This window comes from Catharus ustulatus, chromosome 6, assembly GCF_009819885.2.
Source record: "Catharus ustulatus isolate bCatUst1 chromosome 6, bCatUst1.pri.v2, whole genome shotgun sequence".
NCBI lineage: Eukaryota > Metazoa > Chordata > Aves > Passeriformes > Turdidae > Catharus > Catharus ustulatus.
The window spans coordinates 10,573,770-10,716,193 of NC_046226.1; the positions used below are offsets into that span (position 1 = coordinate 10,573,770).

The window sequence follows — 142,424 nt, forward strand, 5'->3', positions numbered from 1 at the left end:
CCCCTGCACCTTGTCCAGCTCTGTGCTAGCTCTGGTGCTCAGGAGGCATATGCTGGGACGTGTGCAGACAGACTGCTCACAGCTCACTCACATCCTGGAGCAGCAGGGAATCAGGCAAAGTAGCTGTGGGCTGCCAAGTCCCAGCCTGCTGGCCAGGTTGCTTGAGAGTCAGCACAAACCTATTACAGAGTGAGCCACTCAGGGCTTCTTTTACCCTAGCAAAGATCTTAAAGGGAGCTCTGTAGTTGGCTTCGGGTTGTGGCAGATTCACCAGATTTTTGCCTATTTATCTCTCATGCTCCAGATCCACAAATAGTTTTGTGTTTCCCATACTGTTTCTAACCTATCTCAGTGTTTCTCCTGAGAGATCTTTGGGAGACATGATGAGTGTTGAGGAGGTCTGTCTGTCTACATCTGTGGACTCTGCACAGGGCTATTGCACAAAAGGCTGTGCAATATATTCTTCTGCAGATTTGCTAATGAGAACACATGAATCAAAGGTGAGTTAGTAGTCATGGATTTCCCACAGCGGTCTCTTTCATAGCTGATAACTGATCACTGCTTCTCAACAAATACATAAAAATATCAGATAAAACAAATCCAGAGTCTTAAGCCTGTACTCAGCACCAGCTAAGCTTCAGCCATTTGCTCTGACCACTTTTGAAAACTTGGCATGCATTGCTTGCAACAGAGAGCAGTGCCAGAGCTGTGAAAAGCAGTCTATGTCCTAACTTGTGTTCTGTGTCTTTTATCTTGTCCATTTCCCACTGGCACTCACTGCACTTAAAGCTTTTTAGAGGGCCTGTCATTGTGCTGTCCATGCTGCTTAAGGCATGGACAGAAAGTATTCTGTTCTTGAATCCTGCTTTGAAAAATGCTTCATAATATGTCCCTAGAAGAAACTTCTGGTTTGTTTATTTTGATTTGTCCTTTGGCTGTGGCTGGATGCCCAGTCATGAGCCAGAATCAAACTGGCTGAGTACCAGCACAGGGTAATTTCCAGCTCCTTGTAAGCGACATCAGTTCATTTTGGCCGTGCCTCTGCAGCATTTCCCAGAGCCAGTCATCTGTGCTTCAGCTGATTGGGGTGCAAACTGAACTCTGACTTGCCTGGCTGAGCCTGCCAAGAAAAGCATTAGCTAAGCAGAAACAGTGTGTGGCTGGGGGCAAAGGTGAGCATGCATTAAATGTCCACATCTTGATACTAAAAGGATGCAGCTACAATCTAAACAGGGTAAAGGGCACTGGGCAGGCAGACAACTGCCTGAGGTGACCCAGGAGTGCACGCCACGTTGCTTGCTGAGAAAGGCCTCTTTGTCTCCCTGCATTATGCCTGCCCATTTTGAGTGAGAAACAAAACAAATACAAGAAACTAAACTATATGGCCTTGACGACATTTTTCTCTTTCTTGGCATTGATTTGTTGTGCTTAAAAAGGCCTTGAGTATGTTGAACCATAGTGTGTATCTCATCCCCAGGCAAAACAGAGATATTTGTGTAGCTGGATTGAAGTTCCCCTCTCCCTTATATACAGGAGAAGGGGTCTGAATGCTGGGGCACCACATGAGAGACACGATACAGATACTCAAGTTCTTCATCTGTGTTTGGGAAGGAGTGAGGAGCAAAGGTGGGGAGGAGACTTTTAACCATCACCTACCCCTTTATCACCAGCTGTTGCCTGCCAGTATTTGTATTGCTTCCCTCTGTCCATTTAGATTACAGTTTGACCAGTGTGACCTGGATTTTCAGACCTTGTTTTGAACACAGCTAACACCAGTCTTGCTCTGGTTGAAGCCCTGCTGTGTCTGTGAGTATCTCTCAAAGAGACAGGAGAGTGTTTCTTATCAGTTTTAGAGGGATAGTCTTACCAATGTTCTTGTACTTCACCTGGATATGTGCAGTTCCTTTTTGTTGTGACAAGGCTTTACCACTTTGATAAATTACTTGTGCCATAGCTTATAGATAATGTGATAAAATAGACTTCACTTTGAGTTACAACTGGTTTTCTTTTCAGACTGTCTTTCATATCTAATTCTGCACTGACAAAATGGTCAGACTGTGGACCTTGAAGTTGTTAAGACTGAATGTGAGAGATACCAGTTCTGTGCTTTCCTGAGCTTTGACAGGATTCAAAAGTTTGTATGTTCAACTTGATTTTCATAACTACCAAATGCCTGCTTGGCAAAATAGTTTTCTTGAATGGTTCTGTATTCAGCTCAGCATGTTTGGTGGGGCTGTTTTGTGGGAAGAGATAGTGTCCTCCTCCTGCAGTGGGTTCATATCCAGCCAAGAGACATGTGGGGTGCTGGCCTGAGGTAGCAGAGTCCTATAGCAGTCCTGTCTGCTGTTAGTGAAAGGCAGTTCTAGCAATGTAAGGGCTTATTTTTTTTAGTTGCCCTCTACTTTGGTGTCTGGTAGTAACAACCTCTGAGCTCATTGGCATGCCAGTAGCTTTGGTCACTTTTGGAAATGTAGGGCTATGTGGGCTCAAAACCTCTGCCTTTTCACGAGAAGGCTGAGATAAGCCCCACATCTGAGCTCCAGTCCTGTGTCTTACAGAGGAAAATTCCCATTTCCTGTTAACTAAGGAGCTTTGAAAGTTAAACAGCAAGCTTCTTCAGACTCTCTTCTGTCTTTGTTACTCTCATGTTCATTGTCATTTCAGCTCCCTAAGGGAAAAACCAAATGTCATTTGCAGTTCACTGCTGTGTATTACGTTTATTGCCTCTGTCTTGCTCTCTTTCGGAGCATGAACCCAACCAAGCAACTTCTTATCAGTTTGGCAGGCTGTGACTGTTGTCCTGGTGACCAGTATAGTTGCACTATCATCATTTGCAGAAGGTAAAGAGATGCCTCAATGTGTGGGTGTAGCTGTGCATGCACATGACATGCCAGGAAGTCACTGGGATATGCAAAGATAAGATCCAAGTCTTGGGCTATGTATGTGAAAGATGAAGCAAAAAAAGAACGGAGAAGCATTCAAACTTAATGGCTGTAAGAGAAGAAATGGGGCTGTGTGTAGGAGTAGCAAATGCTCTGCTCTTCTCAGCATCTGATCTATGTACCCCTAATTCAGTGCAGTGGTGTTTGGGAGATACTTGCCCGCCAGCCTGCTGTCTTTTTCTACCCACTCCATTTCTCCCATTTCTTACTTAGGGGGTCATGGACATGAGAAAGAATAATGTTAGTAACACTTATGAGTCACGTTTTCCATCCAGACACACCATGCTTAACCCATTCATACACGTGCCCTTGTACAGCGTCAACTCCAGTTCACTAATTACTCACATGAATCAATCAGATTGATTTTTGCAGTGCCCTGTCACAGATTATCTCCTAGGTGCTAACAGAAAGTCCTGCTTTGAGCAGCACATGATCCGGATGGATGCCAAGGGAAAACAGATGGTAAGAGATGGGTAAGGGAGCACAAAGAAATAGTGAGACATCGTTACTCAGCACATAGGCAATGGTGTCAGCACACCAGCTGCCTAATGCTTGGGACAGCTTTTGCAGGCTACGTGGTGTGTTCTTGTTTTGTGTTGGCTGTTTCATGTAAATATCGTCAGCTTTCAGCCACTGAAGAAAATGTGGGATGGGGTAACTTAGATAAAACACATCCTGGCTTGTACAGGCTGTATGGTATTTAGGGGATAAGAACTTATTCAGGTCTTCTACAGGTGAATGGATTGTAAGAAACCTGCCGGTTTCTGTCCTGAGTGGGGGCAGCTTTAACCTGCTGGGATGAAAGTGAGGCACAGCCCAAGGACTCATGTTCCATGTGTGGTGCTGTGGTGCTGTAGCTGTGGTTGCTGTGGGGAGGGAGTGTCTGGTTAATCCCCAACCCAGCTAATCTTCCATAGCTAATTGAGAATTGAATACGTTTCATTCATGGTAAAATCTGGGCTTTCTGAACACTCATTACCAAGTCTGACTCCACGGTCATCAACTGAGTTCTGCACCATATGCAAAATCATAGGAAGACATGTCTGATCTGCTGCCTGTCTTGTTTTGCTTGTATATCTGTGCCCCCAGCATTGCCCTTTCCTGGGTTTGCTTATCTGTGACCTCCAGAGGCCTTGCAGCAGATAGGATGCTCTGCTAGACCTGCCAAATCTCTGCTCACATCTGTGTATTCCAAACAGCCTGAGTGGGAGGGCATTTCGGTGGGACACATTGCAGGCAGGAGCTGATGCAGCAGATCTGTTTCCTCCAAGGCAATGCTTCAGGGCAGGCTGTGCTTCAGGGGTGGTCAGTAGGGAGAAGGGATAGGCCTGTGAACAACATTAGTCAGACCCTGTGCCAGGACTCCTGGTAGGATGTGCCACATCTTCTGGCTGAAGAATCAGAGCTCTGATGACTAATGGAGAGAGGTTTGAATATGTTGTGGGATGGAGCTTCTGTCATGTAAAATTCATGGTGCTGGCAGGCCATTTTTAATAAATAATTACCCTCTCTGAAGAAGACACAGTGTCTTCATTTCATGCTTATAAAAAAATAAAAACAGAGAAAAAAAGAGATGTTTAAAGAATGAGTCCGATGAGATTTGGAACTTGCTCTCCCAGCAGCTTTGTACTGGAATGACACATGAACATTCCAACAAGGAAAGGCAGCAGTGGGGGGAACATCACTTTGGTGAGAGGAGGAGACAACTGGTGTTTTCTGTCTAGCAAGAATAGAGGAGTTGCATTTCTCACCTCTGCACTTCAGCTTCTGAGGTGGCTCTGTGACCGTCAGAGACATCATGCATGGTCCTGGTGAGACACAGAGCAGGCCTGCACCAGCTCTCCTGTTACAGCACAGCTGATAACCCAGCTCCTATTACACCTTTCCTTCTGCTTTTTATTGGCCTGTGACTATTGTCCTGCACTCATTAGTACTTCTACCATTACCAAGATCAGACTGTTTTCCTTTGGGCTACTCATAACTTTCATGGGTGTTGTGAATACTGAAATTTCTAAGGGACTTATGAAAGTCACGTGTTCATTGAGATAGTAAAACATGATTATGTATCCCTTCCTTTGTAACATGAGTTCTTCCTCATAAGGGAAGCCAGAAAAATGAAGAAGAAGCTATTGTTTGTTGTTGCTACAAAAGGCTCTTGAGCTAAATGGGACTTTGGCACCAACCTCTAACTGCGTAATTTTAGGAGTGTAACTGAAATGGATGGAAATCTGTTTTTTCCTGCTAATGAGTGCAGTGAATAATTGCTGCTTTCAGTTCTTTTTCAAGGCAGTATTAGCTTGCTGGTTTAGACAATATGATAGAGAATGCATGTGTCAGTGACTGATTAAGTATATGTGGATTAACTGATCTCCCCCCAAAACATGGTTACAGAAAATTCAGTGCAACATCAAATACTAGTTGCTGCAGGTTATTGATAGCAGAAGTCATCTGTGTGTATTACATGAAGGATGGGGAAAAAATGGAAAATTTGGGGTGTAAAAAGCTGTCTTCATAATGTTTGTCCCAATCCAGTGGTTTCCCTGGGAGCACTATTAGAAAGTGTGGCATATCAATGTTAGATGATGAGGTAGTGAAGCATGGCTAACCCTCCAGCCAGCTTTTATCAACCAGCCATACCAGCTTTCAGAAATAATATGTGCCATGTTCTTAAAACACCCCTGAGCATCCCTGAGTATCATTTTTCCTCTCTGTGTCCTAGACACAGAGTTGAGTTCCCATGCTATGCCAGGTGTAACAGGGCCTGCCCTTTCCCTGTTCATTTGTGCTGCTTCTGCTTGCAGGAGAACCTGCTGTTGCCTGCCCTGCATGGAAGATGTAGTTTGTGTAACTCCATCTGCAGGCTGTACCTGATGCCCTGTGGCAGCATGGTCTTGCTGGAGAAAGAAATGTTATTTGGACTTTGGAGGGTGAGTTGGATCTGCTCCAGTTGTCTTTGTCTCTGCCTGTGTTTCTTCTTTTGAAGTTCTTGTTTCATTTTGCAGGTACCTGTATGATACCAGCTGTTACCTGAGGGAGGCAGGATGTTTGGGATGGGAACTTCAGGGCTTGACATGAATTTCAAAGGACAGATGAAAGCCATTTTAATGAATTTTAGTGTCTGCAATGTGTTGGCACTTGAGACCCCAAAAGGGTCCTTATTCTGGGGCAACAGGTCTTGAGCAAGAGACAGAGGCAGAAAAGGTGTCAGCAAACACCAGACTCTCCCAGCTAGCTAAACCTCTTCCCTTTTTCTGTGGCAGGAAAAGATTGTCCCCATGCTTTCATCCTCAGCAGCACATTCCGATCTTTCTTGTGCGGCTTTGAAACCAAGAACCAGAGGTGTTTCCCAGCTGTACAGATGCTCTGGGCTGGTATTTGTGTTCTGGGGAGGTGGGCAAAGAGGATTGATTCTATATGGAACTTCCCTCCTGCTGAGGTGACTCACTCTAGCAAGCAACTTTTGCCGGTTCCATTGCACAATCTGCAGCCCATAGCACCCGTGAGTCATCAGCCATACAGCTGACCCCGTGCCCTCACAGATCCTATACATCTGGTGTTTTCATGTGAATGGAAAGTCAGAAGACTCTTGGGCCTGAAGATGGGTTCCTGACATTCTTTGTAGTGGTTAATTTCTGGAAATTTAGGCTCTTGTTGATCTATTCTGACATATTCTTATCAGTGTCTGAGCTACTCATTCTAAATTCTTTGTGCTGCTGCTGAAGAAAATGAGCCAGTGCTGGTGTGCTGCTTGACAGGCTTATTTTAGATATCTGCATTCACTTGAGAGGAAGGACACTGCCTACTCCTGTGTCTTTTTTCTGCTTATGGAAGCAATCTGGATTATCCACAGAGATGTACACTCCCTCACACTGGCCATGCAGTTAGTGGAAGGACTCACCTCCTCAGAACTTGGGTAGTCTGATGACTTAAGCACTGGACAAAAACTCTGGACCAGATAGGCCAGGTAAAACCCAGGCAAGTAGACATCTGGACACAGAAGGACCTGGCTATAGGGGCCCTCTCCCCTGGCTTGTTTGTCTGATGGATATCTGTCAGGGTTGTGACCACTAACCTGCTCTATGAAAAGCTGGTGCAGGATTTTGTTTTTGACTTGTTATGTTTGTGCCAAGGAGGTAAGAAGAGCTCTCAGAAAATAAACTTGAATCTCTGGATGAGTTTTCTGTTCACTGACTGGGCTCTCCTGCTGACTTTTGTCCAATTGCTGAGGTCTTGGCTATACTTTTTCAGGAGTTGTGAAGATATGTGTTTTCTATTATCCATACAATCCTGCCTGATTCCCCATCTCCCATAACCCTCAGCATCTCTTCTGCTCCATATCCTCATCCCTTGTTACCTGCGTCACGATCTTGCTTTTTCATATTCTCTCCATGCTCTTGTCTGGTTTCATTTGCTCACTGCTTTGTTTCACTGACTGCCATGGCATGCGACCTGCAAGGTCTCTCAGTAGTCTAAATTTGCCTTTCAAAAAGAGGCCCAAGATCTCATCAACCTACCCAAAGAACTGAAAAAACAAACCACCCCAAACAAGACAGACAGGAAAATATACAGTGGATCTTTCTGTGTGCTCATAAATAAAAGCCAGACAATCACATGCTTTTCTAAAAATAACACCCATAGCAAGTGTTTTGGTAGGAATAATACTGACCTAGTTTGCATGTTGCCCACGTGCAAAAAAAAAAAAGTTGGTGAGGAAAACCCATTGCCTGGCTGAGTATTTGCATTTGCTGAACCAGATCTGAATTGAGAGGTGTTCAAGCAACTCTTAGAGTCTCTTCTTTGGACAATACTCTTGGGCACATGGTATGACTCTTGGGGATGTCCTGTGCACTGCCAGGAGCTGGATTCCTTGGAGGATGATCCTTGTGGGTCTCTTCCAACTCAGCGTATTCCATGATCCTGTGATTCTTGGTGGCCCCTCTGGAGGTTTCAGAGGAGAGGAGCTGGAGAATGCTCACTTAGCAGCATGGCCCACAGCAGTCACTTGCCTTCTGTGTGGGCTGGATGAGTAAGTTGCACTCCTGTGGTACAGTCAGTGAGAGACAGAAATCCTCTTTTGCAGCCTCAGTCTGGGGCGTTCATATCTAGAGAATGGGCAGCATATCCCTCACACTCACATTTGTGTATGTGAGTTTAGCTTTCTGTCTTCATCTGTGGCACAGATTGAAACATTTTGGTGTTGAAGGAAATGACCCTTGACTGCCCAGCTCCTGCCCACCCCACAGACTCAGTCTGTTCTCCTGTCCTTGTCCCTGTGGTCAGGACTGCAGCACAGCCCTAGGGCAGGAGCTGTACCTTGGGGCATATGAGAAAGCCATCCCTGTCTGCCAGCTCCTTCTCCTCCCTTCTGAGTGGATATTGTTCAGGCCTGGACCCGGAACTGTTCTCTGTGAGCAGCTTGGCATCAGTGACAACAGTGACAGCTGCCATCAAGGGCTGGTATGAAAGCAGCATCCCTCACAGTGATGGACACCCTTGGATTTCCTGGAAATCACCCTCAGAGACCACTGGTATTTTGAGTATCATTGGTTAATATGCAAGATTATTGAGATGGACATGTGGAGGAGCCTGATAGCATCTCAGGGAGATGAGGACAAGGTGGATCAGCAGAAGAGGCCGGGTGAAAAGGTCCTTTCCCCAGGGCTGACCCACCTCTCTGCCCCCTTGAGCCTACCACTATCTTTACATTATTGAGTGCCACAGAATGTGTTTCCCATGTGTTGGAGAACTGGGAGAAGGAGCAGTGTTCTGCATGGCTCACCAGCAGGACGTGGCATTGCCTTATTGAGGCCTCCGCAGCTTCCCAGGTGTGATGGATGTGCTGAGTCTGCAGCTGGATCCCACCACGACCTGGCAGTGCAGGGCTCAGCAGCCCTCCCTGGCTCTTTCCTCTTGGCAGGATGTGAACCAGCAGTCCTTGATGCAGCACGGCCTCGCTGCCGGCAGGAGCTGCCTCCGAGCTGCCGGAAAGCTGCAGGTGGCTCTGGAGCAGCAGGCTGGCCACCCTGCTGTGCAGCCGTGTCCTCCACAGCTTTGGCACAGCTCAGCCTCTCCACGGAGCCTGGCCTGCCACTGTGCTGTAAGGAGGGCTGTAGCCCTTTCCAAACTCTGAAATTACAGCAGAAGTGTGTCAGGGATTGCTCTGTGGGAATATGGATAAAGTTTTTATGCAAACGGATGCCATCGCTTTCCCTTAAGATTATATCCTCTTCCTTATTTTTCCAGTCTCTCATGATAAACAATACAAGAATTTCTGACTCTGAGCAGCCTTGATGCTGGGAAATGATTTCATTCAAGCAGAGAATCTAGGTCAGCTGCTCATAAGAATAGATCAAGCCTTCATTGAATGCACTGGACAGACCTTCAGTGGGATGGGTTTTTCCCTGGCTTGTTTTGTTCATAGTGAGCTCCAGACATTGACAGGTCTTTTGTGGACAGCAGCTATAACATCCTGCCAGCAGGCTCAATGCAAGCATTACTGAATCAGGGCATCACAGGGGAAAATCCATCTGATGAGGTATTAATTGTGATTTTAAATATTTTTTTAACCTGAGATAGGGTACTCAGTAATGAAGATCTGTATCCATGGTCAAGAGAATCTGATTTGTGAGAACTTGTGTTATAAAAATGGAGTTTGAACTTTTTCTCTGATTTCACACCTATAAATAACTGCTCTTACATATGGTATTTAATTGTATATGCAGATTAAATAGCAATTTACTGATGCTGTCATCAATGATAGCAACTAATAGCATTGGCAGTTATTTCCAGGAACATATGGTAATGCCAAAGGTTTTATATATTAGTCAGTACTTCCCATATGTATCAATATCTCTCCCCATCTCTTCCTTTCAAAAATGTTAGAATAGATTAATAATCACAAGGTACATCTGCTTCTTCTTGGAACTAGTTGCACCACAGAAGACCTGTTGTATTATATATTGTATATAAAAGTACAGTCCAGCTTGGAGTTCCTGATTTATCTGGGTGTGCTGGTTCCTTGAGACTGGGGAAAAAGAGGAAAGAAAACGTTAATATGCTTTTTCTCCATTTTATTTACATTTGCAGAGGGTGGGGAAAGGCAGTTGCACACATGAAGGACTTAGTTCCCTCTAGTATGAAGTGTGATCTGTAGACATTTTTATCTAGAAGATATTTTACAGCTCTTTGGCCTTGCTTTTTTGTAGACTAAATTGTTACCTGTGGTAAGGTTAATAGGAACCAGGGATAGGGAGTGCTCAATTGATCTTCTTGTCCTCATCAACATAATCAGTGGAGTAATCTTTTTCCTGATGTAAAACAGGTTTTGAGCATGAAAGCTTGTATTTTTGCTGCCATTTTACATGTTTTGCCCACATGTGTAAGGCATATTGAACTGTGAAGAGTGAGGTAACAGCCAAGGAGACCTCAGTGAACACAAAACCATTATTGGGCTTGGAAGCTCCACATTAAAACCTTGTGCAGAAAATACCAATATTGACCCATTTATTCAAACAGACAAGCTCCAAGGCAGTTGCCTGAAAATCCAGCGATTCTGTGCTGTGTCAAGAGCAGCTGTGTTTACTTGGTTTGCAGTTTGTGTGATTTTCAGAGGTTATTGACTACAAGGCATTTGTTGTCATGTAGTCATGGAGGATACAAACACCACTCTGCACCACTAATTCCTGCTCAGTGAACAGATGTGCACAGTTAAGAGGCTGAATATTCTCTTTGAGATAAAAGGAAATTGTCAGTTACTCAAATCCTTTGTTGTAATGTGGCCTTAATGCTCTTTTAAAATTAATTTTCAAGAGTCTTGGCTCTTGACAGCCAGTAAATAATATATTCAGGAGATTTAAGGTTGTAACAGTGCAGATAAAATGCTTGTTCATCATGGGAAAAAAATAGCAATTATTTTTAAAATTTGCTTGGTATTTTAGAAACATCCTTACAAGTCACCTAATTTTGGTTCCTCGAGGACCACATCTTCCTCCTTTGCAGGGAGAATCTTTCTGTGAGTGATGAAGGCAGCAGAGTGGCTGTGAAGGAGGCGGCAGGGGAGGAGTGCCAGTGTGCTGGCAGCTGGTGCTGTGCAGCTCTCAGGAGCTGGGCTGATGTCTCTGGATCTTTATATAGCACTCCCTCCACTCTGCTGAGACGTGGGAAGTGATGGAAAGATGAGATACACCCTGATATTGACAGCAGATGCATGCATTACAAATACTCTTCCCTTTCCTTTACCTTGCCTGTTCCTGATTTTTTACCCAGGTTTTGCTCACCCCAGGTTTTGCCCACCTCTTGTTTTCTTGGTATTTCTTTAATTCCTGTAAGACAGGAATGGGTCTGAAAATGCTGAAGACCCTCAGGCAGCTTCCACACAATGAAAGAGTGCTGAATTTTCTAAGTGCCATTTCTCTTCTAAATACTTTTCTGGTTTCGGAAGAAAACACAGTGATGTAGTGTGAATGTTTTATCACCATGTCTTTGGGAAGCCTGCCTTACTCAGCCTGAACTGATGCTAATAAAAATTGAATGCTTCTCTTTGTGCTCATGAAGAGTCTCTCCCCAGGGTATTTTTCTGAAGTACTTTCAGAGGATGATTGGCTCTCTCCTAGGACCCTTTTGGGTGCCTCTTGCTGTAGTAAGTCCCTCACTGTAGCAAGCTCCAGTGCTGAGATTGCAAAAATCTTTCAGAATGGACCTTTTCACAGTGTGATTTGGCATCTTGGATATCCTGAGCTTTACCAGGGCTAGTGGCTAAACCAGCTTGCTGCTCACTATGGGGTGGGAATGGAGCTCTTGCTCAGGTTGTCCAGAAGTGACAGACAACAGGAGGCACTTGGTGGTGAGCATTTCTGAAGATTAAATGTCTATACAAAAGCTGATCTCTTTTCTTCTACCTCTTCTTCCAAATAACCTGTTCAGCCACAAGGATGAGAGTCCTGAGTAGTGTTGTTAATATACCCCATCCCATACTAATAAATATATTAGTATATTGATATATTACTACATTACATATTAATATAATAATATATATTTTAAAATATATTAATATATCAATATGCCCCATCCAATAGCTGCTTTGGCACTGAAATTGCAATGAAGCATTCCTGCCTTAGTTTGCAGCCAGACACACTTGCAGTGAATGTTGAGGGGAGAAATAGTTGAGTTTTGGTATTTTGTTAATATTGAAATGTGCCTGGCTCCTGTCAGAGGTCCTGGGGTGTCCTGGCAGCTGATCTGTAGTTATGATTTTTACCTCCAGATGGTGTCTGGCAGATATGCCTGTGGAGCCATGTCAGTGCTGGGGGTGAAACACTGAAGACTGGAATTTACACAATCACTGGCCTCTTGTGGCAGCAGAAAAAGCATGTAAATGATGTCATGTGGATTTTCAGTCCCAAAACTGTGCATATGTGCTCTGTGTAGGCCTGTGTGTACAGATGTGTGCAGAAAGTTTCCTCTGAAGTTGAACCTAAAGTTTTTACTGCTGGAAAGAATTGATGTAAAAATACACAGAGGAAATCCTGTTGATCTAAGGCAAATGAAGAGACTCAAAATTTTATGCTTATCTGTCTAAATGTAGATGGAACATTCATAATACAAACTTTCCCCAAAAAAGCCCTGCTGGATCATCTTGAAATGAGACGTGGTGGTGGTTGAGGTAATGCATTCTTCACCACACTAGCAAACAATATCCACAATTATTTTTTTTAAAGCTCTTTCCATTCCTAGGAGACCAAGCAGCATTCAAGTTGTTCATTTCCTCTGGAAAAGCTGCCCTTGGAACCTTCCTTGGATAACTTCAGATAACTCATAAGGTTAGAAACCAAGCTGTTGGGTGACTGCTCTTTGACATGATCAGACTGGCAGCCTGCTGTGCTGTGGTGTTTTATGTGGCAGAAAACTTTGCTGAAGACTAAGCTGCTCCTCCAAAAAGTATTGTTTCATTCTTCTCTTACCATGTGGATTAAGAAATTCTCAATGCAAGGACTTTTAGGACCACTTAAAAGACCTCTATTGCTCGACTGTCCACAGTTCATGTTTAAAATTTTAGGGATCATGTGTTTAATTTATTATTAGTACTATTGCCATTTTTGTCAAAAGAGGAAGCATCTTCCTTAAAGCAATACTTGTTTCATTCTGAAAAGAAAAATTGAATTAGGCAAAATCCCCAGGAATTAGCTAAAAATGTTCTAAAGGAACAGCAAAGTAGGTTACTAATTAAGCGAAAATTGAGGTCAGTTCAAAACAGGGTCCTCACAATCAGAGGGAAAATAGAGGCAGTGTAAAATTTTATATCACATACAATGTTTTGTTTCAGTGTTCAGGGCAGGGGAAGGAGCAGCATCCAACTCTTTGGGGATCTTGTCCTCAGGACTTTACTGTAGTTGCTTAAAGTGCTGGGACCATGCAGTATCTCTGTCAATCCATCTGCCTGTCCTCTCCTCATAAATCAAATTCCCCCAGTTTCAGACAAATCCTGAGAAGGACAGATTAACTCTTTCAAAATGGGATAAAAATCAGCGGCTGAGCAGAGAAAAGCTACTCAAGCAAACACACTCAGCAAGAGAAAGGAAGAAGGTCTCTTCTTTCCCTTTTGCTCCAAAATCTGTGACATGTTCAGGGTAGCACAGATCTTAGGCAGTGAGAGGTTGCAGCCCAGGGCCAGAAGTCACTGTAGGAAAGCAGCTTTGTTTTATCTGTTGCTATAGGAGAGGCTGCCTGTATTAAATATTTGTGCTGCTTTATTTGCTCTTGCACACACACACAGGTTATCTGGAGAGTACAGGGGATTTGGTGAGCACCAGAGGCAGGGAAATAATGTTTGTGTACCTTCAGACCGAGCTGCTGGGCTGCAGTCTCTGGTGTGAAGTAGAGGCTGAGTTCATGCTGTGTTCTCTTCCTTAGCAGGGGCAGTGAAGTTCTATCCTCTCCCCAGATGTGTATGTTTATGAAATACTATTTTGTGTCAACCACCTTCTGTCAATTTGGTTAAAACTGGCTTTAAAATTGGTTGAAACTGACTAAAAATCCCCTCTCTTGTGCATTAGGGCAGGGGATCACATGAACACAGAGACACATGCAACCTCTGGCTGTGTTTTCTTGTTTCCTTAAGAAATTGAGTTATCCTTAGGAAATAAGAATTAATGTATGCTTTCCACAGGATGATAAACATCTGACTGTGCACAATAGACAAAGTCATCTTTTGCATATGACCGTGATGGCAATGCCAGCTGCAATATCAAATGTGAGAAGAAGGTGCTTTAGTTCTGTTGGTTTGTTTGTTTTATCGTTCTACAAGAAAACCTACCTTGCTTGGAATAGAGACTTGCTCGTCTTTGATTGCTGATGGAATCGAAGGTGATGTGTGTGAGCGGACAAACACATTGTTAGACTGCAGCATAGCTTCACAGAGTGATTTTGCAAGGATTTATATCCTAGGAAGCCAAAATCTTTCTGTGCCATACTCTGCATGTTTTATCATCATAATTAATATTCCTTTCTGTCACGTTTCACGGAATTGGTTTAAAGTGGTGGAAAGTACCAGCATGTTCTGGAAACAAAAGAAGGAGGTGAAAAACCTCTCTCTTCAGATACTGCAATCCACCAAGTGTATTTCATATAACAGATGCTACTGAACACAAAGTTTCCATTGTCTGTGCCTGTGTTCGTGTTGTGTCCCTGCAAGGCAAGCAGGGGCATCACTGCGTTGCTGGAATTGGAATATTAATGTAATTGGACTCCTGCAAAGTCATTTAATTTGTACTGCTAATAGTCTGACTTCATCTGATTAGCATCAAGACCAAACAGCTATTGTTCAAGTCAGGCACACAATCCACTTGTTATGAAGAGATTTTATCTATATAGGCAGAAGAATTAGAAAACAGTAAGATAAAGAGTTAAGTCAACAGAGTCACAATATAAAAATTTATCCAAGATATTCACTTGTTTAGTGGAAAATCCCAAAGACAAAGGAGTTACAGTTTTTCCAAGATAGGAAGACAGTGTCTCAGTGATGTGGAGAGGCTGTGGACTTTTCCAGGATCTCCAGGAAATGAGGGAAAGTCCTGAATGCTGGGGATGTTCCTAGGAGACAAATTGCTTCTCTTTCACAGTAAGCATAGCAAGGGTCATGGCAGGGAGAATGACCTTGCTAGAGAATATCCCACTGTGGATAAATGGAGGCATTGAAACACCAGGAAGAAGGAGAGGGCTGGCTTCCAAGAAGTGGCTTTGGAGGAAGAAGAAAGTAATTTGCTACACCTGACAAAGGAGTTCGTTCAGAAGCAGAAGTGTCCTTGTTCTTGGTCCTGTGTCCTTGTGGTTTCCCATCGCCCTTGTTTCCTTGGGAATGGCTCCCCTTGGGTGAGCACCCCAGGAGCCCATGGAAGGAGCAGATAAAACACAGCTGTGCCCCAGTTCCTTTGCCCAAAACAATGGTTTTGGACAGCAAACAATCCCCCTTTTCATTATTTAAACTCTTAGTGAAAAATTTCTGTACTGGTTTGGTCTCAACACTTTAATGTAAAGGTGTAGTTTCCTTGTGGGCTTTGCCTGTCTCAGTATAACACCATCCATGGGATGTAGTACATGATGTTTCTAGAGACTCAAATCATGCCCATGTTTTAGCTGCAGAATTTTAGCCTGAGCAGTAACATAGCATTAGAGACAGAGGGGAGAGATCTGTAAACCCCTGCATGTGCTGTTAAGGCACACAGGCCCAGAAAAGGATGCTGGTGGCCTCTGGGCAGCCCCTTTGTGGCCTGTCCCCTCCTGCAAGAGTGCATTCCCCTCAGAGACAGCATCCTTCAACCCAAAGCAATGGTGGGCGACAATGGATTGCTGGGGCATCACTTCCTGCTCTGCTGGGCTCAGCACCCCTGGTCAGACTGACCACTCCCATCCTGCTGTCCCCTTGCAGAGTGCTCCTGGATGACTGCTGCCAGAGGCCATGGCCTGCTTTGCCTCTGACTGCCCTGGTTTGTGAGTGAGGGGAAGGCAGGACAGAGGAGACATTTGGGCTGTTGGTGCTGCAGTCCTGGGGTGGACTGTGCCCTGAGGGCACTCTCATCTTGGGGAGTGACATTCCCTTGATTGAGTGGGTCAAGTGGTCCTTGGAGTAAGAGTTGGTCCTAGCCTCAGGATGTCAGTCCATCTCTGCTGTCACTCCCCAGGCTTGTATTGTATTCCCTTGAAAGAAGCTTTCTGGGAAAACACAGCAATTCCCACACATCATGCTGCCACAGTATAGGGCACGATCTGCAATTATAAGTGTGTTCAAAATCTGTGTACTGCAGAGAGTCTTGCCTTCAGGAATGGCACTTTGACATCTAATTTTCTTCCACGGAGAAGTCTAGGGAAATGGTTTTTGTTAGAGACAGGCTTGTTGGAAAAATGCTGATGAAATGAAACATAAACATATTGTGTTGGAATTTTCATGGGAAAATATTGCTGAACCGTTTCAGCAAGCCTGGAATGCTTCTCTCAATACTGACCCTCCTACTCCATCTTGTATTTATATACTGTGCAGCTATGACATTCCAAATGCAACATTTTAACTTCAGCTGATTAAAAATTAAGGTCAAAATGGAATGTGTATAAAGCCTCTCAATTTTCAACTTTATTCACAAGTTGGGAAAACACTGTGTTTTGCAACCTCAGTATTTCCTACTGGCAGCAGCTCAAATGTATCACCACTGCTGGAATTTCTGTTTCTCTTTCCAAATGAAATGTGTTTATTTCCTCCTCCCTATTGTTCCTAATGAATCAAACTGCTTTGTGATAACATACTGGTGGAATTAAGCGCCTATAAAAGAGCCAGAACAACATAACATTTACTTGGTTTCCAAGTAGGAAATTAGTGGAATTTTACTATCATGAAAATGTAGAAAATCTTGGAAGAAACTGCAGGCATTAAACCCAGAAATATGAACTAACATATTTGAAACAATCTGGATGATGTGTGGGAAAATCACCCCTTAAATTCATACCCCCAAAATCATTGCTGCATAGTGTATGGTTTTGAATCAATACAGCTTGCAATGATTAATACAAACTGTCCTCAGATGATGAAAATCCTCAGATTTCTGATTTAATCTTTATAATAATGGAATGGAGAATTAAACCCAGTTTGTAATTCTCTTGCAAGAAGGGTGTGGTAAGGACAGCATTTCAACTCCTCCCCAAGTTCTCACAGCAGTGTAGGGATTTAAGAAAAAAAATCTATTTAAATGCAAGCTCCTGGATTTAAAGGATACTTTCTGTGGAGGAGTTTTTTCTGTGGTTTGTGGTCAAAACCTTTAGCAGCCCAATACAGACATACATACACCTCTTTTTTCTTCACTCTGGGATATCGGCAGGTGAACTGATCCATGTGTGTGCATATGTGTCTGGACACACACACACACACACACACATATATATATATATATGTATATGGTGGATTGCTGCAATGTTATGCCATCTATATCTTTGTGTGTGCACATAAGTTTAAAATAATACATAATAGCATACATAGTCGCTGGAATATTGCGCATTCCAGAAGGCTGAGATCAGTCTTATCTCCTCTGGGTGGTGTTACTAAAACATGGAAAACCCACACCCATTCTCTGGGCCATTACATCCCTGGTGGCCAGCACTAGGCTTGCTGGGAGGTGAGGCAAACCTTGGCTCCAAACCCAGATGTGGCTTCCCTGCCAAGGAAACACTCAGGTGCAGCTTGGGCATGCGGGGTGGGTGGAAAAGGATGTGTGCTTCATAGAAATTGTTACTAATCAACTCCCTTAAACAGATAGGACTGTCACCAAAATAACTGGCTGTACAGGGATATTTTAATCATTAGAAAATGCCCAAAATGCTCCTGGCTTTCCCCCAGTGATTGTGGTTAGATTATGTATGAGGTTTTTGACATTATTTACCCAGAAGAGGGAAGGATTACACAAGAGGGCTGGAAGCCTATAAAAGTGTCCTCACTTGGCACAGGCAGGAACCAGGATAGACCTTTTCAAAGGCAGCTGAAGCCTGTAGCTGCACAGGAAAAAAAAAATCAGAGGAAGAGAGAACTTCCCTGGGAACTAGATACCAAGATCACTTTGCATAGAAGTGTTTCTCATGTTTTATTCTGGTAGTATTCCCAGCTAGACAGAAAGCACCTGAATCTGCCTGGATCATGAGGAGGACAAAGCACTCCTGGTCAGCTTTTGTGAGAGAAGGCAACAAGAAGAGGGAGAAAATGACTGGGGAAAATGCAAGAATACTGCCCAAGGACACACACGAGGAGAGAAAGAAGCAGGAGGCGAAGAGGAAAGGGAAATTGAAAACCCTGGCAGGCAAATTGCTGAAGACTGTGGCTGGTGGGAAGGAGATGGTGGAGAAGGCTGGTACTGAGGATGTGGCAGGGAATTTGCTGAAGAGGCCAACCAGTAGGAAAGGAGTGGAGAGAGGGACGCCTGCAGGTAACCTTGAAGTCATCTCTGGGTCCAGGCCTGGATCTTCTCTGCCCCTCCCATCCTGCAGGCTCTTGTTTTTCATTAGCTTCTGGATTAGGTTCTTTCCACTCTCCTCCTCCCCATCCTTCACCTGAATTCTTGTCCCTTCTGAGCCCTACACTTGCAACTCTGGACAGTTCTGTATTTCACTTTTTTTTTGCCTCAGAAATGTTTCTCTTCACTGTTCTTATTTTTATCTCTGCAAAGACTCCTGATGTGTCTTGTGAGAAAGATGATGTACGTGCGACTGACACCCCATCCGTGTGACTGTGCTGTTCCTCCACAGATGGGAGGGGGAGGTGGGCTGCACTCAATCTGGTTGTGCCAATTAAACATTTCCCATGTGTTGCATGTATTGAGGCAGGATGGGTGCAGCTTGTAGACCTCTCCTGTTCAGCCTTGCTGAATGAACATCCTTGCATCAACCGTTTTCCATTTCATGTCATTTCCTCCTTCCATTCCTGTTCAATTTAATTCTTATTTCACATATGAGATGTTTTCATAGAGGAAAGCTAGGAACTATTTGGGCAAAGCATAGTGGAAGTTCATACTCCTTTCATTCTTCACTTTACATCCAAAGTTGTATCCTGAATTATTTAAGTCCCACTGCTCCTGGCTTTACTTAACTTTCCCTGCATTCTCATCAAGTTCGATTTGTCCTCTGGGCTCTGCTCCAGATACCTTTGGACAAACCTTAACCCTTTGTTGCTCAACCTTGTAATCTATAAAACACATGGAAAAAATCCTGCAGCTCTGTGCATCTCTTTTGAGATGCACAACATGCATGCATTTAACTCCTGTTGGTTGGCTGGATGTGCTAGGTAAGATACATTGGAAACAAGCAGCACTGAAAATCTTCCTTCCAACAGAGCTTGCACCACTTTGGTCCTGCCAGGATTTCTGTAGAGGAAGCAGAGAATTACTTCCAGTCCTGACTTTCAGCTGTTGGCTTGTTCAGAAGATGTCCTTTCTTTAATGCTTTTTCTCTGGACAGAGGGTACATTTCTTAAGGAAAGATTGTGATTAATGAACCTTCATTGCTCACATGAGGTGATCTCTGGAATGATGACAGAAAGCTGCAGACTAATCTGCAGGGTTGGTTAACCTGGAGGAGAAAGGATGAAAGAAATATAGAAACAAAAAAGGAAACTTGCTTGCCCTGAGGAAACTGAGAGATGCTAGTGCTAGACCTTAAGTGGGCTGATCTTGAGTAGATCCTGAGGAATTCTGGAATATATATAAACTAGATACTTCATAACTTTGATATTAAAGTGATGGTCCTATAGACAAGTGAACAAACAGCAAGTTGTGTTCTTATTCTGTTGCAGAGGAAACCATCTGCAGATTCATTGAGCAAGGGAAGTTTTTGGAAGCTTGTGATCAAATTAATAACCTGGAGCATTTTGGAAATGATGGTTTGGGAAAGTCTGAATCACTTTATGGGCTGCTGGCTGAACGAATGTGGACTGTAGTGGGAGAAGCACTCAGTGGAAGTGATGGGATGCTCCTGGAGCCGTTGCAGTCAGTGGGGGAATCACTGAAGTGGGAGAAGCAGAAGGAAGCAGAGCGGCTTGGCAATGGCCTAGAGACAGAGTCTGTTTCCACCTGGAGCCCAAACTTCTGGAGAAAAGATCTAGAGGAAAAGCTGATGCAGTACATGACTGCCCAGATTCCCCTGTTTGATTCCTCCACTAACACAGATGAGACTGCACTAAAGCAGCACCTGAGTCACCTAGAAACAACATTTCTCCCCAGCCTGGAGCGCAGAAGTGATGTCTTCAAGGAAGCAGGATTGCTCATCACCTATGCCCGCTGCTGTCATGCCTCTCTTTGTTCTCACCTGGCCACACTTACTGACAGGAACCGTTTCAGCTTCAGCCAAACTCTTTTAATTTATGAATGGAGCATTAAAATGTACAAAAGGTATGTCCGGGGGACCTTTCTCCTACGTTTTTCTGTATCTCTATTTTTTGTTTCTGAGAATAGTTCCTGCTAACACAGTGATGATCAGGATTCTTGCTGAGTTTAGGTTTGCCCACTGCTTCTTTTATCTTCTGTGCTCTCACAACCAGAGTCTTTTTTCATTGCAGTACTGCCTCTTTCTAAATCCTTAATAACAAATTCAGGGTTTAGCTGAGGTGGACAGGTATTTTTCTGCTGGACTCCTGTTGGACATGCACAGTTTTCTGCTTTATTGATCAATTTCTTTCCTTACATCAAGCCTTTTTAAATAAGGTCCATAATACTCCAATTACCCCAGAGTAATTTTCCCTGGCCTTTATGTCAGCATGGTGCTCTATGGATTTCTCTTGTTCTGGCCTTGGTTCTTCTGCTGCTTTATCTGGCTTGTAGTTTTCCCAGTTGCTTCTGTATTTTCTTCATTAGTGTTCAGATCACAGGAAAAACATGTAACAGATCATTAAATTCCTGCCCAAATGCCTCTGAAGAGTGGCACATCTAGGACCCTTTGACCCAATGTGAATTCAAAGCCTATGGGTATCATCAAAGCCTGGAACTTTCTTGTGATTTCTTTTTTTATGGCAGAATGAGGCATTTGATTCTCTGTGTCCCTGATTTAATTGCTACTTGGCAGCTCCAATCTACTTATGCCCTAATAGTTCTCAACCTTTTTGGATTATTTGATTGCTTTCATCCAAGACTACAACTTCTCTGTTCCTTGTATTAATTGAATTAATAAACCCTTGATTAGCTCATCAGCAGTTCATCAGGTGGGCTCTTCCCCTAGCCAGGTCCTAAAGGAGGGAAGCAGGATGGTGAGTACACACCGGCTGTCCTCAGGCACATGGTAGAGGTAGTCAGGAGGCATCACTTTTACTGCTGCTTTTGAAATGGTAAAACTTTGGAGTAATGGATTGATGAAATATGAAAACTTTAATAAAAGTTTTGGAGGGGAAACATTATGTGATTTAATTATACAAATAAAAGTCAAATATAGGAAAAATGTATTATATAAATGCAGAATTCCTTGAAGAAAAAAAAAAAAAAGTAAAACCAGTGACTGTATTAGTCAGATGGTAATTAAAAAAGTGGAAATGAGAAGAGATACCATACTTCAGCATTTGATTTTTCCTCTCTAAATACCGTTACAACCTCTATGAAAGCTCATGCATAAATGCAGGTGTCTTGGTATATAGCTGCTTCTTATTCCATTCAGAAAGAATATGTGACACTTGCAAATTTGTGCATTCATGCAAGTGTGCTTGGGAAACTCTCCCCAAGCTTAAGAAGGAATTGAGCAGCAGTAGGAAGGGGAGAGGGGAACAACAGGCAAAAACCTTGAGTTGGGTAGCAAGTGTAAGAAGAAGGAAAAGAAACAGCACAAAAGAAGAGCTGGTAAAAGGCCATTGCAAAGATCACCTGCTGTGCTGTGGCTGCCCAAGCACGGCAAGCACTGCTGGGTTCTTGCAGGGCACCCTGTTTGCTTACTGTGAGGCTGTGGTGCCAGGCCAGCAATGCTGTGGGCCCACGGGAAGCTGCCCCTCTGGCTGAGCTCTTGTTTCTGTTTGCAGTGGCAGCCAGGCATGTGTGAGACCCGGGCACATCCCCCAGCACAGCCTTTCCCTTGGTGCACAGTGCCTCGTGTGGATTCTTTTGAAGACTGAGGAAAAGTTACTTGCAATTGCACGGGTGAGAATTCAGTGGTTTTACCCCAATCTGCTGGTTTTTTTCCCATGGTTTTAAATTAAGGGGTGCCCTTATTAAGTAGCCAGCTCTGCTCAGGCATGTGAGTCCCAAGATCTCAGTTTTGACCGAGTTTCATTAGAGCCCAGGTGTGAAGATCCATGATTGTCTGCTGCCAAAGGGAGGCTGCCCTGTTCTTACTCTTTAGCAAGGAAATGCTGGGGCGTCTGCAAATCTCTCTTCATCCCACTGCTGTATATTCAGAGAGCTGAAATCTGCTCTGCTCAGAAGCCCATTTATCTGGAAGAAAGAGAGACACTTCCTTATTGAAGGCCATTTAAAAATGTTGTTCATCTTCTCTTCGTGTGTTAATGATACCAGCATGTGCAACAGATGGGTTTTTTTACAGACCCTTTGCCTCAGCTGTGCAGGATATTGAGGCTGCTCAGTGTGGCTGTGTGTGGACCCCTCACAGTCCTCTCCAGCCTGTTGGACTGACACTGCTGATATTAGAGCAAAGATTATTTCCAGAGCTCAGCACAAGAAAGTGTGCAGCTGGTGACCACCCAGCAGCCCTCCACAGAGAATCCTGCCTTGTGACCCCAGCCCTGCAGTATCTCTTTCTTTTCTCAGCAAAGCTCCCCCTTTGAAGAATTCTGTTGAGACATGTGGAATACAAATGAAGCAAGGAAGATGTGCTGTAGCTACAGGGAGTTCCAGAGGAAACCACGTTATTTGGAAACCTCAGCAGGCCCTCTTTTATTCAGCTAAAGCTGAACTGCAACAGCAGGAGTTACCACACTCATCTCTCTTGCTTTCCATTTCCACCAGCCCCTGGGAGGCAGAGGAGGGGAAATTCCATGGTAAACTGCTGAATCATCCCAGGGAAAGTACTCTAAATTGCAGGGACTTTCCTCAAGAAGTATTTCCTGAATGAGAACACAAAGGTAGTCACAAGCATGGGAGTAGAAGTGCCAGCTGGTGACAATATGCTTAAAGCCTACTGGTTTCAGTATTTAAGTATCTTTATGGGCTGTTTTTAATCATTACCCTGGGGAAGACCATGTGCTTTTAAGCTTCTTTTTTAGCATTTGTTTCAATGAAGGAAGTCATTTAACTCAGGATAGTGCTACTGAGGTTATCCTAGAGCAAGCCACTGAGTCATTGACAAGGCCTCAAAGATGCTGACTAACACTGATGGGAAATTGAACTTTAAAAAAAAGTTCCCTCTAATGTAATAGCTGAAGAATGCTTTTGCTTAACCATGGACTTTCTGTTTTCCTGATGCACCATGTGCTGAGCAGGCTCACCTCAATCTGGCAGTGGTTATGAGCTTCTGTGCCATGCTGCCCTGAGTTCTCATGCCACCTTGGATCCTGAAGCATCACAGCTCCACATGGGGCTCAGTTTTACAGAAAGAACAGAGCTGGGAGTGCTGGACAGTGTAGCACAGCATTACTCCAGCTCCCTTCAAACCTGGCCAGCTTGGGAAGAGCTCCAGATTCAAGCTAATGAGCTTAAGTGGACATAAGCTGACTCCATATGGAAAAATTATGGACGTCTCTTCAGCTCAGTGGCACAGCTTATGAAATCTGCTTTATCCCTCTATTTCTGCTTCTAGGTTAATTCGGCCCTTCATTATGCTAATATACAGGAAGTTGTTATTGAGCAAATATCCTGCTGTTATCTCTTAACAATTGTCGTCTATTATTGTGACTAAATCACATGGTGTGCGTTTTGCCACTTCACTGGATGACTAAATTTTTCAGAACGAGAAGATCCTGAGCAGAATAAGCCATGGTCTGCTTTGCTTATGAATACCTGGCTTATCATTGAGTGTGTCAGCCTGATATCTGTGCAAACCAAAAGCACTTTAACCAGAAATGAGTGGTGATAATTGTGAGCATATCTGAAGGTGCTGAGCACCCAGATGCCACGTGGGGTTCAAAACCACTTCAAAACTCCAGTGTGGGGAACTTGGTCAGCTCTGCATGCAGTCAGTATTCCCCTCAGTCTGGACACATCTGGGTTGAGGGAGCTTTGTACCTTTGAGGTTACAAATTTGGTGAACTGAAAATGCTGATGCCACCGATTGTGTTGCCAGTTTGTCACCTCTGCCCGTGCTGTACTGGGGAATTTGACAAGAGTGCGAGGCAGATCTTCCATCATGATGCAAGGGTTCATTCTCATACTCATTTACACTACTGCAAAGGATCACTTGGGTCTGTGTCTTCTCCCCACCACCTCTCTATTTTTCCAAATGGACAAAAAGAGGACTGAGAAGTTTGTGTTCTGCAGTCAGCACAGGTGTACTGACCATCCGCAGATCCGAAGCCTTGCAACATTTTGGTCAGACAGGAAGAAACAAGAAGTAAACTGGGCCTGTTTATTACAGCAGAAGTTTTGGTCCTTTCCATATTGGAGCTTTGGTGCCTGATGGGCTGGGATCACTACAAGAGCTGCAGACAACCAAGCTGTTTCTAATTCAGACACATCATCTGATCCAACACAACTAAGTGCTGTCCTCAACAAGTTATTAATTGCTTTCCAGTTCCTCACTAAGCCATGTTTTGTCCCATTGTGGGGGGCAGGCTTGAAGTGTTTGTGCAGCTCTGCTGGGATGTGCTATCTCAGCACATAGTGTTCACACATTTGCTCACAGTCAGGTGATGGCTCTTGTGAGGAAAGAAATTTTTCTGGGTTGTTTACAACTGCTTATTTGTCTTTGATTAACACTTTCCAGTGAATATGGGAGAGCAGTTGTTTTGAATGTACTTTTGATGAAATTCTTCAGCTGACAGCCGCAAATTTCCTAATTCATCAGCCAGAAAAGAACAAAGACCAAAATAGGAGATCAGACTTTACATTCCTTGGAGGAAGATTCAGTAATGAAAGAATAAATAAGCAAGCCAGACTTTTGAGTTTAAAGCTTCTATAAAGGTCAGATCATGTTTTAAGCAACAAGCCCTTTCTCTGCAGTGCTAGTTTTGTTTTTACAGCCATTCAAACTAGCATAAGCCAGCCAAGTCTTGGGAAATTTCCCATTGTGCAGCCTCATGGGGCCCATCTCACCATGACAGTAGCTCTAAACACTAACCCAGCTCCTCTTTGCACTCACCCTGGCTCAAGCAAGGGAATGGTTTTAATTAATGCTGGCTGGTTTCTGCGGGTGCTGGTTGGAGAGAGGAAGGGCGGAAAATCTCAGCTACAGTAGCTGGCAGCATGGAGATGTGTCTAAGCATTGTTTTGCTGTGTGGGCGCCTTCATTTGAGCTAAGCTAACTAGGGAAGACTGTAGATAACCCAAGCTGACACTGGGATGAAAGAAAGCTGCAAATCATTTAAACTCAAACAAACAATGTAGAACAAAACAGAACAATGTTATTAGGTCAGCTGGAAAATAGCCAGGCTTTGGGTTAAATGAGACAGTCAGAAAGATGGAGGTAGAAATTCATCTAGTCCAAATGGATAATGAAAGGCTGGAAACCTAACTCATTATGAGTGCCATTGTGTCTTAACTGTATTTTAAAATTTTCTTTTATCTTTTAGGAGGAAGTAGGGAAAGCACTGAAAGAAGCCTTTGATATTGGGAAACCCCCTTGTGCAGATGCTGCAGTCATTGAGGTAAACTGGAGGGAACTGGAACCGAAAATCTCCTGTAATTTGGGGCAGTCGTGTTTTTGCACACAATTATGTGGGTATTTGGCAAGACCAAGTTTGCATGTCTCAGTCTAAGCTCAATGTGTAAAAAGCCTGCAAGCTGGCTTCCAGACTTAAGCTATGTCTGTTTGCTCCCAAACCTGTTTTTGTCCTGGGCATACATAAAGGAAAAAAACCAAAACCCCTTACTAAACTACGGATAAGCCTGAGTTGATTCAAGCTGAAGCTGCATTTTCATACCTACCCCTGGATGTTTATGTAACCATTTGGAAAGTTGTGGTGTGTTACCCACTATGCTGTGTGTGAGCTCTGCAGACCACTTTTATAAAAGCAGGGAGAGCTGCTGAGCTGTGGCAGGGCCCCATTCTGGCAGTGCAAAATCCAGGCAGGCTGCTCCCTGCTTGTCCCTGCTGAGACTGCTGCCCTGCTGGGTCAGGCAGTGCGGGGGATTCTGCAGAGCCCAGCAAAGCGAGTGCTCCAAGGGCATTGCAGGAGCACACCCTGCTGATTTATGAGCAGCATATACTGTGGGCAGAGGGTGTTTGGATCCAGACCTGCAGAAGGATTAAAATAAATCCTGGAGTTTACATGTGGGCTCAAGTGAGGCTGGAGATCAGGGGCAGGTTGTCATGACTGTATCTTCTCTGCTTCCACCACCCCAGTGGCAGTCCCATTTCAGGTCATGAGGGAGGGAAGTAGCTCCACTGTTATTTGGGATGGCAGACAACCTCAGGCCCTGGAAGCATTGCAGATCAACAGCAGCTGGTTTTCCTTGTGAGGATACAGCTTCAGCTGGCAAACACTGGCTTTTCTGTCCCATCTCAGATCCAGGCACCAAATGCAGAGCTCACAACAGTGACTGTTTTCTCCTTGCCTTGCCCTGTACCTGCTGAAGCAACAGACCAGTGATGTGCCCAGTGATGTACCTGTGCTAGGGTGACTTCTAGCAACCAAGATGGTTTTTTTCCTGCTCCTGGCTTAGAGTGGAGAGTTTCCTGATAGGAGCTAGGACAAAGCTATGGTTTGAATCCCATAGTCTTCATATCTGTAACATCTGGCCATGCTTCAGCATGAGTGGATTTGCTCTGTTGTGTATGCAACTGACAGGTTTGAATGCTCTGGGGTGGGTGATGGAAAACACTGGATTAATAGGAAAGCCTTATGAAATTACCACCTCCTCAGTTTTCTCAGGCTGACACTTAAACTTCAGATACAATATGAACAAGGTGTCATGGAAACTCATCAGCTGTGGTTTTCTGACACTTTGGGGTAGCATATTTTATCCTGTCCCTTTGGGTGAGCTTTTGCATCTGCTATGAGCAGTGGAAAAACCCATTCATGATGTGAGTCACCCTTTGTCTCTGGCTGACGAGCACTGTGAGGGCACAGCACACGGGTCCATCTGTCTCCCTTTATCCATCTGGCCCTCCTCCCCTTGCAAGCTTTTGTTTCCACAGAGCAACTAATGGGCAGCATTAAGTTGCCACCTGCTCAAGCCTGCCCGATATGGGGTGAATTTTGAGCCGTCTGGCACAGCCCATCTCCTGCAGACACCTGGCCCACCCAGCTGGGGTCGGTGGGACAGACATGTGCTGTAGGGTTTAACACACAGAGCTGTGTCAGGTGTGAGTGGTGGTGGCTGGGGAGATGCCACCTACCCTCTTCAGGCTTCCCACATAGAGACCCTGGCAGAGGTGCTGGGCAGACAGTTAGGTCTGCATAGCCTTCTTTTTGGTGGCTGCACCCAAATTTATCTGCGAGGGTGAGCCAGGTCAAAGCACAGGTGCTCCTGGAGATGGCAGGTCTGTGTATGAGCTGATCTGCCAGGCTGGACGTGCCCAGCAGAGAAGATCTGCAGGGATAAGCTTTTACCCTAGAACAGGCCTGCTGACCACAACAAAAACAGTGGTAGCAAAGGTGTAGGGTCAGGCATTACAATCAGGCTGATGAAAAATTTGTTTATTTCCACAAGGACTCTCAAAACTGAAACAGAAGTTGGTGCTGAGGGGCAGAGGGATTTGCTGCAGGGTGAGCAGTGGGATGTATTCTTGTTCACTGCATAGGGAACAAATGGCTTTGGCCAGTTCTCTCATACATTGAAATCCACAGATCCTAGCAGGGAAGACAGAGGCAGCCAGGCGAGTCAGCGAGAGCCTGAGCGAGAAGGTGGAAGCTGCATGCCTGGAGGAGTGCCTGAGGTTCCTGGAGAGGTAGGAAGGATGCTGTTTTCCTCCTTGGTAGCATTCTTAATGCTCAAAAGTAATAAATCCTGATGAAGCAGCTGGTGATGCTGTGTTCACCAGGATCTTGATGGCTGTTTCTCATCAAGCTGTTACCGGAGAGCCAGCGCTTCACTGCTGTTTGTGTGCTCAGTATTTGTTGTTGGACTAATACTAACAAGGGAACAAAGTGCATCTCAAGTAGCTGGCACAGCATAAAGCCTTGGGGGGAGGTCTGGAGAGGCTCAGACCTTAAACACACCTGAGAAGAGGAGCAGCCACACGTCCAGTGCCCAGGCGTGGCCCTTCTTGCCCTGGCTGTGCATCCCAGGCACAGTGCTTTCTGCTGGCTCTGGGAGGGTGGGGAGCTCTGCATTGTCCTGGTTCTCATAGGTCAGTGAATGTCTTCTCATCTGGTCTCTCACCACTTTCTCTGACTCCCTTCATCAGCTTTTTGTTCTTGGGTATTTCTCTCCCCGTTTATTCCCCACAGCAGAAAAAGCCAGGACTACTGGTTGTAGGTAGTATTTCAGATGGAGATTTAATATAAGATTTCATTTAACCCTTGGCCCTCCACATGATGAGAGGAAGGAAATTCCTATAAAATGGAGTTGTCCAAAGCCCTTTGTGAGACTGAGACTGACAAAGCAGTTCAGAGACCTGGTGGGTTATTCATTTACACTGAGACACTGTTCTGCAGTTTTATCAGCAAAGCCTGAGTTGCTCCCCAGAAGGAAGTGCAGCAAATCAACTCCTGACTCTTGATCCCTGGCAGAGGTCCCCAGGCAGCTCAAGGGCTCTCTCTGCTGTTCCTGTGTTTTTCTTCCTCACCAGCTGGGTAGGACAGAGACTTTGTCATGGTGTAGGTCCAACCTGTGGGATTGAAACAGTGAGATAAAAAGACAAATAAGCACTGAATATTTCTCCAGTTTGCTATTGCTTTTGGATGTGTTATGGAGCACACCAGATTAAAGGTACTTCTTCCTGTTTTAATTTAGCTATGAAGATGAAGTAAGAAGCTTTCTCCAGCTTGATGGTTGCCTGCAGATCTGCAGCAGCTTACAAGTCCTGGAGAACTGCTGCCTTCTCAGGTTAGAGAACAGAGCCTCATGACATTGGGAACAAAATGAGTTTTCTGCTGGTCTGATCTCCTCCTGACTCTGGTATGAGGCCAACCTTGCCTCCAGCTGGATATGGTCATCCAACCCTGTGCACACCAGCCTTTAAGCGTGGAGGAAGCCAGCTGCTGTCAGCAAGAGCCCTTCAGAGCTGCCCTGGCTGCCCCAGCAGGAGGGAGACTCAGAAGGGGGCTGTGACTGTGGCCAGGACCACAGGGCTGTACAGCCCTGCAGGTGCAGGGGCTGTAGCCATCTCCCCCTTCCTGCCCTGAGCAGGAGGCAGGCAGCAGTGCCATGCCATGTGTGGGGACACTATCTTGGTTAACCTGTGGGTTGTGATGTTGCTCCTTTTCCTGGCCTGATTGTCCTCCAGCAGGGAAGCCTCATAAAGGTTATGCTGAGATATGTGTGCTAGTGCACTTGGGAGGTGCAATCTTAAATGCTCTGCTGAATGAAACCCCATGGAATATGCCAGGCTCTCCCTGGGGTTGCTAGGAAGGAGGGAAGCAATAAAGCACAGAAGGGTGGAGGAGGATGTTTGCACCTACAAGCTAATTTCAGAAGCATTTGCAGCAATGAAGAAAACAAGGTTGCTTCTCTTCTTCCTATGTAAAGTTATCCGGGGATATCTGGAGTCAGCAAAATGCCAAAATCCAACATATACACAGTGATTACTTGACATCAGAGCCTTGTGTTGAGCCTAGGTAGCTGCTTTGTTTGTTGTATTTGCATGTTGCTGATGCTGAATCCTAGACTGAATACTTATGAGTTTCTTTTATGTAATCCTTTACAGCTTTACTGAGAATGAAGTTGTACACAGAACCTTTCCAGAGTATAAAATGTCTGGTTTCAAGCTGGTGATAATTTTTGCTGACTGGAAGACTATTCTGATGGAAGATAATTATTTGTCTTGTATCTGTAGGTTGTCAAAGGCACATAGGAGGCTCGCCCAGACTCTTTGTCAAGACTGCTTCATGCTTACTCATTTTTGAGAATACTAGAAGTTTTTACTGATCTGATCTCACTAGTGATGGGTACAAGTGGCAAGTGCACTGAGCTTTCCTGCCCTTGTGGCAGTGTCTTAATGAGTGCACAAATGTGGGTCACTGAGCTAGCTTTGGACCTCAGCATGTGTCCATTCAATTACTCAGGCAGCTGTGTGGTTACAGTAGAAAGAGTTTTGATCTGAGAGAATAGCATGATTTGATCTGATCAATACTTTCCATATTTATTTTTTTTAACAGAACTGTCTGGCATAAGCTGACATACATTTGCAGTGTCAGCACTGACCAGAATATTAAGGTAAATGGATTCCTACACAGGATGGAAGATGACATTATTGGTCATTTTCTACAGACCATCACTTCTAAAGTCAAGGTATGGAAGACCCATTTTAATTGCCTATTTGCAGACCATGTGGCTGGCATGCACTTCCCTCTCGTGTCCTGATTTGGAAAAGGTGAAGCCATAGTTTGGCCTAGCACTCTTCTCTGCCTTGTCAGAATTTGTATACGGACAGCTTCATCTTTTCCAGTTTTGGGACCCCAGTTTCACTATTTGTAGTGTTTGCTATAGTGATGCCCAGACCCCAAAAGTTGAATTTCACCTGGTACCTATTCATTCCCAGCAACTGGGCATCTTCCCAGGAGAGTGACAACTCACAGAGCCCAGGGCTGTGCTGGGTAGTCAGGATGTAGAGAAGGCTGACCAGAAATGTGTCCCTCCCTTGAGACAAGGTCCCCTCCCTTCACACTTTCTGATATCAGCCTATTAGCCCAAACACCCTTCACCCTTGTGTCTGGGAAATACAGAATTCCAGGCTCCTAACAGTGTGTCATACTGTGTGTTTCCCTGGGAAGCTCCCTTGGGCATCTTCAGCCTCATTGCACAGGCTCCCTCGGGCACACTGGAGGCAGCAAAAGGAAAATGACAAGGGAAAGGCTGGCTACACTGTGCAGTTTGGGTCTCCAGAGCTCATTGCCAGCCTGTCCCGTGGGCCCACACATCTACATGGGAATTGGGGGTGGTTCTGACAGAGCAAAGGCAGCCCTGGGGGGGAACAGGAGACCTGGGGCTCAGGTTTTCAGTCTTCTAGGTTTGGGCTTAAGAACTTAGTATATCCTTCCTGGGCTGGAATTGTTTCTTTCTTTCATGTTTTGATTTTCTTTTAAATAAAGGCACAGGATACTGCACTTTGTGGAGAAGTCTGTTTCCAAGAGCAGAAACAGCAAAGTTGTCTGTTGTTTGTGTGGTGTCCCTACATGTGCACTCTTTGACCCTGTCTGTATCTTTTCCTCAGGGAACACTGAAGGCCTACTTCAAAAATTGTGACAGTGGTTTTGACCACATCCTTGAATCCTTAAAGCAAAGCTTTTTGACCTTTAAGAAGAAAAAAACAGCTATATACGAGGTAAGAAATAAGTAAGAAAGTGAGAACAAGATGTTATTCAGGAAACCATCATACAAGAAAGATGGAGAGGGATTTTTTCCAAGGGCATGTAGTGACAGGAAAAGGGGTAATGGATTCAAACTAAAAGAGTAGGTGCAGATTAGATTTTAGGAGGAAGTTCTTTGCTGTGAGAGTGGTGAGATGCTGGAAGAAGTTGCCCAGAGAAGCTGTGGATGCCCCACCTCTGGAGTGTTCAAGGCCATGCTGGATGGGGTACTGAGCAATCTGTTCTGGTGGAAGATGTCCCTGCCTCTGGCAGGGGAGTTTGAGCTAATGACCTTTAAAGTCTCTTCCAACCCAAACCATTCTATTCCGTGAAATCACTAAAACTAGTAATTGAACCTTTGGATGGCACAGTATCAGAACATTAATCCAAACTGCAGTTTTCTCTGTTGTCAAATGGGCTTTTAAATATCTAGTGGTCTCAGTCTAATACCCCTATCCAAGAGGGCTGGGTAGTGACAGCTGGGACCTTTCTGTAATTTCAGCAGAGAAAACAACAAGTGAAGAAATGTGGAAACTGAATTTACCTCCCAAATACAAAAAGGAATGTTGAGGTCCTCCTCTCCCACCTTTGCCCCAATACCATTATATTGGAAATCTTATTGGCTTCTAATGTGCTTCAACCTTATTTTTAAGGGTTATTGATCTCTTTGATATAGAGTGAACATAGAAGGGTAAAAAGTCCAGATTCTAAAAGGGCATAGTGTCTCATGCAGAGGATTGGCAAACAACCTTATTAACTACCTAAGATTCTTCATCTTTACATTAGCCTAAACAACTTGTCTAGGATTTTGCAACAGCCTTATTTCTTCAGCAAAGAGGTTGGAACCTAGGGACCCCTCTTTGGTGCAGGCTGCATTTGCTGCTGCTACATGTGCCACATGTTCTCCTAAGCACGGGACTCCCTGGTCTGCAGTCTTTTTGTCAGTGATGTTTTTAATTAAAATTTTGTGGTATGGAAAAAGGTAATGGAAGAGAAAAAAGTAGGATGTATTCTGTTGTTGTTCAAAGCCTGTCACTGGACATTATGTCACATTAGTGCTGGTGCAAGCAGCAGCTCAGTGGTGAAATGCTGTGGCAGAGCTCTCTGTCTCTTGTTTTGTCTGTTTTGGACATAGCTGGGGATTTCCTGTACTTTTAGACTGCAGCCTAACCCTGGTCTGATTTCAATTGCTAACAAAATGTGGTTCCTGTGCAGCAGACCACCCCCATCAGAAACATTCACTGTCCCTGTTGGGCACTGCACGGCCTCTGCACTGGGGTTCTCAGCAGGTGGTGGGAGCTAAGAGGGAATTGCCCAGTGACTTCTCTGTGCCCAGCCACAACTGTGTGATAAGGGCCCTGTGTCAATTGTGGATGCTCAAGGGAGGCTGCATCTGGCTTTGTCTGTAGGACAAGCTCTCCCCAGGTTATGTATTTGTAAACCAAGCCAAGTGTGGCTGCAGGTCTGGAGTGTGAGTGACCTCTGGCTCAGGTAACTGGTCCCATTGCTTTTGATTTGATGTCTCCACTTATCATCAAGTTTTATGTCATCCATATGCAGCTTGGAGGTAGTCCAAGTATTAGATCTAGCATTTTAAATTAAACTAAAGCAAAGAAATTGTACAGCCATCTGCCTGGGCAGAATAGCTGCTGTCTGCCCTGGTATAGGGCACTAAACCTTGTTCAGTGCAGGGAAGTTAATCTTGGTATCTTTGCTCCTGAACAGGCCCTCGTGGAGGCTGTCAATGCCATTATTATTACAGAATACATGCAGGCCCTCCTGACCACTCCCAGGAAACCATCTGCTATGCAGAGGAGGAGGATTGTCAACAAGATAGAAGAAGATCATAGGATGATGCAAACCATCTTTAAAGAGTGCTTAGTAAGTCTTTAATATGGTTACAGTTTTGCTCTCTGTCATCAAGAACAATAACAGCAGAGGAAAAGACTCTGAAAGCTACAAAAAAGCTTAAGAGTTTTTACCACAGGGGTATCAAGCTTCACCAAAATGACAGTCAGATGTGCTGACAGCCCTTCTGATCTGTCAGAAGCTGTTAGTTCATGGTTTTGAAATGTGTGACTGGAGGAGGCAAGTTTCCCACTGCTGCCACTAACACAAGAATGAGGTGTGCTCCTCTGAGCTGGTGAGACAGCTCCAAAGCTGCCAGCTCCCCCCATCAGGCCTCTGGTACGTGGCATGGGCTGGCAGTGCTTTCCCTTGAGCCTCTGGAGTGATGAACCAAACAGGCTGCTCTACATCTCCACTTGCTCTGTGGACTGCCCTGTAAGGGTGTGCATTGTTCCCCCTCCCTCCCCACAGGCCTTCCAGCCCCTCAGAGCTGGTATGAGGGCTGCCTGAGCCATTTCCCTGTGCTGTGACATTTCCTCATGGCAAAACCATGCTGATGCTGTTTGTGGTTGCTGACGGTTGTGGGGAGGAACGAGTCTCCCTGCAGGGGTAAACACCTCACAGCATTAGGAGGTGAAGGCACATTACTGAAGATTGGGTGCAAAAGCAGAGCCACACCTCTGAAGAAAACTTGTGCAGAAGTGCTGGTTCTGATTTGCAGAATCAACTTCAGAAGCTTTAAGAAGCCTCGCCTCATAATCTGGTGTAATTGGCAGTGCTGCACACAGCATCTTCAGATGCCACCAGGCTGTCACATAATTACCCAAGGGCAAGGACTGTGCTGGCAGCAGCATCCCCTCCTTCAGCTAGTCCAGTTGGAGAATCACTGCTGTGCAATGTCCCTGACATGGCTCATTAGCAGATGTAGACTGAGAGTGCCCAGGCATGGTGCTTCATAAGGGACTGGACTGAGCAGCACAGCAGTGCTTGCAAAGTCAGTCTGGCAACAGGACTCTAGATGTGACAGCATATAAACCCCCTTGGCTATACTGGTTTTAATAATTTCACAAATGCTGAGTCATTCTTGCAACTTGCCTATTTAAATGCTAGGCACTGAAAATCTGTTTTCTCACAGATGAGTCCCTTGCAAGCCATATGTCAGCAATTCTTACCTTATCCAACGAATAAAATAAAAATGATCTTCTGTAGGCCTCTTTAAAATCCTCTCAGCCCCATTATAATCCATGCATTAGTTTCATGGTGGAAAGCTGGAAGCTGCCAGTGCTTTCAGCTGAAGACCTGCCTCCCTTGGCATGATCAGTCACAGGTGAATTAATGCTTTCAGCAGTTGAGACATGGAGAATAGCAGAAAGGTTCTTTAATCTTAACTCTGAAGTTTACCAGTAATGCTGTGCCCCACACATGTGATGTGCATGGAAGTGTGCAAAGGAGATACAGGAAATCTAATTATCTAATAAAGCCCTACATTAAGCTTGGATGAAGAAGGGCTGCATCTGATTAGAACTGTTTTCCCAGTGTGTGCACTTTCTTACTTGATGTGAGAGCACTGAAAGCCTTAGAGGTGAAATGCACAAGTGAGTTGCAGGGCACAGCCTGCTCCTTAGTCACGAGGCTCACGGTTATGCATGTGAAATATGAACTCTGCTGCAGACTGAATTTATCATGCAGTCACTGCACAGGCTGCACCTGCTCCTTGCCCTACTCTGCCCTCTCTTTGGGCTCTTCCTTGCCCTCTGTTCTCAGAACACATTAGGAAATACCTTGCTCCTCTCCTAAGAGCAGTACATGTCAAAGGCGCTTAAACACTGCTGACAAAACACCTCTTTTTTTTTCCCCGTTTATACTGCAGGCTGTTTACCTCTGACCTTGCCTGCCCATGGAGTGCTTAACTAAATCTGACACTTTCAAATTAATTAGCATTTTGTAATAGTGAGCTTGCCAAGTATGAAGCTGTACAGTACTAGTGCCTCAGGAGCTGAGTACAGCTTGTACACTGAGCAGAGCTAGACATGCTGTGTGCCTGCAGTGCAGGGGGAGAGGGGGAAGGCTGTCTTTAATAATAATAATTATTAGTAGTATTATCATTATTAATTTATGTTCAATGCAGAGGTGCCACATGGAGAGTGTGACCTGCTGTTTCTTATGCTCCCTGGAGATCAGGGGACCCTGGGCTTCTCGTGCCCCAGTTTGGCAGCCCGTTCTCAAGGTTTGCTTCGTCACAGAGTCTCTGTTGACGTGGTGGCATCAATAATTCAGGGAAGCAATTTAATTGCATTACCACACTGATGAAATATGTGAGCAAGACCTGAAGCCCTCTCTGGTGGTTCATCTGCATTCTGCTTCTCCAGCTCTACTAAAAATGCTGTGTGTTTTTTGATAAGACTTTTTTCTCCTGTGTGCTCCAGATTAGAGAGAGTTGATCATATACAACATCTACCAACCATTCATGTTTTTTACCCTGTCCAGCCCTGTTTCCCACTTTTTTTCTATTATAGGATCTGTGTCCCCTCATCTTCTTCCTAAGGTTGCTCTTCAGTCCCTGGGCTTGCTTTGGGGCAGCAGAAATGCCAGCATGTTTGGCCAACAAAGCTTGTTTTCACATAGGTCAAGCACAGGGCTATGCTTACCTCCAGAAACAAACCCTCTCCCACAGGGTGAAATTGCCCTGAAAGGACAGGCAATTTAGGGAAAAATGAGGTACATTTGCCAACTTTGCCAAATGAAGTGCAGGAGGGGATTCTGTGCTGCTGAAGATGGTTGCCCAGCCACCCTGGAAGCAGTCTGTCACTACTCCCCAGGCTCTTTTCTGTTACCCTGGGGGAAAATCAGACTCCTAGATAAGCACAGACACTCACAAAAAGCTCCTAACCCCCACAGAGAGATCTCCAGTCTGACACAAGTCCAGCTCTTAACACACTGTTGTTTCCCCTGCCCTGAACACAACACTGCTTCTCTTCCCCAGGGTCCTGCAGCTGGTTCTCTCAAGAATCCCATAAAAGCAATTTTAGAACTTATTCAAACTTCTGATCCTGAGGGGATGAAAATAGCACTTCTGCCCATTCTAAAAGAATTTCCTGACCTCAGGTAATGTCTTTATTGGTTTGACTTCTGTACTTTCTTATATGATTACTTGGCATCAGAAGACCTACAGCAATATTAGTCCTGTGATACTTTTGGAGTATTTTGGGCCAGGCACAGAAAGCCTTCGACTGTACTCACTGGTGCTTGGTTTATAGCTTTGCCAGACATGAACTGGTGAAGTTGAGATGTCCTTCTGTAAAGATAGAGGATGGATGAAATCACTGTCAACAAAGCAGAAATGCTGTGGAAAAGTACTACCTTAATGCAGAATTTACAGGCACAAATATGTCAAATGTAGGTTTCAGGAACATCCTTAACTTGGGCATTTCATAACTTCCAAACACTTGGCTTTGGGCTTTGACACTTCGCCAAACTTTGTATAACTATTTTCACAAGTTTCTAGGTATATTCAGCAAGAATATACACTTATATTTCTTACAGAAAACTTAACAGACTTGAAACACAGCTTTTACTAGGAAGGAGAGATCTTAGCTAACTGCATTTTCTCCTAAGCCTGGGGTTTACTGCGTCTATGGTTTGTTCTGATGCGCTGTGCCTGTGTTTTTCCAACTTAACATGATTGCAGTGTAGAGCTCCCTGTCACAGGATGCTGTGAGGGACAAAAGTGTGAATACCTTCACATGTGGGACAGAAAATTTGTGGTAGATAATTACTTTGGTGCCTATTCAACATGACAGTCATGCTATAAACCTGCAGCAAGGGGAAGTCTCTAGACTTTGCTGTGGGCAAACAAAAAAAATAAAGACAAAGAGATTATGTTATGCTTCATCTAGTTTCTTACTTCTTTACTACTTTTGAAGGTGCTATTGAGTTAAAAAGATGCTTATCTGATACAGCATAGCGATGATATATATATGCATGTATGTATATAAAATAGGAGGTGGGAACAGAAAGTTCTCAGAAGACCCAGATCTCAGAGGAGGTCATCCTGGTGTGAGTGGATGCATTGTTCTTGATTGCAACAAATTTTTCTGTTTCAAACCTTGGCTTGGATACATTTGCCTTATATTCAATATGGTACTTCCCTGCCCAGCAGAACAGTGCTCTGTAGAACACTGTAACCTTCCAGATAAACAAGAATTAGCACCATTTGAGGGGAGAAAAGATATAAAAAATGTTTCCAAACAGACAAATGCAGAGTTATCTGAAACCTACTATGATAGATATAGGTCTTTTTCTAGGAATAAATTGAGCTGAACATTTTCAATACTTCACAGGGATGCTGTGTGCCCTGGGTTTGGGACCTGTGAGCTCAGCCCTATCCTACACAGCTTTTGGGATATGGCCTCCCCCTTAGGTGGCCAGAGGGTGTCAAAAAGCAGCTTCCAGTCTTTGGTCTAATCCAGCAAAACTGAAGGATAGGAAACAAGGTGTTTTTGTTTTTTTTTTTCTTGACTCATTCAATTACCTGTCCTCTTGTCCTTTTGGAAAGGAAGGAACATCTGAGTGCAGTGTTGGACATCAAAGATTCTCTCAGCCGAGAAGACAGAGCTGCTCTCTTGAAGGCATTTCATGACAATTGCAGGGAATCGGAAACTGAAGCAAACTTGCTTTTTGCAGATATAGAAGTAAAACCTAGAAAATGTGGACTCTGTGGGTGCCTCTGCTGTTAGCAAAGGTGAGTGTGTGTGAGTGTGCTTGTGTGCAATGTGTACCTGCACAGGTAGGCACCGTGCTTACAGAGAGGTGGAGCTGTAGCTTCACCCCCCAAGGTCCTCGTTGTTCTCTACACTGGCTCTACTTCCCTCTTGCTGCCTGCAGACTTCCACATCCCTGGAGGATTGTGTTGTAGGCAGTGCAGGGTGCTGAATGCTTAGATGAGTGATTCAGGTTACAGCAGGGACAAAGAAGAAGACAGGGCTCTTCCTCCCTATCTTTCACTCCTGTCTGTGTGTCCCTGCAGCAAGGTCTCTCTGCAGCACACCCTCCCTCCCAGCTCTTATCTCTGCATGGGCACAGTCTCCCAGGCAAGTGCTGCTGCCTCCTAGCAGGACAAGCCAAGAAGGATCCTCTCAGGATTGATCTTCCTGCATCTCTGGTGCCAAGGGGATATGTGAGCCCCACCACTGCCTCCTCCATGACAGCTGCATTAATTAAACCAGGCTTAGCCCCCTTTAGGTAACTGTGCTGTGCTGTGAGGCAAGTGTGCCCACTGTGTGCTGGCAGCAGCTGATGGCAGAAGGGATGAGGGTTTAAATCAGAGGGATGACTGTCACTGTGAGGAGTTAAATCCAATGTTAAATCCAATGGTGAGAATTGCTCATTTGGGGAACTTGCAATCACCTTTCAGTCTCCCAAAAGACTCCTTCGTAGTCACAAATGGGCATTTTTATTTGGTTGGTTTTTTTCTTTTTTTTTTTTTTTGGGGGGGGGGGGGATAGTGCTAAGTTGCAGCACATTTTGAAGCTAAGCAGTTCCTAATGGATTAAAAATATTGCTTAGTGGAGAACATGCAGCTATTTTCTTCATTTAAAATAATTGACAGCTTCTTGTTAGTCCAAAGTTATCCAGCTCAGAGGTGTAGCATTTTGTTTTGTGTTGGCCAGGTCAGAGCCCTCAGCTATCAGCAATAGCCCCACTCAGTTAATAACTACAGATTGTCAGCAGTTACCTTCTGTTGCATAAGCCGACTAGACTGAGGTTGAGAAGCACAGTCCCTTTCCTCCTCCACTCTCAGGTGTCACCATTTATTTATAGTTACCCATGTTAGCAGATCAGGGATGAGGTATGCAGGACTCTGCCCTCCAGGCACAGGCAGACAGCAGGCTGCCCTGGTAGCAGGGAGAGAAACCAATTAGAGAAACAATAAGAACAAAACTTTCCCCTTCTAATGAAAACTGATTCTGATATAATGAACTGGCTGTCAGCCACCTATGTTTATACCCTGCTTTAAAGAAATTACCTGTAGTGTCACCTTTGCTTTAGTGAAGATATGTAGGAATGTGTTTTTAAAGCACTGTAAGTCACTTAATCTCCTATTTGGTGAAATTACCTGGGTAAGTAGGCACCCAAGTCCCAGCAGACCCACTGTACTGAGTCTGCAGTGTGGTGGGCACACATGCCTAGCTTGGTTTGGTCGCCTCATCTGAGTTCAGGGGTATCAGTAAAGGTGAAATCAGTTATGGGATGTGCCACCTTCCTCGTTCCATCCCAGCCCTGTGATTCTGCTGCCACGCTGTGGGGTGTGACCTGTGGGCTCTCTGGGAATCAGCTGCTTCCTCCTGGCCAGGAACACATTTATCTCTCCTGTATATGGAGGTGGCAGAAAAGCACTGGGTTTGGTTGTTTCATATTAGCACGAAATGTCCTTCCAGAAGAGGAGTGAGGAGGTTTGGCTGGAGAGTGCAGGCAGCAGTGGGGATGCAGCCCAAGGCTATGGGCCCATGGATTGCTTATCCCAGGAAGGAGAGGAGTTCAGCAGGTAAGTGTCAATACAGCTTTATGCAAGAGTGTGCACAGGAGGGATTTTTCTGCTGTTTGACTCTTGCACATGTTCTGACGAGTGCTATTTAATTACCCAGCTTTTTTCTTGCTTTCCCTCAGGCCTACTGGGAGAAACGTGAGGCCTTGCTCCCCTGTGCCAGTGTCTACAACCACAGCTCCTTGAAAGCTTCACATGCAGCTGGCTGCATGGAGAAGTCTGTCACCCATGGAAGAAAAAAATCCTGCACTTTTGCACAAAACTCATGTGGCTGTAATCCTAATCTTATATGTAAAGTCCAGGAGGAAGATGAATGAGATGTGGTAGAAACACATTTCTTCCAAATTTCCCAGAGATTGTAATTTAGCTGAGTCCTTGTGGTGATGTGGCAAGTGTGGAGGAGGAAGGTTTCCCCTCACTGAATTCCTCTCTATTTCCATCCCTTGTTCTGTGAAATCTCTAATGAAACCAGGGACTGCTGCACCACATGGTGTCTAAGTATTGCAGCCTCCTGAGGGATCCAAGACCTCTGTTAGGGAATATTGCCTGGCTGATTGTGCTGGCAGTGCCTGCAGATCTGGACACCTCAGTTTACCCCCAAAGCCTGACCTGCACCAGGAGGGTGCAGAGCTGCCTCTTCCCTCTCTCATGAAGGCTGTGACCTGCTCTTGGGGTAGCCTGTCATGATGAGGTGTGGGATGGGGAGCTGTTCCTTTATGAGTTTTACAGCTGGCTCAGGAGCATAGTCTTGCATTAATTTTTATACCTCAGTTACTGGAAATTTCCGCTTGGAGAGGGAGGGGAAGCCTCATGGGAAGCAGGCAGTAAAAGGAACTGCTTGTCCCAGACTCTGGGCATGAACTCTGCTGGTTTTCAGATGTAAATAGGCAGTTCCAAAGGAAAACCACTGGCTTTTCTTCCTGGTTGTCTATGGACTGGTCACAGCACCCAAGCTGGACGTGGTTCAAGGCTGTCCTTTGCTGTTGTGTGAATATAGGCCATTACTGCTCCTCTCTAACACCATAATCAAGCAAAAAACTACTTCAGACATGCCAGTGCTTTTCTGAGCAGCCATTCCCCCTCGAGTCTGCTTCCCTAACAGGAAGAGTGAAAATTTGTGCGTAACCTGTCAATGAGTGTAGCACGGACATGTCATGCCCTGGTACCCTGAGAAATGCAGACCCAGCTGAGTACTGCCACATTCTGCAGTGCTGTGTCATCACCCCAGGGACACAGGTGCCCCATCCCAGATCCCTGTGTGCAGATGGGGTCCTGTGAGCTGCAAAGGAACCAGGGCAGGATTGCAATAGTCATTAGCTTTGTTCCTGGTGCTGTGCTGAGCATGGGGTGAGTGTCAGAGGAGAAGGAAGACACAGGCTGCTCCATCTCCAGGGCACACTCCTCTGTGTGCTTTCAGGGCACAAGGAGACCTTGGCACTGTTACACTTTGTCCCCCATGTCACCGAAGGGCAGTGAGAGCATCCCATGGCCTGTCTGCCCTTCCTGACTGCATGGCTGCTCAAAAGGCTAGTGCTGGTGTCCCTAATATTCCATAGCTGTCCATTCCCTGAGAGGTGGGAAGGCTGGGGAATCTGGGGGAGCTGCAGTCTGGCTGGGTGGGCATGGGTTGGGCTGCAGGTCTGGAGGAGTACCTGCCTTCTGAAGGCTGGCAGCCCTGCCAGGCACTCTGGGCCAGTCACCCTCCCCTCCTGCTGAATTGCACATTTTTTCAAGGGTGGGAAGGGATGTCAGAGCTGGATGGCAGACCCTGTTGTGACAGCAGGGTCAGGGTCAGCCACTGCCAATGGGGATTTCCAGCAACAAGCCTTCCAGAGAAAATAAATAAAACCCTCTCTGACATTTCCATCACTATCGGGCAAAAAATAATCCTTCAGCATGCGGACAGCTCTGGCCATGCACACATCAATGTCTATGTGTGTCTATGTTTGACATCCAGACAAGGGTGTGTTCTGCTTGGAAACAGCAGCTGGGACCCCTGAGGGACACCAGCCTTGCCATTCTTGTGTGCAGGTTTTGTAGCAGCAAGTTTTTGCACCATGTATGAAGCATTCACTCATGGAGAGACCAAATAAAGACTTGAATTTTTCCATGAGGTTTGATGAAGTTTTCCAGAACCAGAGGGCCCAGGGATGTGGGCTGGGGGTGATGGGAAGACGTGGCCTGGTGTGGAGGAAGATGGTGTGGGAGGGATGTCCTTGGGCACCCACAGGTCACCTGCAGAGAGCAGATGGTGTGTGGGGAGGCTCCTGGCGGCTCTCCAGGAGGGGAGGCAGTGGCAAGGGAATGCTGGGTCACTCCCTAGGACTGTCTGAGGTGATCAGGGAGGGGAGAGGAGGCTGCAGGGAAGGAGGATGAGGGATTTTAACCCACTCTGTTGTGTGACCTGAACTTCCCAAGTGATCCAGCCTCCTTTCTAGCTTTCACCCTAACCTGAGGTTAAAGCGCTTGTGAGGATTTGTGCCACTCTCTGCAGAGGGCTGGGAAGCAGGGTCACACTCAGGATCCTCCTGCAGGATTACCCTGTGGGCAGGGACAGCCCTGCCATTGTGACCAACCTGCCAGTGCCACCATGGAGCTGTGCTATGCATCTCCCATTTGGCCTTTTTTCCAGTGACTCCACCTCTGTGAGCAGGGCAGGATCACTCAGAGGCTCCCTGCACAAAATCCCTCTCCCACTCCCTTTGCATCCAAGGTTTCACTAGGATCCCCTTGGCACAAGGGTTGTGCCACTGCCATGCACACCCATCACCCAGACATGCCAGGCTTGAGATGTGGGCAGGAAGGAGTGTCAAGCTGCTCTGGCTCCTCTGAAAACTGTGCTCCATCACCTCTCCAGCTCTGCTCTGGGCAGAAGGGTTGTGTGATGAGCAACGATTTGTCACCCAAGTCCCCCACACTGCTCGGGGCCAGGGTTTGGCTGGCTGCTTTGAAGTGCTGCTACAGGGGCTTGCCAGCCAGCCCACTCATTTGAGCTACTGTCTCTGAGGGTCACCTTCAGGACTTGATGCTGAGGGCAGTGGAAAGCAGATGCTCCTTAATTATGCTGCAAGGTCTGAGGAAAGACCTGACATTTGCTTCCCTGGTTTATTTAGTGGCTTTGCCAAGGATGTGACAGGGAGTGGAAGGTTTGATAGTGAAAAACACAGGTAATACTCTGAGACATGCTGAGCTCTGTTGGATATCAAATGTGCATGAGGAGAATCAATCCCTAAACTTGTGAGACCTCAGACAAGGCAAACCTTCTGATTGTAAAATTATATAGTAAATTGTGTTGTATTCTTGTCCCTCCCAAGAGGAGCCTGTCAGTGATGGGAAACTCATACGTTAATCCCAATATTAATCAGAATGACTTGGATCCGCCTTTGAGGCTTTCATCTCCAGCACCCAGCTGGAGAGATCCACGGGTGGGGAAAGGGAGGTGTGTGTAACAGACAACATGGCAAAAGCTACCACAGGCTGTTCCCCCCAGCACATCACTGAAGGTTGGAATTTAAGGTTAAAATGCCTGCCTTTACTGGAGCACCCCACGGCCCATGAAGAATAGAGGAGGAGGCACTGGCGAGTGCTGGGGTCTGTGGCTCTGAAGCAAGGAAGGGCTGGGCTGGGTTCCCCCAGTGGTCCTGGGAACACCCGGGCTGGGAAGGGTACAGTCCTGGTGCCATCTAGTGGCACTGGGACATGGAGAGGGCCGTGCCTCCTTTATGTTTATCATTTGCGTTATTATTATAGGGCATTACAGGGAAATACGTCTACGTGACATATCAACTGTGTGGGCTGTGAGTGGCCCCTTACCAGAGTGTGAGACTTGCAGGACAACAAAACACTGGGATCTCAAATCTGCTGTAAAGTAGGATGCACAGAGCACTTAAATGTGCCTGCCTGCCAGATAACCAGCAGGTTTATGGGAAGATTGTGAAAGACAGGGATGAGCAGGATAGGTGGGATGTCCTTTACAGAAAGAGCTGGAGCTTGTGAGTGTGGAGAGGAGACGTTGAGAGGCAGTGCTGCAGAGCCAGGACCCAAAGACCTGATCTATTCCTACTTCTCAGCAGCTGGACTTCCTGCTGTGGTAAAGGGCTTTAGGATAAGGTTTTAGTCGGCTTAATCTGACCTAAGGCCATATGGCAAGAAAATGGGTTTCTGCCCTCACCCCTGGGTGCCTCCCCACCATCATATGGCTCCACTGACAGCAAATTAGCAGCCAAAATAAATAATCCTGTATGGGTTTGCCTCTCCTATTTGCTTTTCAGGAGCCCTGGTTCCATCTCTCCGAGCTTCAACTGCCAGCTCCACATCTTCTAACTCTCCTATCTCCTGTTGCTATCCTGGTTTTCAGCAGTCCTCTCCAAGCTGCCCCCTTGCATGCTCCAGGGGCTGTGGTTGCCTGTCCTGTCCTGTCCAACTTGGCTCACATGGCCTCACACAGTATGGGATCGTGGCATATTGCCTCAACTGTTCTAAAAGGGGTGCCAGTCTGCCAGCAGTTTAAAAAATGGACTGAGTTTAAAGCAGCTGCTGGGAAAATCCCTGTGTTTCAGTTTCTGCAAGAGCAGACTGTCTGGAGCTGTTTGTTATATTATATACCCTTGCAGGGTGTTGGAAAAATTGTTTAGCCAATCTTGGTTCACAGACGAGTATTAGATTTCTTTTTTCACTGGATTCTACCCTCTTAACTTCTCCACAGTGATCTTTTGTGCCTGACAGAATGGGCTTGTGCTATGAGGAATGATGTCATTTTATTCCCTTCCAGGCTGCCCAGTGCTGAGAAAGTTTCAAATTTTCATTCCCAGATGCTTGCTGCAGCTCCTGCTGATGGTGCCATGGTCCATGACCCATTTTGCCAATGTCTGCTGGGATCTCACCCAGCATGATCCAAACTTTGGAAAGAAAGGAGGGTCTGTGAAAGGGAAGGATTAACCCAAACGGAGATGTTGCCCGGGAAGAAGCTGGGGTAGATGCTAAATATGAGTTTTTCAGGGCGAGCTCTGTGGGAGAAGGGGGAGAGCCCTGCAGAGCACAGGCTGAGGGGTGACCCTTGGCTGTGCAGGCCCCTGGCAGAGGGCCGCGCTCAGGGCAGCCCCCAGCCCTGCCCTGCCTGTGTCACCTCGCCGCTCCCCAGCGAGGGGCTCTGAGTGCCCTGCCTGTGTCACCTCGCCGCTCCTCAGCGAGGGGCTCTGAGCGCCCCGGCCCCAAGCTGCGGGCCCCGGGATGCCTTGTCCTGCTGGGATCCGCCACTAGATGGGAGCAAAACCTGCGGGAACAGCGGGGCCCCGCGAGGAGCGCGGATGCCCTCAGGGCTGGCACGGGACAGTTTCTCCTTCCAGACACGGGCCCAGCGCCAGCGCCGCCTGTGCCCCATTGGCAGCTGATGTTCCTGGGCCCTGTCCCACCGATTTTCAGCTTAACAACTCAGGACAGCGGAGCTGGGCTGACCTGCGGAGACAAATCTGCCTCAGACCATCGTGAGTCCTGTCCTAACTCCCAGCTGGGCCCTGGGGTGGCTCCCCGGTCCCTCAGCCTGGGGGGTTTCCTTCTCCTGTCATGTTTACACTTAGTCCTCACATAAAATTCCCACCAATTTACTTGTCTTCCTCCAGGGATGTCAGCCCTGGCAAAAGTGCTGTGCCCATCCCTGCTTTGCCTCCATCCCTGCCATGGGGAAAGCCCTGCATTGAGCCAGGTTCCCCTGCCTCAATGGGGTTTGCTCACCCCGGGCTGCTGCAGCTGTCCTGGCTGTCCCTGGCTCAGCCCTGTGCTCAGAGCACAGCAGGTGTCCTGGGGAGTCCTGTGGCAGGAGTTTGTGCTGCAAGGGGAGAATGCCATGAGGAACAGGATGCACTGTGTCATAGCTCAAACCTGTGGTGGTTTCTTTATAAAGGTTGTCCTGGGCTAGTGGGGATGAGCCTCTTGCTGTTTCATGTCCTGCATGGTCACTGCCCTGTTTGCAGCACTTGCTTGGCTTCTTCTTAAACCAAACAAGCCCAGGCTGATGGAGATCAGGCCGCAAGACCATAATCAAAAATAGTCATGCCTGAAATGTTTTTCCCAAGAGTGTGTGATACCCACACGGACAGGGATTACTGTGGGCACAGTGGGGAATGTCTCTGCACACCCAACACTTGCTACAGGGAGGGAGGAGAGCTGGCAGTGACTGCAGGAGCCAGGTGTCCATGTCCTGTGAGGCACTGAGGCTCAAGAAACAGAGCTTCCCTACAGCTTACCTAAAAAACATGACCCTGGAGGAATGTGGAGCTGCCAGCAAACCTTGGGCATTCCCAACATAGGAGGAAGAGTTGAGTGAGTGGTTTTCTGAGACTGATTAGGGAAGAACTGCAATCAGATCACCAGGGCCTGGTGTCAAAGGCATTGTGGAGCTGAATTTCCCTGAAGACTGCTTTGCCTTCCCTGCTTTGCACACCCTGCTTTGCTTATCCTGCTTTGCTTTGCCTTCCCTTCCCACTACTGCATTTCTTTCTAGAAGCAATTTTTACTTCTTTGAGGGCCAACATCTTGTCTAGGCCTTCTTTCTTTTCTAAATCAAGCTGTGTTGGTTCCTTCAGTGCTTTCTCAGACTTCACCTTTCTGGTCTGTCAGTCATTCTACCTTTTGCCTTTTGGATTCTGGGATGCCAAGAGTGGACACTGCACAGTAGCCAAGATCTGGCAATAACAGCTGGAGTAGGGGGTGTTTCTTTCTGTCTTGTCCTGGTGTCACTCCTTTTTGCATTTCCCAGCTGGAGGCTTCCCTTTTCACAGCAATGTGCTGACACAGCCCATTCATGACCTGTCATTACTCCGCAGTGTTTGAATTTTTGCAGTTATTACTGAATGGGCAATTTCCTCCCTGCGTTTGTATAGTCATTTACTTCTGTTGCATTGCCATATGCTGTTCTTGTAGTGTTTGAACTGCATCCTATTGGTTTTTTAATGTTCCTGGATAATTCTGAGACCAGATTCTGTCCCCCTTTCCTGGTCACTGTGCTTGCGGTTCCTGGACCTCTTGTAAACATTCTCTGCATTTCAGCATTCAAATCATTAATGAGTCTGGCTCCTGTGGACTTGCACTCAATACCCCCTGCAGTTTTTGCTCTGATCATGGATTTCTATACAGTTTTGTCTGCTTCCCAGAAGAGCAGACCCCCAGCACAAGTTCTGCATGCCCAGAGGTGTGGTGCTTCCCAGCACTGTGCCAAGCCACAGTCAGCCCTCACTTATTTACATGAATGGTACTTGTGACAGCTTTAAAAATCGTATTAAAGTAACAGTCCCAACCATCCCACCTGACCATGAACAAGAACTTCTTTACTGTGAGGGTGACTAAGCACTGATTTTCAAAAGGAGCTTGGATGCAATCCTGAGTAACATGGCCCAGGGGACCCTGCTTGAGCAGGCAGATTGGACTGGATAATCTTCATGGTGCCTTCCAATATTACCCATTCCATAATTCTGCAATCCACAGCTGATGTGCTTTCAGGGAAATGAAACTCCTGCCCTGGAGGGAAAGCAAATAGGTTTAGGCAGAACAAATTTGATTTAAAACAGTCTTGGTGTATTGTCTTGGTATCATTCTCATGCTGAAAACTCTTTAATTCTACTGATATTTTTCTAGGAAATGTCCTTTAAGATCAGCATTGCTTGCTCTTGCCCAGGGAGCCACCTCCCTCTTGGCCATTGAGGATACCTACAGGAGGGTTTTTCCAAATATGCTGTGCTGGGATGAGTTGGGTGGATGAAATCCAGCTCTGGAAACCTCTGGTTTATTTAGGCTGCAATGGGTTCACATTTGTTAGTGTTATCTTATTTCATTTATTTTTTGGCAGCGTCATAGCCCCTTCTGTATATGTGACCTCCCCTGTGCTAGTGCAGCTCCTGGGGACTGGGCAAGTGGTGAGGTGGATGACAGAGGTTGCTTAAGCCAAGGCTGCTGCTGGAGTAGATGCACCTCTGTGCTCTTAAAATTGTGTTCCAGTGGTGTTTCTCGTGCCTCAGTACTGGCATCTGTGCTTCAGATTTCCAGTTGCTCCCCAGATGCTTGTGTCATAATTTTACATTAATCTCCTGGAATTTGAATAGCTTGTTTTCTTTATGTAATTCCTTCTTGAACTTCAAGGGATTAAGGAATTTATGATTCAGCTGAATTCCCAACATGCTGCACATCCTCCTACCGCACTGGGAGGTTTCTTCATGCCTTTAATATTACATCCTGAGGAGCTGCCTGCTCCTCTAAATTCCTCTTTCGTCTTAGACCAACCTGCCCCAGGGTCTTCCCTGTTTTATCTGTGTCTGTAATCTACCCTCACTTCATTTTTCCAGTTCCTTTTGTCCTGAGAATCGACATTTCTCTGGTCTTCGCGTATCTGGCCCTGTTTTCCTCTGCCCAGAGCTGGATCCTTCCTCCCACCCATGAAGAGGGGGATCAGAAAAGCAGTACTGAGCCCTGTGTACTCAGTGCAGGGGTGAAAAGCACTTCCCAGGGCATCCGTGGAGGCTCTGGCTCACAAGGGCCGCCCTTAGAGTTGAAGCAGGGCAGCCCCCCGGTACGGCTAAATTGAGCTTCCCTGGGAGGAGTGGGGGGACAACAGCAGAGTGGGGGACCCTGGAAGGAAAGCGTGGTCTCTCCAAAACATCAAACTGGGGGATATAATTGGTCTGAGGAGGAGGATAGCACAGAGGCTGAGGGTAGCCATGTCTCACCCACATGGGTGCCTCCAATGCTGACAGGCTCTGCCCAGCACAGGGATGTTTTGGGAATGGGAACTCTCCTGAATGGGTGAACTCCAGATAAACCACATCTGCAGCTGAGCTTCTGGCTGAAAAGTCTGCAGGATCCTGCCCTGAGGACACTAAGGCACATGGCCCTGGGTATAGCTGTCACACATCAACGCTGTGCCTCAGTTTCCATTCTAAAGCTGCAGTGCTGCTGCTGCTGCATGTCCTGCCATGTTTTGTCAGGTGTGTCCCCACTGTGGGAAAGTGAAGGGGGTTTGTCTGTCCTGTCTCACTGCAAGGCCCTGCAGGCACACCTGAGCTGGTGTTTGGCTCATTTGTGCCCTGGTTTTCAGCAGAGTTTGAGCTGCCAAATCCCTGGGGTTGAGGTTTGTTTTGAGCTGTCCCTCTCCAATAGCAGCGTAATGCTGGGGCTTTACTGAAGGGCTGGAAGGATACAGGAAAAGAAGCGATTCTGGTAAATCACGTGTCTCAAGGATTTTGAAACTGTCCAGGCTGCCAGACATGACACAAGCTCAGATTTCAGCGTGCTTTAAGCACCATGTCAAAGCAGGGCTGTAGCTACCAACAAAGGCAGAGCGTGGCCTGAGTAATTTAGTTGGAAAATCCAGATGCCAGTTCCTTCATTTGTGGACAAATGACAGAACACTGCACTGGAGGAACAGCACTCTGAGTTCATCTAGATGCCATTTGATTTCTATTTTCATAAAAACAGAGATGTTTATGTTAGCCTCAAACGTTTTGCACAATGCTGGGCTGCTGTGGTTTCAGCACTGATGAAATTTCCCTTTCACCTCAGATATGATGCAGATTGGGTGCCTCTCTCCCGGCCATAAGTAGGGGCTGAGGATAATTCCTGTGCTGGCCAGGTTCTCCTGGAACTGCCAGGCTCTGCCAGCACAGGCAGGGCAGCACTGCTGTGCCACTGAGGTGCTGAGACTTCGATACCAAAAGCAAAGACTGTTCCCCAGCCTGGGCTGGCATCGCCAGCATCTCCCTCAGGGCTGTGCTTGGAGCTGATGTCAGGGGGCTTGGACACAAGGCCTGTCCTCTGACAGGCACTGGAAAGGCACTGTTGTTGGCCAGAAGGATCTCCAGTGAAGTCTCCACTCCATGCCTGCATGCAGGAGAGACATGTCCCAGTAATGGATGTGTGGTCAGAAGAGGGTTCAGTGGGTGGGTCTAGACCATGAACAGAGGTTGCAAAGCTGGGTTTCCTTAACCTGGCAAAAGGGAAGATAAAAGACAATTTGACAGCAACATGAAGGGTGGTTATGATGGTGACAGGGTCAAAATTTTCTCAGTCTCAGCAGGTGATACCAAGGGAAAATGGGAACAGTTAAGAAAATTCAGGTTCAACAGCAAGGAGAAACTTCTTCCCCAGGAGAGGATTCAGCCCAGAGAGGTGGCAGACTTGCTGCCTGAAGGTTGTTCCAGACTTCTCCAGGCAAAACCACAGGATGACCTGAGCTAGTATTGGCAGTGGTCCTGCTTTAAATGGGAAGGGGGAGTGGAGCCTCCAGAGCCCCCTTCCAGCAGTGGTGTCATCCTGTGAGCCCCATGGCCAGGCCAAACTGACTTACAGCTTGTGTGAGTGCTTATGTGAAATGGAATATCACTTCTCACCTGCCTGAAAATAAACAGGAGGTGAGAGCTGTGTGGGCTTTGGCAAGTTTCTTCCCAAGCAGGGTGCACAGGGAGGTGGATGGAACAGAGGCCTAGGGTGAAGGACACATCTGTAATTTTGTAACATTGACCTCTTGTACTAAGAGAAAGAGAAAACAAAGAGGGAACACAGACTAGAGGGGTCTGCATCTCCTCAAAGGCAGGAGTCTCTTTCTTCACCCTACACCATGTAGGACAGACAAAGTCCCTACCAGGGTCCAGATAAGAGCAGAATAGAAGGACAGGAATTTCCTTGTGTCACTGAATGGCCCTCCCCAGTCTGAAGCATGCTGGCATTTAGGACCTACATTTTTGTATCGCTTCCTGGAAAGCAAGGCCTCTCAAGAGGCTGTGGGAAGGCTGGAATTTCCCACAAGGCCTTGTTTTCTCGAGTCATTGAACTAAGAAGTGGTGCTTGCTCAGGATGTTTGTTCTTGTTGATGTGACTGAAGAATAAACACACGTCCCAGCTGCATACAAGGACATTAGGCAGGGGTTCAGGCTTCCATTAGTCCAGGGCAAAAAGATTTGAGAGTTTTTTATGAGGCAAAGTCAACTGGAATTTTTCCTACTGGGCGGCAAAAAGTAAGAGAACAGAAGACCGTTTTTGTTAAAAATATGAGAAGACTGATTTGCCAGTGTGACTTCTCACACTGCTTTTGGAATTGAAAATGAGGTTTGGCAATGAGGGTGACCTTTCACGTCACTCACTGCTTCTATTGAATCTCTGGGCACTACACCAAAATTATGAAAGTAAACACAAATTTCAGATAGTATGGAGCCAAATGATCCCATCTGCAAACCTCAAATATCTGGGGCGTCTGGGAGTGGGTGCAGGATGGCAGCATGGCTCAAGTCAAACATCTCTCCACCCCAGCATCCTCCCCATGCCAGTGTCAAGAATAGATACCCAGAGATAGCTGGAGAGGTGGGACAGGCACAATCTACCCTCTCCTACTCTCCCATACCCCAACATTTTTCAGCTTACACATTTCCTGAGCCAGAGCAGTGTCTGTATTTGAGAGCCCTCAATGTTGTTTTGTTCCTCCTGTTCTTTCTCCATCCCTGGCTGTTTCCTGCTTTCAACTGAGCTTTTAGAAACCACAGCATCCTGCAGCAGGAGCTGCTGCAGCCTAATTACACCTTATGCAAAAAAAGCTTCAGTTTTCTGTTTTTGGGTTGTGCACCTACTGTCTTCATCTGATACCTCTTGTGTGGGAAGAGAGAGTTTTCCTCTCTCCACCCTATTTAGTCTTCCACTATTCTGCAGATTCCCATCCTCAATTGGCCCATTTCTAGCTGGAAGAGTCCTGTTCTGCTCATCCAGAAGCTCTGCCATGTCTCTGCTCTGGACTTTCTCCTCTGCTATCACCTCTTCAAGATGGAGGCACTCAAACAGCACAATTTTTGAGCTGGGGCTGTCACAAGTTTTTGTTAAGACATGATTTTCTGCTCCAGATTTGTTCACTTTCCCTCCCTCTCTTAGTAGCTCCTAATATTTAATTTGAGGTTTCTTCTCTCTTCCTTGCATTAGGTAACATTTCTAAAGAGCTATAAATGTTACCTAATGCCCAGGGTCTCATTTGGCTTCCCTGTTTTGTATGTAAAACAAGAATTTGCTTCCCTTTACATAATCTCCTCTGCCAGTTGAACACCTGTTTGCTGAGCATCATAAGGTCACCTTTACTGCCATGAGCCCTTTGGTGTCATCTGCAGCAGCTGTCACCTGCCTGTCCACCTTGCTCAGGTTTCTGCAGATATCCCAGCACAACCCTGTGTAGAAGAACAGTCCTCCAACATGAAAATTGTGCCCTATTTCCCATCCTTGCTCTGTTACTTGTCCTTCTGAGAACCTCTCACTTACCTATTGCTTGCCAGTTTCTCTTTGAGCCTGTGGCAAGAACTTTCCTTTTGGAAGCCTCAGTAGGCTGCAGCCTCTACTCTGTGCTCCCTTGCTGCTTCCACAGCATCCCTGGGGGTTGCTGAGGTGCCAAGCTGGGCTAGTTCTTCCCTGGTGAATCACCATGAGACAGGCCAGAAAGGTGCCTGCCAGGTGCTGGTGACACAGGACTCCAGACTCTGTGGGTGTCTTCCAGCTTATCTGAAGGCATCCAAGGCCTGCTCTTGCTGCAGGGTCTGTGCCTGCCACCCTGCAGACCCTGATCCAGAGGCAGCTTGCTGGTCCCTGCTCCAGTGAAGGACACTTCCTGGGTATGGAGCCACACTGCATCAGGGATACTGATGTTTGTGCTCCTCCAAGGCTCACCCAACAGGTTTACACCCTTCCCACTTGAATCTGCTGCAAAAGGAGACAGATCTGCCAGGTTTCCTAAGTCTTTGACACCTGTCTGTCCAAGCATATCACATGCTCCTTCTCCTTCCACACATTACATTTGAGCATTGCATCTTAGGGCAGATGGTTCCCTCTTTCTTGTCCCCAGTGTTTTGAATTTTGTGGGAGATGGGGACTTGCTGGTGCAGCTGCTGCTTTACACCAGAGAGGTCCCAGATGTGGTCTGGAGGACAGCCCATGTGGAGAGCCCACAACACTCATGACAATGGCATGCCTCCTTCCTTCTGAGGAACATGGAGGTTGTTAACTCAGTTTCACGCAGATAGGCTTTGAAGCTAAAGCTGTGAGTAGAGTGAGGGTCCCCAGCTTTAGATCCTGTAGCTGCCTTTTTTTTTTTCTTTTTCAAATTCAGAAATAGATATGTGAGGGGAGCATTGTGGCAGAGGGTGTCTGTCAAAATGACACATGGATGATAGCTGAGGAAAACATGATTTTCTGGGGTTACTTAATGGTACAAACAGTAACTTTTGTTGTGGTGGGGAAATGACCCATTTGTGAGTGGGAGGGATTTCACATATTTGGGTCTGCTGTTCATGTGACAGTCACCCTCTCTTGATGTGTCCCATGTGGGGCTGGCCCCTGCTGTTGGCTTACAGCAGTGCAAAGTCCATGGGTTCCAGGGAAGCCTTCCAGAGTGAGATGCAGACAACTTTGAATATAGAAAAGTGATTTAAATTGCCAGATTTTCAGGAGAAATGTAGAGTTTCTTTATGTGGGTCCTGAGGCCCTGAGCAATTTTCACACAGATTCCATCATGCATCTGGTCAGGGATGATGATAGAGGTGCTGGGAGGAGAGGAGGTGAACAAAAGTGGTGGCAATGTATGATAACAGCATTGTCTGATGAGAGTCCTGGAATGGCTGTGGTCCAGAGCAGCTGAAACCATCCATGAAGTGTAATTGGAGTGGTTTGCACTATTCATGAGCTGTCCATTCCTCATGTGCCCTGCTGTCCCTGCCACATCAGTTTTGCAACAGTTGAAGAAAAAAAAGCAAACAAAACCCTGCTATTCATGGTGGTCAGGGAAGGAATGTGAGACCCAGAATTCCACAGGAGTACTCTCTGCCATGTCCATGCCCCAGCAGCATGCAACACTGGGACTTTCCAAGTCACATCTTGCATCTCCTCGCTGGCACCTTTTGCATCACAATGCTCCAAGTGTTTCACAGTAGATGTTGGGAGGGAGGGTGATGGGAGAGTTTGCTCTATTTCTAAACTCATTGCCTTAGCCTGGCTGAAAACCTAAGCTGGTCTGGTGGCCAAGAGTGCCCGGGGACCTTTGGGCCTGGGCTCAAAATACAGCTGTGAGACCACAACATGTTCCAGGGCCAGCCACATCTGTGTTTCATATCCTGCTCCATAAAATGCAGAACAGCCCCTTTTCCCAGTACAGAGAGAGAATAAACACTCATCACTGAGCTCTGATCCAGGGCACAAGGGACCATCTAAATAATAGAGATGGTTGGTCCAAGGAGGGACGAGGGAAAAGAACCTCTTCTCCCACTGAAACAGCAGTGGGGCTTGAGTTGGTGGGAGCAGAGTGTGACTTCTGCAGGGCTATTACTGTGCATCTGGTCTGAAAAAAAAAAATGTAGGCCACTTCTTGAAGAATTGCTTGGCTTGATTCCATTTACATTAGAGCTGAAGCATGTTTCAGTGGTAGCAGGCAAATGCTTTGCACTGGAGTTATAAAGCAGGCAGCACCTTGTAGTAAAGATTTTTAAGGCCAGTCCTGTCCAGATTATCTATGTGCTTATATCTATGCAGAAAAACGTCACAGCTGAGACAGCTAGGGCTGGCAACACCATCAGCCCTTTCACTGGCATTACTTACACAATGTACATATTTTCATCTTCAGTCCTTATTCTCATACAACTCTGAACTCAACACATTTTCTTCTACAGACCTTTTTCTTATACAACACCATTTCTTTTTCTTATAAACTTCTCTGTTAGTTCTGTACAACTGTCTCCTTATCTCATAGGCCTCTCTGTTAATTGACTCCATTCTCTAATTAGCAGTATACACAGATTCCACTTCTTATGGACAATTTCACATATCTTTTGTTCCTTCTGTCTTTCTGCATGACTGGCTACCCCAAGCTGGCACTGTCCTGGCTGCCTAGCGCCAGACCATCCCTCACATTACATTATCTTACCTTATCTGGCCCTTACACAGCCACATGTCCCTTAGCTCCTCACAGCACAGCCAGCAGCCTTCTGATCTCTGCATCTCCAACTTCAAGTGCCTGTATGTCTGATGGAAAGCTGACCTACTCCTTAATATCCTTGAGACTGGCTGGGCACAGATGTTACTTCTTTGGCAATCAGTACAGCTGCAGGTTACCGGGGAAAATACCCTCCTGCACTACCCTGGCTCTCCACATCACTCCTGTAGCTAAAACCAAGTATAGGTATAGAAATATGGATTGTATTATATTGAGCCAACTTGCAGGTCTTAGGCTGAACTATACAGACTATTTGCATCTGATTTCTCCCAGCCATTGTTAAGGAGACTTGAGATTGCTCAAAGTCCTCTTGCCAATGTTTTCTTGTAATGAGGGACAAGTTAAAGCAAACAAACTCAAAGTGAAGCAAACAATTCAACTGTGTGGAGGAAAGCCAATAAAAATAATGCATATGTCCTTATTTTTGGCTTGATGTGGGCTGACCCATTGGACACACATTGTGATGTCAGCTGGACCAGAACATGATGATATATGTGTGTATTGCTCTGCTTGTGCTAAGAAAGATGGCTTGGCTGGGGCCCAGAATGGCCTCTTCCCCACAGAGATACAGGCTAGAGAGCATGTTGGACAGGAAAGGAAAGTGAGAGAGCACAGGAAACATGAGACCAAGGGCTGAGAGGGCATGTGCATTCCTGGGCTGATGAAATTGCCATCTGTCTTGGTTCTCTGCAGGGTAAACACAGCACCCATGATGCCAAGGAGGCTGAGGACAGCAATTATGCAGCTGCTGGTCTGAGGGATGTTCAGCTGCCATGGGCTCCCTGTGCACCTCTGAGCTCTGTTTGGCCATTATGATCTCTCTAGGTAGCTCTTGGGAGGAGTTTTTAGACAAATGTTCAATTGCTGCCTGGGCTCCCACTGCAGAGATCTCCTCCTCTTCACAGCTGAGAAGCCACAATGGGGATTTCAAAAGTTCACACCACTGATGAATTATCTGTTTCCTCCATGTGATAAATGAGAAAGTTTGGTTTGCTTTCCAAGCTACCAGGTCCCCTCTGGGACCAACACAGTGTCCGTGACACTGGCTTCAAGAGGCAGCTTGGGGCTCACATTTTCTTGCAGTGAGCTGAAAACCTCAACAGGGCAGTTTCCAAGGTGCCCATGACCAGCTCTCCATGCTGCACAAACACAGTTCATTCCTCTGTTTCCTTTCCTTCTTGACTTAGGTGGGTTGTTGTCAGAGGTAAGCAAGGTAGCAACATCCATCAGGCGCCTGTGGGGATGGAGGCTGCTGAGCTCCATGATCTCCAGTCCATCAGCTGATCCTGTGCCTGCAGGCTTAATGCCCACTGGGAGTGGTTCCTTGGGACTCCAACAGACACAGCTCAGCATATTTCTGGCTTGGTGTAAGTCAGGGACATTTCTGCCCCAGCATTGTGAAGTGCATGTGAACACTCTCTGGTTCTGTGCTCATCTCCTTCCTGCCCCCCCTTCAACTGATCTTCATAATGTGAAGCATTCAGACTGTTTAGTCTGGCTATAAGAAGTGATAAGTGATGCTTGATGACCTTCATTAGTGGCATTATTTTAATTCAACTGCATGAAGGAGAGATGAGAGAGCAGTCCTATGCTGAGAAGCATGTCTCTGCTTTAAAGAAAATATTTTGATCTGGGTAGATGGCAGCTAAAATCAGGGCTAGGAAAGAGTTCTGGCCAAGCAGCTCAAGAAAGGCCTGTGTATTCTGGATGCTGTGACTGAAAGCAAGGTGATTTTAGGATGAGATGCTGTTTGTGGGACTGATTACTTACAGATTGGTGAAGGTGTATCTGCAGGGCTGTGGTTCCTGTGGCACAGGAGGGCAGGGTAGGGCACTCCTTGCTCCATGTTCTCCTGCTATGTAGCTCAATTTTCGCTTGTCACACGCTGTTACCTGAATTTTCACCCTCAATAGAATTCTGGACTCAGACTGGTTTCTGTGTGCAGCACAGCTGTACTGACAGCACTGAAGCTTTGCAGGTTGGTGAAGAAATCCTTTCTGGAAAAAGAAACCTCTGCATCTTGTTGTGGAAACACCACACCATTTCTTGCCATGCTTGGTACTATATAGGGGGAAGGAAATAACCCATTCTCCTCTTGTATTTTTCCAAGAGAAACGAAAATGCATTACAGAGAACAGAAACACAGGAGAGTCAGATGGTCTGAACATTGGCAACATATCATCTGTCACTGACGGTGCTCATGTGAGCTCTGGCAGCCGTTGCCTTGCCTACAGTTCAAGGGAAAATGAGTATATGCTTCCAGCTGATTGCATCACTGCCAAATATAGACCCACACATCCTAGGCTTGTCATCATCTGACCTTGAAGACTGTGTCATCCTGGCTTTCACTAACAGTTCTGGTGTCCCTCCTGTGGCTCTGTCTGTGTCCAGACACTGGCCCCCAGCTCATGCTGCATGCTGGAGACCCACATCCAGGCCCCCAGGAGATATGTTTGCTGACCTCATGTCATGCCCTTGGCTAGGAGTATCTGGGGGAGCTGGACCACTGTGTTACAGTGCTTCAGCCTGAGTGTGGTTTTGTTGTTTCTTTGGAGATGGAATGTCATGGTTGGTTTGGGATAGCCCATTGCTGCCCAGTCACCTCATGCTGCAGTCACCCCACTCTGCAGTCACCCAAGCCAGGTGAAAGTCAGAACACAAGCACAGCCAGGTGTTCATAATCTCTAGTTGTACCTGAGAACTCCATGGCTTGTAGTAATGAGAGATGGAACTGAAGCTACAGAAGGCATGCCAGAGTCACAACCTGCATTAATGGTCCACCAGAGAGGCTTCCTGCCTCTTCCTGCTCCTGCGCTGTGGTTTGTGGCCATCGGAAACCTCTGGCAGAGGCAGAGTTTTGCTCAGAGACCAGTTCTGGGTTCCCTTCCTGGTGTTGGTGCTAGGTCACCCTTCCCTTCCACAGCACAGCCATCCTTCTCTGATGTCCTCCCAGGATGTCCAGACATGTAACACCTTTCTCCTGGGAAGCTCTTCCTGTTCCCTCCTTATCAAGGAGATGAACCAACCAGATTGCAGTGCTGTTTTTTATCCATTTTACACAAGTAGGCAGAGACTTCCCTCCTGCAATATCTGTCTGACAAACAGCTCTGCTGCTAGGAGAGGTGACATTACCCCTGGCCCTGGTGACTTCTCAGCCTGTCCTAAAGAAGAGCACCTCTTGCACCAGACCTCACAGGCTGCCCCAATGACACACAGGTGAGACACCTAAAAAACTGATCACGTAGCTCATCACTGGCTCAAGAGAGGAGCCAACTCAGCCTCTGAGTGATGGGCATCCAACTTGTCCTTTTGGGCATACCCTGCCCATATTTGTACAGCAAAAGCTTCAGAATGCAGAGAATTCAGAATTTCAGGACTGCCCACTTGGCAGTCCTGAATACTGGAAGTAGCAATAGTAGAAATTGCAAGATGATAGTTTGTTTTCTGGTTTTTGAGTAATTTTTTTACATGAGGCAGGAGCTGCACATCAGGAACATTGAGGTTCTTAATGGCTTATGGACCTGGACAGGACAGAAAAGTCTTCTGCATGTTGTTTGCATTTCTGTCATAATAAGTTAAAGCTCCTACAACACTGTGAGCTCAATGGCCTGAATTTTCTGGTATTTTCCTTGCAGACAAAGAAGAAATATGACCAAAACCCATGCTGGGACTCATCTAAGCCCACTCTGTGGCAGAGCATGGGAAGAGAAAGGGGATTTCACACAGCACAACCAGCTTTTGGGTCCCAGACTTCACAGTCTGAGTTGCCAAATAAAATATCTGATTTGCCCACTTTCTGTGGAGGAAAAGTGTTGAATTTCCAGAAAACTGTTCTTTGAAGGGCTGAAACTGGGCAAAAGGCTGGATACAGAGTGGCTACCAGAAAAACAGTTGTTATGGCACTAGCATCTCTGTGGGGGCACTGTGTGTATGTGTGATGCACAAGCCTTTGACTAAGATATTATCTATGTATTCATCACAACTCCAGTTACCTGCTCTCAAAACCCTATAGATTGTATTGCTTCCATTTCTGCCTGGAAAGCACTCCTACAGAGGATATTTCTGTGTCTAGAGGGGAAAACAGATTGCAGAAATCTGCTGTGTGTTGATTCTCTTCATGATAATTTGCACATGTTAGCATGGAAGCATTGCTTATGTACTACTGAAAGCAGAATTTGCTTTTCAATTCAAGCTATAATGAAATGTATGAAAACGGGCAATTTATAATTTTGAATAATAAGATGAACCAGTACAGAGTTCTTCATATGTGATAGTAGAAAATTACACTGGAAAGAATAACATCATATCTGGATAGGTGCAGTGTTATTTTGTACAGAAATAGGCTTTTATACAAAGATAATGTTACATGGAGAGACGGGGTTCTGCCTGTGGTCTACAGGGAACATTGAAGGGAGGGTTTTTGAGGTAGGTGGAAGGAAGGTAGAACTTGTCCTTTTCTTAAGTGTGGTTTCCACCCAAGGAAAGTTGGCTGAAAAGGTCGTTCTGGACAATGCATGAATCTGGTCTTTCTTCAAAAGCTGCTATTGATTTCATGCTGTACATGCTGATCTGACAAAATATTCCCCAAGTAAACGCAATCTGAGCCCTTTGAGAGAAGCTTCATAGAGAAATCAAATCAAACAAAAATGGGAGCTTGGGCAGTTCATGCATTCCACAGTAATACTTTAGTCTTGGTGATATTTTTAATGGATCTGAATGGGATGCTGAGCTGGACAGTTAAACAAAGACCTACAGAAGATTTTTGAACATGGCCAGAGGTGTGGCAGATATTTGAAGGCTGCTCTCCCATCTCAGTCTCTGCTTCTGCAGCCTAAGTTTCCCTCACTGACATACAACTAAGGTTACCTGGATTACTACTCAGGTTGGGTTTTTTGCAGCTCCAGGATCTTACCTGCGACATCTTCACACACTGCCAAGGCTACTCCAGCGGCAGGTCTAGCTCACAGAGCATGCCCAAGAGTTTCCTCCCCTTTTTCAGTAACTCTTGTCCAGTAAATATTAGGAGGGGTCTTTTTGCATCCTGGAGGAGAGACACACTGCTGCTCAGAGCTGCTTTCTGCAAACCACTTATGTCCAGGCAGGACAGCAGTGACACCTCTGAATGCAGTGTGACCTCTTCGGGTGACATTCCCTTCACACCCACTTGCCTCAAAAGCTGGTGTGGTACAGGAGTGTCTGCACAAGTTTGTCACAAGCAGGTGGCTGCCAGAATCCTGCTGGGCTGAATGCCTCTCTTGGGGCGTTGGAAATACCTCTGGCACTCCCCACATGGTGAACAGGGGGAGTGGGTAGCTTCAGCCGAGGTTTTTGGTTCAGAATAGCCCCATGCAGGTTGTGAAGGGGCTGTGTCACAATGAGTGAAGGTGGGGATGGGACCTTGGCTAAGACAAGGGGTCTGATGTGCAGCAGCATGAAGATGGCAGTCCCTGTCCCACAGCTCAGATGGCTTTCACCTCTTCTTACAGCCCTGGTGTAAAGGGGGCTGCAATGAAAGAACAGAGCAGAAACAGCCCTCTGTTAACTAGGACATAGCACTGTTAACTTTATCCTGCTATTTTCTCTAAACTGTGCACTTGGTTGAGCTCTCTGCTACACAGCTCTTGCCAGTGGGACTTGGGGGTTGGCCTCATGCCTTTGGGATAGGGCTCAAAATCTCTTGAAGGCTCCAGGACCAATATTGTTCTACCTAAGGGCTTGTTATAACCTCCTCCCATTTGAGAGGAGTACTTTTGAGAGCTCAGCTTTTCTGCTTAATAATGAGTTTTCCTCTTTTGTTAGTCCATTATGAGGGTTATTACAGCTCAAGTGCTCTGTCCTATTTGAATAAAAACTACTTGGATAAATAGCACTGAATTCCTTGACCTCAAATGATGGTTTTTCTGGGCACTGGTACAAAATTTGCCCTGGTGTGTCCCATCTGCTGGAAGGTTGAGAGAACTGGGAAAATGTGGTCCCAGGGCCTCACTGGGTAGTGCTGAGAGACATCAGGAGATTTGTGGAGAGGTGAAAGAAGGAATTGAATACCTGAGGAAAAGACCCAGAGAAGAGATGAAAAATGTCTCTGTAGGGAAGCCTCTAAGCTGGTCAGTTCAAAAGGAGTTTTTAAAACCTGATTTCTAGAGGGGTAGAAAGGAGAAATGGTGCCCAGCAGGTGTGAACATTCACTTCACATTAACCTTAAAAACTTCATACTACCTTAAAAAAAACAATCAATTTTTTCCACTGAGCAGCCTAATGTGTGTGCCAGCTCCATTCCATTTCCTCTGGTTTCACCCTAGGAAGTGGGATTCACCTCTCTTCCCATCACTACAGATTCGTTTCTTTGCTAGGGTGGAAATCCATGTTTCCTGCATTGATGAGTAATTCCTGAAATCCCCCAGCATTAGCTGCCATCTCTATTATTGTGGCTACAGGAAAGCTATTTTGTGTTTCACGGATATCAGTGCAGTGGTGTGGCCACATCCTCTTCTAAGTCAGGCAGGAAGGCACCAATTACTCTCGTGGGTTTCAATCTACAGCCCAGGAAAGCATGATTTTGCTAGAACCACACTCAAGCTCACTTCCCTCTAGCCCATTCCCAAAACATCCTTCCTTCCTGGCCCTCCTGCCTGTTTGATCCCCTGTACTGGCTTTTGACCCAAGCAAGAGGCAAGTGGTGGAGCAGCAAGTGAAACCATCCTGGGAGATGGAGGACTTGCAGCCTGTGTGCCCTAATTCCTGTTGGGTAGGAGGCTCTGCTGTCCCACTCACTGCAGGTGCATTTCCTCTGGGATGCTCCATGCACTGCCAGGCTTCAGATCTCTTCTCATTGGATTGAGGTTTCCAGGTTTTCTTCTATTACAGTTCATATTAGCTATGCTAAATGCAGGATTTGAAAATGGATGTTGGCAAATTGTTGCCACATCCTTGGTGAAGGTGTAATTGCACATACATTTCCTGCTTTACAGCAATTAGTAGGTGAGGAATGTGTCACCCAGGCACATCACTGAGATCAGGACTGTCCACCTGGAAAGCCCACCTACCAAACCACTTTGCTCTAGTGCATCTCTCTCTTAAAATCAGCACATCAGTAAATCCTGTGGCCTTTAGTTCAGTGCTGTCATTGCTCAAAGGGAAGGAATTACTGGCATTCTGGCTTCTTAACCTTTCATTTCCAGGTCAGCAGTTCCCAAGGTTTCTCAACAGGCTCTAGCAAAATATTCCTGCCTTTTTTTTCCTCCCTCACAGAGAGTCTGTGAGCTCTCTGGAGGTTTTGGTTTCCCCTGCAGAAAGGGGGACCTGGCACACACAGGAGCAGAAAATGCCTCAGACCACCTCCTACTATGCTGTCATTTTGTCCTCGCGTCTTTTGCACTGCAAATTGCAAGTCTTCTGTCAAATGATGGAAATGCCAGGTGGGATGGATGGGTAGGGAGCCAGGAGTGTGTGTGCATCTGAGCTCAGCCTGTGCCCAGTGTGGTGGCTGTTGTGCACTGATGTGCTGGGGACACTGATGATAGCAAACAGAGAAAGCTCCTAATGCCACAGCAGCTGTGCTCAGGAACCAGCTTTCCTAATTGTTCTGTAAAATTGATCTTATTTTTTAAATCTTGGCTATCTGCTCTGCCTCCAAGGAGGGGCAGGCATCAGCAGAGGTTGTATGATAAAGAAAATCAAGCCACACTGACCTCAGGAAATTTTATTTACTTAGTTTTTAGAAGTGCTATTTATCATATTGAACTAACACTGTTATTAGAAGACAGTTGTGCAACCTCCTGAAACTACCTGGCTATGTGTAATATGCCACCTATAAATAAATGCCATTGTAAATGTCGAGTCATACGGGAAGATAAATAAATTAGTTTCCTGGGCTCGTTAGAGATGAAAGCTGGGGTTTTATAGCAGGATGAAGGGAATTGCACAATGCACTTCCATATGGCTTATGAAATGTGTATGAAAACGATTTTCTCCTACCCATGCTAATTATGATATATAAATAGATACTGTTTCCCTTTGGGTACTTACTTTGCTGGATTTTTATTTTTTTTTTAAAGATCAGTGCAATCACTTGTATGATGCATTTCCGTCGGCCTTTAACAGATCTCTAAATCAAAATACATATTTTTATAGCAATAAAATGACCTTTCACTAATTGGGAAAGAAAATGTTACCCAATAGGTGACAGTTGTCATGAGTGCTCAGCACAGTCAGAAGTCATTTTGGCATTTGGCTTTAAACTGTAGCTGAGACAAGCATTTAAATAGTAATTTTTTAACCCATGTGTCTATATGAGTTTTGTGTGAGTGTGCTTAAGGAAGGAGAGGGTGATTTGTGCTGCCTTTGGCCAGGCAGCAGACTAAAACCAAAGCACTGTTTTTCACTAGGGCACAATTGTGCCCCAGGATCTGTTGGCAGATCCCTCTGAGCTTGTGCCACTGGCCACTGTTAGCAAGCAGCCCACCATGCACAGTGAATGTCTTACAGGGGCAGCAGCAATGCTCCTCCAGCCTGTCCATAGTCCAGCAAGTCCCCTTACTTGGAACCAGGAGGTGATATTTGCCAGAGCAGGCTGGGAGAAATCGCCCTTTGGAGGAGGACAGAGCTGTGGCAACACAGTAAACAGCCAGAGACAGAATAAATGAGTCACTTCTCCAGCATATTTGAATACTGTTTATTATAAACATTGCAAATTAGTATCTCTAACTGAGAAAAAATAAAATTTGGTGCAAAAATACACCGGTGATATACTGCATATACATATAAATACATTATATAGTTTGCACAGTCATGAGGCATCTTCCTTCTGGACTGACTTTTCACAGACTCATGCAAAAGTTAAAATAGAGGAAAACAAAAGGGAAAGATCTCCAAATATACACAGTGCTGTTTTGGCAACTGATTATGTTCCCAAAAAAACTGTGCTGTAAGAAACAAAACAGTTTCACAAGAGACCCATTTGTGTTTTCACATCCTATCTACCTCACAGCAAGAGGGGAAGGAGTGAGCAAGAGAATGGTGACACATACAGGGTGCTCAGTATCTACTGATGACTTTTGAGACCAGTTCCATACCCCATTCAAAGCCTGTCTTGTTAATAGGGTCTGGAAGTCCTCTCCTTGATAAAGAGGATTTCAGTAATATCCAAACTGCTTTACCAGATGCTGGCTTAGCCCACACAATCCGTTGCAATAGGCAGCTTTCTCCCAGCCTCTGTTTGAGGGATCCCTCTGTGCAGATGCCCTGGATGGGGTCACTGCAGAGGGGCTGGCTGCCAGGGGCTCAGGTGCTCCCACCTCACAGAGGTGAAGGAAGCACATGCTCTCCAGGGCCAGTTCTCCACTGGAAACCCCAAGGCCCTGGGCAGTGCTGCTGCCCTGGGTCAGAGCCTGCAGCTGCTCCAAGGGGGCTGGCAGGAGCCCTGCCACAGCTGAGCTGCAGCAAATTGTCACCACAAACCTTGTGCCTCTCCCACCAACCTAACACAGCTGCCCTGCCTGGCTTTGAGGAAGGCAGATGGATTGCAAGCATGCTCACAGGGGACTCCTCCAGTATATCTGAATGCTGGTTTCAGTCTTTGTTTCCCTTCCTTTCTTTAGAAGACAAAAAGCTACACAGGTGGTGTAGCTTGGTCTGTGATGTGGCTTCTGTGGCACCCTGAGAGGTAGATGGAGTTCAGAGCACCAGGGCAGTGTCCAGGCAGAGAATGCGGTGGCATCAAGGAGACCTCAGGGGGAATCCATGACTGGTGTGAGGAGCAGCCCCAGCCCTTGCAGGCACTGCACCTCTCATGGGTGCACCCTGTGCCCAGCCCCACATGGAGGAAATTATTCCCACAGAGATGCTGAGCACCAGACTGGGACAAAGCACTTTCCATGGGAAAAGGTGGCAGTGTGTGCATTGCTCCAGGAGATGGTCTCCATCCCCAGCTCACCCCACAGTCCAGCACAGGGCGGTGCCAAGGCATGCCTTGGTCTAGGACACATTTATGCTGGAGAAGAGCGGGGCCCTGGGCTGTGTGGATGCTGTGCTGTCTGCCAAGTAGCCCAGGATGCTTTTGAGTTCATTGCGTGACAAGTTGGCTTTGATGTGCAGGAACGCTTCCAGGTGCTTTTTGCTGTGGAAGAGAAAAGGGCAGGTGTTATTTTTTCCCACACACCTCCATGAGGGCCATTGCACCAGGATGTGGCTCCCACCCTGTGGCACGTGCTGATGTCCCCTGGGGTGCCAGCTCAGCATCTGGCAGTCCTACACTAGACCCTGCACTGTTCTGGGGTGTTTGGGGTAGGGAAGGGAATCTCCAAGGTAAAGCAGAAAATCAGGCCAGAATTTGGAATGTATCAATAGGCTTTTATTCATATCTTCCTTTACTTTCTGATAGCACTGGGATTGCCACAGCCTGGAGGGGAGCCCCCACCCAGGCTTATAGGCTCAGGCTATATGAACCTCACCTATATTCATATTTGACTGCTTTCTGGCTCAATTAAAATTCCATATGAGTATTAGCAAATCTGTTTCAGCATCTCTTACCGGATGTCTGGGTATGTTTTGGCAAATGTTGCAACTTCAATTTTAATAGCACCTAAATCCTGAAGTCGGATTATTTCAGCCAGTTTGGGGAGTGCTGAATTCAGCCACGTGGCTTGAGATCCCTGTGAAAAGAGAAAGTAGTTATTAGGACATTATGGGGGTGCAAACCACCCCCCCACCCTGGGAGCTGGCTCCTGTTTCCTGGCAAGGGAAAAAGACATATCAGTGATTTTAGGAGCTTCATGGTTTTCACCTGAGGCAGCCTTGGAAAAATCAGAGTAGCTTTTTGATGGTTTTTAATCCTCTCATACAAGTAGTGTGCGGTTTGCCATAACACTGAGACTTCCACATCCACCTCAGCAGATTCTCTTGGCTCATTTCCCTTTCCTTGGGTTTCTGCACTGCCTGGTTTGTATAAGGTCTGATGGGCCAGGTAAGTCACTGCCACGTGCTGCTCTGTCCCAGCTCCAAACACAACCCTGCCTTTAGAATCTCCAGGTATTGCCAAAACTGGGTAGAAGCCCCAGCTGGAGCTCTTTCCTGACCATAGGAATTTCCAAGGTGCAGCTGCCTGACCTCCCACCCACAGTGTGTGAAATCCAGGCTTGTTCCTTCTCCAGTCAAACATGCTTGGGGTGATGGAGGACAGGTTTTGGCTTAGCTATTAGCTTTTTTTGCAGGCAAAATTAGAGGCATGGAAGGAGGAAGATGATCTCAAAGGACAGAGGGGGGTGTTCCAGCTCTCATAGAGAAATTCCTTGCATACCACAGACCCCACAATGCTTGCTTTAGCCCCTGGCTGACCTAAAAGCTGCAGCATGGGGGAAATCAAGGGTGAGAGGAAACCCAGACTCCATGGACGCTGTACTGAAACCGGAAAAGATTATCTGAGTCTTCTGGCCCTATTAATATAAACCTGCAAAAGGAAGCTGCCTGTGGGACAAAGGAGGATGAAATCATCTCTCTCCAATCAGGGAGGGGCAGGCTGCTGACAGGGAAGCCTTTCTGCCTATGGGAACTTAAAAGACCTCTTTCTGCCTAAGGTCCTGCCTTTCAGGAAATTAAGCTGAGTTGAAAAGTTTAACTAAAGTTTCAAGAATTATTTTCCTGTTTTTCACATACATTGCTGGTGCAGAAGGCTTCCAGGTCAGCAGCATTCTTGGAGATGTGTTGGGCCAGAGTCTGCTGTTGTGCTGGAGTTTTCAGGCTGACCTTCCTCTTCAGCAGCCTCACGATGTATTCTTTAACCAAACGGGCATGGATCTTCTCAATGATAGCCTGGTGGGATGGAGAGGAGGGAATCATTATCCATCTCTCTTTTTTTTGGAGACAGAACAAACTGTGTGTGGATGGAGGACAAAATCATCATGGGTGCTGTAAGACACGCCCCACCAATGCCTGCTGTTGATTACACAGCAGAAACAGCCCTGGTTGCCAACTTCCCAAGTCTGGTTATGACACATCCTAGATGCTGAGAAGTTCTTTGTGCTCTAATAAGTATGGGAATTCCCAAATGTTGTTTCCTTCTGGGAAGAGTTAAAAGAGCAGAAAAGATCTCCACGTGCTAGAGGAGTAACAGTATTCCAGAAAAACAAGAATTCATGCTGCTCTTCCTGTTCTTCTCTCTAACATATAAAACATCATTATTTGTCTCAGCTATCAAAAAGACAAAGACAGGAAATCAAATATTGTCTTATATAATGATATTTCATATATAGTCCAGCACCACTGAGGATGTGGCTCTGGCTCAGTTCTCTGGGATTTGTCCCAGTTTCATCCATCTCCTCCAGTCCTTAGGACAATCAAAAGAGAAATGAGACTAAACCATGCAACTGTGTCTGTGTTTCAAAACTGCTAAACCAAATCTGAAAATAAAGCCATGTGTTGGGTGGTCTCTAAAACACTTTCTCTACATCAGGGGTGGTTTGCTGTGCAAACAGTGCAGCAGAGCTGCAGGAATCTGCTTCTATCAGAGGAGGGTAAGATTTATGTGCCTAATCTGGGTAAACTGCATGCTGGTATAAACCCTGCCTGAGAGGCTTCCTGATGCCAGGCTAGCTCATCAGCTCACCCAGAGGTCAAGGCAACTCAAGCCACAGGGGATCAGAGCTGAAAATGCAACCTCAGCACCCCAGAATCCCTCTAGTATTTCTCTAGGACTTACATGGAAAAATGGCTCCTTTAAGGTCTGGAAGTCTGAAATATGTTTGCTGGTGGTTTTAATGATCTCATTCATAATTTCACTGCTGGAATCCCACTTATTCTCTGTAAACTTCTTGTACATTGGCTGAAAAAAAGGAAAATCTGCTAAGTTACCCCAAACAAACTCTATGCACAAGTATTTTTGTCATTTCTACATGTAGAGAGAGGATGGTGTGTACTCCTGTGCAGGGGTGTGTGGGGATGCCTTACAGGGACAGGGGAACAAGGGGCTGTGTCCCCTTCTTGGCTCCTCATGGTGAAGAAGACCAAGGACTTGAAAGGTTCATATTGCAGGTGTTTTTATTATTTCTGCTTTTTTTTTTCCATCACCATCTTGTCTGATTAAAGAATTATGGAACCATCAGGGGAAAGAAATGAATCCTTATGAGATGTTTTCAATCAAATTTTTTCTCAGCCACAGGAAATAAATACTAAAATGAAAAAAACTGCACCCTTGTTCTCTTATGCCTTCCAAAAGGCTCTACAGAGAAAGCAGGAGAGATTGTGGCTGAACACTCCTGACTCCTACACTTCCTTTTCCTCCACCAAAATTGCTTAACTTGAAAAGACTGTGATATAAACAAACAAAAATAACCAAAAAAAGGAAGCCAAAAGTACAAAAATAATGCCCTTCAGGTCACCTTTATGGGGAAGCCAAAAGCTGTGTAATTGCAGTTTATGCCATTAGTGATGGCTTCCTACAGTGTGGAGAGCAAACAGCTGCAGGTTGAGACTCTCCCTGCTGCTGCAGCCATTGTCTCAGATGCAATGAACAGATTTTATGTTCACCTGCACAGTCATGCCAAAGTCACTGCACCCATTTTGCCTGCAGGCTTGAGGACCAGCTCAAGGAGAGCTTAGTGGGAGATTTCCGGCAGCAGTGTGGGTTAGGACTGATCCTGTTCCTTCTGAACTTGGCTGATTTGAATCAGAGATTTGAGCAACAGATAGCACAGCAGGAGAACATGCCCTGCCCTGGCATCAGCTGAGCCATGGGGCAGGAGGGTATGGGGCACAGATACGGTACCTTCAGCTGGGCAAAGAGCTGTTGAAGCAGCACATCAAAGCCACTGTTTTCAATATCAGCAAGAGTGCTGAGGATATCGGCTTTACTGTCACACTTCTCTGCCACGTATTTCTCTGTGTATTCTCTGCAAGAAAATACCAGCCAGGTTAGAATAATCCATCCTTAGAGGAGAGGGAGAAATTCAGAGGTCTCCAAAGCTTCTGCAGGCAGACAGACCTACCTCTGCTCACTCTGAAGTACCTCCCCTCTATCATACTATTATATGTTGCCTGCAGAAGAAGGAGCAAAACCTTTTCTTTTGAACCCTTACCTAAAATTCCAGCAGTTGTTAATATTTGCAATGAGTATAGGCTTGTAGTATCTGTGCTTCTTGCTTTTCTCCTTGAAGTCTTCAAAGGCATCCCTGTAGCTGGAGGGGAGATGGGAAGAGGAGAGGTGGGTGACTGGTTGCCCAGGTGCTGTGCTGGCCCTGCTGCCCACAGCCCCTCCCCACCTCACACAGCCCCTCCCCACCTCACCTCCTCAGGAAGGCTGGCAGCTCCTTCAGCAGCCGGTGGGACAGCTCCTCACCCACAGCCTTGCTGATGGCCTCAGCTCGGTTCTGGCTGCTGTAGATACTCTAACAAACAAGAGAGATCGATTTTAAATGTCACTTGCTCCAAAAAGGCCAGGTTTGCTGGGTAAAGAGGCTGCAGATCCTTTACTGAGGTAACTGCACCCAGCTCTCCTGCATTTCCCCTGCAGCTGAGCCAGGCACCATACAAAGCAGCTATAAGCTGAGAGGTTCGAAAGGAGCATGAAGAAAATCTAGAAAACAGCTGAGAAAGTAGGCAATTTGACACTTGGTTTTGTTTCTCTTAGTTTTCTTTTTTTTTTGTTTTTTACTGTCATTAGATTGCATTTAAATAACAATTTAATCACAACAACCTCAACATATGAGGGGTTTATTTTTTTTTTAATAAACTCAACTAATCTTCTGCAGCCAGAGGAGGGAAAGGGCCAGCTCTGCCTGTGGCACTTTCCCTGGGAGGAAGAAACAGACTCCTCATTTCTCAGTCAACTGAGTTTGTCTCCTGTCTCTCTGCTGCTTGGGATGCAGAAGAAACTGCTCAGGGAGAATGAAAGCAGATTTTCTTCTTGTTTTGCTGATAGAGGCATTTGTCTCCATCACATGGTACACCAGGCCCAAGTCTACCATGGTTTTGAGCCTTCCTGTACCACCCACCTCTGCTACCACTCTAGACAAGTGACTTGGCCTTTTCCTTTTTTGCACTGAGCATCTCAAATCCTAAGCAGGTAAAGTGTGCAATTATTTCTTTTTAATATAGCTCTGTATTACCTGGATAACAAATATTCCTAGAAGTTCACTCTGAAAATGCCCATTTAGCTTCTCTGGTTCCTTGTCTTCTTTCCATCTTTGGATTTCTTTACCTAAACATCTGCTCAGTGAATTTTTGACAGTCACCTTTAGGGAAGGAAGAACAAAGGTATTTACTGCAACATGGATGCAACAGCTCCTGCCTTATGCAGGTTTTACTCGCCCACCCACCTTTTGCCCAGCTCAGCAGACTTTTTCTGCAGCCCTGGCTGGGAAATAAAGGTTCCTTGTTAGAAGATGCTTGACCCATGACTTCACAGCAACAAGGACAACCCCATCCCAATATCCACCTATGCAACAGTGAGTTGAGTATTTTAAGGTAGGAGTGAAGATCCCATCACACCTCCATGTCACAGGGATCCAGAGGGCAGGGAGGGGAGCAGTGGGTAGGAAGGTTGCAGCAGCTATGTGTGCCAGAGCCCAAATTCCCCCAGCTACACACTGTGCATGTGTCACACTCAGAGCTACCTGCCTTTGCAATCCTTTTTCATGAGCTCTTCTGACACCACACAAGTGCTGGAGAGGGAAACAAAGTGCTCTCAGGTTTTTTCTGCTCTGACCCCTCTGTGCTGCAGTAAGGCTTTGGAAATGGTCTGTGCAGTGTCTGACACATTTTGCTGATCCCCCAGTGCCTGTTCATGCACTTTGCAGACCTCACACCACCCCTCCCATATGCAAACCATCACGGACTACATCTAAACTTGGAACTCATCTTCTCACTTTCCGGGAATTCCAGCCCCAAATGCCAAAAGCACTAAGCAACAGGAGTACTGCAAAAGTGACTTCTTGTTTCCATTAAGGGAAGGGTGATACAAAAACCAGAGCAACTTTTATTTTCTGCAGACCAGGCGATTCTCCATCAAAGAAACAGATTTGTCAAGACCAGATCCCCATGCTTTGCATTCACTCAAGGTCTGGCACCTCTGCAGAGACCAGGAGTAATCCAAGATCCTTCAGAGATTCCTGTGAGAGGAATCATAAATCCCTCTGGAGATTTATCAGGCAATTGGAAAGTTGCCCATAAAGATCTGTTGTTGGATTTTCCCCCTGTTGCTACCACATGATTTACAAGAACAGAGCAGTTCTTAGCTCCCAGGGCTAAGCAGAAGTTTACTCTGCAAGTCCCATCTAGCAGAAGGGTGACCTGTTCTCCAGAAATAAACTTGCTTCTCCCTGGAAGGGTGTGTGGCTCACTGGTGAAGAGGTGTGTGTGCAGGACAAGCCACAGCTTCTCTGAGGAGTCATATGAGAGCAGTGAAGGGAAGAAGAGGAATGACTGAACCTTTCTTACCTCTTCACTGTCAAGGTATTTATTTTCAAGCTCTTTGCTCAGACTTGAAGGCAAAAGGCTTCCAAGCTTAACTTTATCCAACTCCATGGCTAAAGCATGATCTTTTCTCATGTCTCTGGAATGAAAAAAGCCAAACAATTGTATTCTCCAAGGGCAGTGTAATTCAAGACAGTTGTTGATGCAAATCACTAACACTTTTTGAGGATGTCAGTGAAAAAACAGATGGAAATGTATATTGTCTGTAGTTCAGGCAGGAATTGGAGAAGTTGAGTGAGTATGCACCAGGGGTGAGACCTGTGAGGGTGGGACCACAAGCAACCCTGTGAACGGTGTCATGGTCTGTCAAACTCCTGAGTACCAGCCACTAAGTTCTGGGGGGGATAGAGGACCTGAAGCAAGCAGGGGAGTCTAGCCCCTGGACATGACCTCTCTCCATCAATACAGAGAGGTAAGCAGATGAAAAGCTGGTGTTAGATGGCTGAGAGATGGTCCCTCAGCAGACACCTGGATGTGGCTTTTGGGAACACTCTCAAAGCTGCTGCCACCCTGGCCAACATTGTCCCCTGTGCTGGGCTGAGCTGCTCTGGCTGAGCCCTACCCCTCACAACTGCTCACTTCCAAACACAGGCTGGTTCAGGCCTGCACATCCTGACCTAGAGCACAACAATGGCTATGGAAAACTTCCAGGATCAATACTGAACCATTACACTCATCAGTGTAACGAAACATGAAAAGGAAAAAGTGGAGCTGAATGACTTTAGAACAGAAGAAATATTGCTGGTGACTTTACTGGTTTCCACCTAAGAAGTGAAAGCCCTCAATTCTCTACCCAGTACTATTAGCCCAACAAGCAGTATTTTCAGTTCAATAACATGCAAGGTTTATGGGGACCCTTGGCTGATGGTGTCCTCTCACAGGGTGCACCCCTGGCTCTCCTAAAGATGAGGAAAACAAAGACTGTGGGTAACATCTAAGCAACATGCTCCATGCCCAGGATAATTGCAATTGTTCTATTTATTGTCTGCCCTCTGGTACAAAGGGCTGAATTTTACAAATTTTCCAAGAGTGAGCCCAGGTCTGCAACTGGAATAATTATCAAGGCAATGAACCTGACCGATTTACCCCAGAAATGAAGCCCTAAACATCTGTGTGTCTGTTGCCCAGAAGCCAGAATGGTGGAACAGCCCTTCTTACAGACTAGCAGCCTTGAGTGTGTCCCTTCTGGCTGTTCTGGCCAGGAATGTAAATCAGCACATCATCAGTAACACCAGAACTTAGCCAGGTCTGGACTGCACTGCAGTAATACTAATTCATAAATCAAGCAAATGCCTGGGCTTGCAGCCAATGAGCCTGTTTTGACTGCCAGGGGTAAACTTGTATAAAAGCCCACTTACTTTGGATAAAAGTTGTGCACCCATGAGAGAAGAAGGTAAATATCCTTGTCTTCCAGATGAGACTCAGCATCTTTCTTTGCCTGGGTGGCAAAATAATTGTGGTAGAGTTCTGCATATACGCTGAACACATTAAACTCAGGAGGATAAAGCTTGTTAATGTACTTGGCAACCACTGTCAAATCTTCTCTCATTGTCTTTCCCATGTGCAGGAGGTTCTGGCCAACTGCAGAGAGGTTCTCAGTTCTAGGAGTACGGCTTGTGTCTTTCATTCGAGCTTCTACCGACTCCTTTACTGTAGCCATCCAAAGCTCTTTCCATTTTCTAGGTCTAAATTGAGTATTTTGATCAGGTGGATTTTCTGACATGTAGTTCTGATCTTCTTTCTCCTGCTCTTTCAGAGCCTCCACTGCCTGCTGCAGCAGGTCTGGGTTTGTTTTTGCAAGCATCACAGAATCTTTCAAGGTGCTGAAGACTTTGTGCTTCAGAATTTCATAGACAGACTCAATGTCTTTCTGACTGGTGTTCAGTCCCTCCTCACTTTTGCTAGACAGGCTCCTCTCCAGGACAAACAAATGCTGAATGGCATCACAAAGCTTTTGCTCTCCAAGGAGATCCATGACTTGTTTAACTGGTGAAAAAAGAACAGCCTTTCTTTAACCAAGAGCAAAGATTTAGATTTCTGTTTTGTAAAAAATGATGGCTCTGGAATATTTTTTTTAAAATGCCTGCACTTCCAAAATGCTAGCTCTTGGGCTCCTACACCATATAGAAAATCTGTTTATTTAAAGATCAGATTACTTCTAACTTGCCTTTAACTGGGGTGATGGAAATTTGAATACCCATGACCAGCGTGTTGCATATGGACAGCTATTCACAATCCACCTATAATGTTTTCCATAATTTACATAATTGAGCCTTGTGGAGTTAGTTAGCTAGTTATTGCTCATCCCCCTTCCCATTGATACGATCTCAGAAGCATGGCTTTAGAAATAATGTAGATAGAAAGATGTAACTGAAGATGTGCTAAAGGAAATACCACATGGGTTTTCCAGAAATAGATTTGGCATAACCTGACCTGTGAAATTGTTTGGGAGGACACATTTAGCAAGCAAGACAAATACAACTGAACTGTCTTATCTAAATTACAGTCAGTTACTTGAGACAGGGCAACCTGGAAAATTAATAAAATGGCAAAATCGTATCCCAAAATAACATTTGTTAGGTGTGTTAGGTTTACATGGAGGACCCTGGATGGAGAAAGCGCATATTATTCATGAAACTCATGTTACTTCATTTGTCCCTAGAGATTGTGGCACAAAATCTGGGAGTGCCCTTTTGGCATCTGCTGATTGCACAAAGTTTCAGAGACATTATCGAAACTGAGAGCTTGGTGCATTTTACAGGAACAATGGGATAACTTGAATAGTAAATGGGCTGAAATTTAATGGCACAAAACACAGGATACAAATTCAATAGAACAAAAGTTACTTAGCAACAAATAGGATTTTCTGCTGCAAGCTGGATGTGAATCAGCTTGAGATGGAGGAGGAAGAGATTTAGTAAAACCTTACTGGGAGGTGAGAGTGAACATGTCAGTTACTACCCCAGGATGTACTCAGTGAGAAATATCTAGCTGATATGGAAAAATAGGAATATATTGTACCACACATTGGTGGTCTCTCATCTGGAATATTTTCTGCAATTTTGGTTGGTTTTAAAAATCTGATTGCTTAAAAAAAAAGAAAAAATACATTGGGGATGGGGCAATGCAGCAGTAAGAACAAAAGTACAAAAGGCCTGTTTTCAAAACAGCAGCATATGCAAGGCCAAGAAGGAAAACCACCAGTCAGGGAAAGCATTTGACACATGGAGAAAGAGATGGCAATTAGACAGATAAAGGCTTGTCTGGAAATGAAATAATTTGTACTAAAACAACAAGACTTTGTAGGAGGAGATGGAGGAACAGAGCTGAGAGTTACACCTTGGTTTCTCACCTACCCTCAGTTTTCTGTGCCCCCATGAAAGGTAGAAATAAGTTTTGTTTTAGACATAAAAATCTGCAAATGGACAGTTCCTCAAGGACTGTGCCCTTGGTACTAAAGGACTAGGGCTTGAGCTCAGACAAATTTTCCCCAGGTTTCTTGGAAAAGTCTCTTCAATCTATTGGTACCTCTGTTTCCCTAGGGAACAATTCCCTGCCTCATATAGCCCCTCTAGAGGTAACCATGGCCCATGAAGTGGTGCAAGGAAGATGGAGGAGCACTTACCACTGGGTGGCTTGTTCTTTTTAACTATTTTAAATGCACTTTTAAGCATTCCCTTTATTCCTTTGTTTCCCTTCTCAGGGCTGTCCCCGGCAGAGATGCAACTCTCATTGCTCGTGGTTGAAGAAGCACGTGAAGCTCTGCAGGCTGCCCCTGGCCTTTCTCTCATCTTCTCCTGGTCCCTGGACCAGATTTCATCTGCAGAAGGTTCAGGACAGGCAGGAGCTTCCTCAGCTACTGCTGAAGTGTTTTCAAATGGCCTGTTTGCATCAATGCAACCCTCTGATCCACTGCGTATTCCAAAGGGACCACTTTGGAAAAAAGGTAACATTTTCATCATTTTCCTTCTAGCCTGTAAATTTTAAGAAAAAAAAATGGATCAGATTATAATAGTTAGGAAGAAAAATACTATGGAGAAAGTGTGGCAAGGCATATGTATGGGCAACAGGGAGAATGCTACATGTCTGGTGTGAGCACAGGAGAATTCCTGAGCTATACCATCCCAGGTAATGCAGGAAATGGAAGCAGCCCTCTGGTCTAACTTAAAGAAAATCAAAGAGCCATTTTGAGGCTAATTCAGCTGTCCTGATTTGAGACCTTGAGCTTGTCAGGCTCTCCCATGGGGTGATGTGTGGCTATGGGCATGAACATGGATGGGCACACAAATGATGTGGATGGGATAAGTGTCCTGTGCCTTCAGAGCAGCCACAAAACTCTACATGGCATTGGGATCAATTCCCACCTTACTCGGTCTTTTTTTCCTGATCTCTGTTCAAGGTAAGTGGGAACAAGGCACAAGGATCAGGGTAGTTTAGCCTTGTTTAAACAGACATATCCTGCCATAGTCTTGCCTTACCACCAACACTCTGACATTACAACTAATTAACAACAGAAATTTGTTATTGTTAAAACTTCTTGTCAGAATTCATATTTAGAATTATGTTCCTCTATAATTCAATAAATTACAAAATATTTATTTCCATAACTATAACCATTTGTACAATGATTATAGTTATATAATCATTGTAAACAAAGTGACTCATAAGTTTCCAATCCTTATTCTAGTACTGCTTTATTTAAGATTACTTTCTAGAAGACTGAATTATTTCTGTATGAAGAACTGTCAGGCAAGTTTTGGTTTACTTGTACTGAGTAAACGCAGCAAAATTCGACTTTAAATAAACAAAGAATTTAGCTTCAGTTATAAGGCCACTATGTGGTGATCTTCAAATACCCTTGTTTATAATGTTGATATGTGTCATGCTGATACAAAATATTATACTTATTTCTGTGAAAACTGCTTGGAAGACTGTGGCTTTTCATTCTAATTGTGTTTCCTCCTGCTGGCAGCTTGGTGAGCTTTGAAGCATCAAGTTAGTGGTAGCAATTGAGTGGTACAGAGAGCAGTGAGAGCCTGGCTTTGCTGAGAGCTTTCCTTCTCCCTGCTTTGAATGCCAGGCCCCATTCAGGATTACTAATGCTACTACTTTCTAACAAAACTCACTTGGGAAGGAATTCTGCTTGCATGAGCAAGCCAAGGGGGCCTGAGTACCAGAGCTCAGCTGACAGGAATTACAGAACAGTCTGAGCTGGAAAGGACCCACAAGGATCACCAATTCCAACTCTGAAATGAATGGCCCATACAGGGATTTAACCCACAAAGCACTGTTGGCACCATACTCTTAAATAACTGAGCTAATACCAGGTTAGCCAACAGCTATGGCTGAATCTGTGCACCTACATCTCCCTAGAACATATACTGAGGAGGGGAGGGGGAAGGAAACTCCCTGCAGTTCATTCCAGCTATGCTAGTCAGGATGCCCCACTAGAATCCTGAAAGCAGTGGAAAAGAGCTCCTTTTTGTTACATTTCCACTACAAAAATATCCAGAAAAACAACCAACCAAAGAAAACCATGGCAACAGGCATGCTCTGTAAGCAATGTGGACTTTCTTAATTTTTGTAGGGCTCTTTTCGTAACCTGCATTTCCCAATACAATGCTGTGTTTAGATTAATTCTGGCAAATCCCTTCCTTCCTGCTTGTTAAAGCAGAGACTCTGACTCAGCTGAGTCCTTTCTCTCTCCCCTATTATTTCAAACAAAGCATTATTGGGTTTTTTTGTTTGTTTGTTTTCTAACCAAAGGACTACCTCTCCCTTTCCAAAAGGCTAAGGTCTTTCATTTTGATGAATGGTGATTTCAAAGGTGAACTTCAAACAATTTTGGTTCTTTTTCAATGCCAAGATGAATGCAATGTATCTTTGAAAAGCATCAAAGTGACACTACAAATACAAGACTCCATAAGGGAGTTATTAAGCTGGTTAAAAGCTGAGTTTTTAATCCTGTCAGAACTTTATCCCTTTATCCTGGTAGTGCTCAAAAAAACCCAGCCTCAAGAACCTAAGTAAGGCTGTCGATGCAAAAGCTGCCATGCCATGCTCTCTCACATTTGGCCAGCTTAAACTCTTGTCCAGTGATTATCATGTGCCACTGCTGTTTGGCCTGTGTTTGTATCAGCAGCAGAAAATACCAGTAAACCCCAGCTCCCAGTTCTGCCTTATGTCAAGGTGTACCAAACACTCCCTGTCCATCTCTTCTCGTTATTGTTAGCCAAGTTCTTACTTTAATAAATGCTTTTAAGAAACTTACAGAAAAAAAGGCCAACACTTTCTACAGGTAATATTCAGCAAAAAAGGATGGTCCTGGTTACATCTGGGGGGCCCAGGCAGGAGTTGCTGTGCTAGCACTGCACCTCCTGCCTCTGTCAGCATGTGCTCCTGCCCAATGCAGCAGACAGGGCATGCCAGGAGCTTGGCTCTGGCTTGCAAGGCCACAAGCTGCTCCTCTAAGCCTGTGCTCTTCTCACAAATCAAAGCTTGCTAAAACTCCGTCAAGCTCTTAATTTTTTTAGCAGGAGAAATGCTAAATCATTTCCCAGGCACAGAACTCAAATTCAAGTCTTGGGAAATGTAATGATTTGAGGTCAAGAGTTGACATTGTTCCCAACTCAGTATTATTACTCATTTACTGTTATCATCGTCATCATTATTGTTATGTGGCAACACGGTTTGTGCCAGGGGAACCTTTAGCTCCAATTATTTCTGACATGGCATATTCAGCTTCTGGTTTCAAACCAGAAGAGCAACACAGCTTACAGAGCATCCTCTGCCACCCTGTCCAGATGCCCTGCAGCACTGGGACTGTGGTGCTGTGATTGCTGGTGTAGCTGTAGTGGGATACAGATAGCTCTCTGCTGATCACAGCACCTGCCTCTGAGTTGGAGCTTTTCTGGGGTGGGCAGCAAGGGCAAAGGAAACACCTGGAGCAGAATCAAGACACAGAAGGTTCCAGCCCAGACTCTGGGCACAGTGGCTTCACATTTTCTCCTTTTCCACCTTAAAGGAAACAGCTTTCATGCAGAATTATCTCATTGGTGAGGGGCAGCTCATGGTTCTGCCAGAGAGAACTCAGGGGAAGAGAATTATTAATTATCCCTGTTTTGAATTTTTTTGCTGAACTTGACTTTTTTTTTAATTTCCTGAGCTGCTGCCAGTATTAACAAGCATTTGTTTGGATTTCTGGTACTCTCCTGCCTGCTGACATCCAAGGTCATGAAGATTTATATCTCATTTTAGTGGCTATCTCCTATTCTCCCATAGCCTCTCATAAATCCAGAGTTATCTAGCTAAGTTTATTCTCTGCATTTGCATCAGCCATGTCTCTCCCCATCCATTCCCTGTGGAAAAGTGGTTATCCCTGCCCACACAAGAAAATTGCACTGGAGCAAGCCATCTTTGAAGCAGTAGAGTAGTGCAGACAGTTTGAGTTTAGTGTACCATGGTGCTGTCACCTAAACAAACTGCTAATTCATCACAGCAAAGAGTCCACAGAAATGCAGACCCAATCTTTGGGTTGGGAGCAAGCTGGGAGCCCTCTTAGGAGGTGGGAGATTTTTTCCTACCATTTTTGTTATCTGTGTTAAGTACTGAATGGAGACACCACAAATCTGGGGGCTTCTTCTTGGCTCTGCCTGGGAAATTACAGTCCACAGAAGAGCTGGGCCACCTAGAGCCCCACTTTGACCCTTCACTTTGCTGCTCTCATCCACAGTCCTATCTGCAGAGCCCTGTGAGACACCCACCACTCAGTATGTGGTCCAGCAGCACCCTGATGGTAGCCAAGTTCTGCTCCTAATGGGGAGCTGAAGGAAAACAAAATATGTCTCCTGTAAAGAAGTCAAGGCAGGAGCAGAACCTCCCCAGAGGACTCAATCCATGTGCCTCAGCATCACCAGGCACTCCTATAGGGCTGAGGGTGATGGGGAACCCAAGGAACTCAGGGGAATGGCAGTGGCAGAGCAGGCAGAGGACCCCAGGGCACCTCACCTGGCATGAGAGAGATGCTTTAAACCAGAATAAAAACCATGTGTAGATACAGCTGTGCAGTGCAGCAGTCATTTCCAAATAAGAATCTGATTTCCCTAAATTAGATACACACCTGAAAACTGTTTGGTTAACCATAATTTCCTGTTGTTAGTGAGAATCTTTCAGAGAATATTATTGGGAAAAAGCAGAAAAAATGCACTGTAATACCCTATTTTTTTGTTCTTGCTTCATATCTGAGTGGCACTGTTTTGAACTGTTGCTACTGAAAGAGTAACCAGCTGCTGCTGTCTAGAATTTTGTTTTCATAATACAGTTCCAAGTCAAATTCTTCTTTAAGGCCTGGAGTTTGCAAAGTTCTCTGCTAGAGCTAACAATGACTGAGAAGATAAACAAATTCCCTGGGAGCTTCTCTCAGCACTTTGAAACTTTTTGGCTTTCCAGGCATCTTTTCATAGAGAGGGTCAATGAAGCAAACCCAAACCTGAGCTCTCTGCTCCCTTGTGATTTGTTTTATCAGAGTTGGAAAGCCTCAAAGTCCCTTGCTGGGGGCAGGCAGCTGATACTTTGGAGATTGAGTGTTTCTTCAGGTTTTCTGCTCTGAACTTGGACTGCCAAAGCAAGACACTACAGCTTCTAGATCAGCCATATGCTCCAGCCACAGAAAATCTCTTCCTCGCTTTGCAGCAGCCTCAAAAAGAAATTCTATTTGGAACACACCAAGGATTCTAATCCGGGGCTGAAATTTTCAATTTGTGCTGATGAGCAGATGCAGTGGATATGGGGCTGCTGCACAGACAGAAGAGAATTTCTACAGGCTTTTCAGTGCTCCAGTAAAAGGCAAGTCTAGGAGCTGTGGGACGTCCCTGACTAGGAAAAAGCAGTCACAAAAGGGCAAGCACGGCAATGCAGAAATCTGCCAGCTTGGCACCGTGACTCTGGCAAGGTACAAGTCACAGGGGCTGCCCGGGGCCATCCAGGGTCCAGGTTCTGAAATCGTGTTTTTTCAGCATAGCCGAACTGAGTGAATCACAATCCAATTACTTTCCTATGGTTTTGGGGAAAACCACTTCCTTTAAATAGAGACAAAGAGGAGAGGGCAGAAGTGCCACGCTGGATCTGGAACCCAGCGCCAGATCTGGGTTTATGATACTTTAGTGCCTAATACCTAAAATACCTAAATTTTGGCAAAGGTGTTGGAAGGCAGAGAGGTAGGAAGAGAGGGAATGGTTTACAGTAGTCACTTCTCGAGCCTGGGCCCTGAAATTTACGGGAAAAGCAGCAGAAATCAGACCCAGCTGTCACAATGGAATTACCAGGCAATATCCTTGCGGTGCCCAGCCCTGGGATTTGCCTGGAGCTGCTGTCCTGCCAGCAGTCAGATTTATTCCCCATTCTGATAATTACAAGATAGGGCTGAAACCTGTCACTGTGTCCAGAACCCACCCTTCAGCATCTGCCACTCGTTCCCCAGTCTCGGACCCAGCAGAGAGCCCCCGAGCTCCCCAGCGAGGGAGCGCAGCGGCTCGGGAGAAGCGGGAGGCGCCGGCCCGAGGGGAAGGGGAGAGAGCCGAGCTCCGGGCGGGCGGCACGGAGCCCTGGCTGACTTACTGCGGCGGCTCCGGGGCGGCGGGGCTGGACGCGGGACAGCGACCCTGGCACCGGCACTGTCAAAGCTCTCTGGCCGGGGCGGGGGCAGCCCGGCTATAAGGGGAGGGCGGCGGGGGCGGGACCCGGCTGCTGGGAAACTCCAGTTGCACCTCCTCCCGAGGAAGGGAGCTGAGAAATCCCCTCCGGCGGGGAAGGGGAGCGGCAGTGGAGTCCCGAGGGTCGGTGCCTGCAGGGGAGCTGAACCCCGGCCCCTGTCCCGGCAGAGCGGTGAATGCGGCACCCTGGGCTCGCTGCCCGAGGGCTCGGCTGTGTCATGTGTCCCATGGAACGCGCCGTCAGAGATAGAGCGGGTGCCTCCAAAAATGCCATGTTCTGCACTTGGGGTGGTCATCTCTGGGTGTGCAAATAGCCTGGGGAATGATGACAAGTTGAACATGAGTCAGCAGTGCCCTGGCAGCCGTCAGGGACATCCCTGTCCTGGGGTGCATCCCGCACACAGCATCTGCATCTCCCTCCTAGACAAGGGAGGGATTGTCCCGCTCTGGTTCTGCACTGGGACAGTCTCACCTCGAGTGCTCGGGGCAGTTTTGGTCACCACAATATAAGAAAGACATAAAGCTATGAGAGAGTGTCCAAAGGAGGGCAAGAAAGATGGTGAAGGGTCTGGAGGGGAAGCCATACGAGGAGCAGTTGAGGTCACTCGACTTGTTCGGCCTGGAGAAGACAAGACTTAGGAAGACCTCATCACAGCCTACAGCCTCCTCACAAAGGGGAAGAGGAGGGGCAGGCACTGATCTCTTCCCGATGATCACCAATGATAGGACCCAAAGGAATGGCCTGAAGCTGTGTCAGAGGTTTAGGTTGGATATCAGAAAAAGGCTCTTGACGCAGAGGGTGGTTGGGCACTGGAACAGCCCGTCAGAGTTCAAGAAGCATTTGGACAATGCTCTCAGACATATTTGATGGTCCTTTCCAATTCAGGATATTCCATAATTCTTGAAAGCTTTGCTTTCTGAGCAGGACACTGCCACCAGCAGGCTGTCAGGGATGAGGTGCATGAAAGCACAGCTGCCTGTATCTAGGTCCTGCACTGTGCCTTTCCCAGAGCGGGGCTCACAGCACTCCCAGGAGACATGAATACCCTCCAGCACCTTCAGAGTGGGGATTGACTCCCTGCCTAGAGACTGGAAGAGGCAGACTTCCTTCCTTACTCCAAAGCCTCCAAAACCCTGTGTTCCACTTGTGGGTGGGAGACCTTCTTGAGCCTTTCAGTACTTGAAGGGGGCCTATAAGAAAGATGGGGACAAAGGTTTTAGCAGGGCCCATTGCAATAGGACAAAGGGTGATGGTTTGGAACTGAAGAAGGGTCGACTTAGATTATAGAAAAGGAAGACATGTTTTGTGATGAGGGTGGTAAAACAGTGGAACAGGTTGCCCAGAGAGGTGAGAGTTGCTCCCTCCCTATATACATTCAAGGTCAAATTGGACAGGACTCTGCACAACCTGATGTAGCTGAAGGTGTCCCTGCTCATTGCAGGGAGGTTGGACTAGATGATCTTTAAAGGTCTCTTCTAACCCAAACTATTCCATGATTCTATGACTTGTTTTCCTTATTTCTGTTCCTGATTTCTTGCCAGCAGCATCCCTGGCCATGGAGCGTGCTGAGCCTGTCACCTAGGGAAGCATGCTGCCACAGCAGGGGCTGGCTGGAGGGCAGCCAGGGGATGCCTGGGTGACAGCAATGGCTGTGCGGGACATTTGCAGAGGGTCTGTGAAGGCTGTGCTGTCCCTTGCTTAGAGAGCTTCAATGGGAAGCATCTTGTGTGCACATCTGGATGAGATCTGGGTTGAAGCAGTTGTCCTGCAGGCAAAAAATCAAAATATTGTGGTTCTGCAGAGCCTACCTCTTCCCCTTTCCTGGGAAGCTGCTGTGGGGCAAGGAGTGGGGCAGGTGGAAAGTCCAAGTGCCTGGTTACTGTGCTTGGGACAATTTCTGTTTTACATCTGATAGCTTCAGTCTAATGCAAAATGTAAAAAAATGGTCCAGGGATTTAAAGCTGAGCGTGAACGATGAGCTTACCCAGTGCTCCTGATGCCTACCCTCAACACCTGTGTGGCCACACAACTTTTGGAGGGGCTATTCAGGTCCTGTGTGGGGACATCCCCCAGCAGCAGACACGGTCTGGGGCCATGGTTTGTGTTGGAAGGAGGTGCCCAGTTGAGCTGGCACAGTGCTGGAGAACAGATGCCCTTCTTGGTCTGCGCTTTTTTTTGGCAGGCATCCTATCAGATGGCACTGCCACTTTCCTCTCTGGCACTCTTTTTCCAAGAGGTCCATGGTAGCAGGGGAAAACCTCACCCTCAGCAATGTCTGCCAAGACAGGAAGCAGAAGCAGAGGGGCCGCCCTCCTGGGCAAACCCATGATCTGCAATCTCATCAAAACATCGATTCATGTCACGCCAGCCTTTGGCTGTGCTGGGTGGAGGGTTCCCCTCTGGGATTGCCACAACCAGTGACCAGGAGTAACCATGGTCATGGGATGGAAATGCTGGGTGCCACGTGAGCCCGAAAATAATTGGAAACTGCAAGATTTGGGCCTGGAGTGCTGAATACAGAGTACTTCCTCTGTATTTCATCACCTCCTCCGATGCCAGTGTGAAAGGGAGAGGAGGCAAGGTTTGAAATCTGCAGTTAGACCTGATTTGGGGACAGCTGGAGGTGAGCATGGTGCTGCATCCAATGATCTTTTCATGCAGGAGGTGAAGGGATATGGCCTCTGAGAGGAACCAGGGTGGCTGGTGGTCCAAGGGTTGCACACAAATACACACAGACACACAAACACACACACTGCTCTGGGCATGGCTGGGAAGGCAGTGTTTGTGACTGTTTGAAAGCTGAGGATGCTCTTCTGGAGGCAGGGGGGAACCTACACCTGGTTCCTCACATCCTCAGTTATGTGATCCCTGAAGGATGCAGGAATGTCTCTCACAGATGTGCTGGGAATGTGCATTGGGAAGTAGCTCAGTGACACATCTCAGACTCATTGAAACCTCTCTCTAAATATTCAGAGGGTCTTTGCACTTGACTCAGACAAATGTCTCCTCCCCAGCTTAGCACTGGGGGCCCTGACTGTAGGAGATTTTTGCAGTTAGGGATAGGGAAGTCCAAAGAGTCTGATGCTCAGCTCAGCTGGTGTACATCTGCAGCAAATGTAGCTGCAGATCTGTGGGCACCCTGGGTTGTTTTCTTGAATAAATGCTTGTATTGAGTGATTTATGTGGTACCCAAATTAGATTAATGTAATGGGACCTGTTGCTGGGCCTCATCTTTATCTATTTTAAGTTAACTTCAGTGGGGTCAGGGCATTTCTGCCAGCAGAGAGGGGAAGAAGCAGCATCTTGTAATTAGGTTTTAAATTAACAATGTAGATCCCCTGAGTGCCCTTGTTTACCCAAACCAAATGTATCACAGCACAGCACATTGCACCAGCATGACATTGCTTGTCTTGAGTAACCTGATTCTTGAGAAAGGTATCTTGTACTAAGTTAAATTATATTGGGTGGTGAGTGACCAAGTTAAACCAGGCTGCACATCTTCCAGTGCTGCACAGGAACTTTTCTGTGCTCTGTAACTGCCCAGTGTACTGCATAGGACTACACTGATACTTTGTGTTTATGGTTTGTGCTTAGAAATTCACTGAAGTCTGCAATCCCTGGAATCCAGGGGTTCAGGCCTGACTTCTGTAATACACAGAATATATTTCTCACCTGAAATTTACACATAAAAGCAAGATGTGCTGCAGAGATTTGTGACTTTATTTTGCAGCTGCTTCCTTAAATTTGAACTATGACTTGCATGGGATTGTTTCCCCCTTCTTGGTTAAGCATCAAAGTCAATTTTATTGCCAGTCCTAATATCCAAATTTAGCTGAGCAGGAGTCTGCAAGTGGGGTGTGTCTCTACTAGAAAAAGTTGTGAATTCTTTGCATTAGACAATGAAGGATCAACCTGTAAAAATGAAGATACTATCAACAAAAAGCATTTATAAGGAGATTATTTTTGAAGTGCAGTTTTAATTTCCTCTTTCAGGGTGATAAAGATTGCCAGCTAAAGGTGTGTCAAGAAGTAGATTGTCATGAGGGTAAAGATGTCTTCCTGGAGTCCATTAAGTCAATATGCTTATTCACTGAATGGTATTTGAGATTTTTGTTCAAACTTGTTTTCATTACCTTTATTACCAGACAGGGAACATAGTAATTTTCCTGTGGGATTTTCTATGAGTTGAACTCATTTGCACTAAGTAATTCCAGCTGTGCATGTTTCAGAGTAGAAAAGCAGCAGGTCTGGGTGCAGATGGCTGGCAGCAGCTTTCTGAGTGAGGTTCTCCTTGCCACCTTCTGCTGGGAATATGTGGCTATCTCCTGGACCTGGTGGGGCACACAAAGCCCAAGTAGAGGTGCCTGAGTTGGTACTTGGGAGAGTCAGAAAATACTCTCACTGTGGGGTTGGACTGTAAAATCAGGGTCAGGTAATATCCTGTAATAAAGCAGCTTTTCCATGTGGGATGGGGTGTGCAGCAGCCTGGGGAGGGGACTAGGGAAGGATCTAGGGTGGCTGACCTCCCTGCAGCGCTGGGGGAAGCATGTGAAGCGGTATGTGGTGGGGATTGCATGTGCTGTGACCTGAGCTGCTTGTATCTGATTGTTTTTCATCCTCCTGTGCTGGGAAATAGCTCTTTTATTTCTGTTCACTATGGGATAATTTTATAGAAGTGGGGTCATGTGCAAAAAGGGGTAGCAGAAGAGGATTTGGGGTCCTCATTAAAATGCGAGCCAAAAGACTAAGAAATCACACCTGCCACGTTTTTCTGGCTCTTTCAAAAACTTTATGAAGTTTGATGTCAACAAAAGAATGAAAGTTTGGGTTTTGAAGGCTGGCTCAGCTCTGCAGGCCAGAGCAATGTCAGCTAGGTCATGAGGGGGTGCAGTTCCTCTCCCTGAGTGCAGGGACATGACAGGTCAGTAAGCTGTGGAGGGGCTTGCTGGCTCCAAAGGCACTGTCACTGCTCAGCAGCTGGGGCAGAGCAGCCAGTAAGTGATTGGACGTCTAGAGGAGGTGGATCCACCTTTCAAGACTATTGTGCATTTTAACTCTTCATCACTCAGTTCAGCTTACATCAATATTATTTCCAACTGATTGAGGTGTCATCTTCTCCCTTAATTATGATGACTACAAGTAATAAAAAGGGTTTCTTTTTTTTCCATCAGCAACCAGGCTGAGAAGAGCTATGTATATATACCCAAATGTTGGCCTTACAGCACAGGAACAGGGTAGGGGTGAGGGACAGGAGCAGAGCCTGGGCAATGGGGCTCTGAGTTCACCAGCAGATTGTGTCACACAGTGCTTACCACTGAGGAAGTTCCCATGACAGGTCATGCTTTGTGTAAGAGACATAACCAAGGACTGGTGGGCAAAGACTGGATACCCAGAACTTCTGCCAGACAATAGCAGAAATCACTAGGATGAAGTTTCACTTTCTCTTCCAGTTTCTGTATGTGTCAGTGAAGTGAGAACTTCCTAGACTGCTGCTAACTGTACTTCTTCTAGATGCCCTAGGGCCTACAAGTGAGTGGAGAGTGCCTCCTGGGGTCCAAGTCTTAAACCTTTCAGTCTGAGGGGACTGTTGTTTCTAGCCAGTCTGAGACACCTGTGAGACACAGGATACAACCTCTCATTTTCCCCTCTTTTTTAATGAACTAGTTCCCTGCCCCAACTTTGTTTCCGTTTGTGCTTCGCAACCCTTGATAATTATGCATGTGCTAAGTTATATGCTTTTATAAGTACAACATCCTTTGGCTTTCAAAATTATCACAGAAGCACACCAAGGGATAGAATCTCTGCTGTGTTTGAAGGCTGCTTGTGGCCTTCTCTAAAGAATTCCATGTGCAGGCTATGTTTTGTGGTAGGTGGGGAACAGACTTTTCACTCTCACCTATGGAAGCTCAGTCTGAAGTTAAAGGGAACCATCAAGTTGGCTAATTCTATACTATCTTACTTCTTGAAAGCAACATGTAAACCCAAGATCTTTAAGCCAACCAATATGGAATATTTTTTGAAGTACTAAAGCACTTACCTAACCTAATGTTCTCAGATCCAAAAAGTTTCCTTCCTCCTGCAAAATATTTTGTCCTGTCCAATATGGACCCTATTGCCACAGGTAGAATCCTGCCCTTGTGCTGAGAAGATTGATCTGCTCATGATTTTTTTAATCCAAGTGTGAAAGCCAAGCAGAGCCATGTTCAGCAGAAACCTCCATGACAGCAGTTTATCTTCCTCCTCTTGTCATAGTTCTGCCTCTGTTGTTGATGAAAACACATTTTTTCCTAGGTCTGTTTGAAGGAGGTTGGTGTTGGAGCTCTGACCCACAGCAAAACCATGATTTGATAACTTGTGAACCCCTCTGGGAACTTATCTACCAGTGGTACTAGCCTCACATGATGATAATTTTGTCCTCTCTGGTCATAACCAGACCAAGCTAACCCCAGAGAGCTTTCCTGATTTTGGTTTCTTCTGGCATTAGAGATACTACATGCCTCAGTAATGAGCCAGAAGTTCAAACCTGACAGGAATGTCCTAAATCTTTATCAAAGGAGGGGCTTGTATTCAAGCATGGTCTGCATCCCCATCCTGGTATTTCTACTTGAGGAGTGGTTACAGCTGAGGCTGCTGACACCTTTGTTGTGATATTCTGGTGGAGGAGGCATCCGTCCCTGAGGCCGCCCTGGCACCCTCCCCCAGCATTTGAGCGAGGGAGGTGTGCATTTCTGTGGTTGCTCTGACATGGAGAGGGAAGAGGGATTCATGTCCAAGATTTCTGGCTGGGGGCAGCTGTCCCTGACATGCTCACAGTGGGCAGGAGACATCACATGCTAGAAGGGAAGTCAAGTCCCCTTGACCTGGCAACCAGCTCTTCCCAGTTTGCTATCCCTGGACCTTCAGCCAGGCATCTTCTTAGCTGGGAAAAATCACCCTCCCTCATGGACTGGAGGGAGTGATATTGTCCCTGCTTTGGAGATGATTCAGGGATCCTCTGACAGAAAAGCAGCATTATTTAGCATCCCATTTTTAAGGTACTCCAGCATCCCATAGTCCATTCTTTATACCAGCTTACTCTTCTTTCTTTCTATAACACTGCTTCTGTTTCCAGCTTCCTAATGCCTTTGAGGTTCAGCATGAAGACACAACGGATAGCTCTTGTGAAGCCAGAAGAATTTGTATGTGTGCTTCCAAGATGCAAGCTGCTTTTTTTACAATGCCCCTGCATTAAATAGGGGTCTCTAAGCTGGGGACACTTTTTACTTGTATGTCCTCAGAGGCCAGCATAGCCATGGATTGAGGCAAGGCAAATGGGAAGTGCCTCATCAGTTAAGCTACAAGAAATGGTGCAAGGAGCCACATCCTGAGCAGCATCAGACACATTGCTCTCTGCATTGTGGCTCCGTGCTCCAGATGTGACTGCACAGCTGTGCTGCACAGCACAGGGCTGTGTGTCCTGACAGACTTGCTCTGTCAGTGCTCAGGAACTGCCAAAACCACCCTGTGGCAGCTGTGTCAGCAGCTCCCGTGGTGTGGGAGGAATGTGCTCATCCATGTTTAAGAGCTGGGGCTGGGCCATGCCTGTCCTCAGTGCTCAGTGCTGGTGGATCCTCTGCAATCACCCACGGCTGGATCCAGGCTGGCACAGGGCTTGAGTGCAAGGGATGATCAGGGTGTGCAATTTTAGATCAGGGAATGCAACACTGGAAAGGTCACTGGATGGGACCAAATCCCAACTGGCCCTCACGATGGCAGCAGCATCGTGTTTAGGCCTGGTGGAACTAATCATGTCCTCTTTTCACTGCAGTTGTTTTACCCCAACCCAGGTACCTCTGCTGCCCCAGGGCATCCTCCCTTGGGGCCTCTCTTTTTGCCCAGCAGGAAAGGCTACCCATAAACTCCCCATCACAGGGTGGTGGAAAGTACTGGAGGAAAGTACCTGGGAAACTGCAAAAGCAGTACTTCTGTTCGAGGTCTTGAAAGCAAAACATCAAGAAGTTCTTCTGTTTTGAACTTCCCCCCTGGGTCCTCAAGGTTTGCCCCTTCCTATTCCTGGCCTCTCTCATGTGGCATTGTGCTCATGTGCCCAAGCAAACTTAGGCTTGGTGAGTGGCACAGAGGGAAGTTTCCAGGGGAAATCCAAGTACCCATGAGGGCAGCCTGTGTTTCAAGCCCTCTGACTCAGCAAGGAGCTTATTGCTTATATTTCACTGTTGAAATCAACAGAGTTGTTGCTGCCAAATTTATTGGCAATAGAAAACAGCCCTTCATTTCTTTGTAAATCAGGACATATTTCTGAATGATATTTACAGTTCTCCTGTTGACTGAAATTCGGACTGACCATGCAATGAAATATTATTTTTTCTCAAAAAAACATCTGAGTAATCTTGTTGTATCTTCAGGGCATCAACCTTTTCTTTTGCCTTCCCTGCCTTGGCACAACCTGCACCACAGGGCTGGGTAAGGTGCTTTGCTCCCAGAGTTTTTCCCAATAACACAGTGGACAGACATGGATCCTTCCTATACTACATCCTAAATGGATGGGATTATCATAATTATTTTGAACATCACCTTTAGAGAAAAGAGGAAAATATCTAAAGTAAATAAATATGAGTGCTGGGTATGAAATCCAATGCTGCAATGTAAACTCAAAAATTTGGATGTAGTGTGTAAAGGTAAGTCCTGTATGTGTTTTTAACTCCTTCAATCTTCTCTCTGCCTGCATCAGGAAGAAGCTGCATCACTCATCAGAGGTTGAAAGGGCAGTTACATATATTTTTTTTAAATGAGAAAAATGATATTCCTTTGAGGGTTCTGTTTGGTACACCCCATGCAAGCATTTTCCCAGAAATACAGCTGGAACAGCAACAATGCAATTCATTTTTCTTGCTGTGACTAAAACAATGGCATCTAAATCCACACGCCAAGGCTGAAGGTTGACTGATTGTGGAGACATAGCAGTTCTTGTTTGCAATAGATTGTGAATAACTTTGGGAAACAGAATAATACTGCTGTGAATTGTTATGCCTGCCTACAGGCAGTTTTTTTAACTCAAGATTTTCCTGCTTTGGATGTTTGATAGAACATCTGCTTTGGATGTTTAACAGAACAAAATTAGACATCCATTCAAGTATTCCTGCTCTGTTGCAAGGCAAATAAATCCTCCTTTTTTTTTTAATTAATTAACTTAGGAGACACAACCTTGAGCCTTCTCAGTATTTAATCACTTGCAAAAGGCATTTTGGTGGAAGTGAGAAATCCCAGATCCAAAAGTCAGGGCTAAAAGCAGAGGAAATGGTGCATTCAGGTTCAGCCTCCTCCCCGCAGGCAGTGCTGAAATGTCACATGTAGAATTCCATGTGGTGCTTCCAAATAACAGCTCCTCCCCAAGCTTGCTGGGAGAACATCTTACTGCAGGCAAATCCAGCCTGGCCTTTGGGCTATTGTTTCTCTCCACATCTGCTTACAGACAGTGTTCCCATCATCCTGGAGAACAGTCTTTGTTTGAGGATGACTAACAGCTGCTTAGGAAGGCACAGCATGGATTCAGCCTTGAGATCACTGAGGGAAAGAGGCACCGTGGGCTTTTGCTGGTGCTTTGGAGGCTCAAGGCCCGTTTGTTTGAAGAGCTCTCAAGATGAATGTGTGAGCAATTCATTCCTGCACTCTAGCTGGGGCTGTGAGGGGAAGATGACGGTCCACGAGTGTATGACGTGCTTTTGGAGACAAAAGCCACCAGACTTTTGGCCTTATGCCTCCTCATGAATCCCTGATGATTAATTCCATGATTGCCTCTTACCCACTCAATGAGCTTCTATTCATAGCACAGTTCTTTCAGAAAATATTTTTCCCCCAAGTTTTGGAAAAAGGTATTGAGAAGTTGTGAGCTCCCTCACTCAGGAAATGATCCCCAGCACTTTGTGCCTTGCTCAGAGTGCCAGACTTCTGTGATTAGTTTGATTTTCCCTTAATTTCACTTCTGGGATTACCCATGATGTGCTTCACCAGGAAGTGCTGTTGGATATGAGCCACCTGGTCTAGTGGGAGGCGTCCCCATTCATGGCAGGTGGGTTGGAATGAGTTGATCTTTGGCATCCCTTCCAATTCTAACCCTTCTGTGATTCTGTAAAAGCCCCTGATGGTAGGGATGACACCCTGTCCTCAGCAGTCCAGCCCTGCAATAGGGGTAGTTTTGCTGCTAACTTGGATCTACTTACTTCGGTAGAAGCTTCTCTATGCTTGATCCCCACAGAAGATGGGGATCCCTTTTGCGGCAATTTTTTAACCAACTGAAAGACAATTATCACATCTGTGTTCTGTGCCTCCCCTGGAAGTACTTCCCTTAGTCCATAGGTAGAAAAATGTTGAAGGGCACTGCTCTGCACTAACCAGTATTAAGCAAAGCTCTCTTTCTTTGTGAATGCAGTTTGTGTATTCATTCCTCTTTTCTGGGCTTTCTTCTGATTCTTAGTCTCTCTTTCCCAGCTACAGTTTGCCATCCCCTTCCTAGGGGCTGAGTACAGCCTTTCTGCCTCCTGGCTTGGTTTGCTTTTTCTGCACTTGTTCCAACAAAAGCAGTTCTGTCTCGCCTGATGCCAGTCTCCCACTGTCCTGGGAACTGAGGCATAATCCTGCATCCCCTAATGAAGCCATGGCATGTCCTCAGTCCCACACTCATTATGGAGCTCAGGCTATGGGCCTACTCGTGCTGCCAGGCACAATTTCATGCCTGGCCAAACATAAACTATGCCTGGTCAAATGTCTTGGGATTTAGGTGCTCACCTTTAATCTGCCATTCACTCTTTCTGCCTCATTTAGTAAGAGTTACAATCTCTGTGCAGCTTGTAGGAAAGCATTACACTGACAATTCAAGACTTTCAGGTATATGAAGATGGCAGAAATACTACAACAGCCTTTTCCCAGAGTTTTCTCTGCCTTACATATTCTTTTCTGGGAAAATGCATTCTGATGGCATCACATGAATTTACAAATGCAAATAAAGAGTACTACAGTGGAAGAGTATTAGAGGCTATTTGCAGTGCTCTGTGTGACAGGGATGAAGGCAGGCAGAGTTCATGTGCTCAGTGTCCTCAAGCTGGAACTGGAGAAACTTGTGTTTTTAAACTTTTAAAAAGTTAATCCGCTTTTGCTCCCCATCAACGTACATCAGTCTTCACCTTTTCCAGTAGTGACTTTTTGCTGTAACAGTGATAGCAAATAGTTTAAATCAATGCTCCAGCAACCTGACTGCTCTTTTGCTCAGGTTTTATGGTGGAGGTGGGCCAATCCCAGCAGTAATATCATGGTGTCATTAGCAGTATTACATAAAATTGTCCTCAAGGGATGGAAATGCACAGTGATTTGCCCAGTACCAAAGAACCAAGATGACTGGCTTTGGGGCAGTAAATCCAACCAAAACAAGATTTCATGGAGAAAGATGCAAAATATAGAAGATAAATGTTTGCTAAACACTGGTACTTGGGAGAAGTGTGATATATAACTACTAAAGCAGTGAAGCCTAAAACTAATATAACTTTACTTTTCAGCCATCCCTAAGATAATAATGCCCTGACACTTCTTGTCATCCCGGCTGTATGTGCTGGAATGGTGAGAGACCATATCACCCAGCCTGTAAAATGGATGCAATACATCATTCCTCTTCTTACTGATGTTCCTCAATATTTTAAACCAACTGAGAGATCATTTCTGAAAGATACCACATGACAGGGAGCTAAACATTATAGTGGTGCTGCACTAAAAGGCTCTTTTCAGGAATATTTTGACTGATTGATTCTGATCTCCAGCTGAGAGACAGCTTCCTGGGCATTCATTGCAATGTCTTGGTGTCTTGGTACTCCTCCTTTCTTGCTTCAAGTGAGTCTGCTTCTCTTATCTTCCTTCCAGGAAAGAACAACTTCACAGAGCAAAATTGGTGAAATGGTGGCACCCGATGGCTGGTCTCAGATGGCAAATGCCAGCTCATGCACTGTGACTGATGTCACTGGCCTTTGCTTTTCACCCCAAACCAGAAACAAACAGTATTGTGAAACATTAGAGACCACTGAAACAAAAAACCACAATATTTCACCACCCACACAGCACTGTCAGCTGTGCCAGATCTGTCTCCCCGCACCTCCCAAATGCAACATTCACTCCTGAGAAGCAAAGTCTGGAGAGAGTTTGGCTTTTTCATTTGGTTTGATGCTTTTGAGACGTCATTATTCACCAGAGATACATCTGCACATAGTAGCTTCACCCATTTGGAGTAAAAGTGAGAAGTGTGTCCTGAAGGAAATGTAACTCTGTGCTGGGATAGGAATAGGGATGATGGTGTTTTTCTTCACAGAGAAACAACAAGCAGAAGGAATTAACAGGGTAATAATTGAGCTCTTTCCTAAAAGAACTGTGTATTCCACATTTCAAAACCCTGGGAAGCCTTTCTTCTTTTTTTTTTTGGAATGTGAAATATGGCTGTAATGAACACTGAGTCTTCCACAGAAGACAGCTGGTCAGCAGAAGCTTGTTTTGGAAAGCACATCCCTTCCTTTTTCCTTGCTCAGCTGGCTCCAGGGTCTGCTCTGCAGCCCAGACCGAGCATCCCCCTGCCCAGAGGCACCCCTGCTCCTCGCCTATGCTGGAGCCCCCTCTGCACTTGCACAGCTGTTGGGGCAGGGCTGAACCATGACCTTGCCATAATGGGGTTAACCTTAAACTGGTTTGCTCAAGAGCAAACAGCCAGAGAGCAGCAGCTCCCAGAGGAAGCTGGCTGTGCGCCTGCCACTCACTCACAGGATGCCAGGCTGCAGGATCTGAGTGTCCCAGGAGAGGCTGTGACAAAAGGCAGACCATTGTGCCCAGCTTTCCTCCATGACTTCAGGGGAGCAACTTGCTTTTATTAGGAAACAGGAACGGAGCACCTTATCTAATCGCAGGGACAGGCAGCTGGAGCCCGAGGAAAGGCAGTTGCTTTGTGGAGGGTCTGTCAGTAAAATAATGAAAACCCCAGTATACATTTAAATAATGCACTTGGGAAAATGCCACAGCTGCCTTTCATGAGGCGCTTGGATGAGAGATGCATATGCAGTGGAGGGAAATTTCTGATGCATGAAATCTCTTGCTGAGGCTTTAGTGCCTCAAATCCTGCACTCCAGGAGTGCAGTTTTAGAAGTCCCAGACCTAGCTTGCAAAAGCCAAAATCCTCTTTGTATCTCTCCCACTCAGTCAATCCTTCTAACAATAAATCTAAGTCTCTCAGCACTGGTGCCCTTCCCTGCTGCTGGGAGGGGAAATGTAGCTCACAGACCCACCGGGGGTGTAATCACAGGGCTCCCTGCTTTGCACCATGTCCCCAGGACAGGGGAGGGGAGCTCCGAAGTGTTCCTGTGTTCTGCACACCTAGTGGAAGAATCAGATGATATTTTACTTCTCCATAGCAAACACAGCAAGTCTCCAAGCAGAGGGTTTGTGGGAATTGTCATGAGATGTATTGAAGAATGATGCAGGGTAGAAATTCCTTCCAGGATTTCCTGCTTCAAGCTCTCGATTTATACCTGATATTTCAAAGCCATCTTTAGAAAAACACCTTATCTTGACTGTGGAGATAACAAGTCTACCTTAGAAACATTTTCATGCAATGATTGTGAATTAAAGGTGCATTCTGTGCTTCTTTATCCATCAGAACATTTCCCTTGGCCTGTCACCTGCTGCTCACCCAGGCTGAAATTCATACTGGTGCAGCCCAAAGCAAAGAAAACAAAAGAGACTTGCTGCTGATGCTGTAAGCTCTGTTGCCAGAAAAGATAATGTTCAAGGCTATGCCATGTCCACATTTATCATTTTAATATATCATTAGTACTTTGTTTATGATCTCTACTTTGTAAAGTCTTAGATTAAATCCTGTGGAGGGCTACCTAAAGGATAAATTGTCTGTCCACCTCACATTTGGTTTCATACTGCAGTCAGATTGTAACAGATTTGTTAAAATGCATTTAAACACACAAGAAAATGGACTAGAGGCATTTTCTTGGGTGGCAGTTTCCCCAGGACAAGGAGAACCTGGAGCTCCCTCCACATGGCATATCTAATCCAGATGTGATGGCATGAACAGATCTTCAATCCAACAGGAGTTTTGCAATGCAGCCTGCAACTGAGGAAAATCTGCTGAAATGCCAGAAGGGCCATGGGGGCCACCCTGGAGGGGAAAATGTTCCGTGTGCTGCGTGTCCCGGCCGTGGAGCTTGGTTACCCAGTGTTTTCCTCCCCAGGCAGGTAGTGGTTTGTGGCCTCAGGTCACAACATCATGACCTTGTGTCATGCCATCTCAGCCAGCTGGCTTATTGGGGAGGAAATAAAACTTGGGTGCTACCACATCCCTGCCCAAGCTCTGCCCCTCGGTCGTTCATGGGCACTAATTATGAGGGAGGCTCTTGCTCTGATGCTGTATAATTATGCAGAGCACAGTCCAAGCCTTAATATAGCACTCAGGCCTTAATATAGCTCTGAGTGGACTGCTTTTGTTTTTCTCCTGTTCTTTGAAAATACATTCAATCTTGTACCAAACAGTGGAGCAGCCTCCTGGCAATAGAATCCATACAGAACATGAGGTGGACACTGTGCCCAGGCTGGAGCTGCTGCCCAGGAGCTCTTACAGGAGATTGGTGTCTTGGTGCATCTGTTGCCTCTGGGGTAGCAAGTTCAGGAAAATACTCCTTTCTCCACAGCAGTCAAGAATTTGGGTTTGCAGAGGAGTAGGGGGGTTGGCAGATTTTAGATCATGTATAGAGACAGTGTAGGAGGAGGCAGGATGCTGACTGGTCCTGTGTTAGAAGCAGCTGATGATTACTGGAACATCAATTTCAGCGAAGAGTGTGCTGCCCTCCCCTCTGTCGGAGCTCTCCTGTGCATGGCGCACTTGCCGAAAAATCGCTGCTCTTCTGGCACGCCCCAGCCCCCGCAGCGCCAGGATGGCCAGGATGTGCTCCTTCCTGCAGATACCAAACAAGAGCTGGCTTAGATCTGACCAGAAAAAACAGACCAGAGGTGAGCAACCAACAGCTGAGCTGGAGACACAGCAAGCCTGTAGCGAAGTGCCAGGGACTGACTCCTCACCACACTGGAGGAGCCACCAGGATGGGAATCTGCAGCCTCTGGAGGTACCAAACCAGCGAGCAGCAGCTCCTGCCACAGCACACTGGTGGGACACCTTCCTGCTGCTGGTGCTTCAGGGAATTTCCTCCTCTCTCTCCACACCCGTGATGCCCTTTGCATGTTTTCCAGAGAGGCTGTGGACCCTTTTGTGTAATGATTACTTTGAGATGAGTAATGGAAGTGCTAATATTTAGGAAGCTGATAGGCACTAATTAGATTTGAGCTGGAAAGCCAACTTGGAAACATACCCTGTTCCAGTAATCTCAGTGTATACAAATTCAGTGATGTCTCTGAGAGCTCAGGGGAAAAATTAACAGGGACATGAACAGGAAGCAATGCAGGTCCGGCAGGTTCCGCCTCATTTTCCAAACTTCATTGTTAAAAATGATGTTACTCAATAATGGAAAATCAGAAATTAAATAAACCAAGAGGACGAGCATTAAAACCTGGCTTGGGTCTGAGGCTAATGATGAAAAAGTACCACAAAAAGCCTTGTAAATGGTTTTTCTGACTGGAATATGGTTTTCAAATAACCATCATTGATGACTAGCCATCATTTACCTCTCCCATCCTTTCCAGAACAAGCACTGCCTCTATTTCAGCTTAGTCTGGCCACTGGGATTAAACCCTTATTGAGGTTTATTTATTTGTTTGGATTTGTTTGGTTTTATTGTTTGTAGGGAATGTTTTTTGTAAGATAATTATATTCACCTAGGAAATTACTTACGAACAATTGTTCCTTTACATGTCCATGTCATGAATTCCCCCACACAGATAAGCCTGAAGAATATCAGAACCACCCAAGTAAAATCTAGTTATGAAAAATTTTGAGCCTCAGTTTTGGGGAGAGGTAGATATAATAATATGATCTTCTTTTCTCAATATTTGAGGGTCACTGCAGTATTCTAGCAATTAGTTAAATCTTACGGATTATTTTGATTGCATAAATGTCATCCAGTGCTGAAACTTTTGGGGTTTTTTTTCTGAAATTACTCTGATGAAATGGAATTTATTGCAATCTTATCACTGATATTCATTCTCAGTGGCTGAAAGAAGAGCTATAGAAGAGAAGGTAACTTCTGATCTGCAGTTGCTTAGCCATGCACAGAGCTAATCACTTTCTTTACTTTTCCAGGAGTTTTAAATTTTCCAGATGCAGCTTTGGAACAGCAAACGGAAAGTACAAAAGAAAGAATTTGTAATTTATTCCAAAATTTAATGATTGTGTTGAGGCTGTTTCAGAAACTGCAGCTGAACTGTGTCAATGGCTGCCGCACTTTGAGGTCTGAGCCTGGAAACAGGAGACAAACTCTGCTCCACATCTGGAGCCTACAAATTGGCAAACAGGGCTGATACTGGTGATGCAGTGGAAAGCAAACTGGACCTTTACTCTGAAATAAGGTTCATTCAGAGCAATAAAATTGAATTCAGTGATAGAATGCATGGGAATGGTTCAAAACTGTGTCAGGGGAGCTCTAGACTTGACATTAAGAAGCATTTTTTTTAATGAGGTGCTGGAGTTGTCTTCCTAAGGAGGTAGTTGATGTTCCAAGCCTGTCAGTGCTCAAGAGGCATTTGGACAATGCCCTTAGTAATTTACATAAACTTTGGGTCAGGCCTGAAGTGATCAGGAAGTTGGATTAGATTATCAGTGGAAGTCCCTTCCTAATAGACTGAAATAGTTCCATTCCATTCCATTCCATTCCATTCCATTCCATTCCATTCCATTCCATTCCATTCCATTCCATTCCATTCCATTCCATTCTAAAATGAAAAGGCTTTGAAGGTAATTTGTGTGCATTATAAGATGCAGCACACAGGGGAAAAAAAGAAAAAGTATGCAGCCATAAAGAGAAAGAAAAAAGTTGAGATTCCTACTGTTGCTGGCGTCCTCATCTTTAACATGTGGCCACCAATAAAGAGAAGCTGAAGAGCTTGGCCCAGGCACAGGACACAAGCTTGTGCTTTGTGGGATGGAACCCAACAGTTCTGGCTTCATGTACCTGATATCTGGATAGTCCTGGCACAGCTCCTTGACGTACGCCTTGATCTTGTCTTTTTTCTTCTCCCCAATGATGCTGGCAATGTGACTGATGGCAGGGAGGAGCCAGTCAGCATCAGAGCCCTGTGGACAAAGAATCACATGGGGACATCAGGGACGGCAGCACCTGCTAAATGCCTTTTTCCCTGCACCAAGAGCTTGGCAGCAGGGTGTATTTACTGTGAGTCAGGACTGGTGCAGGCAGGACAGGCTGCCTCGGGCAGGCAGCAGGGTGCAGGGTGGCAATGGCAAGGCACCCCTGGGAACTCCCCCAGGCCTGACACTGCACTTCCCAGTGCCCACAAGCACCCAAGCAAGCCAAACCCTGAGCAGGGCATTGTGGCTGTGGTCCAGCATAGCAGCAGATGCCAGAGACTTCACCTCCTGCTGCCTGATCATTTCATGTGCTTCATCTCTGAGATGGGATTTAGTGCCCTGGATGCATGACTTTCCACAAAATCCAATTAATTCAACTTTGACTTCTCTGAAAATCCTAGACTGATGTTGCTGTGAGAGACAGAAATGTCAAAGGTTGATGACTCAACCAACTGCAACCATTGTTTTGACCATCAGACTCCTAAACTGCAGCAATCAAGTGTTGTTGCTGGATCCACAGGTGGTGATACCTTTCCTCTCTGCTATCTGCTCTTATCCTTTCTTTCTTTTCCTTATATATTTTCTTATGTGATATTTTTATACTTTGGTATTGTTATATCACTATAGGTAATTATCAAAATGGCTAGATACCTCCTTTCCATTGTAATCAAATTGTTTTAAAATAAACCAACCATAAACACACACACACACACACACACATCTATCTATCTATCTATCTATCTATCTATCTATCTATCTATCTATCTATCTATCTATCTATCTATCTATCTAAATATTTACATCTATATATCTCAGTGTTATGCCTCTCTTGGCCTGCGGGATTTATTAACGGGAACCTCAGTTACATCCCCTTCAGCGGTGGGGGGGGGGGTTGTAGCAGTTGTCCAGTCACAAAACACTCAGATGCCACCACTTTCTCCCCACACCCTGCTGTACACAGACTGTGTATCCAGGTGGAACTTCTCATGGGACTCAACTCCATGAACTGTACCCAGCGCAGGGATCCTTTGGTAACAAAATGCATCCCTTGGCCTGAGGAAACAGGCCCAGGAAGAAGCTGCCACAGGATGAGTGTGATCCTACAGCACATGAACCACCTTATGCAAAGCTCCCTGGGAACATATTAAAACACTGGGTGCTGCCATCAGAGAGCTGCTGGCTGAACATGCACAAGCTACCAATGCAGAGAGGCTGCCAGGCTGGAAACCCACACCTGCAGTATCCACCTTGCTCACTCTCTTTTCAGCACTTCTGTATTTCTTGAGGCTTGTCCTCCTCTAGAGCTTGCTGCCTGGTCTCTGTGAAGCCAGGTGGGAAAATTGCACCTCTGGGAGTGGGGCAGCCAGGAGACAACTGACATACCTGCTCAATGAATGTATTGTGAATGATTGAAGCTTCCAGGCTCATCTTTCTGCTCACTTGCTGACGTGTCTCCCTGTTCATTTTCCATCTGGGTTTGATGACCTGTGTGACATATTCCTTCACCACATATTTATGCACTTCATGTAGAAGCTCCTGGTTAAAAAGAAACAAACCACATGGGGTTTTTTTTGTCCATTCAAGGTAAGGCAGTGAGAGAGGGCAGGGAAAGCCCTCAGGTCTTTGGCAGCACCTGAGGGCATAGATAAGGTACAGGAAGGCAGCACACCATCAGCACATACTCACTCATATCTGCAGCTTTATCCATAGTTATAAAGAACACCACTCTTACAGAGGAATCTGCAGGTCTTACCACAGCCTGACCATTATGGTGTGGCCCCTCAGCAACCCTGTGTGGGACCAGCTGCCTACCTGCCCCAGGGGCTCCCTCATGTGCTGCAGGTGCTCAGAGAACTGTGAGACTGCCGACGCCAGCGAGTCTGGCCTTTCCATCGCCAAAATCCAGTTCTTGGTCAGGATTTTCTTAAGGAGTGGCTGAAAAAAGACCAAGTCACTGATGGCACAGGTATATTCAGACTGGCTGATAATGCCCTAGCTGAAGGCACCCAGCTATACACCTGATCTCAGGCTTGAAATGAAAGCACAGAGCTTTCACCCCCTCTGCATGAAGACACATGAGGAGCAGGCTGGGTTCTTCTCTCCACCCCAGGGAATTCACAGCCATGTCTCCCCTTCCTGGGTAGGTGTCCCAGTGAAGAGAGGAGAAGCATCCTGCCCTGAGCAGCAGATGTTTTGTTATTAAAGGCTTATTTGGGATACCTCATTTCCTTGCTCTGTTCTACCTTCTGATCCACCAACTCTATTTCTTTAGGTAAATACATTTGTTTCTCTAATGTTTTGGGGAAGAGAGATCAGAATGCTAATCATAAACAACTCAGGCATGACTAGAACAGGCTGTGGTGGGCAATGTGTGCCAGTGCTACATGGTTTGCACCAGTTGTGGAAACGACAAGTCACTTGGTAGTGAATCTGTTGGAAATTAGCTCAGTAATCCATCTCCTTGACAGCCTTCTCCATAAGGAAATCAAGCTCTTTGTGTTCACAGCCCTTCAGGAGGCTGTCTGTACTCCTGCAGACCTGTATGAAGTCCTGCTGGGGTTTTCCTTGTGCTCCTTGCTTTGATGTGGTGGCGGGGGAATGGCATCTGGGAGCATCTCCAGCTTTACACCTCATGGTTAGTGATGACATGGGAGTGATGGCACTGTTTCCCATCTGTCCTGGGTACAAAGTAACTCTGACCAAGTGTCCTTAACAGGTTATTTTCATTTGCTGAGTCCCTAGAGCTAATGTACCTTCATATGAAAACAGCAATAATTGCTAAAAACTTCTGGCACTTGGAGGAGAGTTCCCTAAAGGCAAAATGCAAAATATCCTTCCTCTGGCACGTCCCCTTTTTTCTTCCTAGCTCTCATGATCTCTGTCTTTAGACTCTTGGCAATCTCCTTCCCAATTATCTCCCCACTTGCTGTGCTCCCAGCCTGCTGGAGAGCTGTTTAGAAATGTTTTTACTCGGCCTCTCAGTTCTCACGACATTTCAGCTCTCTTGCTCAATGCCTTGGCTTGGGGCCTTTCTCCGCCTGCTGCTTAGGCTCCAGGACAAGATCTGCAGTCCCTGGAAAGTCCCCTTGGCCAGCAGGGCTTGGCTTAGTTTGGAGAAGTCCCATTACTGTCTTAGTTTCTGGAAGTTATGTTTGGGGATTTAGAAAGTGAATTAGGATAAGTGAAAAGGGATGGTTTGATTGCCCCTATCTCTTCTTTAATACCAGCTGGAGCTGTCAGACCCCAACTGGCTGAGAGCAGAAAGGCTCATCTACAGCACCTGAGAAGCACAAACTCCATTGCAGCACATTGCCTTTTAGGCTTCTAAGTCAAATTTTATCAGAGTTTTATCAGATGATACAAGACCTTTAGCATCCTCATTCTGGAACAGTCTTTTGTCACCATGGGAACAGCCTGGAAAAATCACCCCTACCAGAATTAATTCTGTCCTATCTGAAGAGGTTTCTGACAGACTGTGATGGTAGGTCTATGAATCAGAAGTCAATGTCCTGAAAAATCCAAATTATTTGATAGACGGAAAAGTGTCCCATTGGTGGTGTTCAGCTGGCCTCTCCAGTCCTTCACTTTAGATAAGATTTTCCCAACTGCTTTGCCTGAGAGACTGGAAGCTGCTAAATATCTTTTCTTTTGATTGTTATTAACAGTTTGAAAAATGTATCATTGCTCATGGCAAAAATTTCCCAGGATGCTGGAAATGTTGGTTTTTAAAGGGGATTTCCACAAGTGTTAAATGCATTTTAGAGGGACCATAACGTCATGTGCTGCAAAATGAGGTTTAGTTGGTTAGACAAGGGAAGGGCAATGACCCTCAGCTGCTGCACATAACCCTTATTATAGGAAATAATATGGCCAAGATCCTCTTACCTGTGCTTTTGTTCTTAATTTTGTTAAAAAAATGTTTGTGAAGTTCCTTGTCAGAGCTGCCAAAATCTTCTGCAGTTCCTCAGTATTGACTTGAAATGCTGTTTCTAACCCTGACCTACAGAGAGATCACCGATGAGTTAATGTTAAAATGTGAACTATTACAGAGCCTTAAGCATGTTATCTAGATTGGCATGTTGGGTATTATTTTTAAATAAACTTGCGTTTCTACTACTTCCTCTTGGAAACACTTGCTGAGTCAAAGTAATGGCTCATTTTGCACAATCCTGTACACTGAAAATTAATCATAAATGAGTAACTGTGGTTAAAAACCCCCTCAGATTTCCTCATCAGGTGGGACAGTGCAGCCATGTGGAGCAGTTGCGTAGGAGCAACACCTCTGCTAAATGATGTCCAGGTATCTGGGAGAGAACTAAGGGCTGTGGGGGAAAAGTCAATAATAAATCCAGAGAAGGGAAAGCTCCTGTGTCCCCCAGAGCCTGTCTGATTCACTCCACACAATGTCTATCAGCAGCAGCTGGAATGGTAACTATGGGGATGGAAACCTGTGGAATTTCCTAAGGACAGTGCATAGTTCTGCAATGTTTTACCTTATGAGAAGGAAAATTTCTCAGAGTTTAACGAAATTTCCACTGTGTGTGTGCATGTTTTAGGGGCATTGTGACCTCGTGGCTTTCTTCTCATTTTCCATCCCTGTCCCACTGTAACAGGCTCAGTGTTGGTAAAGGGGGGAAACTGAGGCAGCACCACCACCAGAAAAGGCATCACCAGTGATGCCTGAGCATCGCTGGATGTGCCACACCCACTGCTGTAAACACAGAGAACAGCAGGTTCTTATCACTGCCCAGATTTATATTGTCTGAGGCTGCCCTGGCAGGACTATAAAGCACCCAACACCATCCCTGTCATCTCAGGCTTGAGCTCAGGACTGTAATTCCTGTTGAACACCTGAAGTCTGGGTCCAGCATCCAAAAAATCGTGCTGTTAGGACCCCTACATCTGCCCCACAACTCATCACCCCAGCTGATGAATGTTTAACTTGACTCAGGAATAAATCCATCACCCAAACACTGCCAGCTCCCTGCCGGAGACTGACATCTCCCTTAACCCCCTCTCCATTGCCCAGCAGGGAAGGGGCAGCAATGTCCCGCAGGGCAGCAAGAGGCAGGGAAAGCCATTTCCTCGGCAAGGTGAGCATTGCTGGAGAGACCGTGCCATCTAGAGACTTCCCGGCGGTAGTGCTCGCTGCGGCTGGAGCCGTCCGCTCCTGTGAGACACAGCACGAAATCCCCTCCATCCCCTGAATAATACTCGGATATTCATCCCTGCCGGAGCAGTGCAGCAGCGGGGGCTGGAAATCACAACCCAATCTTTCTGGTGGCCAGAGCCCGCGCACTAGTCCCGCGGTGTTTGCCGGGTTGACAAACAAAAGCACCACATCGGCATGGCAAAGATGTCCCCAGGTGCTGATGAGCCCTTGAGCCTCAGCACAGGGCTGAGGGACCAGACCCTGGGACATGCACTCACTGGCACCGTCCTGCTTATGGGGTGAGGGATAGATTTTTGACAGTCAGCCTGATGATATCTGTTCATTAGAGGCACTTTCCAACACGTGGTTTGAAGCAACTAATTCATGCAAAGCCCTGGAAATTCCAGATGCCAGCAGCTGTGGCAGGCATTTATTTTTGGGTTGAGTGCTTTCATTGAGTTTCCTCCAGCCCAGGGCCAAAAGGCAACCTGGAGGCTGTGTTTCTGAGTTTATTCTGCTAACCTCCAGAACAGAAAAACAAATGAAAAAAAAATCTCCCCTGAGGATGAAAAAGATGCTCTGAAAATGAGTTCAAAACTGTCATGCAAGCACTGCATTCATCCATATTTCCCTGTCTTAACCCTTGTGGCTTTTATTCGCATCCCTTGGGGAAAATCCTCCTGCAAGATTAGAAGGGCTGGAGGCTGAGCACCCACAGAGGCACCTCAAGGAAAGCTTGGTCTTTCTTTTCCAGATCTTGCCACCCTCCCTGACCCCAGAAACACGGCAGTTCAGCACAGGGGGAGCAGACTTACACCAGGTCATGGAAGCTGTTGATATAGGCAACAAGATAGGGCACAAAGATGGGGCTGTCCTGGGCAGTGCTCCACGCCATGAACTCCTGCTCAAACCTGTAGGAAAACACACCCAGGTAACACTAATGGTGGTGGCACTGAGGATACCTCATCTTCTGTGGACATGGTGCTGTCAGGAAACACCTGTGGCTGGCCCAACCTGTCCCCTCTGTGTGCAGACAAGTTTTTTCCAGCTGTCACAACATGTGTGTGCAGTGGAGGGGAATAGATGGCAGATAATTACAGGTTTAGGATGCGCTCGCCTGAGCAGGTACGCAGCACTTTTGAAGAGATGCCAGGGATGTTGGGAGGCCAAATATCTGACTTTTCCTCACACTGAGGGTTTAATTGCAGGTGTGGTGCACAGGCTTATAAGTCTGAGCCTTCATTTCTCTGGCTTTTGGGGCAATATATTATGTGCCTTTTAAGCACACAGGGCTGATTTTATAACAGAAGACGTACAGGAACAGGGCAGCACACCTACTTTCCCTCCCCCCCCTAAACCTCAGCATGGTTGTCAGATAGTTGTTTTTTATGTAGCACCAATTTCATGGGGCTGACAGCTGTTTCACAGCCAGGTCTATGCTGAAGGCGGGAGGCTGTGTGATCAGGGAGGCTTTGCCTGGTGGTCCCATTCTTTGTCAGGGTAAAGGAACCAGCATGAGCTGGCCCCAGCCACTTGCATCTCAGGTTTGTTTAAGTAAAAGCTACCAAGCAATAAAAAAAGAGAGAACAGGAAAAAAATATGAAAAAAAAAAAAAAAAAAAAGATAATAAAGAAAAAGGAAAAGAAGAACAAAGAAAAAAAGAAGAAAAATTATTTCAGCAATTTCCTTTGGACATTGGGTAAATTTTAAGGGACTCGGGAGGCAATCCAGCTGTGTGTTTTGCCAGGGTACAGCAGACAGAGTCTCCTCAGCCATTTTTTATGTCCATAGCCTTGGGATGCCAGAAAAAACCACCCAGTGGGACTTATCCCAGGATACCTAGATGATGTTTCGGGCAAACAGACTTTTGGTCTGAGGGGTCCATAACCACTGCTTGCTCATGACTGAAGCTGCAAGTGACCAGTATCCAATGTAAAAAAGTCCTGGGTGGATGGGACTGGAGTGGTCCCAACCCTCTCCAGATAGCAGCTACTTCCCAGAGCTCTGACATTAGATTTTTGGATTCACAGAGTCCCATCTAGGTCTGTCTATGACTCTCCCCAAGTTGTTTTGGAGCCTGCTTATTATTGTGATCTCTCATTCTCCCAGGAGCAGCCTTGTGCCTGCTCAGTGCCAGTGTCTGGTCCAGTACCTGGACCTTTCCCCTGTATTTTTACCAGTGTGGGACTCATAAAGAAAGCGCTGCCCAGAGCAGTGATGACCTTGGTATGAATTCAAGCAGCTCTGCCATGCACAACTCAAGCATTTTTGTTTCCAGGCTTCTGCTGATAGCTCCAGATAACTTCACGTGCTGCCCAATGATCTAGAAAAGGGAATGAAGAAACTCCAGTGAGTGGGACAAGCACCAGTGAAACATCCCTCAAAATGATCTCATGCAGCTTTGGTTGTTAAGAATGGCTCACCTAGCAAAGGGGTAAACAGCCAACTTGTTGCCAGATTTTCATTAATCTCTGGCAGTTCTAAAAATTATAATGCAGAATGGGCCAGGAAGCACCAAATGATTTGTAATGTAATCATTCACCCCTATGCCCTTCTGCTGTCTGAGTGTGAGTTAGAGGTGGAATTGGCTGGAGCTCTGAGATGTCCTGGTGTCATCCTTCCCTTTTGGGGGAAATTGCTGGAGGGATCAACCCCCAACCCAAAGCCCAAGGGGAGCAGAGCTGTCTCTGTGTATGACCCCATGATAGGGGTGACCATAAGCCCCATTCCTGAGGGCCCACACAAGCTCCCTTCTCAGGAGTGATACCAGGGCAGCACAGAGGGTCAGGCATCACCCTGAACTCTTGTTTGCACTGGAACTCCTCCCAGATTCCCATTCCCACAACCCCAGCTACACTTCTGGACTGAGATGTGTTGCAGTCCTACTCTGGTACTTCCCACAGCATCCTATCCATCTGCTAAATCAATTCAGACCTGCCTTCCCTGTGATCACATAATGTGTGATATTCCTCTGTGGAAAAAGAGTCACATCAGCAGGCAAAACTCTTTGATTTTCTTTCTTTCTCTCTCCCTCTCTTTTTCTGTTAGTTTTATTTAATTGAAGTGACTCAACCAATTGAGTGATGAGAATTAATCCAAACCCCTCCTGCCTTTATTACCCAGTAGTCCCTAAAGCTAGTAGGGGCTTTTGTTTTTTGTACTGTGTAAATTGGAGTGGCTGTCACTGCCTACAGCCTTTCCCCAGCTTTCACAACCCTGGTACAAAGTTGCTCTTTAAGCCAAAGGTTTTTTAAAGAAACCTTTTCTTTTCACCTTTTTTCCAATTCTCTTTCTTCTTCGTAATCAAAGAGGTTTAGGGACTTTAAAATCAGTTGCCTATTATGTTGCTGACACAATTGACAGCAGGTTTAATTTGCAGCTAGAAGGCAAGCGGGAGAGCTAAAAGTTGTAATAAACGGCATTTTCTGCTCTAATGTATTCTGCCAGTGTGTGACTTACATAAATTATCGCAGGAGGCGGTACCTCCACCCCAGGAGGAAACAGTCCAGCTTCCCTAGAGCCAGAGAGACCCTCCCTCTCCCTTCCCCTCGCCTTTCCCCAGCTAATTAAATACCGTTTGAATATCAAAAGAGAGTGAGTCGTGGTAGAGGTTTTCCTTCTCTTCTAGATGAACTTCCTTCTCCCACTTCTCCGTGACCTCTAGCCTCAGGATGTTTCCAAAATAACTTTTGATTTTCCCCTGTTAAATGTTAAACATAGGAAGGAAACATGCAGCTCAGGATAATGAAGAAAACACGAGTACAGCCCCTCGCTGCGTTTTGCTCCATCAGCACGTGGGTGTGGCATGGAAAGGTGAGCAGGGTCGCAGACCCTGATTCAGACCTCAGGAGAAATCAGGAGCTGTGCTATGTGTGTGCAAGGTACTCCCAAAGCAAAGGAGAGTCATTCTCCTGGCAGGGAAACAATGGGTCAGCTGTTTGTTTGATTGCAAAGTCCTCCAGCACACAGAATGTACCGAGTCAGGATTAAAGATCAAACCAGTCTTTTCCAGGGTACAGCCAGTCAGGTAAGCATCAGCACTGCTCAGTCCTGACTGATAAATCAATCTTGTTGCAGGTGAAACAAAGTGATCTTTCACCAGCACGGTGGAGCAATACTGATTTCATTCAGCTGGGTACCTTGAGGTCACCTTGTGCTGTGCCCTGATTCAGAAATGATTTACAAGGAAACATCTGAGCCCAGCAAAGAGCCAGGAAAGTCTTACACAGGGTTCCAGACGACTGCAGAAATACAACTGGGAAGTGACTTCATCAAAGGACACAAACCAGGAGTCTGTCCTCTGGTGGGGATGCCCAAAGTCTGCCAATAGCAAACCTCAGATGTTCTGGGGGAGATCCCACACAATGACAGTAGCCAATAAAATGCCTTTGCATTGTTCACATTGCAACTAATAACTAACTAACTTTGCAATGTGTACAATCTGCTGAAGCCCAGCTACAACCTTCCAGAAAGTGTTGCCATGCTGAGTGGGTCTGGTACAATCCTGTTGGCTCTGCTTGGGTCCTCAAGGCGGTATTCAGGAATTTTTGCTTTAGAGTGCAGGACACTCTGTGGGGCCAGTAGGACTCAGCACCTGGTAGGGCTTCAAACCACAATGCAGTCATCCAAGACCTCTGTCTGGGAGGCTGGGGCTCCTTTACCTTCCCTGGGGAACATGTGGGGATTAGGTCAAAACTCTCACCTTTGCAGAAACAATGTAATCGTTTTTCAGTTTATCCCAATCAGCTGGTGTTAACAGCAAGGACAGGTTTTCTGTCTTAACCTCTGGTTTGAGCTCAGGATGACCCAGAAAGAGTTCACTGGAAAGAATCAAATGAACAAATTATAATGCCTCAGAGTGTGAATAAACTGATGGAATATTCATGCAGCATGAGCTACATAATTATTAAGCCATGAGAAATATACTTAAAGCTTAAATTGTGCTGCTTGTTTTCAAGGTTTAACAAGAAAATCTTTCCTTTCTATTCAAAATCATAATTATTCAAACCCAAAATGATCTAAGGTTCCAGCCCACTTCAGAAATCATGAGACTTCTGAGTTGTTTGGACATGAAAAGTGCTATGAGAATTTACTTTTTAAAATAAACAACGTGAAGCTGATTCATTTGACTAGAAGCTTGCAAAATGCCTTTCAGGGTAATTCCTGTAGTAGCGCGTTGCTTTGGAGTTAGCCCATCTCCCTGCCTCCTCTGCAGTACCATATCACAGCTCATGTCAGCCTGTGATTTGTCTCTGTGCCTTGTCCTGTCCAGGGGAGGTGGCAGAGCAGGACCTGGAAGGCACTCCCATGCCTGGGACATGAGCCATGTTCCCCTGCAGATGGAAGTGGTGGGTGGACGTGCAGCTACAGAGTCTGACTCCAAAGAGGGCTCAGCTGACACCAGACTTTGCTGCTCACTTTCCTCTGGACTGACATGTAATCAGGCCAGATAATTAGCAAGGAAACAGGGGAAGGGAGGGAGTGCCTGTGTTCCTCTCTCTGGGGCAGGAAAAATGCTATTAGCCTGTACAATTGAATGTGCTACTCCTGCAATCTGACACAGACTGTGGAGCCACCGCATCTTCCAGGAGAGTGAAGGTGGAAGGGAGAAAGAAGAAAATATTCATGCACTTGATGAAAGTGTTGCCTAAGTTTTGAGCTGTCATCTTGTTAATCAGGAAACACAGCTGCAGTGTCCTATACACAGCCTGCACATTTGCTCAGGCACCAAAAAGGGTTCCCATTGCCACACCAGCACTGTGTCCACAGTTGGATTCAGATACAAGTGAGGACTGTGGTGTACAAGGTCAGACTGCTGCAGAATGACTGCTCAGCAGAAAACAAGTTCAGGCTGCTGATAATGTCCTGGAGTCAATGCTTCCGTGGTCATGGTTCAGATTTCCCAGAGAGGAACATCTCCACGTGGGGAACATTGCACAACCCAGCTGCTGCCAGAACCTGCTGCTCATTCTAAAGGACAGCAGTGATTTAAATATGGACTCTCCACCACAACTGAAAGGACAGTCTCAAATGTGTACTCCAGGGGCTTATTCCCACCTCTTTCTTTTCTTTTCTTTTCTTTTTTAAATGGGAAAATCAAATGGAAACAGCACAGAACAGCCAGGTGATTGCAAGCAGTGCCCAAAACCACTTTGAACTCTCAATAAACCCCTTCACAGCAATTTAGAGAAATATGGCGGGGGCACTTTTCTTTGGTACAGAACCTGACTGCTGAAGCTCATTTCTTTCCCTGCTCTCCTGCAATGCTGGGGTGGGGCCATGCAGGAATTTCTCTTCAGATGAGATCTGCAGGGATTTGTGATGGTGAGAGGGTTACGCACGTCATTATGGTCACCACACTCTAGGTGGGGTTTTAACAGCAGGACTGGATAAGTTCACAGAAGAAACCTCTTGAGGGCTGTTCAAAACAAGGACTACCTGCAGTGCAAATGTTTCTTGCCCAAAAGCTACCTCAGGCTGGGGGTGTTCTGGGCAACAGGGTGCTGCTGCTTGCCCTGCTGTGTCACTGCCCCCTTTCTGGCCATTTTAACCCACTGATACTCCTGCCTTCGATCCTTCTTTGTTTTATTTGAGGACTGCCAATGAGTTTGTGTTTGTCCCTTCCTCGAGCATCTGGTTCAGGCCATACCTGGAGGCCAGCTACCAGGACAGACACAATTTTGCGTTGACATAACTGTTTCACATGCTTATTTTCCAAACCCCTGAACTACAAGGAGCTGTGTCTTAAACCCCTCCCATTCAACCAGTAGACACATCTGAGACAGAGCCTTTGTTTTCATGTGTCTAATTACCCTCAATGATGTCTTGACTCCTCTTTAAGATGACTCTGACCCTTGCATGGGGATTAACATGGCCCATTTCCGAATACATCACCATTTTAATTAAACAGGAAGAAGACCTCCCCCACAGGCCCCTGCCTGTGCCTGGAAAAGTCACTGAGTAACTGTTGGATCTTGCAAAATATATGCAGAAAGGAGCAGGTTTATCAGAGCAGGTTTATCAAATGCAGGGAGGAGCTTCCTGGCATGTGGAAACAGCAAGTGGGTGAAGAAGGGGAAAACAGGGTTATGTAGATCTGTAAAAAGCAGCATGTGCTTTATGCACAGACCTTTGTCCCCACCTATTAATAGATTTGCTATCTGGCTCCACTGTAGTCACTGCATCTCGCTTGCTTGTTGGAAAACTGAGAATGGCTTGGTGCTTTTGGAGTATCCCACAGCCCCATGGCTCCCCAGATGAGGCAGAGGCACTGTGGCAAACACAGCAGCTCACCTGTGGTAGGTGTTGGCCACCCAGTCAAGCAAGGTGTAGAGCTCCTGGAAGTCCAGTGGTCCCTGGGAGAGTTCTTGCAAATGTGAGGCAATGGCATTGTGAAAAGCTTCCACGTATGTGTCACACACCTGGTACTCCTCTGGATAGCATTTTTTTACTGATGACTTGATTTTCAGTAAATCTTCCCTCAGGTGTTCCTGGAGGAAATGTAAGTGGACATTGAGCCAAGAAGTTCCTTCTTCCCTTGATGCCATAGGTGCCTTCAGGACTCTTTTTCTTGCACTCTCGTTGATAGCTTCTCTCCATTGCTCCCTCCACTTTCTGGGCCTGCCGAGCAAATCTGACCCAGGACGAGCAGCGTTGTCTGTGTTGGGATGAGCTGCTTCTTCACAGGCAATTAAAGTCACCATGGAGGTCAGCATGGTATGCTGTAAAGTGGGATCCTCCAGTGTTCCCGCCACTATGGACTGGATTGCATTTGCAATGGAGTTATAAAGCAAATCCACATCCTTGGATTTCCGTACAAACTCCTGGGGGTTATCACTGTATTTCTCAGAATCCCGTTCAGAGATAGTCTCATCTTCCATTAACTTGATACTTGCAAATGCTTCCAAAAGTTGTCTTTTCTGAATAAGTTCATTGATTTCCATTACTGCAGAAACAGGTGGGAAGGGGTTGAGACAAAATAGGCATTAGGGCATTGACAGGTTGGTAACAGGACAAGGTGCCAGACAGGGAGACTTGCAGGAGGCTGTTCAGAATAGCCAGGTCCCAGCAGTGCCTCTGAGAATGCCCCTGGGCCTCCCTGATCTCTCCAGCTCCTGTTCGACATGGGAGAGGAAAACAGTGGGAAAGCAATCCCTGCAAATTGAGCCACATCCTGAAACAGCTGGTTACAGGAAATATCAAAAAGCCTCCTGCTAGCCCTGCAGGGAGGCCTCAAGCAATAGCTGGTGAGGCTGCACAGAGGGACACTGGAGGCTCAGGCTGCCTCTGGCTCTGCCCCTCTGCTGGTGTGGAGATGAGGTAGAACAGAAATGGTTCAGGATATACCTTACCAGCAGGATTTCCTTTAGCATGGATGTCCTTGCTTCCCTGCATAGCACTGTGCTCAGCACAGCTCTGCTGCTGTGTTGGCCATGGTGGTGTAGCCCAGCTCAGGCATCTCTGGATAAAAGGGCATCTGCAAGGCTGCCCAAGAGGGCAGGGACAGTACCCAGGCTTCTGGCTGGGGTAGTGGGAGGGAGCACAGCAGGACAGCACCTTTGGGTGTCCTGAGCTCTTGGGTCAGATATCTCTCTCAATGGTTATGTCTGTCCCAGCCTACCACAAGCATGTCCTCAGAGATACCAGGGCCCTGAGAGAGCCTCCTGTATGTGAGCCCACAGTCAGGTGCCAAGCACAGCCTCACACCAGTGATGGTTTTTTCCCTAGTGCCGAGCATTGCTATCCCTCAGTGGTTTGGGGAGGTGTGGGCATTGTAGGGGCATCTAAACCTGTGGATTTGTGGTACTCCTGGTGCTCAAGTCTCACATGGGTTGTCTCCACCTCCTTTGCTTTTGGCAGCCACTGCCAGAACTGGCTGGTATTGGCTGGGGGGAAGTCACCCAATACTGCTACCCCCAAAGTGGCTGAGATATTCTGAGTTTCCCATTTGTTTTGCAAAGTCTTGCTTGTGCAAGAACCACTGCCTATTTGCCAGTAAGATAAGAAGTATTTGCCATGTGTTGAGGAGATCCAGAGCACTGTTAGCTTTTGAGAGACCCTGGGAAGCTCTCGCTGTCTCCAGTGTTGTAACAGATGCTTTGAACAGGAAATCCCACTCTGACACTGGGCATAAGAAAAATACTGAAGAGAAGGGAAAGGGTGTCCCTCAGGCTTGTATGGCCACTGCTTCTGGGACATACACATACAAAATTATATGGAAAAATTGGAGAGCAGTCAAAGAAGGATTGATTCATAGCACATAATTTCTGCCCTTAGGCTTGTCTGCACCCAGGTTTCATACCATATGTACCAAGTAATCTTTGTAGCATAAGAATATCTGTATGAAGACAGAAATATGCCAAATAACCAAACTATTGATGCATCACAGAACACATAGATCTTTGAGTGCCTGTATGGTGCTATAGTTGCTTCTGCACTCAGAAGGGTGGGAAATTCTACCAATTAACTTAGTCTCTTCTAGATAAATTAGTATAAAACCTGTGTTTACACAAATGCTTGCAGTGAGAGACTAGAGGAATACATTCTGTTCTGTTTATCAAAGTGAGAAAACACCATTTAATCACCATCTATGATAATTATTCAGGGAGGTGATGTTGGGTGCTAAATGAATCTTTAATTCAGCAATACAAGATCAGCCAGCTGGTGGTTGAAGGAAGACAATTGAAAGGCAATTAACTATTATGCAGCTTAATGGTGCACATGGTGGAATCTCCATCACTTGCCATATTATCTCAGGATGGGATGTGTTTCCAACAGAGCTGCTCTAGTCCAGGCCAAACACAAGCTATTGGGCAGAGAATGGGCCTTATTCATGCAATTCCTCAGCTCGTTTATTTCAGATCAGAAAGCTTGTGATAACGTTTTCTGCCACTCCTCATCTCTGACCCTTGGAGATGAGACTAGCAAAGTTTAAGAGATGGGCTCAGATCCAGTTTACCAAGCTCACAACGTATCGATGTAAAGCAGTAAATCACTTCCCAGCAAAGCAGGACACATTACAGCAGTGAGGCAGTGTCAGCCCATGCATCTGATCCCTATGGCACCCTATGTAGTACACCAATAATTTCTTTCTAAAAATTTAGACTGAGGAAAGGCCAAGTCATGTTGTTTCATCTCAGTCTATCTTCAGGTGAATGCAATGTAACACCTCTGCCTTGAGAAGGTAGAGGACAGCAGTGCTCAAACCATGATCAAAGTCATTGCAGTCTGCTCGCACCTGGGGAAAGGGAAGTGTTATAATTTGTCTGAGATGTATCTATGAAATGCTGACAAAACACATGACAGTAGCCAGCCTGAGGAAGACAAAAATCAAATACTTGCAGCACTGCTATTGTGAGGACAGGTGGAAAGTCAATGCAAGAGAGTAAAATATCTGTGGAAGTCTCTTTGCAAGGTGGTCTCTAAGATTAGGAATCAAAGTGGAGCTTCCAAACCAGATCATAGCCAAACCATCTTTCTTCCCCTCTAAGCCTTGCAGCACCCTACAGAGCACAGTTGGGAGGACCATCAGTCTGAGAGCTGAAGAGCAGAAATTATCCAGGATGGCAATGCAGGCAATAGCACACTGCACTTGTAGGTATGTCAGACCAGCAGTTCCCAAAGTGTGCTCAGCAGCTTGGTGACCGATATGAGTGATGGGCAATATCACACTGGCAGGTTGATAGGTAGGCTGCTGATATGGCTAGAGGAGGGACAGAACAGCATCTTCAGTGGCAGAGCCTTGCCCAGGCTAGACCAGGTAACACACAACAAGTCCAAGCAAGGCGTGCAGTTACCTCTCCCTTGTGAAGCGATGCCTGGTTCTTTAGCACCTCTATTGGGCCCAAGCCTTGTACACTGTAAATTAATGTTACATTTATCCTGCCAAGAAAAGGGCACTGGTGGTTTTGTGTCTTACCTGAAAGAGGTTTTGCTTCAATGGGCTCACATATTTCAACAATCTTCTCCACATTATCACAGATTGTGGGTTTGTTCTCATCACAGCTCCTGAGTGTTCGCAGAAGTCTTTTCGTGTTCCAAGAGCCAGTATCTTCCTTCTCTCTCTCTTTTTTCAGACTTCGTTTTGATTTCCGGATGCTAAGCACTGTTTTAATACCTCTTTCAAAGAACCCACTGTCTCTTCTCTGCGAATCTGGGCTGCCCAGTTCAGAAGAGACTTCCATCTTTTCCTTCTCTGGACTGTTCATTGGAGAGGCTGGTTCTGAGGTCAGACTCCTTGTGTCTAACTCCATATTTCTATTTATCTTGTCTCTCAACAGGAGGTTTACCAAACAGGTTGATGGCAATCACTAAAATGCATAAAACAGCAGAATTAGGGGTGTCCTTAACAGGGTATTACTGTGTCTCCAAAGCCAGTCCTGCACTGAAAATCTGGCCCATTCCTTTCCTGTGCCTAAATAGAAGGTCAAAGTAAGATGTAGCCTGTAGCTGCTGAAACAATCTCTCTACCCACAGACAGCAGACAGTGGCCTGGTGCTCTGGAAAGCTTCACTTAACTCCAGCTATTCCTCCAGCACCAAGGAATCATGAGATATCAAAGATGTTAAAATCTGTGTAGACATACTGTTTCAGTGGGTAACCAGATATGATTTTACTTTCCACTGTTCTAGGTGGATTTCCAGCCATGCGGGAATAATAATCTTCCTGAATCTCATTGGGTTATTTCCACTTTCTGATGTGAATATGGCAACTGTGGGTTTTGTTGCTACTTCTGCCCTGCTCAAACCCTGAGCTGCTGCTGCTGCTGGAGATGTCTCAGGGGTGAGTGGTTCCCAGCAGGTGGCTGAGCTCTGCTCCAGCCCCTTCCACCAAAGCCACAGCTATCTCTGCACTCTGAATCATCATGGTTACAGCACAGGAGGCAGTACAAGGCAGGAAGGGTTCACATCACTCATCCTGCCTCAGAGCACTGCATCCCAATATACCAAGGATGGGTGTTTTCCAGGTCAAAGGACCCTCTCTGCACAAGCTGCAGGGGATGCTGCAGGAGATTCCAGATTTTGGCAGAAGTGCTCCTGTCAGTGCAGTCACAGCCTCTGCCCTTGCTCAGCTCCTGCCCTGCTGCAGACAAACTCCCCTCTGCCCACCCTGAGAGCTGGCCCAGGTGTTTGGCAAGAGGGAGGAGGGAGATTTTGCCTTTCCTGCCTTACAAAGGGCTCCCATCAGACCACCAGCTGATACAGCCAGTATATGAAGCCATTGTACAGTGCCCTGAGGATGGAAAATGCCATGTTTCTCCACAGCAGACTTAAGGGAGCTGAGTGAACAGTTCAAGTGATTAGAAACAGCTATTATTGAGGTGACACAGGAACTGCCTACCTTGGGTCTGTCCAGCCCACAGAAGCCAGAGATTGAAAAATTATTGCAGTCAATAGACATATTGGGACTCTGGAAATAGACCTCATCCTTCCTCAGTCAGTTTTGCTCCCCTGTGCATGGTTATTTCACAGGCTGTGAACTGCAGGGATGGCATCTTCCCCTGGGTTTGCTGAGCTGCTTGCCCAGTGGGGCTCAAACTCTGCCTTACACACTGTCATGGGAGGAAGTGTTTAACCATTCACTGCCTTACTCAGGAGCTCACCCATCACAGCCCATACAGAGGGTGGGAGGGAGAGGAGGGCACCCCACTGCCCAGGGATTTCAGTGAAAGGAGGCTGACATCTCAGCTCAGACTTGCATGGGGATCCTGCAGACAGAGAGGAGCAGCAGAGGAATAAAAGGTGTGAGCCCATGAGAAAGGAAAGGAATACATACCCCAGTACTGAGTGAAGTGATCCCCTCTGCAGCAAGCTGGGATAGCACAGGTGTGATCCACAGAAACTGAGAGCGGCTGCACGGTGCAGGAAATCCGGTGCGAATGCAGTGGCAGGTGAGCAGCTCTGCAGGACAGAGGTCTGGGCCAGCTCACTCACCTCAGCTGACTGGGGCACCATCCCTCACACATGTGCTGGCCGAGGGGCTCCCTCTGGGAATGGTGCTGCTCTCCATCCTCCTTTACTTTCTGAAAAGGGCTGTTAAAAGTGGGAAAAAAGGCCTGTCCGCACCTGCTCAAGAGCTCCAGGACCTTCACCTGTTTGTTCTCTGGAAAAGACTCAGCACAGTTTCACTTTCACTGTGTCTGAGCATTTAAAAGAAGAGGTGGGGAAAAAAGTCCAGGTTAATTATTACCCTGCAATGGCAATGGGCCTCGAACCTCTGTTTCTACGGTGGGGTGAGCTGCTGCCTTGAGATGGCCTGGGGCAGTGAGAGGAAGGAGGATTTCAGGAGGAGGTCCTGTCCTAATGACCTGAAGCCCCACATTATCTGGGTTGGGGGGTTCAAAAGCAGCCCCAGAGCTGCTGTGTGGGATGGCATTTCAGCCCCTTCTGCTCTGTTTCTGCAGGTCACGGGTGGCTTGGTCCCAGTAATGATTGCCAGACGTGGGTGAGGGACCAGGAGTAATGTGTCCCCTGGTTAAATATTTGTATATTTAAATCCCCACTTTGCCCTGTGGGCACTTATTTCCATAGGGTTGCTAGCCCTGGATCCCTCCATTCTCAGAGCATTGGAGAACCTTGGAGGGAACTCAAAGCAAAAGAACACGAAAAAAGGGGCCTTGAGGGTTTTAATAACATTAAACACAGTCACTTGGTTTGTCACTGAGTTGTGTAAAATTATTTAACCCTGGGGCTCCTTTAGTGCTCAGACAGAGGCAGATCAGGCTGCCAGGTGTCCAAGGTCCTGGTGAAGCAAGAGGGGTAAATTGGAGGTGCCACCATGCCATGGGCAGTGAGCACTTCTTTGCTTTAGGAGCTGCCAGTATGTCACCTGTCCGTGTGATAAGGGACATCAGAGGAGTTAGTGATGGATAGATGCAATAAATAGCACTTGGACTTCGTGCTGTGCAGAGAACAGAGGGAGAAAATGGAAGATAACAGTCTCCTCTACCTCTGGGAGAGACTGTGTGTCCAGGACATGGAAAGTGTGTGGGATGGGAATAATTATGATCATATTAAGCAGAGAAGCATGGCAGCATGGAATGGTGTGAAATTGGCCTGATGGAGAGATGGGACTGGACAGAGTGGCTGTCCCATGGTACAGGGGAATTCTTCCTGAAACCTACTCACCCACGCAGTGCAGTGCTGAGATTTCTGTCCTTGGGCTCTTCAAAGTCGTGTAAACAGAGACTGCCCTGCTGGGTAAAACCATTACTGATAATGCTTCTGCCACCTGGCAGGTTGACAATGTGAACAAAGGAATGAGCTATTTATTCAGGCACAGGTTGAGGGGTGGAAAGCCCCTTCGGACACAAAGTCCAACTAAACCTTTTTCCATCCTGGTTTTAATTGCCTCATTCACAAAATATGTACATGGTGTGAGTTTGTACAGACAGGCTCACTGTGACTGGGGTGCTGCCAGGCAGCAGGTCCAGCATGGATGGGGTCTGATCTGGGTCCCTCTGGGGGCTGTCAACTACTCTAAAACCCAGCTAGCTCCAGGGCCTGTTAGGATGTTGATAAACACAATCCTGAGGGAACTCTGAATCCCCCAGTCTAGGTCGCCTCTCTTCCTACACCACTTTCTGGTGCTCTGTCCCAGCAGCAACTCTCAAGGAATGCTCCTGTTTCTGGAAATGCCATCAGGACAATGCTGTTTCTAGGTGTCTGTCCACAGAAGGTCATGAGAATTTAAAAATGTTCTAGGTTTTGCAGTTGTTTGTAATTTTTCCTGAATTATGGCTTTTAGAAAGTGTTCTTTCAAGTTGTAGGTGCATTAAAATCTGCAGGAGTGTTGCTGTGTAACAGCTCCCTGATGCCCTGCACCCACTAACCTCTGTGAGCCTTTCAATTGCTGCTTTGCCTTCTGACCTTTTGGAATATTTGCTTTGGGATTTATTTGATCCCTCATCTCTTCTCTGTGTCTTTTGCTCATATTTATTGTTGTCTTTCTTGTTTCTTTTCCTTCATTAACGCCCCTGGAGCAGTGTAAGACTCCAGAGGTGCAGTGCTCCTTGGCAGAGGTGAGGGGCAGGGAGAGTTTTTGGGGGGGTCCTGCAATTCCCTCCACAGCACCAAGGTTTTCATCAGCTCCAGAGGCCAGGAGAGAAACACATTGCTGAGGCTCCAGGGGAATGCTGCTGCGATGCACACTCAGAAGCTGTGCTGGATGCCCCCTCACAGCCTCGGCAACACAACTGGCACCACCCTGGTGAGGTGTGATGTGACCCACCCCCTTTCTGCAGGTTTCATTTGAAATCTCAGCCTGTGTGGGTGGAGGAGACCCCAGAGCTGCAGTGATTTATTGCAGCAGAGAGGCTTGATATTTCTAACAGCATCAATGATGATGGATGAGGCAAAGACATGCTTGGAGGCTGCACATGCCGATGCAGCAATTTCCTCCTGAGAGGTGCTTTGCAGGGAAATGAGAGATATTGTTTCACCTGAAATATTTTTCTTTCTGCTTTTAAGTTGAGGGAGGTTTGAGCCTTAAGCTGAAAAGTACATTTGCAGGAAAGCAGCAGGTTGTGATTTAGAGTTTGGCTTTTACAGAAGGGATGCTGACCCCTAGGTTTGAGTGGAAGAATTTGGAAGGTGCATTTCTGCAGAACACAAGAGTGTTACCACATCTGGGAGAGGATGTGCTCCAGTCCTAAGGATGGTGTCCTACACTGTTCTTGTGTAGCTGTAGGAGGATACCACTGAACTAGTATATATCAGACCAAGGAACAAAATCACAAGTACTCATTTTGTTGCAGAAAGTTGGCCCTGGAGGATTTTCCACGAGAGCCGCCACTGCTGTGGAAGTCCATCCTAGGTGCTTTTGAAGGATGAACGTCCAAGTTTTCCTTTCTCTCCTATCTGAAAAGGTCTGGAACAGGCCTGTTTGAGCAGAATCTCTCACATTGGTTTTCTTCTTTTGCAGTGAAATTGTTTTAACACGTTCAGCAAGCCACCAGCCCAAGTGTGCTATGCCAGCTGTGCTGAAGCATGCCAGGACTCATGTGAGCCCAAGAGGGATGGCAGGGCTGGGAGACAGGCTTCCCCACTCTCCTGATTCCTGCTGCAACAGCCCCACAAACCCATTTTGCCAGCAGGCACAGACCAGCCCCCACTGGCCCCGGAGCTACATGGTGCAGCCAGGGCTGGGGCAGTGCCTGTGTGCTCCCCCAGCTTGGCAGCAGCTCTGCTTTGCTGGTTGAGCATTTCCTTCTGCCTGTTTGTGATTGCTGTGAGCTGATGTGTAGATGGAAGGTATTTGCAAAAAACTGGCTGTGCAGGTTGTGCGCTCCATAGCCCATTAGTTTGCAGCGAGCATCAGCAAAGCCAGGGTGGAGTACATCACCCCAGCCTCGAGACTGAAATGTCACAGCTCATTGGCTTCAGGAGGAAGCTGATGTGTCCTACTGAGCAGGGTGCCCTCATCCCTCTCATACAGGAGCTGTCAAACCAGAACTCAAAGAGCAGAAGTTCCTTGTGCATGACACTGACAGTGGATTATCTATGTGATTGTGCTTCTGCTCTTAATTCACCCTATGCTTTGCCAAAACACCAGCCTGCTGCTGCAGCTTTTCACTGTGGTGTGAGCCCACTGGCTTCAGTGGGATTGAGTCTGATGTCCAAAAGAGCAGGGGGTAACCAGCCCCATCTCCTGGAGATGGGGCATCAAACTTAACAGTGAGAGTTTCCCCTTGGAGTGGCTAGGGCTGATTGTTCCCGGTGGATAGCAGCCTTTGAGCAGGAATAAAGCCCTGCTGAGCAATTCAAGAAAAGTTAGACTACTCTGTCATTTAAACTAGGTGACTAAGAGCAGACTGCTTCTGGAGCCAAGGCACCTGCCTGCACCATGCTAGGTGTCTGCTGTTGAAAATGTGTCATTGAGGCCAAGGACTCAGCTGGGAACTCAGCGCTGCTTCTGCTGCAGATGATCAGGAGGTTGCATAAAGCAGGAGCTTGTGCTTTTCCTCAGCAAGGTTTTGCTTTACTGCACCAAAATTTCCACTCTACAGTCCTCAAAAACTTTACCAAAGCCAGGTTAACACTTGTTTGCCACATTGCTGCAAGACATTCTAAAGAACAAGGACCTTGAGAAAAACCAATGGAGCCTTGGGAGAAACCTCTTTGGCCTTTTCCTGGCTGAACTTTCTCCAGGTTAATCCCAGGCTTGTTTTGATAGAGGGAGGAAAGGTGCAGGGTGGTTCTTATCTGTGTTACACTTTGTGTCCCTGGCTTTCTTCGGTGCTGAAGGGTTCTTGTATCACACCTTTTTATTGTCCACACCAGTGTGAGCTTTGGTGCCCATAGCAATGCCCCAGGGAAGTGGGAAGCAACTTACACTGAATATCTCTCTAGATGAAGTCTGACCTGTGGAAATCTGAATTTTCGTCACCTTTGGTGGATGGGAAAAACTGAGAACTAGTGCTTTATTTAAAATATATACTTCTGTACCATTTTTCTTTTAAATGAGTGTTTTTGAAGTTTCATTCAAGATGTTGTCACTGTAATCATTATATTTCTATAGAGATTATAATGACTCTTTATTAAGAGTTAGTCTCAGTCAGTCAGTGCTTAATTCACATATCAATGACTCCATAAATCCTAAACCCATAAATCTGCTGAAACTGCTCAAATCTATTGTGCTAATGAATGCTTGCAGGAGCTCATCATTTCAGAGGTAATTCACTTAAGGAGTTGCCCGTGAGGGTGAGTGGTTGGTGATGGCAAAGGGTCCTCACCTCTGTGAATTAGTGGAAGGTTTTATAACTGAGCCACACTCAGGGCGAGCATTAGAGCCCACTCTTTTTGGTTGATATGCTCCAGACTACTTCATGTGCAGTCCATCAGTCTGACCCTCAGAATCTTTCCCATCATGTGGAGAGAGCTGGACATCATTTCTGTGTGATGGTGGGGTGGGTGGACCCAGGTGGTGCAGAAATCATGATGTCATTTTGTTCAGAGTGAACTGGTTAAGCCATAGCTGGTTATTAAGCCAACAAAGGCAGTAGCTCCTAACCAGTTATTAGAGTGTTTGCAAACCCTTGCTCCTGCTGCTGCAAAACACTGGGCACCTCTTCTGGCTGACTGGAATCTGTCTAATGATGCTATTGCAAACCAGTCCTAGGAGCTTGTCCTTTATTTTAATAAATGCATAATCCCTATGGAAAACTGGAGACCAGTAGAAAACAGTGCCAGAATCCCCTGGAGCAGCGGGAGTGTGGGCAGCTGCCAAGGAGATAGGTGGGAAACTGCATGTCATCGTGGCAGTCAAGGGATGCAGGTGTATAATTTGAATAGCCTCAAAGCATTGTGCCCTGACAGGTGTCTGTCATTCCTGCTTTGTCCTTTCAAGTGGGCCAGTTCACTGGCAGTGTTTTTCTTCCCCAGTGCAAGAGGATTTATATAGCCATGTTTTTAAACCATTTGCTCTAGGGGCCTATTGTGCATCCCTAATTGCAGCAGCGTAACAGGTGCTGCTGCAAAAACGCCATCTTATTTTTTGTAGGGTCTTATTTGGTTTACAACGGTGACAGGAGCATTGAGCATTGCTCATATGAGCTGGCAGAAAGTGTCCTCCTCCTTGTGGCTCCCACCGAAATGGGTGCGAGGGCAGTGTATGGCAGTGCCACTGGAGAGGCTGCCAGTGCCAGCCGGACGCCGTGTCTTCATCGAGTTCCAGCTGCAGGGAAACGGGGGAAGCCCACTCGTGTGCAGGCACCCCCGTGGGGACTGGCTTTTTGGGGCCATGGGCCACCCTGCTGCCAAACGGGGGCTGGCTGCTTGTGGGGAGCGTGGCCACTTGCACTGCGGTCCCTGGCCGTGCTTCAGGGCCACTCCTCGCCCGCGGGCTCCCACCCATCAGCTCCCGCTGGGCGGCAGCAGCCCGGCTCCTCCGGCATCGCTGCCTTGGCAAGCGCCCTGCAAACCGCTCAGCCGCCCCTCTGCACATCCCCGGCCGTGCCTGCCCTTGGCAAGCGCCCTGCAAACCGCTCAGCCGCCCCTCTGCACATCCCCGGCCGTGCCTGCCCTTGGCAAGCGCCCTGCAAACCGCTCAGCCGCCCCTCTGCACATCCCCGGCCATGCCGGCCCTTAGCAAGCACCCTCTACAAACCGCTCAGCCGCCCCTCTGCTCATCCCCGGCCGTGCCTGCCCTTGGCAAGCACCCTCTGCAAACCGCTCAGCCGCCCCTCTGCTCATCCCCGGCCGTGCCTGCCCTTCCCCTGGCAGCGGCACCGGGACCGGCGGCAGTGATTCCCCGCGATGAGCCCCGCAGGCTGTCACAGGCTGTCACAGGCTGTCACACCAAACCGGACTCCCGGCGCACACCCCGGTGGGTTTGTGTGTGCCGTGTGGCCCTTTAAGAAAGCCTGTACATCCCCTTTCCCCAGGGGAAAAAACAAGAAGGCAAGTGGAGCAGATGTAATTCTGCAGTGCTGGGCTGACTGTGTGAGTATGTCAGCGGGAAGCTGGGGTTTATGCAGGGTGAAACAAGGAGAAGCTGCCTGGGGCTGCGCTTCCCTCTGCCGCGGGGTTTGTGCCACTGGGAGGGCAGAGCTCCCACCGGGATGTGTGGGTGTCCTGGCTCCCAGGGTGCTCTTGCAAAAATCTCGCAATGCTGGAGCCAGAACCTGAAAGTAAAAGATCTGCTTAATTGCCTTTATCTGCTCCAGCATCAAAAATCAGTGAGGCAGTGTTGGACCTGGGGAGACAAAACCGACTTTCTTCCAGCTTGGGAAACAAAGGCTTCAAATTTACCGTGTGTCCCCACCTCCACGTGCCACTACACCACACAAATGTATACTGCAGTTGCAACCTGCCTGCATGTGTTTGCAGAGAGATGGTTATGTTCACACGTGTGTCTGTGCACGGGACAGCAATGGACCCCAGGATATCCCATCTCCCTTCATTGCAACTCTTGTGGTGAGCATTTCACCCTCCGGTTGTGTTTCTCTCTGCTTCTTTCCTTCTGCAATGCTGCAGTGGCAGCAGGGTGAGGATTAAAGCACAAAATAATTTTTTATTTTACTCTCTGAATAGTGTTCATGAGACATCTTCTGCTTCTGAGTCTGAAAGTCACTGAAAGTCAGTTTGCCTTTGCCCAACAAATCTTGAGGGATGGAAGCAAACACTCTACAGACTTAAGATTCAACTTTTCTCTGTGGAAAAGGAAGAAATCCAGCACTTGCAGAGGCATGAGAGTAAAAGGTAGAGATTGCTGAGACCCACATTCCTCAGGGACCTGACAGCCCAGACCCTACTGCTCTCCTAGTCCTCAGGCCAAGAGTGCCTTGAACCACTCTGTACCCCTCTGCTGAGGTGGGGTCAAGCTTCAACGCAACACAGCCGTGGCTTTATCCCTGAGCCCACCAAAAATTCCTCCAAGCAATGTTTGTGAAGTTCCTTCATCACAAGACACGCTGTGGCACAGATGAGATTGAGCAATTGGCATTATCTGCACCACCTCCCAGCTGGGCAAACCCTGCCAACCTCTCTCCTCTTTCACCAACAGATGTAGTTTAATTTGACCTAATGCTACTGACACTGTTTTGAGGACATGATATACCCTACAAGTCACAGCACAGCCTTGGTATGCAGAAAACTCCAGTTCACATCCCTCCTAGGACTGAGCCAAACTCACCTCTGTAGAGCCAAGTCTGGTGTGAGTTGGAAAGCTGGAAGATGGATGGAGCTCTCAGTGCTCTGTCAGTGCAGCTCTCTGCTGTGCCACCACAGAGCTGGGCTCTCCAAGGAGCTCTGTTCCCACTGCCTGGGCACTGTGCTGGAGCCAGCCCTGCAGTTTGCAGTGGTGCCTGTGTCCCTGCTGAGCACTTTGCTGTGGGCACAGCACCCATACCACCCCAGGGATAGGGTCCCCACCCAGAGCCTGGGACTCTTGGCTGTTTCTCAATGCTGCCAGTGCCATGTGGCTTTTCCACTGCCACTACAGGAAAGAAATAACAATTTTAAAAATCATTTTGAGCTTATCAGAGGGTAGTGAGTTCAGCTCTCTGGCTGTTTTTATGGAGCCCCACATGAGTTCCTCACTCCTGTTGGCTGTCAACAGCATCCCTTCCCAGAGAGAGACTTTTTCCTTTCTCCCTGCAGGGAAGCAGCAGCTCCTTCCTGAGCACCCAGCTGCTTCAAACACTCATCCCACACACTGAGCAGCACTGCAGAGCTCTGCTTTGGCCATGCAGATGGACACCTTGGAGCTGGGCAGTTCCAGATGCAGGCTGGTGCCATGCTGGGGGACATCCCTGATTTCCCAGACCAGCAGCCACATTGAGGAATCTGATGGGGGAAAGGGAGAAATCAATTTATGGTTCAACTAAATGTTAAATTTTTCAATGTTTGTTTTGTTTTATTGTTTTGTTTTGGGTTTTTTCAAGTGTTTTACATGAAATCTCGCCTGATCTTTCCTGGCCCTCTTTGCTTTTTACTTTAATTCTGTGGTTAGAACTGGCCAGCAGGAGATGGCCTGGTGTCCTCTTTGGTGTCCCCCATCATGCAAGCACACCTTGGCAGCCAGACCCTCACCCAGATAAATACAAAGTTGCCCAGCCAGAGGTGGCTGCCTGGCCCTGCACCAGGGACTGCTTTGTTGTCTCCAAAAGGGATACTGGCACCATCCTCCCAGGGCAGTCAGTGCCTGGCAGGCATGCTGGAACCACAGAGCTTTGTTCTGAGTCAGGTTTCAGTCCTCTCTCATGCAGGAATTTGGAGTTTGGTCCGTATCTAGCAGTTCTCCAGAGCAGCAAACATAGATGTGTTTAAATTAACCAGACTCCAAGGGCATTGACTCTTCTGCATTGTTTCCTAATCAGCCTTTTGAGACACATTCTCTTGGAAGGTGTGAATAAGGATGAGAGACGATGACACTAAGGTGTGTAAATCCTCCCTCCCTATGATTGCAAAATAGCAACAGGAGCAGTAAATCACATTTTAAGTCACAGCACAAATAGCTTCCCCAGCCTGTTGAAAAATCAAAGGATAAACAATGAAGCCAAATTTGTATTGCTTCTGTGGCTATGGCACATTTTGTCTCCTGCATTTTAATTGCCTCTCTGGCCTCATCTGCTAGACTGATGTTTAGAAAATTTGGCCTCTTGTGGTGATTATCTTTGTTCCACATTGCAGAGGAATGTCAGTCATCTCCTCTTCTTTGACCTATTAAGCACTTGTCTCTAAGATGTTATTGACTTATATCAGATTGAAAGAATCTAACCAACAAACATTTTTGATTTTCCTTACTTAGTTTCTCTGTTCCTTCCCTATTAGGCTTTTGTTGTTTCTTTCACCATCATATTCTGACAGGCAATTCACACTCCAGTCAAGCTGCAGTTGTGGGCTCTGAGTTACTCAGTGCAAGTGCAGTTTGCTTTCAGATTTACTACATGCTGCATCACCTTGTACAACCCACAGTACTACTGCACTGCACTGAAATGAAAATAATCTCCCCCACAAGCCATGACTCAGGTCATTAAGTGCAAACCAGTAATTGCACTGGTGTAATTTATTGCATCCACAGCCTCCAATCTCTCCAAGCCTTCAGCAGCACTGATACGTGGGGATAGTCCTCATCCCTGTGAGCAGCCTCTCCAAAGCCTAAGGACTGCTTCTGCTTCAGCTTGATACTTCCAAAGTACTTTTTGTATCTTTGAGGAGCAGGTGGCATGAAATTAGTGTGGATTTGGCTCATGCCCAGCAGCTTTGGTGGGAACACAGCTGCCAGACACTGAGAACTTTTGGGAAGTCCTGTTACAGATCACTGAGTCAGGCGTCCACATGTTGTAGAGTCCAGTGGCAACAGAAAAAGTCAAATAGATATGTAAAACCTGACATTGAAAAATCAAGCATCAGAATACATTGTAGAAAGTTAGAACTGGAGTAATTATTCATATTTACCTGCTGTGTTGTCTGTCAACAATTGAGGAGCATCTTTGGATGGCCCGTGTACCTGACAGCATTTGAATACAATGGTCAATATCCAAGATCTCTCAGTAAGATAAAAAGCAGGACTTGGCAGTGGATGTTGACCAGGACAAATTAATGCATCCTGTTTGGTTCTGGTCATAAGCTAGCTCCTGAGTCACAGCCCGTATCACATCCTTGAACTCCACTGACCCCGACTGTGGACAGATAAGCAGGACAAAGCCATGCAAGGCGAGCCATGAAAGAACCATTACTTGGGACAAAGGTCTGTGCCCTGTTTTAATGGTTCACACCGAGATCTTAAAGAAAAAAGGGTGTGAAACTAGTGCAGGTATATTGCTTTTTCTGCATCTTAGGGGATGGAGCTGATTCTTGGTGAAGGAGAGCCCTGGGTTCATTCTTAGATCGGGACCAAGATCTGACAGTGCTGATTTGTGTCACCTTGCCCAGGTCTGCTGCAAGCATAGCGAGTTCCCAGACCCCTCCCACGTCCCCCGGCAGCTGCACAGCCCCTGCCAGGAATCCTGCCCACTGCCGCGGCGTGTGGAGCAAACACACACGGCAATATTGGCACAAGCTGCCGGGCACGAGTGGCTCCCGCGCCGATGCAGCGGAGCGCGGTGCCAAGGACTCCCGGCGGTGCCAGCAGAGGCTGCGCTCCGCTGAATCCGCTTCTTTTGTAGGCGCTCAAGAGTCTTGTTGTGCCTCAGCCCACCGATCCCACGCAGGTTCCCAAAGAGGTGTAGGAAGCTGGCAGTCACATCCTGCCCCCAACCTCCTCCTTGCAGCCCCTCTCCTTTCGTACATCTTCCACCACTGGATTTTCCCTGGGAGAGGCTACAGCGCCCATGCTTTTTGGAATTGAGAGGTTTTTAATCCCAAAACAGAAAGCAAAGTGCACTGCGTTTAGGGAGACTTTTCGTTCTACCTCCAGGAAGATTTAACACACCGGGTCTGTTAGGCAAAGGCTTTCTCATGTTCAGACTGAATTAGTGCATATTTGAAATTGTTACTGGTGTGGACAGCTAATTCCCTGCTTCCCAGCATCCCAGTGGTGGCCCCCACATCTGCTCCCCTGGAGGGTCTACACTCTGCAAGGGGGCCCTAGAGATGATGGAGAGAGCAGAAGAGGCAGCACTGAGTGGGGGGGAAGAGACAGGAATATAATACATTTTGTGAAGGAAAACAAGTAAAGACAACAGAGGAAAAAAAATAGCTGTCAGAAATAAAAATCCTTTTAGCAGAGGAATGAAGACAGATGGGAAGTCAATGAGAAACAGTGAACAAAGAAAGAAATGCAGAGAAGTCAAGGAGAGGTTGGGAGAAGGCTGTGCAATCATTTGGCATCAGCTCCTTGCATTAGTTCCCTGAAAATTGTGTGAAGCGGGGGTAGAGAACTGCAGATTACTGGAGTGTAGCACCACAATATCGTGGGCTGGCCACTAAATTACCATTCAGAGAGTCTCTTGGCTTAGCCTTGCTGCTGCCATGAGAAGGAGCAGGATGTAAGCTGAAAAACAGATCTATGGAAAATAGGGCTGAGGCTAGAAATTCCATTATATTCTTGGCACTTTGACATTTTTCCTCCCCTTTTGTGAAATCTCAAGGGAGTGCTGCCTACTCATGCAATAATAATAATTAAAAAAAAAAGGTAGCATATGAGTTGGCATGGTAACTTCATCTGCTAAGTAACTAACATGTAGGATTTACTTCTTGATCTAGAATAATAATGTCAACCAGTGCCTTCAGTTTTAGCTTTCATATTTTCCAGATTCTGTACTGCTTTAGTATATAACTCTGAACTTTGTATAAAGTGTTAGCAAGTTCTCTTTACAGTTAATTAGACAAAACAATCCTTTTCTAGCCTGAGAACCAAGGACACTGTTGCTGCTTCAGGCCCAAAAAGTGCAAACAGCAGCGAATTGAGGAGAGCAATCTGGGAGGATGGGACTTCATAACCTGGAGATGTAATTGGACAATTACCCAAACATGTAAATGGACTGAAACTTCTAAAACTTATAAAAGTGTGAAAACTTGTGACATGCTGTCCATCTTGGGTCCACCTTGGGTGTGCCCACAGCCGGGCTCTTGCACTGCCCAAGGTGTATCCTTTATTTTTAATAAATACCTACTTCATTCTTTTAACACTGTCTAGCCTCTGTTCTAGGTAGCCTCTCTAGGCATCACAACACCCCCAGGAAGATGTTTCATTGTGACTGACTACCTTTTGTCACCTGGATTTCATGCTTCACTCATACTCAGTGGCCTTGGTGAGACTCACTGTGGTGCAGGGACAGACCTGTGCTACTCTGACACTCACATTTGCTGGCTTCCTACATTTACATTCTTCAGGCCAGCAGGATTTGGACATGTCCACATGCTGGTTTACATTTTATCACTGTTATTCTTAATTCTATTTCCTGAAAGGTCAAAATGTTTCAAATGTGCCCATGCTGGGACCATTGGGCTGCTGCTGAACATGGCCACCAGTAACTCCCAATATCTCCTGCTTCTGAGCCTTCTCTGCCCATGGGAGCAGGCCAGGAGGTTCCAGTGCTCCTGCTGAGCCTCCCTGGGCAGGACAGACATCCTCAGAGCGATGCTGGCCAAGCAATTCTCCCTTTAGTGCCTCCAAAAGGGGCATGTGCTACCGTGGGGAGCTGAGGTGTGGAGAGCTCAGTGGAATCAGCAGCAACACAGGGAACAGAAGAAGTGCAAAATACTTCTTGTTGCCAGTTTCAAAAGATGAGGAGGGGGAAAAAAAAGAGAAAACAGCCTGATACTTTATTTTGCCCATGTTTATGGCTGAGGATTAGCTGTATGTTTGGACTCCACACACCTGTGCCTCTCTGCTCCTTACCCAGGGCAGGTTCTCCTGGAAAAACACGCACAAAATGCCCAGTGCAAAGAAAAGGGGTTGCCTGTGAGGAGCAGAAGGGGTGAGACACTGGACCAAAATGGAATTGCTCCTTTTCTTTCTGTATTTGGATGTCCCTGCAGATAGCTTTCCTTCTGGGCTGGTGACCTTCCTGGCCCAGGAGTGGTGAGCTGCAGTTGTCCTCATCAGGGCTCAGGGAAGAAAAGTAAGGGCCAGGGCATCATCCAGAGAAAACTTGGTATTCTGTGGCATGGCTGCTCCTGGGAGCTGGCTTCTCTTCTCACTTCTTGTTTTAGATTCCTGCATCTTTCAGCTCTTCCTTTTCATGGGTCCCACGTAGTTTATTTTTGTCCCAATGTACAGACACTGTCATACTGGTGTAAAGATGACTTGGATCAGGGTGGCTCACTTTAGAAGACCACAATAAAATCTGGTAATACCAGTCCTGGCCATAGGTCCATCCAGCCCAGCACCCTGTCTCTGAAGGGCATCATAAATGGGTGTGCAGAGAAAAGCAAGAAGAAAACAGATACATCAGATACTCCTCCAGTCTCCAACCATTTTCAGTTCAGGGCTTCCTGAGCTAAACATGGTTTGCAGTGTGCATGTAGCAACATTCTGTAGGTTCCTTTCCCAGGAACTTCTCCAGCTTCCTCTTGAATGCATGCAGACTTTTAGCATGCAAAACATCATCAGCAAGGGGTCCCATAAAGCCATCTGCTCTCTGAAGAACAAGTTGCTTTTGCTTGTTAAGAAGCTGGGCTTCACTATGAAGCAGGCTTCAATTTTTGCCCTTAGTTTCTGTACTGGAAGAGACAAAAACTATTTCCTTCAATGTACAGGAGAAAATGGTTTCAAAAGGCACCCATTAATTGCTTCTTCCAACATATCAGCTGTTATGGTAGAAGATAACACCTTCCTGCACTCCTTACCTCACTTACAGCCTGAGCCACTGTCTTAGCACAGCTGCACGTTACCAGCAGTGTGCTGGCTTTGCAGTTCCAAAGAGAGCATAGTGAGTGCAGAGACACGTGAATGAGTTTTAAATGAGTGAACTCTGCTCCTGTTATCAGTGGCCAGCAGCTAACCTCACCAGGCTGCAGCATCCTTGAGCCCCTGTGTTTCTGCCTGGCACAGCATCCAGTGCACCTGGGCTGGGGAGCTGCTTCCCCCAGCCTGCCCCAGGGGATTCCACTGATGCTCAGCTCTGCTCTGCCCTTCCAGGGCTGCTCCAGACCCAGTGGGTCCTCATCCACACACCATCACTGAGGGTCTGCTGCAGGGTAATTCAGCCTCAGCCTCCTGTTGGGGAGGGTGGCTTTATCCATGAGGACATGGGGTGTTTTCCAAACACGGGCCTGTGCCTCTGCAGGCATCTTTTAAATATGAGGGATGTCTGGTTTAAAGATTTTCATAGCACACAAAGCTATTTAGAAACAGCTGAGTGCTAACATCCTCAAAGGAGGATTAATAAATATTTGCATCCAGCTCCCAGTGGTACAATAAAAATATATTGTACTTTAGGTAAATGCTCTGCCTAGAGGAGTCCCAATAAAATCAACAATCTTTTTTGTTTGTTTGTTTGCTTTAAGTGAGCAACAAGCTTTATTTCCCTTACTGATCTGTGATTTAGAAATATTACTCAGTGCAAACTCTTCCCTATAGAGCTCCCTTTATTTTTTCTATCTGTGCTGGAGAAACAGGCTATCAAAAGCTGAAAGCAGATACCAAATAAACGCTTTACTTATTTTTTATAGTATCTAAAGAAAGCATGAGGCACCTAGGGTTTTCTGAGAGTTGTTCCAGGGTTTCCAGATGAGCTTTGTGAACGCAGGATGATGAGGCTGTGTTTATACCTAGCGTGGGTGGCAAACCCTCTGGTATGTGACTCCTCACCAGAGGCCTCTGTGAGGGGGTCCTGTCCTGTGATCACTGTGCTGGGGAGCAGTGACACAGGCACAGCAGAGCAGGGGTCCAGCAGCATCCCTGTGGGAAGTGCTGAGCAGAAGTGGGGAATGGCCTTGGGACGCTGCTGACAGGCTGGGTGATGGCATGGATTCGGTCACCTGGAGAAAAACACGGGCTTGGAACACAGAGGTGGAGAGCGTGCTTTGTGTTCCTTTTGTGAGGATCACGCTGTAATTCACAGATTCACGCTGTAATTCAAGGAAAACAATTATGACTTGTTTGTATGGGGCTCCTCGTGCTCTGGCTGCGGTGCTGGGGCTCGCTGTGTCACCCACCTCACACCCTCCACGGTGACTCAGGGATGCTGGGGGAGGCAAACAAAAGGAAGCTTGACTCTATTCCGTGATTTATTTTTTTTTCCTTCCACAAGGCAAAAAAGAGACCACAGGCAACGAGGCTGTGCCCAAAGCCCCACCACTGCTGAGGGATTCCTTGAGGATGGAGATGGGCTGATGGGGAGTTCTGGCAGGGATTTCTGCTGTGCAGATAACCTGGGAAACAACTCTGCCCAGGGCTTTACATCTCATTGTGTCTGAGCAAGAAATCATCCTTCTCTTTGCATCTGTAAAAAAAACAGAGTGTAATGGGCAGTGGGCAGCAAAGAGTCCCATTGAGGAGTCATTAAAGCCACGTTATTTTGGAAGGTGAGAAGTGATATAGAGCTATAGAGCAGGTGAAATCCCTTTTTTTTTTTTTTTTTTTTTTTTTTTTAGTGTGTCACTAAGAGCTCTTTAAGATTATTATTTAATTGGTGCTAATGATAAGTAAATACTCCTGATTAGCTGATGGTTTACAGCTGAAATATGCGAGCCAACAAAACTCCTTAACTATGGTGCATTTCTCCACAGCTGTGTGCAGTAATTAGTAAAGCAAACCAACAAAGAGGCATGTCTGATGACTTTAGTTTGTGCTTTGTGATAGTGTTAGAGTGAGGAGAGCTGTGAGGCTGCTTGTTTTCTTGTGGGTAAGGCTCCTTGGATCTTCTGGAGACCAGAGCAATTCCTCTCTGACCCTCTGTAAGGGCAGGAGGAGGCAGAGAGAACTAAAGATGTATGTGGCGGGGGGATGTGTGTGCATAAAGATACTGAAAGCTCTGGTGTGAAAGGGCAGCTGGAGCAAAGGATCTTAGAGTGAAAAAACAAGACTTTCTATTTTGCTTTGTGTTAGGGGCATGAGGATGTGGAAATGTCAGGTTGTGGATATTTTGGTGCTGGTTCATCCCCACGAAAATGAACTTGCTATAGAATTTTGCTTACTGCTGCCTATATCCTTATTTTGGAGTTTATTTCAGAGTGACTACTTCTTTTCCTCAAGCCAAATGTTTTGCCAAAGATGCTCAGAATGTTCTGTGAATGAGCCCAAGGAACAGACTTCCTGGCTGATAGAAACTGGCAAGGCTCCTCCAAAGTCAGGCAATATTGGGAGACAATAGTTTTGGACTGCTACTAAAAAGCTTACAGATCTGTAAATTATCACACAGAGTTGTCTAGCATATTATTTTGTGAAGTTATATAAGTTTGCAATAGAAAATGTTTTCAAAATTGGCTCTCTTTGCTTTCCTAATGCTGTATCAGGAGACAAAGTAACATCAATCTCCCATTCAAAGGCAAAAAGGAGGGTGGTTTTAGGATTATATTTAACACTTTACAGATAGATAAAATTAGGCCTTTTCTTTGGCTGTATGAACAGCTGAGACCCTTTTTATTACAATATCATTAACACTGGATGTCATGAGATTGGACACAGGATTGAGGCATCTCAAAACCCAAAACAGTAATAAGGAGGCTCTAGCAACACAAAGTTCAGGCAGCATTGTAAGAGCCTTGCTAATACTGAAGGGGTCATCTGATTTGAGATCAGTTTGATTCTGATGCTCCTGCTGAGCTCCAGCCCACCCCCCGGTCATCCTGACATGTGTACTGCCTGCCAGATGTAGGATGAGAGCTTCTCCCTCCCAGGCAGTCCTAAAATGGACAACTGCTTTTTATTTTCTCAACCTGTTCTAGTATAAAATGATTGATGTCTTTGCTTTTATATTGGAGGGATGATACTAGGCTGGTTTTCACTTGGGGTTAGCCTACAACAAGGTTTGTTCAGAGACCCTTTTGCTCAAGTTTTGTAGGACACACCCAAGGTGATTCTTCCCTCCCCTGCTGCTTGTACAGCTGTGTGTGGACCTGTGCACTCTAAGATCTGAGCAGTTTTTGTTGTCTGACCATTTTATTCTGAACATCTGCAGCAGGCATTCGTGATAAAAGCTGTTTCACTGCTGTTGGCTGGATTTACCTTTTCTTTAACACTCTGACCTCTGCTTAGTGCACTACTGCTAAAGAACTTCAGCTTAGTGCTGTAATTCCACTACTGATAGTGGGGAAAAAAATAAAAACCAAAAGTGCTATCCACAGTGGATGAAGCTACCAGATTTAGGAAAACTGCTGAAAAGCTAAGTAAATGCATCAGAAAATCTCAAGAATCCTGTTTCTGTGAGGTCCTTTGAGGACAAACTGACTTATTTTCCCTCTGATTTCAAGATTTTGTTTGCTGCTGGCTGGTTCAAACTAGGCTATTGGTATGCTGTTGCATCCTATTTCTTACTCAGGACATAAATGCTGTTAGATAAGACCAGATCACTGTTCCAAACCTAGAACTGCAGTTGCCATGAGAAAGGCCAGTTCCTTCCAAGGAGTGAGTATTTGTTCCAGCACAGGGAAGGAAAAGCATTTGGTCTTGTTACACAGTAGTAGCACTGAACATTTCTAGGTGTCTGGATGGTTCCTCTAGATTTAGATAACTGAATATTTCTGGCTAATCACAAATCTTCAGCCTGAAAAAGAGAAATGGGGAATATAGGAAAGGTCTATGAAATCACAGGGGGCAATGGGAGAGTTGAATGTCTGAAAGGTCATACTGCTCTCTTGTCAGTGTGAGAACTGAAGACCATCAAGTGTAATTAACAGGAGGTTGCCTTAAAATGTAAAAGAGGTTAATTTTTTCCACACAGTTGCTCTGTGAATTGCGTTGCCAAGGGATGTAGATGACAATTTTATGAGGACTCACAAAGTGAGTAGGTAGTCAAGGAAAATTAAAATCCAGTGACGGCAATTAAATGAGAGGGTGGTTTTCTGGCTCAGTGAAACCTTAAATCATAGGTGTTTGGGGTGGGAAATGAGAGTAGGACAACCTGGGGGTGAGGGGGGAAAATAAATCACTCTATGCATGCTCCAAACCTGTGCTCTTTCCCTAAACATCTCTTGTTGGCTGCTCTTGAAGCCAGGATATTGGGCTGGATGGACCCTCCACATGTTGTGACTGCTCTGGTGTCAGATGCCTGCCACATGAAATCTCTGTCTGCCCTGTCAAAGAATTCCTGAGAGCCAATATGAAATGGTCACACCATAGCTGCTGTTCTTCCCTTTGTTTAAAACATGGTCAATGAAAGAGAGGACAAAACCCAAGTTGCATTGAAAGCCTGTTCTTGACAGTGTTGTGGGCTTTGCTAAAGATTGCCTTGGAACAGGCAAACTTTCATTCTGATTGTTGTTGTAATTTAAACCTGCTGAGGAAATTCTGAATTTCCCCATCCTTAGGGTAGATTCCCAGGTTCAGCTAAGAAAAGATACATCTTTGTTTCAAAGATGTCTTTACAGAGCTGCTGAGAGAAAATGGCAGGGATATAATGATGTGTGCTCTCTAAGTCTGTACTTGTTGGCAGTCACTTCGAAATCCTCTAAGGTGATATTTGCTCATGATTGGTATAAAATTCTACCTTTATGATGATAAAAATTAATTTTGATTCAAATAATATCTATTCAACATAATGAATTAAAAGATCTGCCTAAAGTATTCTTTGTCCTTCATTTCCATGTCAGTGGTGATTGAATCACTGTGGTTGCAACTTGAGGTTTGGGAGGGATATCACGCACTCCTTTGTGCTTGCCTCATGTTCTTGGGCAAAGCTGTCAATAACATTTAGCTTTTTCTCTAGTTGATCTTTTACAGCTTCAATCTGGTACATACTTTTTATCAGTCTTTTTCTTCTCTCTATTAATAGTGATGGAATTCAGAGCAGCCTGTTTATTTTCATGAGGGCTTCTCCTATGGTATTTTGACATAATTTTTGTCTTTTATCTCCTGTTCTCAGGAAATCACAAAACTCTGCAATATTCACATGCATGTGCCTGGCATACATTATTGAGAACTGAATCCCATGTGGGTAAGTTGTCTGAGGGCTGGAATTCAAGTTTGCTTGTGTCTTAGAAGCTTTTTTTTTTTTTTGCTTTTTGCACGATTACTTGGGGGGCAGGAGAAGCATTTGGGTTCCTGGAAATACTACCTGGTGTGTTTATGCAAGCTCTTTGTAAAGATGAGAAATTTTTTCTGGTAGTACATATTTCACATTTAATTTTTCTTGGGGAGAAAAGTGAGAAGTTGCCAGTGATTCACTGGCAAAGTTCCCGTCTTTATTTCTAATGTATGAAACAGTTCCCTGTTGTTGATACCAATTAGTGTTGCTTAGTTCATTGTTATCTGTCCTTACTCGTGCAGTCACCTTGTCTGTGGAAGGTTTGGTATTGGAACCTTGCCGTAACAGAGTCTTCGATGACATGACAGCACTTTTCTCTGTTTTCTGTCTGCACCTTCTTATCTATGGATACTGTTGGATGATTCCAACAGCCTAGTCCATGTCAAGGGTCTTGCACCTGTTGCTGGTCTTTGTTTCTTGGTCACTCAGTGGTCACTCAGTGTCTGTGTCACTCAGAGGAAGGGCAGTGTCCCCTCTTCCTCCAGCTGGGCTGTCTCAGAGGTTCATCACTTCCTTTTTCCTCAGTGTGGTGCAACCTGTTCCTGGCTGTGCTCCCTGCTGCTGAGCAGGTCACTGCTCTCTCCACCTTGCTGATGACCTGAGCTGGATTTCCAGCTGGTGCTCCTGAAGGTTCATAGTGGAAACCAATCTGCAATCAGTCTATTTCTCCAGGCTTGCTCTTCATCATATTGACTTCTAACTACTGACTGGTTCAAGGGACTACTAACTGGTTCAAGGATCATAAATATCCTTCAGAATGCTTTCTCTCCATCTAAGAGACACTGTCTGACAGTCTGAGGTCCTCAGCCTAGAGCCTTCCATCCTCATCTGCATTTCTAGACCTGAGAAATCGGTTTTGCCCAGGCTGTATACTTGTACCTCCTAAGCCCCTGGCACTGTCATGCCAGAAATCCCCGTGGTCCTGTGCACTGAGAGTACACTGAGAAGAGGGTGAGGCGTCTTGTACTGCAATGGGTTGAAGTGTAAGTCCCACATGCTCCTTTCTCTCATGCTTATGGTAAGAGAAGTAGCAAAGAATGTGCAAAGTTAAGGAGAAATGGGAATTCATAATCTTTGGGCACTCATCACAGTCATCTTTGTGTGAAGGTGGTACAAAAATTGTTTTGTTTCTTGTTTTTACATTAGCAATTCAGGCCTTGTCTACCCTGTTTGTTTTTTCTTTGCTGAAGAATTAATAGTATTATGACAGTGCAAGTAAAAGCTGATGAATTTCAACTCAAATTGCTTTTCCTACAAAATGTTTTAAGCAATCTGTATTTAGATAACATTTATCTAACTCCACTCCCAACCAACAGTTGGAAGAAAAAAAAATCTTTGCAGTTCAACACCTCCTCCTCTCCCCATTTCACTAGAAGCTGCAAAACCTCCCACTCTTCTTCTCTAGATCTTCCGAGGAGACCTCTGCCAAAATACAACTTGATGTTGGATTCTTTGAAGTATGAAAAGCAGAAAACAAAGTACTTCCAGCTTCTCATACATGAAGAATCAGAACAGGGCATGAGTCCAACTTGTTTCGCTTCCTATATTTCCTGAATGTGTATTCTCCCAGCAGCAACCAAGGCTCTCTGCTACAGCTCCATCCACCAGCCTCACTGTGTCTCTCTGTACCAAGCTAGCTCCAACATGACCCTGTTCTTTAGGGTGAGCATCAAAAGAGGGACTTTCCCAGGCTTCTGAATGTTTGGCACAGAGGAGATACTGTCTTTGTGAGCTTGTGACAAACTCATCAGTGATGACTCCAGCTTACAGTGAAGACTGGTTCTTCCTTGTAGGCATTGTTTCTATAGGCATTGACCATTTCTCATGCAATTTGTGGGTGTAGAGGGTTTTTTTGAAGTAGAGCAGGGGCAGACTTCCCAAGGCTTTCCCAGGAGGTGGCAGGCAGGGAGCATCTGCCCCACAGTCTCCTGACAGGATCAGGGAGAGGCTGTGCTGGAGTGAAGTGGGCTGTGCCCCAGGCCTGGGAACAGCCTCCTGTTCCACTGTGGGTAAGTCTGTGTGAAGGAAATGGAAGAGCTCCCAGCCTGGGCTCCTGGCCAGCCTGTGGGTGAGGTCCCAACTGGGACAATTGAACGAGCCCTGTGTAATGTCCCTGGCTGGTGTGGGGCATTGCCTGTGCCAGGGTCACTGGGCATTCTGCAGGGCAGCAGCTTGCACATGCCAGGCCAGAGCCAGCAGCAGGAAACTGGAATAGTAAAAGAGGTTTTTAAACCTCTTTTTTTAAGAGGTTCTTTTTCCTGTCTAGAAACTCTTTTCCTTAAAACCTGCTGATCAGTTGGGAAACTTCACTGCAGGCTCCTAACCCCTAACAGCAGCCAAGCTGTCTATTTTTCTACCACACATGAGAAGCTAGCCAAGTCTGTTCCCATTGACATGTAGGCAGTGTCAACTCCAAGAAGATGTTAAAAATGTTTTTTAATCCACAAATTTCTGTACCTATAAGACCACAGCTTCCAGAAAAGCTGTTACGTGTTTCCAGATTTTACCTGCCGCAAGTCAGCAGCTGCTCTGGTGTCTCACTCACATTGCACAACTTGTCTCTGCTCAGCACAAGCTGCAGGTACAGTCTGAGACAACTCAAAGCAGATTTGCCTGGGAGATGGGCTCACCCCCCTACCTTGTTTCCAATCTCTAGACATCTTGAAGAATGTCACAGGATGCCTTCTTGCATGAGAAATCTCTGATACGCTCCTATGCGCTGGTTTTACAAACTCATTGTCTTGCTACTGTTGCCTCACAGGGCAGCTGCAACCACAGTTTGATGGTCAAAAAATAGCAATATTTCCAGTTGGCTCTTAAGAAAGTGTTGTGAATTCATCAGTCTCATGAGACACTCATCAGGTGCTGCAAAGTAAAATGAAATCTTCAGTGTCTGGTAAGCAGGGGAAATGCAGAGAGTCCTGGTGCATCTCTGAATTCAGCTCGTGTCCAATTCACTGGAAAATGAAATGTCAGCACCCTCTGCTCTTCCAATTTCTCCTCAAATACCCTTTGATCCCCCACTGTGTGAAACCTGCTTCAAGCTTGACTTCTTTTCCAACCTTTCAACAAGCAATAGTACAACATGACAAACATCCCACATCACCCACACCTGTCCCAGGACAGCTGAAATGCCACTCTAATGCCTCTAGGCTAAACACACAAATCTGTACAGAAATTTCATTACTTTAGGAAGCGTAGGTGAAAAATCCTCCCATTGCTGGTAGCTTACACCAGTGTAGGACCTTTCTTTCCTCATCACAAAGGCTGTACAAAGAGCCCCTCTCCAGAAATGCTTTCTGTGAGTTTGCAGGTTGGAGGTGGTGGCTGCTGCTTTCCTGAGCTGATTGTTCTTTGGAAATCACATTGGTAACTACCTGTCAAGAAAGGACCTGTCCTTTCTGAGTAGCTTGTAGAGTAAATTGACAGCTTGCAAGTTAAGTGTTGGGGCTCCTGATCTATCCTGCCTGCTGGGAAATAGAGGGAGAGGTAGGAGACTGAGCCTTGTGCATGGACTCAGATCATCCTGCCTGGTATTAGGCACCAAACTGTGGTCTTGAGAGTAGGAGCAGGTTCCTTGTAGAGTTGGTTAAGAGAGAGGGATCCCCCTCTGCTGAGCCCTAAGCTGTAACTGGCTGTGGTGCCCTGCTCAGCACCCATCCCAAAGCACTCAAAGCATTTAAGGGAAGACACCTCCACCTTCCCTGGGAGCAGGCTGGAGGTGATGGATGAGTGTGTGACTGTTTCTGCACTGCTGGTGTGCTGCCTGTGCTGTGAATAGAATTGCCATTAACCTCTGCACTGCTAACTGCTACTCATTTGTCTTAATTACACACACAAGAGATGAGGGTGCCTTACAGAACTGTACACAGTGGTGATAGAGCATGGAGCTGATGTGCACTCCATCGGGCCTGAAACCACAGGGAAAAGGTGATTCCCTTCTGAAACAAAAGCAAGCCCTTCAAAAGCAGAGGGGACTAGAAAGCTCTGAGAGTAACCAAGCTATCTGGCTTTGACAGAAGACTTTGTCCTGGACCAAAGGAGAAACTTCATCAAGAATTTTAATAATCCCCACCAGCAGTGGAGCATTTGCTGACAAGATGGTGTTCCATGAGCTCATTATGTGCTTTGTCAGTTCTTGGCTGTTTAATTTTAACATTTTATTGGGTTACTCAGATTCTCCCCTCTTCTGCCTTTAGGGTGATGTACTGTGAAGGCTGCACAATATGGAGACAGATGGAGGGAAACTTCTGTTTGACCATGTGGTCCTTCACCTCTTGACTTTCTCTTTTCAAGAAAAAAAATCAGTTTAAAACAAAAAATGCTGCTTAATGCTTTTTGTCAGAAATATTAGTATAATGCCTTGTTATTTTTTAAAACTTCTTGTCAGCTGAAATCGTCATCTTAAACTTGCCTTCTCAATCAGGCTCCTGGAGCCAAATGGGTGGGTCCCAGGCTTTGCCTCAGGCCAGGTTTGGGCACCTGTGAGTATCAGTGGAGGTGGATGATATCTGCAGAAGTGACAGAGGGCTATGCTGAGACCACCCAGTGTCCCTAATTTAGGCAAGTATGGAAAGGGCTCAGGACTGCAAAGCACCAGGGCAGGCAATATCTGTGTAATGCCAGGTGGGACAGAGGAAGCAGCTTAGGGATAATGGAATTATGGAATGAGGCTGAAATGCAATGCACATAAAACTGCTGAAGGGAAGGAGTCTTTCCCTGGTGTTTTGGTTGGGGAAATCATTATCTCAGTGCTGTGGGGACAAGTCTGAGAGCTGAGCAGGTAGGCTGCTCCCCCTCATCCCTGCTGTAGGGGGCAGGTTCAGGCTAGGTGTCAGGGGAATCCACTTGAGAGCATTTTCATTTTCTTCCATATAACTGATGTTGAATTCTAAAGGTTTCCACACAAGTTGTTCTCACTGAGGTACAACTTTTGAGATTCAACTGCAGCTGCAGGAAGGTAGATTCCTGGGATTTCTGGTGAGATTAGTAGTCACTGGAATAGTAGAATAGCCCCTGAGCAGGGCTGCTGTGTGGCTGACCTGGGACAGGCTGGGTAGCCACAGCTCCTGGCACGCTGTTACACCACCCTGGGCTGGGCTCTGTCCCCATCCTGTGGCCTGGAGGAGTTTAAGGGTAATGCTCCTTTCCATGCTGACATTTCAGCTGGGTGCAGATGGCATGAAGTTGTCCTCTGTTTAATAGGGAAGGTCATGTCTGGGCACTGTTTCAGGCTCTCTGCAATTCCCAGTTGCTTTAGCAAATGGAACAGCTTGAGAATGATGTTTCCATTACAACTTGGGCTGCTAAAATAGCTGTCTTCTGATGGCCAATGGAGGCAGGGCAGCAGATCAGGGATTAACCCACACTGTTTGAGAAGATTGCATTTATTATTATTTTTTTATTATTATTGTTATTTTTTATTGTACACTATTTAAAGGGGTTTTTTTCTGCAGTCTCCTGATATTGTGTACTTGCTTTTACAGGAATGTGACACAGCATTTAAATATTAATGGCAGACTTGGAATGGAGATGTATGACTGGGTATGGCTCGTGCACAGGCAAAGCTGGTTCAAAAAACTCCAGAGGTAAATCAAACATGTGAAATTCAACATTTTGTAAAAAATTTGGCTGAGTTTGCAAACAGTATATCTAGCTGTATAAAGACTTAAGGGGTTTTTTGGTTGTCAAAATAGCTCAACCAGATGGCAATAGGCTATTTTTGAACTTCAGTTACATAATTTTGCTAAATATTTTTCCTTTCTCCTCCAATTCAAAATTATCTGTAACTCAGACTGTGCTGGTGCTGTGTATGGCAATCTCCTGACAGAAAGGCATTCCCAAAGTGCTCCCTTAGTTAGGGAGCAGCCAGGGCCAGGCTGCCTGTGAGGGGAGAGGAGCCAGGAGCCGAGATGGCCCCAGGGGGGATGTCCCTTCCCCAATGTCGTCCCCCAAGGACCAAAAAGAGGGGACAGATGGTTGTGGCATCCATGGGCTGTCCTAAACACAGCAGCACCAACGAGGCCAGGTTGGGCAGAGCATGGATGTGGCTTCCAGGTGAGGAAATTAAGGGCCAGGAAAGAATTTTGGTGCCCAGGGTGGAGGTGCATGGACCATTCAAGATATCTGAAGGGAACAGCAATGCTTGGGGGAAGAGGGGGTGATGGATATGCAGTTAAAAAGGGGTCAATTAATTTAACCAGTGTGGAGGGACACTGCTTATGGGGAAGGCATAAAACTGTTTGTGCTCCCCACACTGTTCTCCTGCACCAGAGTATGATGGGTTTTGGAAGAAAAATTATTTTGTTCCCCTTGTTTTAACCATCCATTGCCCCAACTGGAATGGTGAGCTGGGAAGAAACTGCCCTTTTTCAGTCTTGAAGTGACAGGACTGCAAAATTCCAACTGGAGCAAGCCTTGCCTGAGAGCAAAAGGGCCTGCTGACAAAGGTAGAAATCACACTTCTCTGTAAACAATGTAAATAGCTTTTAAAGAGCTTTTTTTTCCTCTTTGAGAAACCTCAAATTACATTTTAAAGGAGAAGCTTAAAACAAGTTAATACCAGTTAAGAATTGTTTTCTGAATTTTGCTTTCATTATGTAAAAAAACCCCAAAACATGTTGTTAGCATCCTATTACTCCATAAAAATGACTAGAACTCATGATGAAGCAAATAAAATTTGAAACTGCTTTTCCCTCTTCCTAGTAATATTTTCCTGTGGACTTGCTCATATTCCTGCATTTGTGATGGGTTCCCAGTTCATCACAGATAGCACCAAATAACTCCTAGCACTAGACCAAGTTGAAAAAGTTTTCCACCAGAAAAATGAATATTTTTGCAGGAACAGTTTTTTTA

At 46.2% G+C, this 142,424-nt stretch overlaps 3 protein-coding genes across 3 annotated transcripts; 1 reads left to right on the forward strand and 2 right to left on the reverse strand.

The window, feature by feature from the left end:
• Positions 1–18,099: 18,099 nt before the first annotated feature.
• LOC116997369 (exocyst complex component 3-like) lies at positions 18,100–41,899 on the forward strand. The gene is made up of 11 exons (XM_033061933.1): positions 18,100–18,397; positions 19,759–20,353; positions 21,961–22,078; positions 25,621–25,695; positions 27,841–27,941; positions 30,313–30,445; positions 31,368–31,478; positions 33,229–33,384; positions 36,335–36,456; positions 37,907–38,092; positions 40,018–41,899. The coding sequence occupies exons 1-10, from the start codon at positions 18,112–18,114 to the stop codon at positions 38,085–38,087; spliced, it is 1,878 nt and encodes a 625-aa protein (XP_032917824.1). The 5' UTR covers positions 18,100–18,111; the 3' UTR covers positions 38,088–38,092; positions 40,018–41,899.
• A 21,645-nt stretch (positions 41,900–63,544) lies between these two features.
• On the reverse strand, positions 63,545–81,068 carry TNFAIP2 (TNF alpha induced protein 2). The gene is made up of 12 exons (XM_033063623.2): positions 80,964–81,068; positions 74,974–75,322; positions 72,707–73,334; positions 71,313–71,427; positions 69,983–70,108; positions 69,162–69,262; positions 68,954–69,052; positions 68,644–68,767; positions 67,579–67,701; positions 66,537–66,692; positions 65,415–65,536; positions 63,545–65,001 (listed from the first exon to the last, which is right to left on the reverse strand). Exons 2-12 carry the CDS (start codon positions 75,308–75,310, stop codon positions 64,860–64,862), a joined length of 2,073 nt encoding a protein of 690 aa, XP_032919514.1. The 5' UTR covers positions 75,311–75,322; positions 80,964–81,068; the 3' UTR covers positions 63,545–64,859.
• Positions 81,069–95,880: 14,812 nt separating this feature from the next.
• On the reverse strand, positions 95,881–114,747 carry EXOC3L4 (exocyst complex component 3 like 4). The gene is made up of 11 exons (XM_033063856.1): positions 114,414–114,747; positions 110,789–111,440; positions 108,198–108,315; positions 107,070–107,195; positions 105,718–105,818; positions 104,311–104,406; positions 102,229–102,343; positions 100,156–100,278; positions 99,727–99,879; positions 98,210–98,331; positions 95,881–96,043 (listed from the first exon to the last, which is right to left on the reverse strand). Exons 1-11 carry the CDS (start codon positions 114,745–114,747, stop codon positions 95,881–95,883), a joined length of 2,103 nt encoding a protein of 700 aa, XP_032919747.1.
• Between the last annotated feature and the right edge of the window lie 27,677 nt (positions 114,748–142,424).

What these genes read in the sequence shown, in the direction of transcription:
- LOC116997369 (XM_033061933.1), top strand. Translation starts at nt 18,112, where the DNA reads ATGAGGAGGACAAAGCACTCCTGGTCAGCTTTTGTGAGAGAAGGCAAC. An exon ending in TGCCTGAGGTTCCTGGAGAG is followed by an intron (nt 27,942 to 30,312) that starts GTAGGAAGGATG and finishes TTTTTTTAACAG; the next exon opens with AACTGTCTGGCATAAGCTGA. An exon ending in AAAAAACAGCTATATACGAG is followed by an intron (nt 31,479 to 33,228) that starts GTAAGAAATAAG and finishes GCTCCTGAACAG; the next exon opens with GCCCTCGTGGAGGCTGTCAA.
- EXOC3L4 (XM_033063856.1), bottom strand. Translation starts at nt 114,747, where the DNA reads ATGGAGTTAGACACAAGGAGTCTGACCTCAGAACCAGCCTCTCCAATG. An exon ending in GTGGCCAACACCTACCACAG is followed by an intron (nt 108,316 to 110,788) that starts GTGAGCTGCTGT and finishes GATTCTTTCCAG; the next exon opens with TGAACTCTTTCTGGGTCATC. An exon ending in ATTACATTGTTTCTGCAAAG is followed by an intron (nt 107,196 to 108,197) that starts GTGAGAGTTTTG and finishes AACATTTAACAG; the next exon opens with GGGAAAATCAAAAGTTATTT.
- TNFAIP2 (XM_033063623.2), bottom strand. Translation starts at nt 75,310, where the DNA reads ATGATGAAAATGTTACCTTTTTTCCAAAGTGGTCCCTTTGGAATACGC. An exon ending in TAGGAATATTTGTTATCCAG is followed by an intron (nt 69,263 to 69,982) that starts GTAATACAGAGC and finishes CTTGTTTGTTAG; the next exon opens with AGTATCTACAGCAGCCAGAA. An exon ending in CTGCCAGCCTTCCTGAGGAG is followed by an intron (nt 69,053 to 69,161) that starts GTGAGGTGGGGA and finishes TCTCCCCTCCAG; the next exon opens with CTACAGGGATGCCTTTGAAG.